The following is a 144,179-nucleotide window of genomic DNA, read 5'->3' as shown; positions in this document are numbered from 1 at the left end:
GACCTTGTACTGATACGCCCAACCCTCGAATGCAAACCGCAGGAAGGGTCTGTGTTGAGGTAGAATCGAGACATGGAAGTACGCGTCCTTCAGGTCTACCGCCGCGAACCAATCTTGATGCCGGACGCTCGCCAGGATGTGTTTTTGCGTCAGCGTCTTGAACTGGAGTCTGTGTAAAGCCCGGTTCAGTACTCACAGGTCCAAAATTGGCCGCAACCCACTGCTTTTTTTCGGTACAATGAAGTAGGGGCTGTAAAACCCCTTCTTCATCTCGGCCGGAGGGACAGGCTCTATCGCATCCATCCGTAGGAGGGTAGCGATCTCCGCGCACAAGGTAGCAGCGTTCTCGCCCTTCACTGAGGTGAAGTGGATGCCGCTGAACCTGGGCGGACGCCTGGCGAACTGAATCGCGTAGCCGAGTCGGATGGTCCGGATCAGCCATCGCGACGGATTGGAAAGGGCAAGCCACGCATCCAAGCTCCGGGTGAGGGGGACCAAGGGGACAATCTCATCGGACGTACCGGCAGGTGGGGCCTCGCGGCGGGGCGGAGCCCGAGGTGCCACGCCATGTTGTGGCCGTGCTGAGTTCAGGAACATCGAAGCACTTACCTGGCTCCTTGTGACCACCCCCGGAACAGCCTGGGATGGGGGAGGAAGAGGCCTGTCCTCGTGACCCATGGAGACTGTCACATCGGGGGCGGATTTGTGCCACAGCTGGGCACTCAGGGGCGGGGAGACCACCGCTGGAGCGCCAAACCTGCAAGGATGAAATGGTGGACGGTGGCCGTGATGACGGCCGTGTACACCGGGTATGTGACCCAGGGAACGAGGAAACTGCTTTTTTGCTGAACTGTTGGGTACCGCAGCCACTTGGGCACGCGGCGAAATTAAATGAAAAGGCAACAAAAGATTCTCCTCCTGGCCCTCCACCGGGGGATAGAGTTGTCTGCTTACCAGCTCCAAGGCAGTGGGTTTCATCGTCCCTGGGTTGCCCGTCTCAGGGGCGCTTCGAAGCCTTTCATGGGTTCTTGGCGGCCGGCCGTGAGACGGTGGCGTCTGCTTCCTGCGGTGGGCTCCACGCCGGGGCCGGGCCGAAGGCGACGAGCAGGCAGGGTGCGGGATCTTGAGCCGCATTGGGGCAGGATGTGCCGGATAGCCTCCGTCCGCTGCTTCACCGTCGAGAACTGCTGAGCAAAGTCCTCAACAGTATCGCCGAATAGGCCAACCTGGGAAATGGGGGCAGCAAGGAACCGTGCCTTGTCGGCCTCACCCATCTCGACCAGGTTGAGCCAAAGGTGGTGCTCCTGGACCACCAAGGTGGACATCGCCCGCCCGCGAGACCGCGCCGTGACCTTCGTTGCCCGGAGAGCGAGGTCAGTCGCCGAGTGCAGCACCTGCATCAAATCTAGGGCGGAATTACCCTTGTGCAGTTCCTTTAGCGCCTTGGCTTGGTGGACTTGCAGGAGTGCCATGGCGTGCAGGGCAGAGATGGCCTGTCCAGCGGCACTGTAGGCTTTGGCCGTCAGGGACGACGTAAACCTACAGGCCTTGGATGGGAGCTTTGGGCACCCGAGCCAGGTTGCGGCGCTCTGCGGGCATAGGTGCACCGCGAGCGCCTTATCCACCGGGGGAATCGCCAAATAGCCCCTGGCCGCCCCTCCATCGAGGGTAGTGAAGGCGGGGGAGCTGAAAGATCGGGACCGGGCAGTAAAAGGTGCCTCCCATGACCTTGTCAGCTCCTCGTGCACTTCCGGGAAGAAAGGAGCTGGAGCGGGGCGTGGCTGCTTTGAGTGGCACCGCGAGCCCAGGAACCAATCATCGAGCTGCGAGGGTTCAGGGGAGAGCGGAGGATTCCACACTAGCCCGATGCTCACGGCTGCCCAGGAAAGCATGTCCGTCATTTCCGCGTCAGCCTGTGACTGGGCGACCGTACCCATGGGAGCTCATCAGCTTCATGGGCTCCGAACAAGAGGTCGAACTCGCCGTGAGACGAGCCGGCAGACTCATCTGGAAGCCCGATCGGGGCAGACGAGCATGCTGGGGAATGGGAGGTCTGTGGGGGGATACCCGGCAGAGGTGGTCCCATTGGGGTCCCCAAATCGCCCCCAGTGCTAGCCGCACTGGCCTCATACCCATAGGTAGAAGGACCGAGGCAGGGAGCCGCTGGGGTGGCAACGTTGCTATGGTCATGTTCTCGCAATGAATACATGATCCATCCACGAACGCTGTCTCCGCATGGGTCGCGCCCAGACATGAAAGACAGCGATCGTGACCATCAGAAGTTGAGAGATAATGACCACAACCAGGAATAACACACAAACGGAAAGGCATCTTTAAAAAGATGCGTCTTTAAAAAGACATTCCCTGTGTGCCGCTCTTTTAGAGAAATATACTCTTTTAGAAAAATATACTCTCTTATTTCTGCTGAAGGGGCATTCTCTGCAGTGCACCAGTGCAGAGGAGGGAGAAGCCGCTGAAATGTGCCGTCAGATCCAGCAGAGGTGAATGAAAAGTCAGCTCAGTGAACATCGACCGTTCGGCTCCGAAGAGAAAATCTGAATGAGTGGTTGTATACCAGCTCCTTTTATACCCGTATGTCCGGGGGAGTGGTATGCAAATACCACTCGCCAATTTTCATTGGCCTTTTATCAAAGACCAGAGGTGTCTCGGGCGCCCAAGAGTGACCCTTAATGTCACTACATCGACACAACGTCGAGTGAGTGACAGATAGGGAATGATGCTAACTACCACCCCTGGAGTCACAAGTTCAAATCCAGGGAGTGCTGAGTGACTCCAGCCAGGTCTCCTAAGCAACCAAATTGGCCCGGTTGCTAGGGAGGGTAGAGTCACATGAGGTAACATCCTTGTGGTCGCAATTAGTGATTCTCGCTCTCAATGGGGCACATGGTAAGTTGTGTGTGGATCATGGAGAGCAGCATGAGCCTCCCATGCTGTGAGTCTCCGCGGTGTCATGCACAGCAAGCCACGTGATAAGATGTGCGGACTGACTCTCTCAGAAGTGGAGGCAACTGAGACTTGTCCTCCACCACCCGGATTGACGTGAGTAACCACACCACCACGAGGACCTAAGTAGAGGGAATTGGGCATTCCAAATTGGGAGAAAAAAGGGATAAAATAATAAATAAAAAAAAGATAAATGGGGACTACATTATTGATATTATAGTACAAAAAGTTAAATAAGGCTATAACAAGACTTTAAGTAAAGGGCTTTCCAATAAAAAGAAGTTATCAAGTGTAATTTTTTATTTTTAATAAATTTCATAGGCTCTTACATTCATACTTCAGTCTGTACCACTTCCGCCAGATGAATATTTGACTTCACTTATAGACAGTTAAAGCAATCTGTTGGTGTTGGGGGTATGGTTCTGTTATGGCCATGCATGGACACAGCAGGGAGTCCAGCGAATAAAACCTCCAAGGGGTAACAGAACAGATCCAGCAGAATTAGAACAACATTCTTCCATTTTTAAACATTCAGACAGTGCAACATGGTACAATTTTTCATTGCATAATAGATTAAATGGACACTTAAGAGCTTGAAATACTGCATGGTGTGAATTATAGGGGGTCTCGAGAGATCTGAAGGAACCTGATTGGAATCTGAGCCGATGAGGATTTGTTCGCTATTACTCGGCACACGCTTCAAGCCCAGTAACTTCGCGCTTCAAGCCTTTGCACTTCAAGAACACCCCCACCACCCCCCTTCAGTCGACGATGAAAAAGGGAGGCCCCCCGATTGTCGCAGTGTAATTCAAACTATTAAATACTGAATATCAAGTTGGTAAATCAAGAACAAGGTGCAATAACACACTGGAGATTGGAATTCCAAACTGGCAAACAATTGTAGTCTTGTAGCACAGAACAAAAAAAACAGATGTGGACAAAACTCAAAGCGAAGCAGCCATGCCATGGAAAGGCAGCAAAGGCGATGAAGAAATGGAGGACTTAAATAGGGCCGCTCTGATAAGTGTCTGAATTGTATTGGTAGACATCATGATCAGCTGAGCATCAGCTGATTGCAAGCTTTACTCACTTGACCTTCCTGAACTGATGCTGTTTGATTTCTGAAGATTTACAAAAAATATTGTTTTAGTCTAATCTTCATAGTTTGTGCAGTGCATTTCAGCATGTATTGTTTTGTGACTCTGACACAGTACAATGCAGACTTTGCAAAGAGGCTGTTATTGATGGATGGAACAGTTTGAAACTATATCAGACCTGACAGCAAAACTGCATCCCATGTGTGAGAGTGGCAGTGCATTGTTGCTCATTTCACATGTGAAGCAGTAGTTTCTTAAAGGGGCAAAGAATGGTAATGGAAAACTAAATGAAGAAATTATAAAAGAAAGACTTATCACACTGTGAATTCAGCAACAGTAGTTTGAAACTTTTGCTGCTGAAATCAGTCGGTGTTTACCAAAATTCAAATCCCCCCAGTGGCTGAAGCTGAAAGTGCTGTTGAACACATGGGCACATGTAAGCTTCAATTTCCAGGTGTAATGTCCACAGAGTTGCACCAAAAGCGAGTAATATTTTTTGTTGTAAACACAGTCAACAGGAAACATATTTCATTTCTACCTCCTAACCCATACCCCAACTCTAAACCTAACCATCAGTAAAGTAAAAATGTAATTTTAGAACAAAAGTGCAACCTCTGTGAGCTCACCATTGTTTATGTGAACGTCATTACATCCTGGTTCCCACGGGACCAGAACTCATGTCTTGGAGGATGCTTGTGTTAGTTGCACTAGAAGGAAATGTATTCACACTTGAATCAATGCAAAAATGTACGATGAGGGATGGCGCTTGTTGGTAACTTAGCTGAATGGGGTTTGATTTCAGGGTTTATGAACTTTTGGAAGCAATTTGTCAATTTCTCAAGTGATCGTGTTGAAAACTCTTGAAAAGCTAAAGAAGATTTTTTTCATGGCAAATCACATATATTGCAAAACTTTAAGATCTGACTGTAATGCTGAACTGCTGTGCTATGATGTCAACCCAAACACACGATTACACTCAAGCTGGGAATGTTTGACTACTGTCAAACATAGGAAGTCAGTCCTTTATAAATGAGTAAAACAACATTCAAACAGGGCACTGGGCTTAAAATGGGTGGAAACATGAGAACACACAATAAGAAAAAACTAACTTTATTTAAAAACTAATCCCATGTGTTTTAAAGTTGACTGTCTCTTTGTTGGTCTGTGGTGCTTCATTGTCTGTGGTGATACTTCAGAGTCCTGCTTTGAGCTTAAAATGTGTAGTCAATTATATGTCATCTATTAGGAAGCACAAAAACATTTTTGAAGGTACACTTTTCAAAGCACGAAAGGATTTTTGTGCAGATGGTAGATGGTCTTCAAGCTCCATTTAAATGTGCTTACTTAACAAAGCCTACATCAACTGAACTCAAGAATAAGGATGATTTTCCTGGCTTTGCAAGACTAAAGAAAGCATGTCAAAAAAAGCATGTCAAAAACTAAAAAGAAACACAGCAAAAATTTGCTGGGCTTAACGAGTTAATTATTTTAAGGAAGCACAACTTCGGGAGGCCTGGGTAGCTCAGCGAGTAAAGATGCTGACTACCACCTCTGGAGTCGCGAGTTTGAGGGTGTGCTGAGTAACTCCAGCCAGGTCTCCTAAGCAACCAAATTGGCCTGGTTGCTAGGGAGGGTAGAGTCACGTGGGGTAACCTCCTTGTGGTTGCTATAATTTGGTTCGCTCTAGGTGGGGCACATGGTGAGTTGTGCGTGAAGCCTTCACATGTCTCCTATGTCTCCGCGGTAATGTGCTCAACAAGCCACGTGTTAAGATGCGTGGATTGATAGTCTCAGACGCGGAGGCAACTGAGGCAAGATTCTTTCCTCCGCCACCCGGATTGAGGCGAGTCACTATGCCACCATGAGGACTTAGAGCACATTGGGAATTGGGCATTCCAAATTGGGGAGAAAAAGGGAAGTAAATTAAAAATAAAAAAGCACAACTTCACCACCCATCTGAAGAATCAAGGTGTCAAATTCTATTGATTGATTTACTCATGCATTTTATATTAAAATACTAGTGAATTCCAATTAAAGACAAACTGTCTGGTTTAACTTCTTCCTTTCATTGAAGAATCTGGAAAAAGCTGTTAATCTAATTACATGACAGTTCTGGCCCTTCTTCAGGTCTCCTTCAGTCTTTCTTTTCTTTTGTCACTTACCTTAACTTCCTGTTATGTATGCGTTTACCTCGACATCCCAACATCTAAACTGGGCTCTATTCCCATCACTGATGCAACCCAGACTCATTTCCATTCCTGAAGTCTTATAGTTTGATGTACTTCATATGTTTCTCTCCTCTGGGGCTTCACATCAGAAACACACCAGTTGTGCACAGTAATGTTAGATGATATAGACACTAATAAAGTGACAAACCATCGTTTATGGACCCTTTTCTTCTTTAAAAACATCTGAATTTTTGGTAGGACAGCCTCAAAATCCTGGAAGACAACATCTAGGTCAAAACTAGAATTCTACAAGGCCAAAACCAGTGAATGCACAGCGGCCAAAAAGACAACACCCTGTTAATGCTAGTACATGTATTGCTTATCCTTTTATAAACAAGAACAGTGAAAGACAAAGACAGAACAACACAGATTGTGGCAACCCAACACAGGATCAAACCCATAATCTATATTTAACGGAGTCTGGGTATTTTCATTTACCTAGTGACAGTGTGGTTTTTTTTTAATGGCCTTCAAGGATGAGGCCATTTCATGCAACCTGCCCATGTTGACATCTGCCTAATTTGGCTAGCTTCTACTAAGTCACAAATGAACTAGCAGCAAAATACAGTGGTGATTGGATGTACAGACTTTGATGTCAACAACAAAAGATAGGGGTATTGCTCTCTCCTCAAATTTAAATGTTGTTAAGCATATTTATTATGCAAGCCTAACTATGCAGGCTTACATGGTTAACTGTATACTATTATTTCCATTTAGCATTGTTCTCCCCTGCAGTTTTTGAGACAAGACCCACCGGTTTTAAACTACCGGCTTAAAGGTGATTCGCACCAAATGTGTTTTTGTATCCATCTGTGTCATTTTTAAATTATTATTCTATGTAAACATGCAATAGACAGATGTTTTTGACATTTGCGGGGTGTCTCGCTGATTTTTCAGCATCTCACTCATGAGCATTGTGTTTTTTAGACACTGTGTCAAGTACAAAGGAATCTCGAGACACCTGCATTTTGTTCTATTTGCTGCACTGCATCTAGCTTTTTTTTAACACAAGAATGCATTCGGTCTGAACGGCCCCTTAAGCCACAGTCACACTATGCTTTGAGAATGCAAAATTTCTTTAGACACCGCAACAGAAAGGATATTATGTTATAAATGAAAAATGACAAATAGTATTATATTTAAATTGTAAAAACATGCTTTATACTCACTTTCCTGCAACAATTAAAACATGCAGCTTTGAAATATGTTTTCTCTGGATTGATCCAAGAGGTGATCCAGAGTGTGATGTTTCGAACTTCTATTGGTCATGCATCTTTTTTCATCAAACGAATTTGCATGCGCAGCAAAATGCACATTTTTTAAATTTATTTATTTGCATGAGCTAGCGTTTCCAGTCTCCCACATTCTAATTCGGATGAATTGAAGTGAATGGAACATGAAGTGTATTGTGCAACATGATCACACAGGAAGTTGGCATGTTGCTTCCAAAAGTTCCAGTAACCTAGGATCGACCACATTATGCCAACTCACTGAGTAACGGCCCCTCCCATCAGACATTTTTGCATCGGCTTAAGCATGTTCACCTTCCCTTGGGGCGAGACTGTATGCGCGTTGTGTCAGCTGCATGGGAGACCCAGATTTGCATCCTTCATTGAAACCAGGAATTAATCGCATTCAATCAGTATCAAAAGTACGTTGGAAGTTGTAGTTTCCCCCCTAACATTACAAATTTAATCCACAGTTTACACTACCGTTCAAAAGTTTGGGGTCACTTGCCTGAAATGTTTCATGATCTTAAAAATATTTTGATCTGAAGGCGTATGCTTAAATGTTTGATATTAGTTTTGTAGACAAAAATATAATTGTGCCACCATATTAATTTATTTCATTATAAAACTAACATTTTATTTAAAAAAAGAAACGTTTTTGAAATTGATGACTTGGACCAAATAATAAAGGAAAGCAGCCAATAAGTGCCCAACATAGATGGGAACTCCTTCAATACTGTTTAAAAAGCATCCCAGGGTGATACCTCAAGAAGTTGGTTGAGAAAATGTCAAGAGTACATGTCTGCAAATTCTAGGCAAAGGGTGACTACTTTGAAGATGCTAAAATATAACACAGTTTTGATTTATTTTGGATTTTTTTAGTCACAACATAATTCCCATAGTTCCATTTCTATTATTCCATAGTTGTGATGACTTTACTATTATTCTAAAATGTGAAAAAAAACAACTTTTGAACGGTAGTGTATACAATTTAAATTTCTTTTCACTTTATTACATCCTTTTCAGGTGAAGAAAAACTCTCTTTACAGCTTGCTGTTAGGGTCCCTCCATGGACATTTCACCCAGAAAATGGAGCTCACACTTGCCCATACACAGGGTTGGGGAGTAACGGAATACATGTAACGGGATTACGTATTTAAAATACAAAATATAAGTAACTGTATTCCACTACAGTTACAATTTAAATCATTAGTAATTAGAATACAGTTACATTCAAAAAGTATTTTGATTACTGAAGAGATTACTTTGCATTTTATTGTCATTTGTTTCATTTAATATTTAGTCCTTTCAGATGGAAAACATTTATCCATATAAATGATGCGATCCAAAGTGCATTTGAACAGCGGTGAAACACTTTCTTATGATGTGTTACATTCATACGAGCAGACAGAAAAGTAAGTTTGAAGTAAGTTTGGAGCAAAAGAAATAGAAATAAACTTTGTGTAAATTGTCAGCTTTACGCTAAGCTAAAATGCTATTTCTAGTCATTTTACATGCACATGTTACCAGGCACGATCATATTTTTTTATCAAGAAAATTCAGGTTGGATCATAATTTCTTTTTTCTAGTAAAACCTTTAATATTAGGGCAAGAATCGTCATTTTTGTATTGTTTTCCTGTAAAAATATCTAAAAATCCTTAAAACAAGATCAATTTGATTTATCTTTTTTAGAAACAACACTGCATAAGATATTTAGGTTTTTCAGAGAATGTACTTTTAACATGTGTGTTTTGTCTTACTGTACTGGCAGAGTTTTTATAGTCAAAACAAATGAAAAAATCTCCCAGTGCTGAAGAAGTAATACAAAGTATTTAGAATACGTTACTGACCTTGAGTAATCTAATGAAATACATTACAAATTACATTTTACAGCATTTATTCTGTAATCTGTAGTGGAATACATTTCAAAAGTAAACCTCCCAAGCAACACTTTAACTGCAAGGGGCAGTGTTTCGAATTTCATTAAGCACAGACCGATTTTAGCTAAAGAAAATAAAATAAAATTCAACCTACTGCCCCATTATGCAGAGTTACTGACAAGCAATCTTCCATCAGACATTTTTGCATCAGTACAAGTGCATTTACCTTCTCTTCTTGAGTGACTGACAGCTCATTGTGTCAGGAACTGTGTGGGAGACCTGGGCTCTTGTCTACGTTGAAACCACAAAGTAATTATGTTAACATAATCATTGGCGAGTGCTATTCAAATGTTCCATTAACCCTCTAAAATAAAAATATTCCTCTACTGATGGTTAGGTTTAGGGTTGGGGTTTGGATTTGGGGGTAGAGTTAATAAAATATGCATTCATTTTTGCTCTATTGCATCCTTTACTGCTAAAAACATCTCACTTTACAACTTGCTTTTGGCGCCCCCTGCAGACATTTCACAGACAAAAACACTCCGGCTTTGGCCACTGGGGGCAGCGCTTCAAATTTCAGTAAGCACAGACTGAGCTAAGCTCAAGAAAAGTCATCCTACTGCTTTTTCAAATTAATTGAGATCAGTTTAGTGTGAACGCAGCTTTAGAATGTGAAATGCATTACAGAAATATAGGTTCACATCCAAAACTAAATATTCCACCTTGGATTAACTTCCTGCTAATGTCTTGTCATTTTACTTGTTCTGTTCCAGTATCAACAATATTCCAGTGTAACTGCATTTTCTTCATTACTCTTCAGGGTAATAGGCCGAAAATTCACATTTTCAACATTGTAACCAACTGTAAACAATGTCACTCTCAAGAATGAGAATCTAATATTAGTCTTTTTCACTGTCTAGCTCAATAGGAGCACTAGAGATACGTTCAGACTAAATAGATGAAAGGGAAAAGGGGTTGAATGTCAGACCAGTATATACCCAATGTCCTGTGATAGATAAAGCAGCTGCTCTGCTATTCTTTTACTTGGCTGAATTCTTCAGTGGTCTGAAAGAGTTCCCACATAAACCCACCAGAGGAGCCCTTTGGTCCAACTCTTTCCTTTGGGAAAATTTTTTTTCTCTGAGCTTTTCTTTTCACGTCTGGAGAGCGAATCAGCATTTGTTTGTGTTGAGCAGAGGTTTCCATAGAGACAAAAGGCTCTCAGACAACCTGCATTCCAGAATATTTCTTTTAATATTTTTTTCAATAACAGACCAGGCATGTTTAATGAAATCTCCAATTTCCTCTTTTGGACAAAGAATCATGTTAATAACTATAGGGTCTGTCAGGATACTAAGGAAAGTGAGGGGGAAAAGGCTGCTTTTTAAGACTGATTCTAATTTTAAAAGACAAATGGGACCTCACAAAAGCTATCCTGATCCATTACTATGCAAACATGTGATTAGCACTTGATTAGCAACTTAACCGGCAGCCTTCGAAAAACCAGATCAGAAGATGCCACAACCATGGACTCTTAATCGATGCAAACCTCACTTGATTGATTCATGCTATGCAATGGAAACACTGGCCGGTCAGAGATCAGCCTCTGTCCATTCAACTCACACCAATCTCTTTTATACTATGACTGATGAGTTTAGTCAAGATTATGGTATTAAAGATTATTGTTACTGCTTATTACCATGCACAGCTTTTAAACTAATATTTGTAAACGTATACAATAACTTTCAAAATACCATATTGGTGCCTTCACATTCACTTCCAACATTGCTTCCAACAATAAAAATTGTTCAAAAAATCGTTTTCAAAATGTAACATCTGTTTACAGTTGTGTTACATTTCATCTACCTGTGGAAAGTACAGCTTTTGCTGGCGCTAGCAAAACTTATGGCTGCCAAGCTCACAAGATTTACAGTACAATATTTTTCGAGATTTGTTATACTATACTGTAGTACAATAGCAGGATGCTTCATCAGTTTTGGTGTAAGTCAGGCCCTATATTGTAAATTTGGGTAGACATTACAGTTTTTACAATAAAAGTAAATTTAAAATGTAGATATGAAAACCAAATCAGCAAAGCAGCAATTAGGTGCAGTTCACACCCCACTGTTTTTCAATTGTTATCCTATGTAAACATGCTCATCTTTGACTTTTGCATCGTGTCTTGCTGTTTTCTCTAACATGATCAAACGGGAAGTCAGCATGTTGCTTTCCAATGTTCTAGTAACCTGACATTGACCCCATTATGCAGAGTTACTGACAAGTGCCATCTGCCATCAGACATTTTTGCATCGACCTTTCCTGTGGCATGACCAGAAGTGTGTTGTGTCAACAGCTTGGCAGACCTGGGTTCTTGTCCTGTGTTGAAACCAGGAAGTAATTATGTTGGCATAATCCACTGAAGGTTCAGTTTAGGGTTGGGGTTGGGGTTCAAGGATAGTGTTAATAAAATATGCATTCTTTTTTTGTTGTATTACATCCTTTACAGCTTAAAGTATATTGGCTTTTAGCGCCCCTCTGTGGACATTTCACCCGGAAACTGGAGCGCACATCTGACCATACATACAACAACACTTACCTCTTCGGCCACTGGGGGCAGTGCTTCGAATTTCGGTAAGCACAGTCCAACTTAACTCAAGAAAAGTCCACCTACTGTTTCTGAATTCAAAGTGAGATCAGTCTGTTTTCTCAGCATCTCACGCAGAAGTGTCATGTTTTTTTAGACTTCTTTAACTGTTAAAAACCTGCAGTCTGCTCTTTTCGTTCCACTGCATCTAGCTTTTTTAAAGCACAAGGACATGTTATAGCAGACATTCAAACATTATATACTAATATTTGTCTTAAGAATCCCAAGATATTCCACTAACAACAGAGGATACACCAAAGTTATCTCCTGTGCCACTTTAAGAAATTTATACTGGGCTTTACAAGACATTATAACAAAGAGAGGACCAAATTTCAGTTTGGCCTGATTGTAGAGTCCCAAGCAAATCTAATGTGTTTCTCATTCCTGTTCCATAATCCCATAGTGTGCTTTATAGATTTACTGACCATGTCAACAGTAATGCCATATTTAATGAGCCGGTTTTATAGGTACAACAGTATTTGCAAACAAGCGACCATAGAACCCCAAATCTAATATTTAGTGATTACTTAATTGCTGTGATATTATGAAACAGTGACTGACTGCCAAAATAGCCTTATCACCATGAGGATTTCCACCACAAAACCAAATATGGACACGGTTTCCCTTTTGTGACTTCCTCTTAAAAATTTACACTGCAGAAATCAATCAAAGTCAAAAACCCATTAGTCAGTTTAGTGATGATTTTAACACTCAGAGGCTTTTGGAGAATAATAAACATTAACACATCTACAACATAATGACTTAAACATTTCCTTTGGTTGGAGTGGATGCAACACAGTGATGGAGCAATGCCAGATACAGTAGAAGATCATGCGAGCATGATTGCTTCTCCAGCTTTCTCTAAGGGATACTGATCCCCAGAACCTTTTCCTGCTGTCTCACAGTCTGTAATTCTTAAACTGCCCATTTTCCATACTAAAACACTTTCATTCATTCTAGTTTTTTTAAGGCATGCCAGAGTAATGGCTCTTGAAATAAAAGTTTTACAACTCAGTTTTTTTTTTTTTTATCTTCTTTAAGAAAATTTTTTTTCTTTAGTGTGCTGACATTTTTCTCACTCCATTACATCAAGGTTTATTGTAGAGGTAGGTGTTAAATCCTTAAAGATTACACAGTAGGGATTTGATACAGTATAACAGTGGCATGTTACCATGGCTACCATCTATCTGTACAATCTTTTCCTGTCCACTCTGCTTTATTTCAGTCTGCTACTCCATTATGACATAACCCTGTTCCAAGACAAACTCACTCCAACCACAGTCATTTCCGTGCTGATAAACTGATTTAATGAAGACTCCAGAGTACACAAATGGAAACTGCCTTTCTAAAATGTTGGAGTTATATTACATGTATATGGTGAAGAAAATCCCCTTGTTTAAAGCTTCACCAAGACACCAATAAACCCGTAATCCTGGTCAATTCTGTTACAGATCAATGCCATGTGGCTGGTTAGCCTCGTAACGGATGTGGTCTGGCCGAATTTTATGTCTGATTTGTATCAATGGATTTGGGGTATATGCTGCCGTAGGAATAAATTAAAGATGTTGTCGCATCGGAGTGGATGATTGCAGTATTTTTGTGGCAGAAATCCAGCTATAAATGCACCTTGAGGATTATCGAACTGTCTCTGAAATCCTGCGAAATGTAACATTTCTGTCTCCTATATTTTCTTTCCACAGTCAGGGCTTCCGAGCCAGTTTCTTGATACTTTAGTCCAATGTGGCATATGAGAATAATTTTCTCTGTTGTAGAGTAAACTAGAGCCAAAATTAGAGCAGTCAGCTCACTTCTGGCTTACCTATTTCTAAACTATCCATCAAACTAGTGAAAACAGAAATGGGAGAAATGTGCATGGAAACTTGGCACTGTAAGGGATCTGCCCATCAAGGGTGTGTTTGATGGGCAAGAATTCAATGATTTCACATATTATGAATTCTTCACTTTCATCAGCTTTCTGATGTAACAACTTTCTGCCCTTTGGTTGCGATAGCTTAAATACTCTAAATGAAAACTTGCTATGGGGTACAGTATAATGTGTGTGTGTTTCAAATGAAAATTATAATTTGTTCCTTTTCATCAAATTTAGTTATAGTCCAAATATCATGCCTCACTGGATCTGTTCAGTGGCGGATTTAGGCATGGGCGACATGGGCAGTTGCCCAGGGCGGCGGTATCTTGTAGGGGGGGGCGGCACAAGGCACCCAAACAGACCCCACCACCCCCACCCCCCGGTCAACAACATTTATACAATCCCCCCCCCCCCCGTCAACAACTTTGGGGGCTTGTAGAAGTGGGTTTCGCCCAGGGCGCCATACAAGCTAGAACCGCCACTGGATCTACTGTTAATATTTAAAAATGAGTCAGTGCATTACCCAGCAGTGGTTGATATGTAGCATTTCAAAGAGCACAAATCGATGGAATTATTGAAATTATAATGATTTTGCACTTTTATTACAAAGCATTCTCAAAAATTAAACACAAGCACATTGACCTTAGATCTAGATCTTAAACCAACATGATCACACGGGAACTCAACATGTTGCTTCTGAAAGTTCACGTACCCTAAAATCATTCGGCAAAATTACTGACAGGCAACATCCACCATCACGCATTTTTGCATCATGCATACACACATTTACCTGAGGGTCTGAGGGTTGATAGCTGGTGGAATTCTGGCAGCTGCCCATGTCGCCCATGCCTAAATCTGCCCCTGATTGGAACTGTCAGCCTCAGTCGCAATTTACTTTCATTACATATTTCTTTCTTTCTTTCTTTTAAAGTTTTGGGTGAACTATTCCTTTAAATTTTACAATAATTACATAATAATTAGCGGCAAGGAAAAGAAACTGCTTTTTCTTCTGAGGTTGTCAGATTTCTCTTGATTAAGCATAAACATAGATAATGGATTTAAGGCTTTTATAATAAATGTATTCTAAAGGCAATATACTTCAGTTAACAAATGAGTAGGCTACTAAAATGCATCATGTTGTTTAACTTACATATTTTCTGACAGTAAAAATTTGTCTTTTTAGCTTGTAATGTTGTGTGGCTAAGCTGACATGGGTTGATACAATTGCTTTGCCATGACAGCTGCTTGCAACACTGTTTAAAATCTTGCAAACACATGCAAGCTCATCACATCACATCATGTTTTTTTTTTTGTTTTTGTTTTTTTGTTACCATGGTACAGGAAGTAAACTATGACAAATACCAACCAGTTGCTATACAGGAAGTAAACTATGACAAACACCAACCAGTTGCTAAGGACACAACATTTTTGGATTCCCTCTATTTTTTCTGAGGAAATTGTTGTATTCTTTCCAGCTCCACGCCACACAAACAACCTAGTTTCCATCCACTTTTTGCTTTTCACTTTTGTTATCAACAAAGTGAAAATGCGTAAATAAAGTTTACGGAATTTGCCGTCTTCTGCTTGTTTCCATTCAAATGGCCTTTTATCGATAAAAATTGTGTGCGTGATGACGTCATGCTTAAAATACACTTGACATTGCGTGCTAACATATATGGGGAGATGTCCTTCCACACGACCTAACTGAAACCTCTCTACAATAACGCCAATATTCTAATATTGGCTATGGTGTTTGAGCCCCGCACTTTTAAGTGTGAAGCTGTCCGCTATAAAAGCAGGTGCACAAACACCATTCCTCAGAAATGTCCTCCTCCAAGACAGCAATTCATCTCTCGTCTAGAAGCCCTCTACTGCTTCGCCATCGACTACACAAATCAGCGGGCGGAATCTTGACAGCAATGAGAAGACTCTCCGCTCCCCTGCAATGTTCCGGCGAACATCACTCCGCCTCGCCGTTTGACGCTTCGCTAGTGAACGGGCCACTTCAGCATCCCGATTCCCCGCAGCGCTTTGGCAGGAGTTGTGTATCCTTATAAAGCAATTGTATATTGTGTGTGTGTGTGTGTATATATATATATATATATATACTGTATATATAAAAGAGTTGCTAATGTGTTCGTGTCTTTTTAAAGATGTCGTTCCGTAAATGTTCCTTGTGCGGGAGACACATCCCGCCATCAGATCAGCATGAGCGCTGCATTCTCTGTCTGGGCCACACCCACGCAGAGTCAGCTCTCATGGAGACAGACTGCCTTCACTGCGAGGGCATGAGTCTCAAGACACTGTGCTCGTGAATCACCCTCGTTCTGAGGGACGACTCAGCCTCACGCCCCCTCCCACCCGCCTCTTCTGTGATACCCAAGAGGTCACACAAGGAGGCACAGCAGGGTTGTTGATCGCAAGCCCCTCAAACTCCCTGCAGCGTGTCTATGCCGATACATTATGTGTGTGACAACACATCTTGTTCGGCGGTTCTGACGCTGGGGATGATGATGCCATGTCTCTCGCTGCATCAGGTGAGTGGTCAGTGGATGATGTTGCCGCCCCTCAGAACTGATGCATTCAGTCATGAACACCATTTTACAGGCCAGAGCACCGTCCACGAGGTGCTAAAATGGAATGTGTTCACTGATTGGTGTCTTTCACATGCAAAGACCCAGTAAACTGCCCTATACATGAAATTCTCATATTTCTTCAAGAGCTATTAGATGCAGGACCCACTCCGTCAACACTCAAAGTTTATGTGGGGACTATATCTGCGTATCATGCACCTGAAGCCAGCACCGCTATAGGCAAGCATGATTTAATCATAAAGTTCCTTATAGGATCAAGACGATTAAATCCACCTCGGCCAGCTACAGTCCCGAACTTTGGTCCTAAAAGTGCTCGCAGGGCCCCCCTTTGCGCATGCTCTCCATTAATATGGCACTACTGCTGGCTCTGGCCTCGGTAAAATGGGTCGGTGACTTACATGCACTATCAATTGACAATTCATGCCTGGAATTTGGCCCCGGTCTTTCAAAAGCCACTGTCACTGTCAAAGGCTATGTGCCTAAGGTTCTAACCATGCCTTTCAAGCTTTCTTCCCTACTCCATTTATTTTGGATGAGGAACAATCCTTGCAGTTGTTATGCCTTGTACGCTACACGCATACGTTGAGCACACCCACCAGTTCAGACTGTCTGATCAGCTCTTGTGTGCTATGGAGGACGCACAAAAGGAATGTCCGTCTCCAAGCAAAGACTTTCTCACTGGATCATTGATGCGATTGCCCTGGCTTATGAGTCGCAGGGTAAGATCTGCCCAGTTGGTGTTAAAGCACACTCAACTAGAGGCATGGCCTTCTCATGGGCATGGACGAATGGTGTGTCTTTACAAGACATATGTTTTGCAGCAGGATGGTCTTCTCAAAACACATTTGCAACGTTTTACAACCTAGACGTAACATCTCTCCACAAGTCCTCTCTTTTTAGAGCACTGCATCAGGCTGTTGTAATTTACCATAAAGTCACAAGCACTTTCATTATAAACAAACTCCCTTCCCGACTGGGTTCATGAAGGGGTTAATTCATACTATATGACTATAGTTCATATATTCATTCTGAGTGCTCCCCTCCTGGCCCAACATGAGGGTCACTCGCTTGCGGCATACTCGTGTCGGACGCCATCCTGCAGGACTGCGGCGTCATGTTTCCTCTCTGGAAGGTTATGTTGTGTAGAGCGGCGTGATGGGATTCTGTTCCCCATATGCATTAGCACGCAATGTCAAGTGTACTGACTCATTAGGGAACGTACGTAACCTTGGTTCCCTGAGACGAAGGGAATGAGATATTGCGAATACTGGCCGCACTTCAAGACTCTGAGTTCTTCTGAGGTGCGAGCGATGCGCTCCTTGTCCCTCAGTTAGAAAATTCTGAAGAATAGTGTTTGTGCACCTGCTTTTATAGCAGACAGCTTCGCTCCTAAAAGGGCGGAGCTCAAACACCATAGCCAGTATTAGAATGTTGGCGTTATTGTAAAGATGTTTCAATTAGGTCATGTGGAAGGACAACTGTCTCGTTCCCTTCATCTCAGGGAACTGAGGTTACGTACATAACCGAGATGTTTTGGTTTATCGCAAAAGAAATCTTCCCTTAACCCGTTTCCATACAGAAATGTGTGTATATCTCTAATTGTGTACCTTTCACCTTTCAGATGTCCCAGAAGCCAGCTTACTGTCATTTTAATTTCACAAATAAATGCAATCAGAAGATGAGGAATTGCAATCAAAAGGGAGCTGTTGACCTACTGATAGGACCGTAATATTGGTCCTGATGTTGTGCCTGTCACAGGTTGCCTCTGGTTCTGACCCGAAAGCGAATCGTCATGGCCCTGTTCAAGCTGGCAACCTGCACCAAGTAGTGGGGGAAACTTTCGGTCTTAGTATAAGGGTCATTCATCAGTGTGTATATGCTGTGTGCACAGCTATTAAATAAATACTGATGTGGTGTAATATCATGGTTTACATATAGTATGATACTTTCCTGATATTCAATAGGCTATTTTGAACAATCAACTAATCCAGGGGTCGGCAACCTATGGCAGGGGTAATCACTGGCATGCCAGCAACGGCGAGAGAGGAGTAGACTATTTTATTCATATAAAATTCTGCACCTGCATTCTAATCTACATCTTGATGTAACCCTTCCTCATGATCACACAGCGTGTGTTTATGAGCTGTTGAAGCAGAGTGATGTTTCTCTCAGAAAGATGCCAGAAAGAGACACAGGACACCAAGGATGAAGGGCTCCAAAGAGTGGTTTTATTAGAGCTCAAGCAAGCACTGGTTGATATACAAATTAAGAGAGATCTGCAAAACAACAGCTGTACTTGTACTTTTATACCCTCTAAATGGGTCACGGGGGTGTGACCACACAAGTCATGAGAAATCTGTTTACACGTACAAACACACTCAAAGGTCGGCGATTTGTCACACATCAGCACTTCTTGCAGAAACACAAGTTTCCACACTTCACTTATCTCAGGCAAACACACGCAGGGAATGTCATGAAAAGGTCAATGCATGGAATGACAGCAAAGTAATAAGAAAACATTTATCAATATATTGATTATAGATCTCACATTTCCCCCCCTAAGATACCCAGGTACCTGGAGCTTCTGTGTCGAAGCTCGGCCGAACAGTTAAGTCAAAACAACCTCTGGTAAATTTCTCAATTCTATTCTATATCGTCGAGGCTCCCTCAAAGACCATGGGGGGAAAATACAAGAGATCTATTTAACTCATGTGTTTCCCCTCCGCTTGGTGTTATTTTTCTTTTAGGAACTGTTGTGAGTTGATTCTGGGCAGTCAGCCAAGAGATCCAGTCTTTGCTCATTTGGCACCAGTGGGCGAGTCAGCCCTCCAGGGTCTGGCAGTCAGGCCTGTGTCCAAACAGCCTGCACATCCAATTCCGGGGCGTTTTGAGTCATCCTTCCTCTTGTCGGACTCCCCGTAATTACTTCAATTTTGACATTTTACTTGTGAACATAAGCACAAAAACATAGGCAGTCATTTGTTTTACAGAGGGTTGACCAGTGTATTCACTCCTCCCTGCAGTAATTTGCTTCTTTTAGCACCAGCGGTAAGCGGTAGAGCAATTAAACAGAGACATGGAGTGGTTAAACATCTTCAACCTTGCAGGGTGGCCCCTCACCCTCTAAATAGGTGAGTTCTTCCTGACAGCTCTCTCATGCCCCTAGTCTCTATCCCCACCTCAGTCTGGCCGGCAATGAGAGCATCGTACCCAATGTCTCTTTCCCTGAACCTTTACCGCGGTAGGAGTGATTAGCATAATAGTATACGGTCCTTCCAACTTATATATTTTAAGTATTTTGGCCAAAATATGTTGTCCTGGGTAAAACCCATGAGCCGCACTCCCATCATTTGGTTTTTGTGCTGCCTTAACTTGCCCTTCAACTCCCTTCACTGCTTCTGTTAGTCGCATACAATTGTCAATTAAGGTGTCAGAGGTGAGGTGGATGTTGTGGTATGTAGTCTTGTACAAATATTTTTGCAGTCAGAGCGGTGGTACTTCTATTTACCGCAAAGGCCTCAACCCACCGGAGAATGTGTCTACAATCACTAACACTTCTTGCTTACCCTGGCATGGTGGCAGACTGATGTAGTCTACTTGTAGGTGTGTAAAAGGGCCTAGTGTTCCGTGTAGACTTTTCATGATAACAGGTGTCGTGGCATCAGAGTGTTTTGGACAAATCATTCATCTATTACAAATATCTGCTGCCCTAGCTTTTACACCAGGTGCCCACCAGGTTTGCCTGAATTGATGTACCATCTGATCTGCCCTCCTGTGACCTAAATTTTGTATTTGTTGTAAGACATAGGGCATTAATACCTTTGGGCAGACCGGTTTATTGTCTTTCCTCAAAATGTTATCATCATCTAAACACCCCCTGTTTTCCATCCAGGACCACATTTCGTTTCATTCTTTGAATATCTGCTGTTGTATTGAAACGAAACTTCTGTGCCGGTCATAGCAAGGCTTCAGTGGTTTGTGGTTGTTCATGGCAGCTACTCTTGCTGCTAAATCGGCTCGGGCATTCCCTTTTTCTGGTATACTTTCGCCTTTTGTGTGAGCTTTTATTTTTAGAACTGCCACTTCTCGTGGTTTTGTGAGCGCAGCTAAGAGCTTGTCAGTTTCTTCCCCATTCAATATGGGTGTCCCTGCAGCTGTTAGAAACCCTCTTTCTTTCCATCCTTTGCCAAAATCATGTACAACTCCAAAAGCATATCGACTTTCTGTGTAAATATTGATTCTTTTTTTCTTCTGCTACCTTCCAAGCCTCAGTGACAGCTTTTAATTCTGCAACCTGAGCTGATTTTCTGGCTGGAAATGGCCCCGCCCTCACTACCATGGTGTCATCTACCACCACCCAGCCCATGTGTCTCTTTCCTTAGTACATGAATAAGGACCCGTCAGTGTATAGAACTAAGTCAGGGTTGGGTAGGAGTACATGGATGTTTCTGTCAAATCGCTCACACAGTCTTGAGAGTTAACATCTGGTAAAAATGTTGAAATCCCCTCTGATACTTCTGATAATTCTGACACATCCTGATCCCCCACCCCACCAGGAATGATGCAATGTTTCCTGGTGTTGATTTGTGTATTTTGATATTTGACCGTGGTGCTGTAACACAGGTCACCTGTCCTATAGATAGTAGCGCTACCAGGGCATGCGGGCAGTATACATGTAACTCTGAATCTAGCACAAAGGGTGCAGTTAACTCTACTGCTAAGCAAGAAGCTTGCATTGCTCTTAAGCAAGGCCCCCAACCCAATGACCATGAGTCTAGCTTCTGACTGTAGTAAGCAATTGGTCTCTTCCTGTCTCCCCATTCCTGCATGAGCACAGCAGACATAAAACCTTTTTCTTCAGCAACATACAAGTGGTACGGCTGACCATATCAGGGAATGCCCAGGGCTGGACTAGCGACGAGAAGATGTTTTATATCCTTAAATGCTTGTAATTGGTTTTTATCTAACACTATGGGTGTTTTGCTGTTAGGATTTCCTTTTAACAGTTCATTGAGTGGTGCAGTATGTTGTGCATAGTCTAGAATCCAATTTCTACAGTACATTACATGTGCCCATGAAAGTTCTCAGTTCTTTAACAGTCGATGGGGGTGACATTTCTTTGATCGCAGCTGTTCTATCTGGTAAGATTGCTCAAGCGCCCTCAGTCAATTGCTGTTCTAGATAAACTATGGCTTTTTGTCCTAGTTGAACTTTCTTGAAGCTTGCTTGTGTCCTTTCTCATACAGAGAGTTTAGCAGTGACTCAACATCTTCACTATGTTGTTCCAAATCCATGCTGCATATTAAAATGCCATCCACATATTGAATTACTGTGGATTTGAGATGCAGGTCAGACAAATGCGTTTTTAACGCTGTATGATAGACAGTAGGGCTATTATGGAAACCCTGTGGGAGCCTAGTCCACGTATATTGATTAACTCTGACAGTAAAGGCAAACCAGTGTTAAATATCAGGATGGAGTGGGACGGACCAAAATCCGAAAATATTTTCGCATGCTGTGGGACCGCTGAAAATATGGTACAGTGGTCAGTGATTAATGGGGTCATTTTATCTACACAATTATTTAGCTCCCGGCAGGGTTGGGAAGGTTACTTTTAAAAAGTATTCTGCTACAGATTACAGAATACATGCTGTAAAATGTAATTTCTAGTGTATTCCATTAGATTACTTAAAGGATTACTTCTTCAGTACTGGCAAATTTTTCACTTGTTTTGACTATAAACAAGTATATAAACTAAGAAAATTCACTTAAATTTATCTTGCTTTAAGGATTTTTTTTATATTTTTACAGAAAAACAATATTTAAATTCTCATTAAGAATACAATTTTTGCAGTACATCTTTGCTCTAATATCAAAGGTCTTACCAGATGAAAAAAAGTTATGCTCAAACGTGCATTTTCATCATAGATACATTGGTTGTATAGGCTACATTGGTTTGCATTTCTTGTAAAAATACCCTAACCTCATAAAAAACATTGACAAGTCGTGTAATCATGTATTTGTTGGATTTATGTTTCATCTGTCAAAGCGTTTCAAACTGTTTTCTTGTTAAGCTGTAGAAATGTGATGTAGCTCCTCTATTAAGCTCCCAAGGGAAAATTCCTCAATGATGTCATATCCACCTTTTCACTCACAACAGTATGAACTTGTATGAATGTAACACATTTTAAGAAAGTGTTTAACTGCTGTTCGAAAGCTCCTCAGATTGCATCATTTATATGGTTAAATGTTTTCCAACTGAATAGTCTAAACATTAAATGACACAAATGACAAATTAAAATGCAAAGAAATCTCTTCAGTAATCAAAATACTTTTTGAATGTAACTGTATTCTGATTACCAATTATTTAAACTGTAACTGTAGTGGAATACAGTTACTAATATTTTGTATTTTAAATGCGAAATCCCGTTATGTATTCCATTAATCCCCAACCCTGGCTCCTGATAATCCACTGTGAGGTGCCAGGAACCATCTGGATTTCTGACTGGCCAGACAGGGGAATTACGGGGAGAGGTGGTTTCTTTTAGAATACCTTGTTTAGTAAGGTCCTCTACCACCTGGATAATCTGATTTTCTGCCTGTTTGCCAATTGGATATTGCCACATGCAGGGTGATTGTGTGCCCGTGAATGTAACAGGTGGCATGTTCAGGTGACCACAGTAATTTTTTGATTTTGCCCTAACAGGGTGATCTTTCACCCTGGTGGCTAACTCGCCCGGACTCCCCATCAAGCGCAGCCTCAATGGTCGTTGCCACCACATATGATCACCTGCCAGCACTAGTTTTCCCTGCAACTCACATAACACATCTATACCCAGCAGCGGTCGTAATAATCCCCTACCCACACAGTAGTATATATTCCATGCAGGCCCAGCACCATATTAACGAGCCCCATCTTATGAAGTGTTATAATGCCTTCTGTAGCTCCACCTGCATTCAACACCTCTCTAGTCAGTGGAAAATCTGTGGAAAATCTCACAGAGGCTAAACAAAAAGTTAAAATATGATGAGACTGCAGTATACCCAACAGACTCGTGCAGCGCATGCAAGCCATTCACGCATCAGGAGCAGGCAGCGCTTCAATTTCAGTTAATCGTGTGAGTAAACGCGCCGTTTTCTTAGGTAAGGCTGCGTGGATGACAGCCTACATCCCGTGTTTCATATGTTTCTTTTTGCTTTTAGAACAACACGTGATGTAATAAGGAAAACACCACTATTAATCCTTGAGATTTCCAACACAGCATACAGGTACACCATCCTTAAACCATGGTCACATTCAAAATGACATTAAAAATTAAAAGAAAAAGCATAAACCCACATCTTGTCTATTCAAAATATAAATTAAACCTGGAAATAAAGTTTTTGGATTTTGCAGGTGCAATTCACCGAAAAGGGCTAAATAGTTGATCGGCTTGTGATGCGTGAATGGTCTCCTCACACTTTAATAGTGTTTAGTCTCCCATTCAGCTGATGAAAACATGCTGCGTGATAATGAGGAAGGATTACATCATGATGTAGAATGGAATGCAGGTGCAAAAAACTTCCTATAAGTAAAATAGTCTGCTCCTCTCTCACTGTTGCTTGCGTGCTAGTGATTACATGATTACAATGACATAATATAAGAAATATTTAAGATTCCACACAATTTCGTGATCCGTAATCAAATAAGAAAAATTGTGACATTAACTGTGTTAACTCATTTTGTGCAAAAGGACAGGTTTTCTTTCATTAAATCACTTTAACAAAATGCTCTGTGAAAATTCACATGCAGGATCGTGATTATATCTTAATCATCGGGTTTTGCACAAAGTTTTTCACTCAAACTATTATGCTGATAATACTGTTTGTAATGAAAACTAAATTATTAAATTAGAAAAATGCAAAATAGAAAAATGTTCACAAGTGGACTCAAACTTAGGAAAATCACATACATGTGCATGTTTTTTTTTTTTTTTTTTTTTTGGCACAGCCGAAAATAAAAAATTGCACTCCATGTCAAAAAGGTTGCCGACCCCTGATCCTATCTAAAGAAGTGTGATCACAACTGCATTATGTCCCGCATATTTGTACTGCAACTTTTAATGACTTAAAACACTCATTTTAGCATCATAATACAATTTAAATTTTCTGAATAAGCTCAGCAAATGTGGTCTGAGGTAAAGAGGGTTAGATTTAAAATATTTAAAAGTTTAAAAATTTTCAAAAGCTAGTTTTCTGAAAGTGAACTCAGCACTGGACAAATAGTTTATAATCTTGAAAAAAGTGTAGAACATTCTGAGAATGTCATTCAGATGACTTTTTTCATCTACAGAACAGGGTAAGGCTAATTTAAGTTTGTGTAAGAAAAGGCAATTATATAGGCCTAACAATATTCTTTTTTTGTTTGGTAATTTATTTTTTTAATTTAATGCTTTATTCATTTGGTAATTTATTTTATTTAATACACTGCATTTTGCCTGCATTTTTTCAAAAGTAAGCTAACAATAATTTTATAGAATCGGGCTGATACACAATCCTATTGTGTATTTATTTTTAATTTAAAACATCTTTGTGCACAGAAATTATGTGTTTTTTTGGGTAACACATATTATAATAATTATATGGTCCGTCATTAATAGGTAATTATGCAGGAATTAATATAGGATTAATGAGTAGTACTACATTAACACTTTAGTTACTACTATTAACTAATATGGAAACATGATTAACCAATCAGTAAGTAATAGTGAACTAATGACTGAGGTAGTTCACTGTTAGGTAATCAATAATTACTGAATTTGATTTTCCTCATTGAGAACTACCTACTAACTATGGCTAATTTAAAACTACTTATTAATTACTAATCAAAACATAAACAGTGTCTAAAATGTATATGATTATGTTTTTATTCTGAACATGATCATGAAATGTGCCTTCAGAGAAACATGCGCCTCACGTGTGTTCTTTGTGGGAATTAATTTATGACTGTAACAGCTCGCTAAATCATGGCTGCAGTGTCTGGTAGAGTGTCATAGTCAGCTTACAGATGTATGTGCCCAACATGTGTATTCCTTGGGATATCTCTGTTCATTTCAAATTATTAACTTCGGCAGGTTTGATATTGCTGAAGGTCTTTCAAATAATTCTGGTAACCCATAAGTAATGAGTCAAGTGTTACCACATAAACACGAAGGAATTACTAATTATTTTAAAGCGAGGGTCATGGTAACGCATTATTAATTAATGAATACACTTGAATATACACAACATTTTTTTTTTAAAAACATTTTTTAAATGAATTATTTATTCATAGATACTGTAGGTTAATCTTACAAGAAGTGTTTAATTTTATGTAAAGTGCTTTTGTTTTCCTGAGTAACTTAATGGATCCAATAAAAAAAATAAAAATAAAAAAAAGAATGAGGATCTGATTCATCAAGCTTCTAATCCAATCAGGGTTGGCCATATTCAGTGCTCACGCTGAAACTGAAAGAAGAGTGAGTGCAATTTTGCTCCGCACTCCCATCGATCCGCCTGCACGTGGTAAACATTAACATACTTTCTGTTCTGTTCATACCGAACATAGGTAAAGGAGGAAACATGTCAAATTAATTTGATAAAAACTGTACGTATTTACAGAGTGGGCTGTCTAGGGTGGAAGTACACGTGGAATTGGCCTCATGCTGCATGCCGGTTTTCTCTCCGTTTTCTGTTGAAGTCTTGTGGAGATAAACACACTTGTCCTTTAGACACATAATTTTATTATTTTTACTTTATGTTAAGAGATAAGACTTTTAAAACATAGTAACCGTGAGCACCAGCAATTAAAAGCATTATGCAGGGGTGTCAAACTCGGTTCCTGGATGGCCACAGTCCAGCAGAGTTTAGCTCTAACCTTAATTAATCACACCTGAAGCAGCTAATCAAGGTCTTCAGAAGTGCTTGAAGATTACAAGGAGGCATTTTAGAGCAGGGCTGGAACTAAACTCTGCAGGGCTGCGGCCCTCCAGGAACTGAGTTTGACACCCCTGTAAGGTTTGTAGCCCATGCAATTATGTTCAATTATTTCAAAGATTCATAATTCAATGGCAGAAATTTTTTTTTTTAATGTCTGTGAATGTTTGTTTGATTTGTTTGATTAAATGAATAAAATGTAGGAACAAACACTTGAGTATTCATTACTAACTGTCAAGTAACAACTCGAGTTACTATTAATGGTTTATAATGTGTTTTCACTTTAGAATAATGGTCCAGATAATCTTTAACTACCAAGGAAGGAAACAGTAAGATCTCATTAATTAATAATGCGTTACCATGACCCTCACTTTAGAATAATAGTCCACCAGCTGTGCGTAAGTTAAAACTTAGCCAAGTTGTGGCGTAATTGGGCACTAAGTCACAATTTACGCACTACTAAATATTTGAGCATTGCACCGTTAAACTTAGGTCCCTTAGGACCCTACGTATAAACTAAATATTTACGGAAGCCTCCAACCAGGAGTAACGGATGGAATAAAAAAGCAGACTGATATTTTATGACATCAATGAGCTCGTTTTGTGTGACAGGCATCAATCATTTCGACATACAGTATGATGCTGACATTTACACTCGTTTACATTTACGAGAGAGAGAAAAAAAAATGAACTTTTAAGCGGCTCTTCAGTTTTCAGGGTGCACTGTCCGGTGTCAAGTTTCAACACATTCAAAATATATATAGGATATTAAAATGAATAAATGTCTATTTTCCCAGACTGTTGTATTAGTATTTATTTATCACTCCTCATTTATTTTAGATACAGTTCCTAGCCTATATATTATTTACACAGAGCATATATACTATTTATTAAATCTACTTTTGTTACATATCGTATTTTAATGGGGATATAATTTCTTACAGTTGACAGTTATGTGAGTAAACAAGGTTTGAACATCAAGTAACAAGATCAAACTGAAATTTATAAAATTTGATACAAATTTGAAGGCTGTTTATTGGATCAATACAGGTAAACGTCATATTATGACGACTATGCATTAATTTAAGGATAGCTTACGACCTGCTAGTTAAGTCTTGCCTTAAGAACAGGTGGTGCAACCAAATTAAGCACTGACTTAGTTGCAAACTAACTAGTTGTTACTAAGCCCTTAGTGTGAACTTTACGTCTCAACTTAAGTGAGACATACGCACAGCTGGTGCAACCCTACCCAGATCATTATTAATTCCTTCATACTTATGTGGTAACACTTGCCTCATTACTTGTGGGTTACCAGAATTATATATATATATATAAAAAAAGACCTTCAGCAATATCAAACATGCAGAATTTAATAATTTTTTAATGAACAGAAGAGATATCCCAAGGAATACACAGGTTGGGCACATACATCCCTATATTTCTATGACCATGGCCGTAACCACGGTTCCATGGTTAATTGTTACATTATTAAATTTGGTCCCCATCAATCCTGAATATGTGGTTACATCCTTGACTATGATACTCTACCAGACACTATAGCCTTGATTTAGCGACCTGTTACATTCATAAATTAATTCCATCAACGAACCCATGCATGATCTTGTGCACAATAAAAACATAATCATTCACATTTTAGACACTGTTTATGTTTTAATTTAATTAATAAGTAGTTTTAAATTAGCCATAGTTAGTAGATAGTTCTCAATGAGGAAAATCAAATTCAGTAATTATTGATTACCTAACAGTGAACTACCTCAGTAATCAGTTCACTATTACTTACTGATTGGTAAATCATGTTTCCATATTAGTTAATAGTAGTAACTAAAGTGTTAATGTAAACTAATCCTGTATTAATTCCTGCATAATTACCTATTAATGACGGACCATTATTCTAAAGTGTTACCGTTTTTTGTAATGTGGGATAATTCCATGACTGCCGTCTATTATTTTTAATTATGTGGAAAAGCAACTTTAATAAATAAATGGATGGCTACAGCGATTAAATTAATCGCAAAGAGTGGCCATTCATTTGTTCTCTGTGCACTTGTCGATGACAGGTGCATGATACGAGATATTTGTGTTGGCACTCCTGGAAGTGTCATGACGCAGATGTGTTTGCAGCATCGGATCTGTGCAGGTATGCCGTTAAGACCAATCCATAACAGTGTGAGTAATGCTTCATGTACAATAAATTGGCTTTCAAGGATGTATACCTTGTCCTCATGATTAACACAGGCTAATGATTGGGGTAAATTCTGTCAAGTGACACTACATTTTTGCATTAATGGCAATTTTCTCAATAAAAAGTGTTTCCAAACCAGTTATTTGTGGCATTTGAAGTATCGATATAGAGTTTATGTGCTAGAGTTAAACAGAAAAATATTGTCGACACTTGTGAAATTTTAGCAATAATTTGCGTTTCCATTGGCTACATTGGTAAACTTTTTAATGCGACTACACCTTTTGTCGCAAAAAAAAAAAAAAGAAACCTTGGATCAAAAAATAATTATGCATAATGATAATTATGTTTACTGGCAATGGAAAAGAGTTTCACACTTTTTAATCTTTCTTTTATTCTCCTTTTTACTTTTGCAACAGTCAATGTTGCAATGCATGTTCAAGTTTTCTTCCCACGTTGTCTTTCACACATACTTTAGGGCTGAAACACAAATATGGTCCAAAGAAAGCGAGATGCCTTTTTACTTACATATGGGCTGACATGATCCTCCCAAAATGAGTTTAAACAATCCTGCACCTGTCTGAACCATCTCTCAACTTTTGATACATTTCCAAAACAAACTATTTAGCTGTATTGACATGTGAGTGTTGAAAGCATCTTACATGAGTAGGTGTATTAACTAGTACATCAAGCCTGTGATGAATAGACTGATGACTTTGTTTTGTTGACTGTGAACTCCGATTTTTAATTTTTTTTCAATATCAAGATTTAGGTTACAATTTATATGTTGTTTATGTAAAAGGGAAAGTGGGTAATTTTAGGCACTGTGTCTGTGCTACCACGCCTTTTAAGATTTCCCCTTTTTTAATTTATGAAAGTGAATGGTGTCACAATCTGTCTCCCTCATGTTTTTCAAGGACTCTTATTTTGAAGTTTTCCTCCTGACTACATTTCCCAGATTTCACTGCCCTCATCACTTCCATCTGTTCCCTATCATCCTAACCTGTCCTCCATTCCATCATCTGCCCTTGCTTGTATAAATACCCTCCTGTTTTGTTCATCATTTGTCAGTCCTTAAAGTGTTTTGTTGTAAGGTTGAAGTGTTACATTGAGATGTTATGCTTTATAGTTTGTTCCACTCCAGCATTTGTTCCACTCCAGTGATTCCTATTAAAAGATTGAAAAGTATCTACTCCTGCATCTCCTCTCTTCCTCTTCCACTCCACGTACCCAAAGTTACAAATGGTTTTTGAGGCTTACGTTCTACTTAACGTCTCCTTTTGTGTTGCAATGAAGAAAAAATTAATACGGGATTACGGGTATGGAATGACAAACTGATCTCACAATAAATTCGTAATCAATAGGTTGATTTTTGTTGAGCTAAACTCGGACTGTTTCATGAAATTCGAAACACTGCCCCCAGTGGCCGAAGCAGTAAGTGTTTTTTAACATAGGGGCATGTGTAGCTGTAGTTTCCAGGGAGAAATGTCCACAGAGGGGCACCAAAAGTGAGCTGTCTTTAGCTGTAAATGATGTAATACAGTGTAGAGGAATGCATATTTTATTAACTCTACCCCAAACCCCAACCCTAAACCTAACCATCAGTGGAGTAAAAATGCAATCTTAGAGGGAAAATGGAACCCCCAAATTACACTAATCACTGACTATATGAAAATAATTACTTCTTGGAATCAATCCGAGATGAGAATCTGGGATTCCGGTCACATCACTGCAGAAAGTAATTGCAGTTGAACTGATGCAGAAAAAGTTGATGGCAGATAGCGCTTGTCAGCAGCTCAGCAAAATGGGGCCGATGGCTTCTGCAACTTTCGAAAGCAACATGCCAACTTCTCATTTGATCATGTCAAATTAAATGAGGGTTATTAAAGGATGACAGAATTTTCATTTTTGGGTGAACTATTCCTTAAAAGTGGTTACTAAATATGCAGTCCTCGGTATATGTTCTGTATATAACTTGACAGCCAGGTAAACTCTTCCCTAACATCAAGACTCTGAAGACAGTTGGCTCCTTGTCCACAGGTTTATTGACATTGCAAGGAAAGGTGAAACTGAAACATACAAAAGGCGTAATCAGCATTAAACTTGCCCTTTAACATGTACAGATATATTAACTCTAATGATATGAATTAAATCCCTGTGTTTTTTACTGTTACACATTTTATGTATTTAGTAGACATTTCTGAATACAATATTTGGCATTATATTTTAACCTGTAGTCAATTATCCAATCACTTATTTATCTGTACTTGTAATATGAACTTTCAATGGTATAGGAACAGTACAACCATTAGCACATAAGGATATGATCATTAACAATAGTAATGTAGATAGTAAATAACAGACTTCTAACAGTCAACTTTATAGAATGTAACAATGTTCCCAAATAATTATCTGCAATTGTGGATGTTGTTAAAAACAATCAGTACATACCCACGATGCTACAACAGGCATGTTGCAGATGTCACAGGATTAGCTCAGATACAATAAACATACTGCTCTCTGTGCCATGCTTGCTTGCTTCCTGATTAGTTATGGGTCATTCATGAATGATTTGTTCATTTTGAATGAATCTTTTATGTGACTCAGAAGAACGAGTAGTCTCAGAGAGTGATTCGTTCATTTTGTGTTGACCGCGCATGTGCATTGCGCAACCTCCGTTCGTGTTACGTGAAAACCGCATAGGCGCTGTACAGGAAACAGAAATGATTAGTTCACCTTTCAACTCTTTTGGTCCGAGTCATTCGTTCTTTGTCACATGACAGCCATATACACTATGCATTGCACATACAGGAAACAAATGTTTAGTTCACCTCTCGAGTGTTCTGGTCCGAGTTGTTCGTTCTTTTGTCACGTGACAGCCGTATATGCAATGCATTGCTCACACAGGAAACAGAAATGATTAGTTCACCTTTCAACTCTTTTGGTCCGAGTCATTCGTTCATTTGTCAAGGGACAGCCGTAATGCACATAGGGCTGTCACGTGACAAAGACCAAATGACTCAGACAAGAAGATTCAATCCAGAGGTGAACTAATCATTTGTTTCTCATAATCTGTCATTGGCTGCATTATAAATTTGTCCTTATTGGGACTATAATCAAAGTTTGCATAAGTAGACGTGTTGGGGGGATTTGGCTATTGAAAATGTAACATTTTAATTTAATTCTGCTCAAATGAACGAAATGAACTAAATGACTAGAAAAAGATTAGTTCATTTTGCTGAACAAGACTCGAAGATTCAAGTCAGTAAAATGATCTGATCTTCCAATCACTATTCCTGATTAATGGTCACATGACATGACTCCTTACTGAAACCTAAGATTCTTAAAGGGACCACGGCCAAATAAAAAAAACTATTTTTTATTTATTGACTTAATTTATTGAAGAATGGAAAACAAGACTTCTAACATATTAAGTGGTACTAGAACACTCCCCACCTGATGTGCTTACACATCATTCAACAAATTCAATAATGATCCATCTACTTTGGAATCTGGGGAAAGAAGAACACTATCTCTGTAATAGGCCTAAGAAAAAGTGTAGAACCTCCTGGTTTGATGACCTTGACCTCAACCTGACACACCTTCCTGTCTTGGCTAGGGAAAGTCTGTGTTACTAGTCCAAGTGGCCATTCATTTTGTTGTACTTGGCTGTTCTTGAGGAGAACAACACTTCCTGGTCTGATGTTTGGATGAACGGACTGCCATTTCTTGCGTGCCTGTAGGGTTGGTAGGAATTGCTTTCGCCATCTGTCCCAGAAGGTGTTGGAAAGGTGTTGAACTTGCCACCACTGACACTTGTAGAGGTCTGCAACTCCAAACTCGCCTGCAGGTGCAGCAACAAAGTTCACCTTTTGTGTGAGAAGAACCACTGGGGTGAGTATAAATGGCTCATCAGGGTCCGTTGTCACGGGAACAAGAGGCCTGGCATTGATAATGGCTACTACCTCTGCCATGAAGGTCACCAGCACTTCGTGGGTAAGTTTGTCTTTCAGTTGGAGGAACATGGAGTCAAGAATTCTTTTTGCAAGTCCAATCATTCTTTCCCATGTTCCATCGCAATGGGAAGTGTGTGGAGGATTAAAAGTCCAAGTGCAACCTCGATCTGACAGATACATCTTCACAGTTTTGCTGTCAATGTTTGAAGGTATCTTCAAGTCCTTGCACACACCAAAGTTTGTGCCACGGTCTGAACTAATGTGTTTGACAGGTCCACGCACAGCAAGAAAACGTCTAAGAGCATTGATGAAGCTGGATGTGTCGAAGGACTCTATAACTTCGATATGAACGGCTCTTATGCTCATACATGTAAAAATTACAGCCCACCTCTTACTGTGTGAAAGCCCTCCTCTTGACCGATGTGAGAAGACACTCCAAGGGCCAAATACATCCAGTCCAACATTGGTAAAGGGAGGGTCTGTTGAGTGACGATCTGCTGGAAGGCTGGCCATTTTCTGGATGCTGAGTGGAGCTCTGAGCCGTCTGCAAGTTACACACTGGTGGATGATGCTGCTCACTCTTCATTTCCCATCAACTATCCAAAAGCCAGCTGAACGGACAGCTCCTTCCGTGAAGTGACTGCCTTGATGGTGGATATGTTCATGGTGATGTCTAATGAGCAAAACTTGCCAGGAATTAACAAAGGAGACTTCTCACTCTGATTAAGGCTTGAATGGTGGAGACGGCCTCCGAATCTCCGAAGGCCTTGTGCATCAATGAATGGATCCAGAGTTTAAAGAGGACTACTTTTTGGAATGCTCTCTTGCTTTTGGATACATTTGGTCTCTTGACTGTAAACCTCTTCTTGTGTCACTTGGATGATGATGGCTGAAGCTTTATTGGATTCCTCCACTGTGAATTCTACTTAGCAGTAATGCCAGCCCTTACAAGAACTGTTTTTCTTCACAGCTTTGTTAAAAAGACGAGCTACATGAATAAGGCGAGAAATAGCACCTGTTAGTGACTTGGGAACCAAGCTGCTTGGATGATGTTGTAGTGCTTAAACTAGACACTAGAGGCTGTACTTCTGGGTCTGAACTTGGATCAACAAGGTTGTAAGTGCTCTCAGAGGTACCTGGTTCTGGCATGAGCAGAAATTTGTGTCCACTTAGCAATTGGTGTTTTGTAAGTGGGCTGCGGGAACAGAACCTGTCGCATGATCTTCTGGGTTCAGGTCTGTTAGCACATAGCGCCATTGGTCAGGATGAGAGGACTTTTGGATACATTGTACCCATTTGCTAACATAAAAGTGCCTGGTTTCATTACAACTGTTGCCCAGAACCACCTTACTGTCTGAGTAGTAGGATACAGCATCAAGCTGAAGGTCCAGTTCTGCTGAGATTATGTCTGCTAACTCAACGGCAAGTACTGCAGCACAAAGTTCTAGTCTTGGCACTGTGTGCTCGGTGCAGGGGGCAAGTTTGGCTTTCCCCATTACAAACCCAATGTGATTATTCCCTGCAGTGTCTGTGACTTAGAAACATCACTGCAGCGATAGCTTTGGTTGATGCATCAGAAAAAACACACAAATCCCTTCTGACAGCTGCCAATGGTGAAGTTTCAGTATAGGGTCTGGAGATGGAAAGACTGGACAGCTCTGTCAAAGAAGCTCTCCATGACGTCCAAGCTTCCTCCATTTCTTGCGGTAGTGGAGCATCCCAGTCACCATTCTCAGTAGTGAGTTCTCTCAGAATTGCCTTACCTTGGATTGTGACCGGCGCTACAAACCCAAGAGGATCATAGAGTCTGTTAATAGTGGATAAGACACCTCGCCGGGTGTAAGGTTTCCTGAAGAGGAAACAGTCAGTATGGAGGTTCCAATTGAGTACAAGACTACATTGCATTGGTAGTGCGAACAAAGTCTAGATCTTTCAGGTCACTTGCATGATCTCTGGATGGAAAAGCATCCATGACCTCTTTGTTGTTTGCTGCAATCTTATGTAGCCTCAAATTTGATTTGGAGAGAACATCCTGTGTCTTTTTCAGCAAATTGATAGCAGCTTTAACTGTAAGCAGGTACTTCAAGCTGTCATCTGCGTATAAGTCACCCATCACAAAATGCTTGACATCGGGGTGGACATGGAACTCACCGATCTGAACAGACTGGTGTAAGCAATGAATAGCCACTGCGGGTGAGGGGCTATTACCAAAGATGTGGACCCTCATGCAATAATCCACAATGTCTTTGGAAAGGTCATTGTCTTGGAACCAAAGAAAATCTAGAAAGTTCCTGTCTTCTTCCCTTACCAAAAAACAATAGAACATCTGTTCTATGTCCGCTGTGAAGGCAATGGCTTCTTTCCTGAAGTGGATCAATACTCCCAGCAGTATGTTGTTCAGGTCAGGCCCAGTTAAAAGCACATCATTAAGTGATACACCAATGTGTTGGGCACTGGAATCGAACACTACTCTGATATGCTTAGATTTCTTCAGATGGTACACTCCGAAAGTTGGCAGGTACCATTGTTCTTCTTTCTCAATCAAAGGAGGGGCTAACTCAGCATGGCCATTTTTAAACATCTTGTCCATGAAGCTGAGGAAGTGGTCACTCATTTCAGGCTTCCTTTCAAAGTTGCGCTTGAGAGACATAAGACATTTCAGTGCTTGAGGCCTGTTGTTGGGAAGGCGCGGACGTGGACTCTTAAAGGGTAATGGTGCTACCCAACTGTTGTTCAAATATTTTTGTAGACATTCATCCATGATTTTCATGAAAGAGGCATCCTGAATCGAAGGAGCCACCTGGTTGTCATCTTTGGTTCGCTTAAACACAGTTGGATTGGTTAGTTGGATGTCCTTGTATTTTTCCTTAACATGAAAGACGTTAGGACATGGATGAAAGAGTCGGGCGTTTTGACTCTATGATGTTTGTGTGGAAGGTTCTGATTGTCAGTGGTTTGTGGACATTTCCCAGACATACACTGCCTAAAATGACCCATCCCAGATCCAACTTCTGTGCATAGGGTAGGTTGTGTGAGCCATTCACCTGTTTACAGACCTTATGAACTCTTATGTGTCCCGACCTAAGAGAAGCATAATTGGGGCTTGTGGGTCCTGTTCTGGGATGAGGTGTGCCACAGACTTTAGGTCTGCGTGACGGCGAGCCACATCAGGGGTTGGAATCTCGTCTCTGTTATTAGGAATGTCATTACATTCTATAAGGCTTGGTAATGGGATGCGAACAGTTCCATCCAGAGATTCTACTTCATAGCCACTGGCCCTTCTTCCAACTGACTCCTTTACTCCTGCGCAGTTTCACTGCCTTGTCTCTGTGGCCAGCTGGAAATACTTTTACAAGGCATATTTTAGAGCAAGATCAGTCTGTCTGATCTTCCCCACAGACTTCCGTGCATTTGCTGGTAACTTGAGATTGAGGTGAGATTTCCTCCCACTCCCCGCCGTGCTCAGAAGCATCATCTACCTCCTCTATCCAGGGTCCAGGGTGGAGCGCTGTGTGGTGTCTTTCACTTTTACATTCAGAACATTGGACTTTAATCTTACAGTTCTTTGCGATATGTGATGCCAAAGAGCAGCATTTAAAGCACACGTTATTCTCTTTTAAAATTGCCTTGCAATCTTCAATGGGCCTTTCCCGGAATGCACGGGGTAGGGTAGAGGAGTAGGATGACCACTGTTATATTGCGGTCTATAATGTTGCACAGGAGTAGCATGATTATTCTCGAACCTAACTTCACATGACTCACAAGCATCTTTATTTTCATAGATACATACAGTGGTGTGAAAAAGTGTTTGCCCCCTTCCTGATTTCTTATTTTTTTGCATGTTTGTCACACTTAAATGCTTCAGATCATCAAACAAGTTTAAATATTAGTCAAAGATAACACAAGTAAACACAAAATGCAGTTTTTAAATGTAGGTTGTTATTATTAAGGGAAAACAAAATCCAAACCTACATGGCCCTGTGTGAAAAAGTGTTTGCCCCACCTGTTAAAACATAACTTAACTGTGGTTTATCACACCTGAGTTCAATTTCTCTAGCCACACCCAGGCCTGATTACTGCCACAGCTGTTCTCAATCAAGAAATCACTTAAATAGGACCTGCCTGACAAAGTGAAGTAGACCAAAAGATCTTCAAAAGCTAGACATCATGCTGAGATCCAAAGAAATTCAGGAACAAATGAGAAAGAAAGTAAGTGAGATCTATTAGTCTGGAAAAGGTTATAAAGCCATTTCTAAAGCTTTGGGACTCCAGAGAACCACAGTGAGAGCCATTATCCACAAATAGCGAAAACATGGAACAGTGGTGAAACTTCCCAGGAGTGGCCGGCCGACCGAAATTACCCCAAGAGCGCAGCGATGACTCATCCAAGAGGTCACAAAAGACCCCACAACAACATCCAAAGAACTGCAGGCCTCACTTGCCTCAGTTAAGGTCAGTGTTCATGACTCCACCATAAGAAAGAGACTAGGCAAAAATGGCCTACATGGCAGAGTTCCAAGATGAAAACCACTGCTGAGCAAAAAGAACATTAAGGCTCATCTCATTTTTGCCAGAAAACATCTTGATGATCCCCAAGACTTTTGGGAAAATACTCTGTGGACTGACGAGACAAAAACTGAACTTTTTGGAAGGTGTGTGTCCCATTACATCTGGCGTAAAAGTAACACCGCATTTCAGAAAAAGAACATCATACCAACAGTAAAATATGGTGGTGGTAGTGTGATGGTCTGGGGCTGTTTTGCTGCTTCAGGACCTGGAAGACTTGCTGTGATAAATGGAACCATGAATTCTGCTGTCTACCAAAAAAATCCTGAAGGAGAATGTCCGGCCATCTGTTCGTGACCTCAAGCTGAAGCGAACTTGGGTTCTGCAGCAGGACAATGATCCAAAACACACCAGCAAGTCCACCTCTGAATGGCTGAAGAAAAACAAAATGAAGACTTTGGAGTGGCCTAGTCAAAGTCCTGACCTGAATCCTATTGAGATGCTGTGGCATGACCTTAAAAAGGCAGTTCATGCTTGAAAACCCTCCAATGTGGCTGAATTACAACAATTCTGCAAAGATGAGTGGGCCAAAATTCCTCCACAGCGCTGTAAAAGACTCATTGCAAGTTATCGCAAATGCTTGATTACAGTTGTTACTGCTAAGGGTGGCCCAACCAGTTATTAGGTTTAGGGGGCAATCACTTTTTCACACAGGGCCATGTAGGTTTGGATTTTGTTTTCCCTTAATAATAACAACCTTCATTTAAAAACTGCATTTTGTGTTTACTTGTGTTATCTTTGACTAATATTTAAACTTGTTTGATGATCTGAAACATTTAAGTGTGACAAACATACAAAAAAATAAGAAATCAGGAAGGGGCAAACACTTTTTCACACCACTGTAGCTGTTTTGAGGTAATATGCGATGAGGTGGTTGGAAAGCAGCATTGGTTTGGCGTGAAAGGAAAGGTTTGGCTTCAGGTTTGAGATGTGAAGCTGAAATGTTGTAGGTTGGGCTTGGTTCTGTTTTTGGAGGGACACCATCATCACACAACTGGAGTTCTGTCTCTCGTACTTTGATTTGGTAAATAACATATTGTTCAGTGCGTTGTGTGGTTTCCAAGGGAGCAGAATTTAAACTTAGCCTGCAACTGTGTTTCTCAGTATTTTCATCAATAGCAGCTTCAAGCGCCTCTGCTTCTGCGATGGCTGCAGCTGTCTCTTTCTTATGCTTAAGCATTTCCATAAACGCCTCCAGCTTGGCTTTTTGTAGCTTTAGATTAACTTCCTTTTTGGTGAAGGCAAGACGTGCTTTTGCTGCTTCTGCTCTCGCCTTAGCCACTGCTGACCCACTTGACGATGTACTTGATTGTACTGAAGAACATGAACCTTTAAATCCCTGTGTTTTTTTACTGTTACAAGTTTTATGTATTTAGTAGACATTTCTGAATATAATATATGCCACCATATTTTAACCTGTAGTCAATTATCCAATCACTTATTTATCTGTACTTGTAATATGAACTTTCAATGGTATAGGAACAGTACAACCATTAGCACATAAGGATATGCTCATTAACAATAGTAATGTAGATAGTAAATAACAGACTTCTAACAGTCAAATTTATAGAATGTAACACTGTCCCCAAATAATGATATGCAATCGTAGATGTTGTTAAAAACAATCAGTACATACCCACGATGCTACAACAGGCATAAGATGTGTGCAGATGTCACAGGATTAGCTCAGATACAATAAACATGCTGCTCTCTGTGCCATGCTCGCTTACTTCCTGATTAACTGTCACATGACATGAGTCCTTACTGATACCTAAGATTCTTAAAGGGACCATGGCCAAATAAAAAAACACAAAGGATTACTTGAAGAATGGAAAACAAGACTTCTAACATATTAAGTGATAACAGAACACTAAATGTAAATAAAAGTCCTTAGGTAAAGTTCTAGAGAAAATGTCAGGTTGTCAATAAAATTTGTGTTTTTGAAGTGCTTTACATTTCCTGCAAAAAACTTGTGTTGATAGTGTCAAGATTTAAAGGCTGCACGTTGAGTGACACCCCAGCGGTTTTCAGTTATCTGTCAGTTCAAACTCAACTCACAACAGAGTTACAATAACAACATCATGTCCCACCTAGTCAACTGTATCCTCTTTGATTGACATCATCACATTGTTGTGTGTGCAATATGTAACAGTAAGACTGTTAGACTATGAGTATGTGTGCCTCCTCTGCTTTGATTCACTGAAATGCTGTAACATTTTGTGTTTTCAGCCCAGTAAATTGCCAGATCACTACAATGAGAAAGTTCTGATCCCAGCCCTGCCTCTCTGTAGCAATGATGACTGCTAAATATTATTCCTAGATCCCTGATTACCTAATCAGAGGGGTCTGTATTTGTTTTCATTGCTCACTACTCTCAGCACTCACTTCTGTCCACCCAGATACATCAAACTAAAAATGGATTCCCACAAAAATACTACACTCATATAACTAAACTGTGATTATACCAAAAATAAGCTATACGCTGAACTTTTGTAGCTCTCTTGAAATCTTTGAACCATGCCAGATTGCGAAGGCCAAATTACAATGAGCAGATAAATGTTTTGACCATGGACCAAGCAATATTAAAGTAATCACTTCTATTAGTGATTAGAATAGAATCTTTATACACACTCTTGACTAAATTTATGCTTCTTTTAATCTTAAAAACGTTTTGATCTAAAGGCATATGCTTAAATTATTTACTGTAAATTACTTTTGAAGACAAATAAACATTATGCCAAGCATGAATTTCTTTTCAATACTGGAAAAGTGCCCAGTATTAATGGGAACTCATTAAAGTTTAAAAGCATCCCAGGTGAAAACCTCATGAAGTTGGTTGTAGGCAGTGTTGGGTAAATTACTCAAAAAAGTAATCCACTACTAATTACATGTTTATCTAAAATTGTAATGAGATAATTAATGTGATCTTGTTACTTTCCCTAATTGTTTATTGTCGCTGTCAAGTCACACAATTTTAAATAATATGATTTAAAAAATACGTGTAACCCAAATAATGTATTTAAAATTATTTAACTTACAGTATATTAAATTAATTGAAAGTCAGTAACTGTAATCTGATTACAAGAATTTAAAATGCAATGCATTCCACTACTTTTGACTTAATAATTAGATCACAATAATTTATTACTATATATTTAGGTTACACCCAACATATGAGAATATCTATAGCGGAGCTGTAATCTAGGCAAAGAGTGGCTACTTTGAAGAAACTAAAATATTAAATATAAACTACATACTTAAAAAAAATATATATATATATATATATGTATAAATTTCATAGTCTTCATGACTTTATAATTATTCTAAAATGTGAAAAATAGTTATATTAAAAAATGAGTAGGTGTGTCCAAACATTTGACTGGAAAACATTTAATCCTTTTTCTGTACATAAACCTTTACTTTTACCTTGACATGCAATTTTTTAAGCTTCATCCCTTACCATTGTTTATAAATGAACAGTTCAGTACAGGTCAGGTGGCCGGGTTCAGGTGCTCGTGCATGCCCTGTGCACTGTGTTAGGGGAAGTGAGCACTGCAGGTGCTCAGATCAGATACCATTCTTGGTGATGGTGAGCTGAAAACACTGGCAGCATACTTTGCTGGATCTACTGTCAACGTAGGGAGGAAAATAAGATAAGAGGAAAATTATTTTTCACTGAAGATGAGCTGTAGACTGTAAACTATTTTGTAGTGTAGCAGCAATAAGTATAGCATAATTATATGTATATGTACACTGGTGGCCAAAAGTTTGGAATTATGTACAGATTTTGCTCTTATGGATAGAAATTGGCTGTAGGGTCTTGCGGTCAGAGGCTGTGCAGTTTCCGTACCACACGGTGAGACAGCTGGTCAGGACACTCTCTATCGTCCCTCTGGAGAAGGTGGTGAGGATGGGAGGGGGGAGTTTGGCTCTCTTCAGCCTCTGCAGGATGTGGAGGTGCTGCTCTGCCTTCTTGGCTAGGCAGGTGTTGTTGAGAGTCCAGGAGAGGTCCTCTGTCATATACACACCAAGAAACTTGGAGCTTTTGACTCTCTCCACAGTTGGTCCGTTGATGTGCAGTTGTGAGTGGTCTGCTTGGGTCCTCCTGAAGTCAACAATAATTTCTTTAGTCTTATCAACACTAAGAGATAGATTGTTGTCTCTACACAGCTGGTTCACCTCCTCTCTCTACACTGACACATTATTGTTGCTGATGAGGCCCACAACTGTAGTGCCATCAGCAAACTTGAGGATGTGATTTGAACTGTACTTTGCAGCACAGTCATGAGTCAGCAGGGTAAACAGCAGTGGACTGAGCACACAGCCCTGGGAGCGCTGGTGTTCAGTGTGGTGGTGATGGAGGTGATGTTGCCAATCCGGCCATCTGGGGTCTCCCAGTCAAAAAGTCCAGAATACAGTTGCAGAAGGAGGTGGTCAGACCCAGCAGGTTCAGCTTTGTTATCAGTTGTTGTGGCATGATTGTGTTGAATGCTGAACTGAAGTCTATGAACAGCATCCTTACATAGTTGTCCTTTTTGTTCAGATGGGTCAGAGAAAGGTGGATGGTAAAAGATATGGCGTCCTCTGCTGAGCGGTTGGGACGGTAGGCATACTGAAATGGGTCCAGTGTGGTGGGCCTAGCCACTCGAAGCACTTCATTATGATAGGTGTGAGTGCAACGGCCAGTAGTCATTCATGCTTGGCTCAGGGAAATGCTGAAGATGTCTGTGAGGACATCTGCAAGCTGATCAGCATATTCCCTGAGCACCCGGCCAGGTATGTTGTCAGGACCTGCAGCTTTCCGTGGGTTAACTCTGGACAGAGTCTTCCTGACATCTACTGCAACTCTACAGGACTGCAGTTGCAAAGCAGGACTGCCAGAATACTGGCCAGCTAGAGATGAAACAGCGGGCAGGCATGACTGCTTAAACATGGGTGGCACGATAGAGCCGGTAGCTTGCTGATGGATCCGCTGGTAGAGCTGTCAAGATAGATCAAACACAAAACACATGACAGGACAGGGTCAGGGTTGTAATCACATTCACAGACTGTGGTACATGACTCATTCATTTTTAGAATAGGCTATACATTCATATACAGTACATATAAACATTGACATAAACAGTGGCCACCTCTTTTTTCCATTTAAACCTGTAAATAAAGAAAGCATTTTAGGATTTTGAAAAGTTTACAACATAGAAAAGGTTTCACGTAAATTGAAATAGTAAACTTTTGTTTCCATTGAAGAACACAAGTTTGTTTGTGTATGTTTATGTGTGCATGCTTGTGTGTGTGTGTGTGTGTCGTTCTGCAAAAATCAATTATGTATTTTACTGTATAATAAAAAATTGCTGGGCAGTTGCCATGGCAGTTGCCATGGGGTTACATCCCTACTCTTTATGAGAAGTGTCCTGGGATTTAACGTCTCATTCTAACCTAGTTACCTTTTCTAATCATGATTACACAAATGTTTGTACTAGCTAATCTGTGTGTGACCGAAAGATATTTCTGTAATAGCTATTGAGCATCCCTAGTGTAGTGATGATGAGTGTGTCTTATGCTTTGAAGGGATTTGATGACATCAGGTGGCCACCACGTTCCAAGTCAAATGACATGTTTGTATGAGTCATTGGTCATTTGTGAAGGACAATCCCACAGAAATGGAACAGAGGATGATCCAGATCATATTTCTGTCCATCTCAAACAAGCACTGAATTAATCTTATGCACAGTGTAATCAGAAAAGCTATTTATACACAATAATGAGTCTCCACTAGCTCCAGTGTTTGCAGAACTTTGTGCAAACTGATTAAAGGTTAAATCAATATAGTTCTTCATTATTGATTTCTCTTCTGAAACCATAAAGGAGGCACATGCGAGATTGCTAGGATCTTTGTCTTGGGAGAAAAATCTGCAAAACAGCTCTCTATTTGTAACCATTGCTGTTTGTAACGGGTAAAGGATGGGCAAGGAGATGCAGGGAACCGGCAGAACAGTCAACATAACTTTTATGACATAAACAAACTTAAACATAACTGTGGCATGGGGGGAGGGGTGTGGTCATGTGTCTGTCTATGGGAGAGGGGTAAGGCTTGTCACCTGGGTTGTGATTACTCTAACACCTGTCTCTCATTATAGTGATGGCGGAGGGAGACCTGATAAGGCACGCCAGAGCATCAGTGTGGGAGAGAAACAGCAGAGAGAGACCGAGTGTACAGAAGTGCCATGTTCTCCATAGTGTGCAAAGATCTAATGAGTGTTTTGGAAGCCTTTTATGTTTATGTTGAAAGTGAATTATTGCCCGAGTGGAAAAATAACAAAAAGTAACTACGCTGTATAGAAAAGAGTGAAAGCAAGAGAATAAAAGACTCACGCTGACAGTTCACTGCCTTCTGACTCCTCCATTGCCCACGAACTTGAACCTATCACAATAACATAAAACACACAGACAGCGCAGCTGCGTGCGTCTCTCTCTCTCCGCTTTATCCCTCTCCTGCTGATTGGGCTGATTCAGTGCTGGGCATCCATCGTTACGGCCCAGCCATGGTCTCCTCCTCGTCACACTCCACCTCAGATTTTGCACTTATTGAAATAAATTGGTACTTTTATTCACCAAAGTGGCATTCAACTGATCATAATGTATAGTCAGGGCATTAATAACATGAAAAATTACTATTTCAATTTCACGTGCAGCAATGACAGCTTTACAGATCCTTGACATTCTAGCTGTTAGTTCGTCCAGATACTCAGGTGACATTTCACCCCACGCTTCCTGTAGTACTTGCCACAGATGTGGCTGTCTTGTCGGGCACTTCTCACACACCTTACAGTCTAGCTGATCCCACAAAAGCTCAATGGGGTTAAGATCCATAACACTCTTTTCCAATTATCTGTTGTCCAATGTCTGAGTTTCTTTGCCCACTCTAACCTTTTCTTTTTGTTTTTCTGTTTCAAAAGTGTCTTTTTCTTTGCAATTCTTCCCATAAGACCTGCACCCCTGAGTCTTCTCTTTACTGTTGTACATGAAACTGGTGTTGAGCGGGTAGAATTCAATGTAGCTGTCAGCTGAGAACATGTGAGATGTCTATTTCTCAAACTAGAGACTCTGATGTACTTATCCTCTTGTTTAGTTGTACATCTGGCCTTCCACATCTCTTTCTGTCCTTGTTAGAGACAGTTGTCCTTTGTCTTTGTAGACTGTAGTGTACACCTTTGTATGAAATCTTCTGTTTTTTGGCAATTTCAAGCATTGTATAGACTACATTCCTCAAAACAATGATTGACTGACAAGTTTCTAGAGAAAGCTGTTTCTTTTTTGCCATTTTTGACCTAATATTGACCTTAAGACATGCCAGTCTATTGCATACTGTGGCAACTCAAAAACAAACACAAAGACAATATTAAGCTTCATTTAACGAACCAAATAGCTTTCAGCAGTGTTTGATATAATGGCAAGTGATTTTCTAGTACCAAATTAGCAATTTAGCATGATTACTCAAGGATAAGGTGTTGGAGTGATGGCTGCTGGAAATGGGGCCTGTCTAGATTTGATCAAAAATGACTTTTTATAAATAGTGATGGTGCTGTATTTTACATCAGTTATGTCCTGACTATACTTTTGTGATCAGTTGAATGCCACTTTGGTGAATTAAAATACCAATTTTCCTTCCAAAACAGCAAAATCTGTGCATTATTCTAAACTTTTGGCCACCAGTGTGTGTGTGTGTGTGTGTGTGTGTGTGTGTGTGTGTGTGTGTATATATATATATATATAGTGTTCCAATTTGAGTTTCCAAAGGTCCCAGTAAGTAAACATATATGTGTATATATAGTGTAATTTTTTGGAAAGATGTTTTTTAAATGTTTCATTAGCTGAACGATTAACAATACTTAAAACAATAATATATATATATATATATATATATATACAGCCGGACATTGCAAAAAACGCGGTAATGCAGCGCACATAATCTCATAATGATACAGCAAAGTGCGCGTTCCCGTGCACGCGCGCTCTCGCTCTGCCTCTCTCTCGTGTGCAAACTATTTTCAAAATGCTATAAATAAGGCTGTACATGAGATGTGCTCACACTAAAGGCGTGGTTGCTTGCAGGTGGACCGTTGCTGTTCGGTCTGTTCTCCATCGCAGCTTTCTACAAGCAGGACTTTTCACCTCCGTGGAACTAAAACAACGCAAACATGCCTAAATGCCCCAAGTGCGAAAAGGAAGTGTACTTTGGTAAGGAAACTTACGTGATCATATTTACACACAGGCTACTTTTTGAAATAAAAACAAAATATTAAAAGAAAGTCACATTCGATATATCATACTATATTGTTATACAGTTGCTTATAGCCTATAGCTATTCGATTTTTATTTTTATTTTTTAAATGATTTGAACTAGTTTGAATCAATGATTTAACAACATTAGGGAGTTACTAGGAAGAGTGACTGTAACTGATAGTAACTGATGCACGTTGATCTTATTTCCTGTTTACAACTTATGCAAATAGCTGTTAAATAACTTGTGCAGACTTATATGAGTGTACCAGAGCAGTAATATTGTAATACGGCAATAACACAGAAATACAGTATAATACGTTTGTATAAAGAACATTAGACTTTTTTTAGAGTCTGCAGAGTGCTGAACTGTATGTGGTTGCAGGGCAGTTAGACTAAAACCTAAATTATTTAAAAAAGAAAAAAAGAAAATTCAGATTGTATTTAGAATATGAATGGAGTTACATTGTTATGTATAATTATAATAATAAAGAGACAATAAAATAGGAACATTAAATGGCAGGCATTGGTCAGCACATACTAGACTGTCAATGCAAATAATGGTCTTTAAGTCGTTAAAGAGCTCTATTGCCATCCAGCAAATACATATTATAATCAGAGAATAAAAGAGAAATGAAATGGAAATGTATAAATAATCAGTTAATTGTCAGTGGGATATTTATTGTTGATTTTTGAATGATGCATAAAAGAAAATAAGAGATAAGTTTTGCACATTTCTCTTATGTAAGTTTCTGAGCTGAGTCTTGACCCATAGACCTGCATTTCCTTTGAGACTCAAATACAGTTGCCCTCTCTCTCTACTGCAAGTTTGGGCTTGGGTTTTGTCCTTTCACATAATTTGACCATCCATCCTCATTCTCTTTTTCCTTCCTTGCTGATTTACATTACATCCTAAGCCAAACTAAACATACTGTACCAGGTTGTTTCTGGCAGGTTTTGGTCCTCCGGCAGTGTAGGTACAGGATTTGTCAGTCACTTTGGCTGACACAAAGGCTTTCTCTGAATGTACAGCCATTAATGAATTGGTAACCTTTTACAATAAGGTTATGCTAATTATATTAATAGTTTAACTAATTAATTAGTTAATGCATTAGGTAATATTACATTTTCTTCTATATAAATGCTATAACTAACAACTTATGTTATATACAACTTTTAATGTCTAAAGTGTATTAATATATGTAAAAATTAACATTAAACAAGATTAATAATGGGTAAAAGTAATGTAAATAGATACAACCTTATTTTAAAGTGTTAATGATGCTTTTTCTTTTTATCATCATGTAGTTTAAAAAGTTAATAGTTGAATTTTCATTGAAAGATATATCTGTTATTCAAACCCATTTTAGCTTAGAAATAGATAGATTTCCTCTGAGGTAACAAAAGAGATCCACTCAGAGCACATCTCTGCTCCATCACCCATTTTATATTCGTTTTTTAATTTTTTTTATTATGTTTTATTTGTAGAGCGCATTTGTAAATATGGATGCACATAAACGTTGATAGTTTCCACGTTTTTCCACCCTCTATAGACCTTATTCATGCTAGTGCAATCTTTGATTTTTAATGGGAATGACAGTGAGGCTGTAAGTCTATCCCTCACGGTCTCTTCAATGGCACGAATGGTATAAAGCTGTAAAAAGCTCCTAGATCACATCTGACTTTCCACAACTCATGTTGTCTGGAGTTCTTTGTATACTGAATGTTCTTAGATAGATATTTTATCATTGTTTTGTCTGCGGAATGATCCAAAAACACTTTAAACTGCCGTACAGTCCATTGAAGAGACTGTAAGTCTATCCCTCACAGCCTCGTTGTCATTCCCGTTAAAAATCAAAGATGGCGCTAGCGTGAATAAGGCCTATATATCATCTCTGTTGAAACTCGCTGAACAAATTAACACTAAGCAACCACCAACCCTGCCGCACCCACATCCTGAGTACCTTTACAAATGCAAAAGAAAAAAAATTTGTACATTCCTGCAACACCTTTTTAATTCTACATTTTCAGTTCACTTCCAGTGATTCTCTGAACCAGTAACCTCTCTGTCATGCAAAATTTCTTCACATGCCTGGTGGTACAGCACTCCTTCACTCTCACTTATTTATTGTTCTGATGGAAGCAATCCATGTACCACAACCCCTCAGGGATGAAGGAACGAGAAAAAAGTCCACCCTGAATATACTATATAAGGAGAGACATGTCCTACTTTTAGCTGAGGCATCATTGGCAGAGAAAAGATAAAGATGTGATCAAAATAATACAATTTCCAGCCTACACAATAACCACAATGAGAATGTGTCTTCTGAGAATGTCATTTCTATGAGAGTTTCATTATAAAAATGCTCAAGTATGCTGTAACTCAGAATCACTGGCAATCAATTAAGTGCGACTCAGAAAGTGTACCTTAAAAATTTATTTAGACTGAGAGATATTCTTACTTGCAATTCCAACAGATTTAAATGAGCGATTTTAGCCGTTTGCTAGTGCCCGCCCTTTTATAACTTCAGTGATGTATCCTCTTTCCAAAACCCCACCCACCAAAAACAGGTCAGCTAACCTGATGTCAGCACATGCAAAACAGGAAGAGAGTGTTTTTATTCGCTAGTTTTCTGATGGGCTAAAATAAGCGCACAATGGTCCCTTTTGGGTTGTATAGTATTGTTACAGGGACAGGTGCAATGTCGCAGGAGGACATCTAGTAGGGATCTCACAGTGAAATCTGAAACAGTAGGTTGTCTTTTCTTTAGGTAAAATCAGCCTGTGCATACCGAAATATTTGAAACACTGCCCCCAGTGTACGAAGCGATAAGTGTTGTTGGGCTTATGGGCACATGTGAGCTCCATTTTCTGGGTGTCTTATCCACTGGTTCTTTTTAACGTGACATGGCATCTAAAAACGCGTCACTCCTGCACGAGCTGCTGAAAAAAACATCAAGATACGCCACAACGGTCAAATACGACCATCAACCTCACGCAGAAAAACAACAGAAGATGGATGGAAAAATGTGTTCAGTGTGTACAGTCCCTAACAGTGTCTTTTTATTTTTGTGTAAACAATAGACGCAGAATAAAGTTAGGAGTAATTCAACCACAGATTACAAATCTGTAGACTTTACACCCAGTCTTGAACACTTGAGAAGGACCAGAGTGCGATGAAGAGAGATTAGTGTATCCTCTGTGTATCAGCCTGCTGTGGGAAGTAATTATTGCCTTAGGTGTGGCTCACATGACCAAACCCATTCTTGGCAGTATTGCAAGGACTGTTGGTCCCAAAACCAGTCAAGTGAATTCCTTTCTGCCTTGTTTGTTCTTTCAAAATGTTATTTTTCACATGGACCATTGATTCTGCGTCCAGCTCTCCCAGTCTGTCTGGATCATGTGTTCATAGTCCAGCACTAAACAAAAGAGCCTCCTGTGTAGTCCACTATAGTGTGGCATGACTAACTGACTCGGCCGGGATAGGTATGATGCTTATTACAGCTGTTGTAGGCAAATATTGCAGCTCACAGTAGTCCATAACAGTAGACATTGTGTTCTGTATGTGCCATCCTTCAACACCCAGCATACAGCATAAAGAATAAAGCAGTGCTCGGTGTCTGCAGCCTTTACTAACACCTCATCACATTTTCAACATTATGTCGCAGATGGGAACTGTTAATCAGCCCTTTGTCCATCCCTTAGTTTTTGCATGCCAGAAAGCTCAAAGTGGCTTTAAACGAATCTCTTTTATTGTCTGGAAGCCATAAGTATGATATGTCTTTGGCGTCCAAGAGGTGTCAACGCTTGCCAAAAACATTTATTATAAAAAGGAATAAATGAGCACCTCCTGTATTGGAGTCTCCCGAGCACACGTGACTTTGTCTCTTCTTCCTACTTCTTTTACAATGTTCATCATGAGGGTTGTTTGGAGAAAATCTTTCTGCTGAGGGCTGGAGATAAAGACTGTTTTATCGCCCCCTTTATAGAGGAAGGGAGTAATAAATTCCTATGGGAGTGTCCCGAGTGCAGCGTCCACACCCACTTATGCTGTCGCTGTCATGACTTTATCCACTTTGAACAGGAAAAATACTGATCTGACAAGACTTGCCTTGATTCTTTCGGTACACTGGAATTGCAGACAGACATAATTAATCTGACCTGAGAACAGTCCAGCCTTGAGCTTTGATCATATAAAAAGTTCATCCCGCTTTCATTTGAGCTACAACATTTTCCAGTGTCTGGATTATTTTATATTCCCTTGTCTCCAAAAACAACTGGAAGGCTAATGAGTGATCATTTTGATTATTCCTAGTTGTCTCAGACCCAGACAGAATCTGTGAACTTTTTTCACATTTTCTGTGATGATTTCAGGGGGAAAATGTGTTAAATGGAGTTGAGAGTCCTATGTTTACATACACTTCAATACAGTCAGACTAAAACAATAATTTGTTTGCCTTAGGTGTGTCATGTAAATTGTAGCGTGACTTCGTCCAGCATGTATTTGCGTTAATTGGACCACAGTTGGTCTTGGCACAAGGATGTTCCGAAGACAAAGTTGTTGCTCATCGCTCATATTGAACACTGTAGCTTAACTACTCAAAAACCTACTGAAGCACAATTATCAATGTGCATGTAAACATACTGACTGTTCTTGGTAGGTGAAATTGTAATCAAACTAGCCAAACTGTTTAATGGTCAAGAGTCTAATTTATTTGCCACTAGCACCATCAAACTGCAAGAATAATTACTTTCAAAAATGTTTCCCCAACTCTCCCCCCATCTTCCATTGATTGGACAAACAGATGCCACCTCAAACTCTCAGCATTGGTTGAGCTATGTTGGGCTGGTCAGAGTGCTCCCTTTCTGGGTCTTTTGCTACACTTTTGGGTGTTTACACTTTGAATGTTATGCTTGGATAGAAGACCCCATTTTAACACTAAAAAAATTGAAACGTAACCTTTAATAAATTAAGAGCAAGCGAAGGGGGATGTGTAGAACTGTGTGAAAGCCACTCGCCATGGGCACAGTTTCTGTGTGAGCCTGCTTATAAGTGATTTCCAAATTTGTCTGAATTAACAATGTTTATCCATGTGTTTTAGCGGAGAGAGTATCATCGCTTGGCAAAGACTGGCATAGACCTTGTCTGAAATGCGAGAAATGCAACAAGACCTTGTCGCCTGGCTCACATGCAGAGGTAAGTTAATGGCCTCACAAAATACACATGAACTGCCAACCTTTTACTTGGACAGAGCAGAGATTAACTTACTAGGCAGAGTTAATGGAGTCCAGTTAACTTTTGGCATAGTTTCCCCTGACATAAACACTTCGGGGGGCTATGTTTTCAGTGTAGTTTGGTTTTGGGGAATGGCTCTCATAATGGCCCTCATTCAAGTCCATTAATGTGTGGCGCACTGACTAATGTGTTTCAACTCGCAGCATGATGGGAAGCCCTATTGTAACAACCCATGCTACTCTGCACTCTTTGGACCCAAAGGTGAGTCACCATTCTGCAATGCATCAAAGTCTTGGATAAGGTATCTATTATACTGCACTGTAAGTTTATCCTTCAACTACAGTAGGCATGGTAATGTTTGTCCTCATAAACGTCAGGGCTGATGACAGTTGTTGGACAGTCCCTAACTATTATTGAACAGCCGCTCTCTCATCTGAGGAAGTTATTCAAATTTCTTGGCTTTGACTTCAAATACAGTCATATCATTTTGCATTATCCAGTTACAATTTATGCAAAAGTCTTCCTGTCACTCATCCAGAAAGTTGTTCTGAATTACATAATTCAATTGTGCGTCAATGCTCAAATATTGTTGAAAGATTGGATGAGATACAGTGTTTTTAATGGCTAATGCCAATACCTAGAGAACAGGCTGCCAATATAATGCCTACATAGATGATATCCCCATTTGATAAAAGTACAGTTTAATTAAATGTGCATAAATAATTGCGTAAATGCTTATACAGTATATTCACACAAAAAAATTCAAATACAAAGTGAGCCTTATCAATTGAAAAGTTTGTCTAGATATTTTGGAACACATTTTTGGTAATGCCGATAAATTTATGGCCAAATATTGGCCGATTAATCAGCCTAAACGATAAATCGGTTGATCACTAATCCTCATGTGATCTAATTATCTATCTCTTCCTCCAGGGTTTGGACGTGGTGGCACTGAGAGCCACACATTCAAATAGGCCATTGTAAAGGTGAGATCACCATATACACTATTCAACTGATCAGTTGTTCTATGTAATACATTGTAAGACATCAACTAACTGTACTCTTCCATTTACAGGTTTACACCGTCTAAAAGCATGTTTTTAGGGGCACGGATGCCACTATTTTTATCCATATTTTGTTAAGCCAAAGAAAAAACCAAGCCATGACCAAGCTATACCATGTTTAAGAAAGTACTAATTTGTATTAGCTGTTTTCAAATGTTATCTGCTAGCAGCATAGAATGATGCTAGCAGACACTGTTCAAACCACTTTTTTCAATTAAATTGAACATTATATACATTAAATGTATGTTTAAAACATTTTGTGCAAAGTTCTTTCTCAAATGATGTCCCACTAGTTTGAAACAAGGGTGTAACCACATATTCAGGATTAGGGGAACCAAATGTAATAATCTGAGAATCAACTATGGGAGAAAACCAATCAGTTCACCACAAATATGCAGATTGGTGGGAATTGTCCCCCTCAGTGTCTATGGCGGTTACAGCCCTGGTTTGAAAACACATGATCACACTTGTGCCATAAGAGCAATTTCCACAGATGTTGAGTTTTGTCTGGAAAAGTTCATTATCACTCACATGGTTACAGGTTCCAAAGCCACAGAACAGATGTGTGTAAATCAGAAAGTGTAGACAGTAGGCAATGTTAATTTCGAGTAATGCCACAGTTTGATGATTCAAGTCAGGCCAAGTTTAGCCAACTTCAATTAGCAGCACATACTTACAAATCACTGCAGACGGCCAGGAAACAACCTGCCAAAGGGCTTAATTGGTAACTATTGCTTCAAATCGTCACGATAAGCAATCAGGGCATATATTTAGAACATCCTTATAAGGCAACATACCAGAATGAATGCATGCTATGCTCAAACAGTGCATGCATTTCAAAGTGACTCAATAGAGTGTTGCATAGATCACAGTGATCAGAGACTTCTGCTCTGTGACTGTTTGACTTGTGTGCACACACACCTTAAACTCTTTCCCGCCACCCAACAAAGAATGGCTTCTGGTGGGTCAGAGGACTGCGGTTGCCATGGTAACAGACACAAACAAGACCAAACAGTGACTTGGCCAGTGTTCACACTGTCTCTTGCTTGCATTTGCCCCTGAACAAAGATCCTTTATCTTACTAAGATCTGGAGGGTGAGAATGAGAAAGGGTCTTTTTTCACAAAACATTGAACCCGTTTCGCTATTTAAAATATTTTTTCAATGAAAGAAGTATTGAGCACACAGGGCGAAAGGCAGCTATTTTTATAGCAATATAATTGAGATCATGCAGCTGTGCAAGTTCCACCCTGTTGCTCTTGCAACCTTCTCACACAGGAAAGATATCTCCAAATCAATGGTATCCATAATTTCCTAGACTAAATAACTGAACTGAAACTCCTGTGAAGCTGAGGATTCATCATGAAAGACAAAACAAAATTAAACTCACTTCCGCCAACAAATTCAGCATTCTATTATACTGACTTTACCACTAACCATTTTACCTGTGGTAAAACTGAATCAACATGCTCAAATAGAGAAACTATCAATCTATCTAAATTTGCATTGTCTAGTCCTCTTGTTTAAAGTGCTATAGGTCTCATCCTCTGGCACTCTTCACTCATCAGAGTTGCAACAGCAGCTCACTTTCTTTCAACAGTTTTATAACAGGATATTTGTCAAGTTCCCCTCTGTGAAAGTGACTTTAAATGGGCAAGCAGTGGTTTATTACATTTTCCCAAGAATAACACTGTAGTCTTATATGTTTTTAAGATGCTCAGAGTCACTGAGTCATGGAATTTATATGAAGCTCAGGCCAACTGAGTGGTACAAGTTATGGTACACACCTTTGCCAGCACGTTTCTGTTAATCCCTACTGTTTTAAAGATGATGGATTTACCACTGTGCTGCTTATTTCCATTTAAGCTTCTCAAATGGCCCTTATATACATTTTTACAAAGCATTTTCCTACAAATGTACCTTCAGTTACACACCAGGACATATAGGGGAAATGAAACTTTAATGTCAGTTATTTTTTGGGGGTTTTGTGTGTGTGTGTGTGTGTGTGTGTGTGTGTGTGTTCATTTAAAAAAAAAAAAAAAAGTAGTGTTAGCTTGGCTGGAGTTTGGGGGGGTTACCATTGTGGTGAAGACTGGTGCTTGTGCTTTGGTTGAGAATGGACTTTTACTTACAAGTGATATTTGTTTTGAATGCTGCTAAGCTCTTTAAGCAGTTGCTATCAAACTGACAGTGCAACAGTCTCACTGTCCTTGCAGATGCTCACCTGGTATATACTAATGATTCAAATAATTAATTAATTTGGACTAACATAAGGCAATTACTTAAATAAACCTTAGTAAATTAATACAATTAAGTTGGATCTTAATTCTAATTCTGTCCCTTCAGTCCCTCTCTCCATTTCACTCCATTCTTCCTCTCTCTCTGTCCTCACGAATGGCAGAGCAAGGCTTCAGCAATCTGCTCTAGTTAGTAGCACATTTCTGCAAATGTGCTATGGGTAAGCCAGTGTGTGCTAATAGTGCAGTGAGAGACAGGAAGAGAGCTGATGTGAGCTATGCACACCTGTGAGCGGCTCCACATCTGTCTCTGTTATGCTGCTGATTAGCAAACAAGCCTGACCTTCCTGTAGAGTCCCTGAGGCTGAAGGTGATGATATACACAGACTGCTATGTTTGGAAAAGCATACTATTCTTACTAACTATACTATTACTTTATTACTATATTATTAATCAGTAATCAGTTTAAAACGTCTAATGCCATTACATTTCTCAGGGTAGTCTTGTGTTACTTCTATCTTGTGGCATTTTCATGTTTAATTAAGGTGGATTGTAAATGTTTAAAGTTTTATAATATATATTGAAGATGGGTAAAATAGGACAGTTAAGCTTCACCCCTTTTGTATCCATGTGTATTTCCTTAAATGGTTAAACATCATTACTAAACTAATCTTTGAGAAAAAAATAAACAATTAACTTTTTGTTTTTATTTTAATTTAATTTTTGTTAGTTTTTGAGATATGAAAAAGTATTTTGGTTATATTCAGTTTTTTTCAATAAATTCATGTGATAAAGGTTCGGGTTGGGCAGATAACGGAGGAAGCGGGAGCCGGTTTCCACAGTTCACATGAGTCAGTTTTATTAACAAATAAAAAGCAATTGCTTTTCAGCATCACTCAAATAAACAGTCCGCTTTTCAGCTTCACACAACACAAGTCTCTCTCTCTCTCGGGGAACAGACATGAAGACTCTGGTCTGTCTCTCTCTCGCTCTGTGGACTGGCCATCTTTTATCTCCCCCGACTCTTACTGTGAACATAGAGATGGTAATTAGTCACAGTTCATCTCAGGTGGATGTCCTTACCACTTTTTCTCTCCCCAGACATGCGCTCGACCATGCACTCACCTCCACATATCCCCACCATCCGACTGAGGTCAGGGGAACCCCCCCCCACACACACACCGCATTGAATTTTCTATAATCCACACAGAATCAGACTGAGCCATCGCTCTTAGGTACCAGAACCACCGGGCTGGCCCAATCACTGTGGGATTCTTCTATTACCCCCATATCGAGCATGGCCTTTAATTCTTCCCATACTACCTGTTTCTTGTGTTCAGGTAAGCAGTAGGGACAACAGCGTACCACTACCCTGGGGGTTGTTTCAATGTGGTGTTCTATGAGGTTAGTGCGGCCAGGGAGAGGCGAGAACATGTCAGAGAAACTTTTTTGCTATCTGGCAACCTCCGTACATTGTGACAGTGAGAGGTGGTCTCCACAAGGGACCGGAGTGAACTGATTAGCTTTTAGACTCACCTCCGGACCAAGCTCCTCCCTCTCCGGAACTACCGTCACCAAGGATACGGGGACCGCCTCTCTCCATGATTTTAGTAGGTTGAGGTGGTAAATTTGACGAGCCCCACCCCATCCATACGCACTACCTCATAGTCGACTTCCCCAGCTCGCCGTGTGACCTCAAAGGGCCGTTGCCACTTTGCGAGTAATTTAGAGCTCGATGTGGGGACCAATACAAGTACTTTATCTCTCTGTGCAAACTCCTGTAGCCGAGCTCCCGTTATACAGCCGGGACTGACGTTCCTGAGCCTGTAGCAAATTCTCCTGTGATAGACACACCAGTGTGTGGAGTTTTGCTCTCAGGTCAACAATATATTGAATTTAATTTTTGCTTTGTGAAGGTCCCTCCTCCCAGTTTTCCTTCATGACGTCTAACACGCCACGGGGCTTATAACAATTCAAACAGGGAAAACCCCGTGGAGGCTTGCAGGACCTCTTGCGCTGCAAATAAAAGGGGTTTGAGCCACTTATCCCAATTCCGATCATCTTCGTGTATGAACTTACGAAACATATTTTTTAAGGTTTTATTAAATCGTTCGACCAAGCTGTCCGTTAGTGGATGGAACACGCTTGTCCGAATCGACTTAATACCTATTCATTCATACAGCTCGTGTAGTGTACGTGACATGAAAGTAGTGCCCTGATCAGTGAGGATTTCTTTTGGAATCCCCACTTGGGAGATTATTCTGAAGAGTGCCTCCGCAACACTACGTGCTGAGATGTTGCGAAGAGGCACTGCTTCCGGGTATCGCGTTGTGTAGTCCACCAGAACCAACACAAAGCGATGCCTGTGTGCTGACCTTTCTAATGGCCCAATGAGGTCCATGCCAACTCTGTCAAAGGGAACCTCAATCAACGGAAGAGGGCGCAAAGGCACTTTTGGAGTGGCTGGCGGATTCACCAGCTGACATTTGCGGCATGTCGCACACCACCGGCTAACATCCCCGCGAATGCCTGGTCAATAGAAACGGGCCATAAGACGGCTAAGTGTTTTCCCCTGTCCCAAATGACCCGCCATCAGACTATGATGAGCCACCTGGAACAACATTTCCTGATGGCTCTTTGGTACTAACAACTGGCTTGTATCTTCTTTTATCTGATCGTCCTGCATCACTCGATACAACTGATCGTTTAATATTGAGAAATAAGGATATGTGAGTGTAATGTGCGGCTGAAGGCATTGACCATCAATTATTTTCACTTGGTCAAACGCGTGCTTAAGAGTCTCATCTCACGTCTGCTCCAGAGGAAAATCCCCAGTGGGAATTCCCCTAAGGGCTGGGGAAGTCGAGGTTTCCCCCTCCCTTACATCCTGACGTGGAGCTGACGTAGAAGGCCCCAGCTCGGCCTCCCCCGTCAGTGCATTGCACAACCCACACCGTCCCACTGTATTACAGGACCCATCCACACACAACCCTTTTAACTATTTGGGAAAAGCCGGCCAATTAGTACCCAAAATTAGTGGATGGGTGAGGCAGGAACTAACCACAGCCTCAATGTTATGCTTTTGACCCCGAAATAGAATAGTGACGGTCACTGTAGGATAATCATAAATATCTCCATGCATACACCTCACCTTCACCTGATTATTTGTATTCAATGCCCCATTTTGAACCAAGCATTGATGAATAAAGGTTTGGTTACAATCTGAATTGATGCATCTCACAGAGAGCGAGAGAGCGGGGAGCGCCGGCCCCCGGGTATGCTGCTAAATGGTCCTCCGCCAATGGTACTGCTTCATCCAGCGACGCCGGGCGGTGGCACTGGACCCACTCTGCCGATCGTTTGGTAGTCGGGAGATGAATTGCTCCAGCACCACGAGATTGATGACATGCCTGACGTCACTGGGCTCCTCAGCCAGCACCCACTGCCAGCAGGCTTCGCGGAGCTGTTGAGCGAAGGCAAACGGGCGGCCGACTTTGCTCAGCGTCAGGGATCGGAACCGCTAGCAGTGCTCCTCTGGACTGCAGCCGACCCACTGCAGGATGGCTTTCTTCAGCTCGGGGTACCTCAGGAGGTTGTCGACCGGGAGCTCTTGGGCCGCGAGTTGGGCCTCCTTGGTCAGCAGCAGTAAGAGGTGGACTGCCAATTGCGCCCGTGGCCATTCCAGAGCTTGGGCCGTGAGCTTGAAGACCTCCAGAAAGGCCTCCGGATCATCTTGCGCCCCCATCTTCATGAGCAACACATGGGAGTTCGCTGCTTCTGGGGTCGCGGCATGGTCCCCCCTCCTGAGGCACCAAGCTCCACAACGCCCGTCGGTTCTCCTGTTTGCCTCGAAGGAGCGCCTCGAAGTGCTGTTGCTGCTCTGCCTGCAGATCCATGAGGGCCTGGTGTTGAGCCTGGTGAATGCTGGTGAGGGATCGGAAAACCTCCTCCAGTGGCGAAGACGACTCCATAACAGCGTACCCTTCCTCCTTCTCTCGGGTTTCGGCACCAGTGTGATAAAGGTTAGGGTTGAGCAGATAAAGGAGGAAGCGGGAATCAGCAATCGCTTTTCAGCTTCATTCAAAACACAAGACTCTTTTTCAGCGTCACTCAAATAAACAGTCCGCTTTTCAGCTTCACACAACACAAGTCTCTCTCTCTCTCGGGGAACAGACACGAAGACTCTGGTCTGTCTCTCACTCGCTCTGTGGACTGGCCATCTTTTATCTCCCCCCGACTCTCACTGTGAACATAGAGATGGTAATTAGTCACAATTCATCTCAGGTGGATGTCCTTACCACTTTCTCTCCCCCCTCGACCACGCCTTCACCTCCACATTTCAGTTTTTATTTTAATTGAATTTGAACTGTGTTAGTAACTGGGTGTAGAATTGCAGTTCAACTTCAATTTTAAGGTAGTAAAGTTAAAATGCAAATAATAATAATAATAATATTAATGGGGCCTGGGTAGCTCAGCAAGTAAAGACGCTGACTACCACCCCTGGAGTCGTGAGTTCGAATCCAGGGTGTGCTGAGTGACTCCAGCCAGGTCTCCTAAGCAACCAAATTGGCCCGGTTGCTAGAGAGGTTAGAGTCACATAGGGTAACTTCCTCATGGTCACTATAATGTGGTCCTCGCTCTCAGTGGGGCGCATGGCGAATTGTGCGTGGATGCCACAGAGAATAGCGTGAAGCCTCCACACGTGCTACGTCTCCACGGTAATGCGCTCAACAAGCCACGTGATAAGATGATGGTCTCAGATGCGGAGGCAATTGAGATTAGTCCTCTGCCGGATTGAGGCGAGTCACTATGCCACCATGAGGACCTAGAGTGCATTGGGAATTGGGCATTCCAAATTGGGGAGAAAATAATAATAATAATAATAATAATAATACATTTTGAAAATAAATATATACAAAAATATATCAGTATAACCTGAAACGTTCTCAAACAATAAATGGGTTATTTCCAGAAACATTAGATATTAAAAATAAATGTTAAATAAATTAATAAATGAATTTTCATTTAATGGAGTTTGTTACACGGCTTGTTACATTCTTACTGGAATGCTCTAATTTGTTATGTTATGTTTGTTATGTTATTATATATATTACACACATATTACACAATCAATAGATTCAATAAAAAGAAAAAAAATCACATTTTGACACTTCCTTTCATTCCAATAGAAAAAGGGTATCAATACTGAAATTATTAGTTTTACTAAACCCATGCTGTGCACAGTATGCAAATTTGAATGCATTTAATATATGGATGATCTGTTACATTTGCCAAAATGAGCAGTATACAACAGAGCTTATGCATGGAATACTGTATCCCACAATACAGCATACTCAATTTCACCTTTCATTTCCATTTGTTTAATGAACCGAATGAACATCTCTTTCTTGAATCATTATTTGATTGGTCTATCAAATGTGAAGACAATTTCAGATTAAATTGGATTAACAATGTAAAATAGCAACATGATGAGATCATGGCACAAACGAGGTCATGTGGTAACAATGTAGCATTCTACTGTTTGAAATGTTGATCGTGAAATACTACTACTGTTTTACTATCTATATAAAAAGAACAGCAGGCACTATACAGTGAATATTGTAAAATATACAGTATGTGGTAAGATGGTCCATTCTGAACATAACCTTTGACTCCACAGGTGGTAAAGCAGAGAAAGTCAGAGATCTGCCCCTGCAGGCAGCCTCCTGTTGTCTTTCACATGCTGCCTTTATTAAGAAAGTTATAAAAAATGACGTCCGATGCAAATTATACTGTAATGGTTATAATTAGGGGTCTAGCTGTAAATGTAGATGGGAATTTAACTATTAGACTTTGCCTCTGGTCCACTACCCTCTGAGTTTTTCTTCCCAAGATTCAATGTGTCTATTACAATGAGATTATATCAGGCAGAAACTTGTACACACACATGAACAACTGATTATCAGTATGTGGATATGTTTTGTCATGTCTATTAATACAGCTTCTTTACTTGTAGACCAAAATGATGCACGATATTTGATGGTCACAGACGAGTGAATCTCACAAAACCTGTTCAGAACATGTCTAGGTCATTTATCACCCCAAAATCGAAAGGAAGAATTAAATAATATTTTGCTTAAAGAAAATTCAATCTTTTTTTAGGACCATTAAAACAAAATGCTGAAAATGATTAATTTTTTTAATTGTAAAGTATTTTAGGTATTTCATTTAAATTGTGCAGTATACATCATGATAGTATTTGTTGTACTGCCTTCAAATTATATTTACATTACAGTATTAAAAGAGCAGCGATTATTTTTTTATCATTACATTTTTTTTACCTCTAAAGAAATAAATACTAATTTTGAAACATACAGTATGTATAAAATAATTCATCACACATGAGACGAAGACTAGTCATATCAGTATTTAAAAGCTGTTTTATTCTATGGAGAGGGTCCCCTAATGGGGGCAGTCATGTTAAGATCACATGACCAGCCAGTACTTCTCGCTTAATCTCAGTAACCACCCTGTTATTGGACACTTTCAGTCGTTAACGAAATGAATCATGGCTGACTGTGAATAGTGAATTTCTGCAAATTACTGAGCAAATTAAAGAGTACACCTTTAACATTATAACAGTTCTTTTTTTTCTTTTTTTTTTTTTTCAGTAAAACAAATACTAATGACAACCTAATGAGAATCATAATTGATAATAATGAAAATGACTAATTAAAAAACAAAACAAAAAATATCTGGATACATTGAAGTAATTGTCATGAAGAATATTGAGGCAAATACAGTAGTCACAACGTTAAACATTGTATATATATATATATATATATATATATATGTTAGGACATGTTTTCAAGAGATTGACCCGGTCAAGAGATTGTTTTTCATCAAAACATCTGTGTAATGGATCAGTATATACTGTAGAGGCAGATTGAGGTTCTTTACATATCATAGCTCTTTCCTCATTTACATTTCAAATGTGATTCCACAACTTAACAAAATGATGGGGCTACTAAATCTTGAGCATTTAAACATCTCTCGTGTGTTGCTGTCTTTTTAAACATGCTATTGTTGCCCTAAGGGACATCAGGCAAGACGGGGCTCATGATTGTTGGGTTTTTCCACTGATTAATGAACAAAACTATCACATCAGTTATGAATTTCTTTGTGGAATTTCTTCCAAACACACTTTACTGAGGTTTGCATCGCAGATTGTGCAGACTCAGTCCTCTCTGTGTGTCCTTTTATGAGACAAAACTGATCCCCTCTGATTGCTTCCATGTGTAGTCTGACTTACAATCTTCTGTCTGCTGGGATTATGTTGGCAATTTTACCTCTGCATCTTTTCCAAGTTGGAGCAAAAGGGAGTGAGAGTGCACATAAAAACCATCTCACACTGATCCAGGTTGTCTTCCCCTAAATCCCCTGTGATAACTTTGGAAAATGCATTAGCCAGTTTCCTTACAAAAGCCCAGATCTACACTGTTCCACAGCAACATTCAACACACCTTATTGATATTTCTCATCGCATCAACAAACCACAGAAACCTTTGTGGTAGACAGGTATTTCTCTACGGATCTGGACAGAGCCACTCTGGCTTTGGCCACTTAAAGGGATAGTTCATCCAAAATGAAAAATCTCTCATCGTTTACTCACCCTCATGCCATCCCAGATGTATATGACTTTTTTTCTTCTGCTAAACACAAACAAAGATTTATAGAGGAATATATCAGCTCAATTGGTCCATACAATACAATTGAATGGTAGCCAGAACTCAGAAGGTCCAAAAAGGACATAAAGGCAGCAGAAAAGTAATCCATTTTATTCCAGTGGTTAAATCCATGACTTCAGAAGTGATATGATCGGTGTGAGTGAGAAACAGATCAATATTTATGTCCTTTTTACTGTAAATCTACACTTTTTTTTTAATGCTGCTTTATGTCCTTTTGGGGCCTTCTGAGTTCTGGCCACCATTCACTTGCATTATGAGGACCAACTGAGCTGAAATATTCTTCTAAAACTTGTTTGTGTTCGCCAGAAAAAAGAAAGACATACACATCTGGGATGACATGAGGGTGAGTAAATGATGAGAGAATTTTTATTTCTGGGAGTACTATCCCTTTAACGACCTGCTGTGCAGGTCATGTTTAATTTTGCAAACAATGTTTGGTCTGACATTTGTGGGTTTGCATGTGTATAAACTTGCACACACAGCTTTACAACTTGCTTGTTAAAATGCGTGCCCTTTCATTTGAATGTGTAAAAAATAGCCGTTTTTTTTTTTTTTTTTGTTACTTGTCTAAATTTCAGTTGAGATAATTATTTTCTTTTACTTATTATTTGAATGTTCTGGGAAAAAATACAGTTCTTTGGGGTTTCATCCGCACGGACACTTCTTTGGAGAATGGGGTGGATTTGGCGGCACCCAGCGGTTATCAGCGAAACAACAGAACAAACTTTCAACCGCGTCCATAACGTCACTTTCCTTGTCTGAGATAAGTGCACAAATGTCTTGTTGTATTGAGGAATTGAGTCCCAGTCTGAAATGCTTAAACTTTATTACTGAAAACAGATGATTTCTGTAACCTACAATTATGGGTAAAAAATAAGGCCTCTAGTAATAAACTCGATAGCTGCGGCGAAACATATTGAAAATACTGCCACCGTGTGGACCTTTTATATACTGCACGGACACGCAACAAAGACCAAACATACTTTGGGATTTTTTTTTTTGTTTGTTTGTTTCAGTCTCACTTGCCCTTGTATAACTGTTTGAATACTATTAAAAAAGGTGTGAAACGTTATTTGTTCTCTCATTTATGAATATTGTGGGTCAACAATAGCCGATTCTGACATTGTTTTTTTGCTTTATTAGTGTGAAAAATAAAGTAGACAATACTGCCACCGTGTGGACATTCAGTGTACTGCAGACAAAAGAACACATCTAACCACATAAACGAGAAAACTATTACTCTTTTAAGGTGAACTAATAATTATCTTAAAAATCTTATTTCTTTAGCACTAGCCATTATTTGGCCAATAAAAGAATGCAGTTCCTCCACAAATACCACTCCGAACATACTTTTTTTTTTTATTGTTTTCCCCCCTCCATATTTATTATTCTAAAACACATGATAAAAACACAATTAACACATAAGTAACACTGTAGTAAAAATCACGTCAGAGCTCTTTCCACAGCCATCATTAGTGTACAAGCCCATATGAAAATAACATAGAAAGGGTGCATACAGTTTTGTAAGCCATTGTCATACTTTATATTCCTCTGCATAAGAATTTCCTTGGCTGAATGAAAGACAGAAACGGGAGTTGCACCATCACAACATGCCCTAAATTCATTATAATTTTTCAATATACATATCTGAACAACAACAATAAAATGCTTGGCTAAATCATTTTAACAAATGCCCATCTTCATATTTGAGCAAATCAGTCTTATCACATATATGAACAAGTGTGTGTGTGTGTGTGTGTGTGTGTGTGTGTGTGTATATATATATATATATATATATTTAAATAACAAAAAAAGACATGAAATAGTCCAGGAAGCTTCTTTTTCTCACTTGGCTTTGAGTTGGAAACAGTTTTGAATATTGGTGCATCAACCACACACACATACACCCATGCAAATAAACACAAACACATTAATTCGCACACTGCATAGAAGACTTCACTGCGGTTAGCAATAATTGGAGCCGTTACTGTTGTCTGTGAACTCCCCTGTGTCTCTATCCTTTAAAGAAGACTCTTTGTTGCCATGGAGACAAAGCCAAGTGCTTAAGTGTTTGGCCAGCAGAGACAGAAACAGGAGCTGCACGCAACTGCCCTTAAACTCATAAGCCAACAGATCCCACTTCCACTCAACAGATATGGAAACATTTGTTCTTACAACAAAATATAAGTTGATTATCTTATAATCCTTTTGTTCAAAGATGCTGAGGATGACAATAAAACCATTTTAAGTGGAACTCATAGTCCCACTACTGCTATTGCACATAAAATGTGTTTTTTACAATCATGCCCTAATTGAACATATGCAGTTCTCACTTTAACACAGGTAGCAATGTCTAAAACTAAAAGTCAGATGAGAAAAAAAAATCCACCCCCCTTAAAAAAAAAAAAAAAAAAAAAAGATAAAACAGTACAAAGCTAATAGTAAAAACAATAACAACAATAATAATGATAAAAAACAATAAATGATTATATTACTGTAAGAACAATTATTACATTCCATTGAGTATAAAAAAAGGAGCCTTTGTGAAAGTGATTGTCGTAACGATAGAAAGTGTCAAAAACATCGAAGGCATCAGCGAGATACTCCAGACAGAAAGCCCAAATATTACAACACTGGAGCTTCAAAAGACCAGGCGTACAAGCACAGTTGTGCAAGCATTTGGCGGTTACGTGGAAGAGAAAGGGTCACTTTCATATAGAAAACAGGAGGAAAAAAATAAACTTGCCCAAAGGTGAAAGTCCACCCACCCACCCACACCACACACACACCCACACCCACACACACACACACACACACACACACAGTCTTTTCCCCACTTTTGTTTTGTGTCCTTTCACAACCACAGCACTTAATCCATAATGGTTTGTTTCAAAGTACAACAATGTGTGACTTCTGTGCTGGATAGATGTGCTGTTGCCAGATGAGCTGAAAAGTGCATTTTATAGACACACAAGCATACACACACATTGCATGGCTTACACTCCTGATAGCCCTATATCTGAAGCCCCTGAAAGCTTCTATTTCTACAGCATCTACTCTCTTCATCTCTTTCATATATACATGTAACACACACACACACACATACACACACAAAGGGAGTGAGAGCCAGTCCCTAAAACTGTTCTTTTGGGATGGGTCTTGTTGGCTTGTAAAGTAAAAATAAATAAGTCATTTTTTAGCTAGTGCCAGTCTTCATCATCTGCATCCTCCTCTTCCTCTGAGGAGTCATCACTGCTAGCTCTCCGTGTGCCGGCCCCCATCGCTCTGTTCTGCTGGGCGGCTAACAAAGCAGCTGCCGCCCGCTGCTCTGCCTCCTTCTGTCTGAGTGCTGCCGCTTTCTTCTCCGCCTCAGCGTGACTCTTCATGTGAGCACTGCGGCTCTTCACCTTATAGAAGATCCTGAAAAGAGAACAGTGCTCAGATCAGCACAAAACAAATAAAAATAAAAAAAGCACCGAATCATGTGAGAGAATTGTAAAACTTTGTTTTTGCTCATTTAAAGGAATAGTTCACCCAAAAATGGAAATTCTCTCATCATTTACTCACCCTCGTGCTATACCAGATGTGAATTAATTTCTTTCTTCAGCAGAACACAAATTATGATTTTTAGAAGAATATTTCAGCTCTGTAGGTCCACACAATACAAGTGAATGGGTGCCAACATTTTGAAGCTTTAAAATGCACATAAACCCAGCATAAAAGTAATCCATCCGACTCCAGTGGTTAAATCCATGACTTTTCAAGCGATATAATAGGTGTGGTTGAGTTTTTACAGTTTTTACTATAAATTCTCCTCCCTGCCCAGTAGGTGGCGATATGCATGAAGAATGCAAATCACCAAAAACAAAACAAGAATGTAAAAGTGAAAGTGGAGAGTGATAGTAAAAACAGACTTAAATATTGAACTGTTTCTCACTCACACCTATCATATTGCTTCAGAAATCATGGATTTAACCACTGGATGGATTACTTTAATGCTAAGTTTGTGTATTTTGGAGCTTCAAACTTTTGGCACCTATTCACTTGCACTGTATTGACATACAGAGCTGAAATATTCTTCTAAAAATCTTCATTTGTGTTCAGCAGAAGAAAGTCATAAACATCGGAGATGGCAAGAAGGTAAGTAAATGTTAAGAGAATTTTCATTTTTGGGTGAACTATCCCTTTAAGGCCTATTTACACTTGGTCACTTCATGTGTTCTTACTGATCGGATTGCTATGTGATTGAAAAGCTCATTCCATTAACACTTGGCCACAACAATATGTTTACGCCAAATGGATATAAATCCGATCTTCAATTCCCTCGCTATATACAAATAAAACAGAGTTCGTGTCTGGTTCTGTTCCAGGCAGTGAATTTAAAAGATGCGCTTTATTATCGGATTCCAAGTGACTTTGCCCAGCGCGTGTGTGTCCGTGTATGGGTGCCCTGTGCGTTTTTCCCCTCTGGGCTTGTCCCTGTGCTCATGTCAGTGTTAAGTTTCAGTTTCATCAGCATCAAATAAAAGAGGAAAAAAAGATCCGTCTCTCCTACAACGTGCATTAATTTCTCTTTGTCTCTACATGACCAAGGCCTATCCAAATATTCGGTGACAGTGGTTACATTTAGCATTTTTCCTATGCAGATGCTGTGCGGTTTGGGTGGAGCAAAGTTTACATATATGGCTTTGAACAGCCAGATGCATTTACACTTGACCAGTTTCATCTGGAATGTGTCTCAAACCACCTCCTGAAGTGGTTTGAGAGATCGGATTGCAATCAGTCTCGAATGCATTTCGGAGGGCATTTACACCTGTTTTTTTCATGATGAAAATGCATGAACTGGCCGAGTGTAAAAGGCTCTTATTCTGAAAATGTTGTAGAGTAAACGTTTGAAATGTTGCCTTGGACAGTTTTCACATACAAAACGCTGAGCAGCGTGTGTGAGGCGATCCGGAACGCAGAATTTTTTTTTTTACGATGATATGAGTAAAACTTAATAGTAAATAAAAAGCTCTACATTGTAAAAAGTTATATTTTATGTGCATATACTAATGTTAGGCCAGAAATGCGAATGCAGATGCAATGCACTGCCAACATGCAGTCCGGTTGAACATAGTAAAAGCTGAAGTGTGTACATTTTTCGGTTTTTAAATACTTTCTCTGTTAACATTTTAACATGCAGAGACAACTATCAAACTATCTGTTTGTTTTAAGCGACCTGTCCAGCCCCACACAACAACACTGACTCAACCAATGGGGTTTGGAATGGAGTTTTGGGCAGGACTATCTATTTGTTCGATCAACAGCAGATAGGGGTGTATTCGTAAGGCTGTTTGAAATCAATGAACTCATTCACTAATGATTGCATGGATTTTGCGTATTTATGCGCACAAGAAAAGTTTACATGAAAATTTCCACCTGATTCACAACAGGCGTGTACGCACATGAATTTGTTGTTACCCTCATCCTAATGTCAACGAATCCGTATTATTCTAAATGAAAGAGCACCTGAGAAAATTAATAATTTGCATAAAACATGCCCAAATCATCTCAATATAAGGCCTTTCAGCACCACCGTATCTGTGCTGTTGTAAATGTGTAGAGAAAGATGCTGCTGAAGCAAAAGTCTAAAAAACATACACATAAAATCACAATATATAACAGCACAGTACAGCATTACAACTTAGAATGAGTTTATAATATGTACCACTATAGACTGACTTATTCAATTGCAAATTGGTTTGCTGTGGACTGTAGGCAAATGATAGGCTTATTTTCAATAGTATGGAAATAAACAATATATTGCTTACTAAAGCCACTTTTATACTTATTGTATATCATGTATTATATTTATAATATTTTAACAATTATATATTGAATTATTTTTAGGAAAAATATTAATATATGTGATGTATTGCAATTAATTTAATTAATCACCATATCATGTAATTAATTTGATTTAAAAAATGTAATCTATTGACAGACTTAATTATTATATCATCATTGTGCCGAAACAGTACTTTTTAGTCAGGGAGGTAAAAGATGTATTGCCACAAGAGTGTATTCAATTGCACACACAAATAGATATGTACAGAGCAGGAAACATGACATTCAACATCTGAGGATTTTTGGTTGCTAAGAGACTGTTGATTTTGACAAGCATGGATAAAATCTCAAGTCAAAATCAGATGTTGCCTTTTTAATGCTTACAACTTGAATGATCCCTAACGCATGTAACACCTACAAACCATCAAGCTTTATTGATTCACCTATAAGACCCTGCGTCTTTTTATGAGTAGTTATATATATACACATACAGAGCATTCAGAAAGTATTCAGAACCTTTCATTTTTTTTCACATTTTGTTGTTGCAGCCTTATGCTAAAATGCTTTAAATTATTTATTTTTCCAATCAAATCTACACTCCATACCCCAGAATGAAAAAGCAAAAACCAGATTTGGATAACTTTGCAAATGTATTAAAAATACAAAACTGAAATATAACAATGACATAAGTATTCAGACCCTTAACTCAGTACTTAGTTGAAGCACCTTTGGCAGCGATTACAGCCTCAAGTCTTTTTGATGAGACAAGCTTTGCACACCTGGATTTGGAGATTTTCTGCCATTCTTCCCTGCTGATCCTCTCAAGCTCTGTCAGGTTGGATGGGGATCGTTGGTGGACAGCCATTTTCAGGTCTCTTCAGAGATGTTTGATTAGGTTCAAATCCGGGCTCTGGCTGGGCCACTCAAGGACATTCACAGAGTTGTCCCTAAGCCACTCTTGCGTTGTCTTGTCTGTGTACTTAGGGTCATTGTCCTGTTGGAAGGTGAACCTTCGGCCCAGCCTGAGGTCCTGAGCACTCTGGACCATGTTTTCATGAAGGATATCTCTGTATTTTGCTGCGTTCAGCTTTCCTTCAACCCTGACCAGTCCCCCAGTCCCTGCCGCTGAAAAACACCCCCACAGCATGATGCTACCACCACCACCACCATGCTTCACCGTTGAGATGATATTGCACAGGTGATGAGCGGTGCCTGGTTTCCTCTACACATGACGCTTGGAACTGAGGCCAAACAGTTCAATCTTTGTTTAATCAGACCAGAGAATCTTGTTTCTCACAGTCTGAGAGTCATTTAGGTGCTTTTTTATATGTCTTGCGCTGAGAAGAGGCGTCCATCTGGCCACACTGCCATAAAGCCCAGATTGATGGAGTGTTGCAGTGATGGTTGTCCTTCTGCATGTTTCTCCCATCTCCACACATGATCTCTGGAGCTCAACCAGAATGGCCATCAGGTTCTTGGTCACCTCTCTTACAAAGGCCCTTCTCCCCCGATTGCTCAGTTTGCTGGGCTGCTAGCTCTAGGAAGAGTCTTGTTTGATCCAAACCTCTTCCATTTAAGAATTATGGAGGCTACTGTGCTCTTAGGAACCTTCAATGCAGCCAAAACAATTTGTAGCCTTCCCCAGATCTGTGCCTCGTCACAGTCCTGTCTCTGAGCTCTGCAGGCAGTTCCTTTGATCTCATGGCTTGGTTTTTGCTCTGATATGCATTTTCAGCTGTGAGACCTTATATAGACAGATGTGTGCCTTTCCAAATCATGTCCAATCAATTGAATTTGCCACAGGTGGACTCCAATCAAAGTGTACCTGAGCTAAATTTCAAACATCATAGCAAAGAGCCTGAATACTTATGTCAATGTGATATTTCAGTTTTTTCTTTTTAATACATTTGCAAAGATATCAAAAATCTAGTTTTTGATTTGTCATTATGGGGTATGGAGTATAGATTGATGTGAAAAAAATAATTTCAAGCATTTTAGCATAAGGCTGCATCATAACAAAATGCGGAAAAAATGAAGGGGTCTTAATACTTTCTAAATAAATCTGGTGTTTAAAGAAATCAGAACTGGATTTTTGTGGCTCTTAGTTCATGTCTGTTTGCTTTGGGGCAATCTATATGTTAATGTACTCCTAACACTTTAGCAGATTTACACATTTAAATTTACAGTCTCTTCTTTGTCGATAAATGGGCCCAAGATATTGATGTCTCATCTGTTTCACATGGGCATATGTCTAATGCTTGTCTAATAAAATACTTTTAAGAATAAGAATGCTCCCTCTCCCTAATACCACCTGGCACCAACTAGCAATAGCAAATAGGACATTACACTTGTCATACTTTGACATAAACTTAAGGCTAATGGCTATTAACAAAAATAACGGGACAAGCCCAAAGCTTTATGTCCTGCCCCAACTTCCTGTTTCAATAGGTAGTACATCACACAGAAATAAAAACTGCACTCAAACCATTTAATGTGGTCTATAATAAGTTGCACCAACACCATGTATTGTTTAACTGACCTGCCACACTTCTTGCAGGGAAATTCACCCTCTTGGTTAGTCTGTCCCTTTCCTGTACTGCTGGCCCCACTCTTCCGGCCTGTGATGTCGGCACGAGGTTTAGATGGTGGTGTCGGGGCATGACTGACCCCCAACTTGGACGGATCCCTTGTGCTGTCCTCATGACCTCTTAAGAGCAGGACGGCAGCCTAATAGGAAAAAGAAGGTTAGTCAAAGCAAGGACAGCTGATCAAATACAGATGTCTCGGCTAGTAATTGAAAGGTTGTTGGTTCAAAGCTAAACCCAAAGGTTTGACCATTGTTCCCTTGAGCGAAACTTTCTTCACCAATAGCTGGTGTATGGTGGGCATTCTGGCTCACTATGGCTCTCATCGCATCATCCAGGTGGATGCTGCACACTGGTTGAGGAGATTCCCCCAATACTATGTAAAGTGCTTGGAGTGCCTAGAAAAGCGCTATATAAATGTAAGGAATTATTCATTATTATTATTATTATTATTATTATTATTATTATCATCATCTTAAATCCAGGTTAATCCAACGGGACTGTCCCTGTAATAAGTGTACTGCAAGTTGCATTGGATGAAGTTGTCTGCTAAATGACTTGACTTCTGCAAGTCAACCTCATGACTAAAATCAAATGTCAGTGAAATATAAATTCCATATGATGGATACCACTAGATGGCACCTTAAACCAGTGTTTTCCAACCTTTTTTAGTCAAGGCACCCCTTGAGAATTTATAAAATCTTGTGGCACCCCAAGGGGGTGAGGGGAGGTATTTGCAGTGGTAAAATTCATAATACTAAAAAAATCCAAATTTTAACAACAATCTCATCTTAAATCTCTCAGGAGACTAATTCTTAACTCAATTCTAACCTCTAGTTTCATTCAGATGGAATAATTTTTTGTTTTGTTTTTTGTGTACAACCTACATTACGACCCATCTATTCAGTCATTTGTTTTCCATCAAGACATGCAATCATGTGCTGAATTACATTTATATTATTGTTCTTGGCAAATATGGTCCCTTAAACAAATACATTTACAGGATAGTTCACCCAAAAATTTAAATTCTGTCATGATTACTCGACCATTTGTTGTTTCAAGCCCATAGAACGTTCTCTCTTCTGTGGAACACAAAATGAGATGTTAGGCTGAATGTTAGTCCCAGTCACCATTCACTTTTCATTCACCTTTTTTAAACACAATGAAAGTGAATGGTGGATGAGACTAACATTCAGCCTAACATCTTTTAAGTGCAACGTGTGAAAGAAAGCCATATGGGTTTGCAAAAACATGAAGTTAAGTGATGAGATTTCATTTTGAGGTCAACTATTCCTTTACGAGTGGTGTTATCCCTTTAAAGAAAAGTAGAAACGAGTCAAAATGTATGTTATGCCACAAATGCTGTTGAGTGAGATTAATTTATAATGAACCCAGAACATTTTTTTTAAACAACCTAAAAGCAATGATTGTCATCTTCTAAATCCCCTGGCCTACCAGTTTTATTATTGTAATTTCAAATTAGCTATCACTGGGGATGAATACTGGAAAACTGAAAGATAACTTTCTGAAATTACCATGCTTTTTTCTAACCTCATGCTAAATTAAAAGGAATACTTCATCCAAATATAAAAATTGTCATTATTAACTCAACCTCATGTCACAAAAGGAGACACCAGTTTGTCAAGCTCCAAACAGCACCGCAAAAGTGTAATAAAAGTAGTTCTTCTACACTATATTCCAAGTTTACTGAAGCAATACTTTTTGTGATGAACAAACCAAAAGTCATTATTCACTCTCAAATCAAAACGTTTATGCAACTCGGTATGCAGCTCTCAAATCAAATATTTCCCTATAGCCACATTATTCAAAATTTCTCCATTTGGGTAAGACTGAAAATAACCGCATACGGGTTTACACGTTTATGAGGGTGAGTATATCAAGACAGAATTTTCATTTTTGGGTAAACTATCGTTTTACCCAATACAGCATTTTGCGCAAATCTCCCCAACTCACATTTTCAGTGGCCTGTAGAGATTGTGTCATTCTGCCCGGGCTGTTTTCTTGCTTCCTGTCACATGACCCTTCCCACGTCCTGCTTTCTTCCTCTACTTTCCGTGATTCAAATTTCTGTGAACTCTGCCAATGGAGAAAAAAAATATGACCATGTTGCACTGCTCTATATGGAATCAAACCAAACATGTATACAAGTACACACAAAGCCACAGGAACTCACTTTATTGTCTACTTCCTCCTCAGTTGTGGGTTTCGTCTCTGGCAGTTCTGCTTCTCCATATATCAGTGTTCCATTCCTGCCGATCTTGACCTGCTTCTTATACGTGTAGTAAAACTCCACACACTGAGCCACTGTCTTGGAGCTCACCTTTATGACAAACACAAATACAGTTCAGCACTTCCACACACTATTAAACTAGATTTTTTGTGTTCTTGTTTTGTTTTTTGTGGTTCTTGCTCATGCAAAACTTGGTGCCACAATGCTAATATGTTCTGGGTGGTTTCAAGTGTGGGCCTGTTGGGTTGTTAAGGTGTTCCGAGTTGTTTTGAGTGCATTGCTATGCAGTAGCTGTTTTTTTTTTTTTGGATGGTTGCTAGTTGGTTAAATGCACAATAGGAGTTATCACTCATTCTAGTAGCACAAACGGGGACACGTTGCCTACCAAAGTTCAATAGTTTGGGTTAGGTGTTAGTTCAAAGAGACACCACTTTTTAAATGAATAGTGCTGTTAGATTCGGTTCTGGCTGTGGTTATCTGAATCTTGCCAAGTCCTACCATTTTCTGCACCATGAAGAAGTCCTTCTTGTAGGCAGCAATGCCTTTATTGAAGATATGTCTTTCCTCTGCAGTCCAGCTGTCAGAGCCTGTGTGAGATTGACAAACCATCCAAGAAAACAGAGATTGTTCATGTAGCTTATAGACCAACCCCCCTCCTCAACACACACACACACACACACACACACACACACACACACACAAAGTAAAGAGAGAGGGCAGACAGCCCGCACACACACACACACATGTCCAGACAAACAATGACGCCCTGTTTTCTCCCAGGAATTAACAACATGCCACAGACACACTCACCCCCTCCTTTCCTTTCTCTACCCTCACCCATCCAAGTCCTCTACCCAGCAACCCACTCGGTCACCCAGTGATCTGTCTACACCACCCCTCCCTTCCACATATTCCACTCCTCGGCTGCTTTTGTTTACAACTGAATGAAAAAGACTGCGTGATTTGGAATGCCAGCGTAGAGGGTGGCAGGGTACCAGACCACTTATAGACATACCAGTAGGATAAAAGGAAAAATTCACCCACAAATGAGAATTCTGTATGTTTCCACCTACATGTATGATGCATTGTTTCGGTCACATAAAAGGGGAAATTTTGAAGAATGTACTGGTCACTTTTTTCAATGCAACTGCACTGAGGCAATCAAAAAGGACACAAAAGCACTATAAAAAGTGATTTCATAAGTCAAACAATAGGCTGGCTGAGAAAAAGACCCATATTAAATTATTCACTGACAATCATTTAGAAATTTCATATCACTACTTCTGAACACATGGAGAGCGTGGGTGGATGTCAAGATTTTTAGTGAATCACGACTTAAGCTTTTAAGTCTTTTTCTCATCTAAAGCTACTGTATAACTTCAGATGACTCGGAATATCGCATGCAGGTCATATGGACTACTTTTATGATACTTTTATAGTGCTTTTGTGTGCTTTTTGATGCTTGAAAGCCTCAGTCCCCATTCACTGTAATTGCATGGAAAAGAGTGAGCAGCACATTCTTCAAAGTGTCTCCTTTTGTGTTTTTACAGAAGAAAGAAAGTTATATGGGTTTGAAAGACATGAGGATGATTTTGATGACAGAAAAGTCTTTTTTTTTTTTTTTTTGGTGAACTATCCCTTTAAATCATGTTACTACCTCAGTAACAAGAGTGAAAGAAAAAGCATGCTTGACTGTAGCAGGGACTTACCCGAGTAGTGGTAGTCGGACAGGGGGTGAGCTTTGGGAAAGATGGGGTTTTTTAACAACAGACAGCTGAGGGCTCCCTAGGAAAGAGAAAATGAAAGTGAAATCAGATAGGTTTTAAAATAAAACTAGCTGTGGCGTCTTTTGGCGGGAAGGTGAGTGAGGCAGTCACAAGGGGACATGACACGGGTCAGGAAATGTTATGGTTCTGTAGTTGATATGAAGAGATTAATGAGAGAGAATTGGCAGAAAGAGAGTGCTGAGTCACACAGTGAAATTGAAGAAGGGATGGAGAAAGATGAGTGAGAAATAAAAATGGAGATACAATTCTGCGAGACCATTTTCATCTCCTTGACACCATTTGAAAAAGCCTTTTGCTGAAGGCGTTTAAACCAACTGCCTAAGTCACTAGATAATCCCACCCTTTTTCTCTCCATCCATCTCTCTCCCCCGGTCTCTCCCTATCTCTATTGTACAGTTTCTCAGGATACGGTAAATTGAGGACACATATTTTTCTGGGTCAGTGAGCTCTAATGTGAGGGGTTGTTTTGGCACTTTTTTGAAAGTGGACAGAAACTTATACCTCCTTTAATACACACCTAGTATCTGTAAACTTGACGTTAAATGCTTTCATAAGATTGGCAATTATGTTTATTGTTCACAAGCATAATTTGTACTTTTTACAAGTACTTACATTGATTTGTAGAACAAGTTCTAAAATGGTACTGTCTCTTTAAAGAACACCAGCAGTTCAGAGAGCATTTCGGTGTTTTGGTTGAGCGCACATTAATGAGAGTCAAGTCGAACAGCTTCTTTAGCGCACCCGTGCTACGCATGATCACAATGAAATGTTTAGTTTTGTTGTTTTTGATTAATAACTGACTGTAAAGAACATAAAGGATATTAAGAGACATTATTCAATGACAAATACATTGTGTGGATCCCATCTTTAAACATGCATTACACGGAACGTGTCAAACCAAACTTTTACTCTCAACATGCAGTGAAAGGATCTTGGTGCTGAACTTCTTCGCCAATACATTACTCAATCACTGGTCAATAAAATCTGAACATTGTAGAGTTTTTGCATGGAGTTAAAGATCGATCTTGGGATTTAAGCATGAATATCAAGATCTATCAGTCTAAATATCAGTTTAAAAAAAGACTGCAATGCATCGGAAAATATTACCCAGACCTACTTCACTCCATCTAAAAATATACATAATATTTTGCAAATTATTTGAATAATTATGTGTGCAGCTTGTATTAAAAGATGACAATAAATATTTATACTTGCAAAAAAGAATTTGACACACAGCATGTCCTTTAAAATTTTTTTACATGACCTTAGATATAGACTGTTTTTACACATTCATAAAACTTTTAACCCAAAGTCTTAATGTGTATGTGTAAAAATAAAATTACATTCACGTTAGCCCATAAATGATTGATTTGCATGAACCACAAAGCAACAAACAAAGATCTAGCAACTTGTCATTATGAAACCCCAGATGCGACAAGATATGCGACTATTTTGAGCAATGGAATCAACCCCCCGTTCACTTATCATCTACACTTAATCAACAACACCAAAAACCTCAAAGAGACTTCTCAGGCAGCAGAGCTGACTTTCACTTACCGAAGAAGCTATTGTTTGGATGTGAAACAGCAAAATCAAATTAATTTACAAGGCAAAATAAAACATTTAGCAGTGTAATGCATGCATGTTGATAGTAAGCTCAGAAACACAAATCAAATGTAGTGTGTCATCTGGGCATGAGCCTGTGATTGACAGGTGGTTGCCATGACTGCGCTCGGTGTGACACCTCAGCAGTAAGCGGCTGGCTGTTGTGTTGTTGCAGTCTCTGGCTCAACTGAGAGAACATTGAAAAGACTCGTATCAACACACACACCATTTGTGTTCTCAAAGTACAAGTACTGAAACACTGTTGAATGAAACAATGCAGACCATGTGATTTAAACATACATTTTCTGAAATTACATAAGCGCCTTTGTATGTGTCACTCACATGCACACTGTCTTTTCAGAGTAAATCTCCACAGTTGAATATAAATTTAATGTAATCCTGTCAAATACAGGAATGCACTGCCTTTTAACATTTTTATTTAACACTTTTGCCTATATACTGGATAGCAGGGATGTGCAAAACATCTTTCAAAATCAACCAGTCAGTGGGTTGCTTAACAACTAGTCGAATAATTGGTCTTAGGGGAGGCAACGGCTAAAAATGTCCATCTATATAGCTGTGGTGGCGGTGCTTTAAAAGGTTATTAATTTAATCAACTTTTCCAAGAGGGTTTTAACATGCAAAAATGTAACATCTAAAGCAGCACCCTGTCAGCACATTAAAGTACCTCAACTAAAAACATCATACCAAAAATTCTTTTTTTTAATCTAATCACTAATCAACCCCACTAATCAACTAGTTGTTGAATGACTAGCTCATCCCAACCCATGCCAACTGGATTGACATACAGTAAGAGAATGGGAAATGCTGCAGGCTGGATTCAAACTCCCATTACCCACATGAGCACCAAAGCTCAGCATGTTGTAGAACATATGCTAACCAGGCCACATTTCCGACAGGAATTCGCTCCCTTGGCTGATATATCCACTCTATCAACTTTGAAAAACTTTCAAAGGTATAGTTCATCCAATAGTAAAATTCTCTCATCATTTACTCGCCCTCATGCCATCCCAGATGTGTATTACTTTCTTCTGCAGAACAGGTAAAGATTTAAATATATATATATATTTTAGCTCTGTTGGTCCATACAATGCAAGTGAATGGTGACTAGAACTCAGAAGGTCCAAAAAGGACATAAAGGCAGCAGAAAACCAATCCATATGACTCCAATGGTTAAATTCATGTCTTCAGAAACTATATAATAGGTTTAGGTGAGAAACAGTTAAATATTTAAGTCCTTTTTTATTATAAATCTCTACCTTTCACCAGCTCCAACCAGTAGGTGAAAGTCACTTCCACACCAGAATGTGGAAGTGAAAGTGAATTGTGAAATGTGGATTTACAGTGGAAAAAAGGACTTAAATATTGATCGGTTTCTCACCGACACCAGTCCTTTAGCTTCTGAAGACATAGATTTAACCAATGGAGTCGTATGGATTAGTTTTATGCTGACTTTGTGATTTTTGGAGATTCAAAGTTCTGCTCACCATTCACTTGCATTGTATGGACCAACAGAGCTGAAATATTCTTCTAAAAATCTTCTTTTGTGTTCAGCAGAAGAAATAAAAGTCATACACATCTGGAATGGCATGAGAGTAAATGATGAGAGAATTTTCATTTTTGGGTTAATGATCCCTTTAAATATTTCCCAATCGACCAACCCATTCTCTGAAGAGTGAGATCAGTTTAAGGAGTGGAGCAGCTGGTTTGATTAGCACACAATGTTGCAGCAAATACGCTTAAGCTATTCCAGTGTGGCATCACAACAATTTCAGCTCACCCAGATGTCACCCTTGCATTCATACAGGCAGTGCATGGCCAGCTCCTGATTGGTCCCTCCACCGTTCAACGCACTAGAGCATGCAAGGTGCATGAGGTCATCCACTGCAAAAAGGCAGAAAGAGAGAGTCATGGATTCTTAAAGACAGTACTGAAATGAAATAATGGCAAACTGTAAAAATTTCACAGCAAGTTTTATTCATTCAGTTCAACAGCGGAAAAGTAAAAGGAGGATTGTGTAAGTTTGTAAACCTCTCTGCAGTTGTCCAGGATTGGCCTCCAGGTCAGGTAGTGGCGCCCACACCAGTTCAGCCTTGTGTAGGTCGTGCTGAGCAGCCGAACGCGCTCTGTGCTCTGGAATCTCCGCCTGGTACCGCAATCCAATGTTTATCCGACTGAAAAAGAGGGAGAACATAAACATGCTGCTATAGTGAAATGTATATGTGTGTGTGTGTGTGTGTATATTATATATATATACACACACACACACACACACACACACACACACACACACACAACATTAAAACCACCTGCCAAATATTGTGTAAGTTTTTCTCGTGCTGCCAAAACAGCGCCAATCTGCACCTCAAAATAGCACTCTGAGATTATATTCTTCTCACCACAATCGTACAGAGCGGTTATCTGAGTTTCCGTAGACTCTGTCAGTTCGAACCAGTCTGGCCATTCTCTGTTGACCTCTCTCATCAACAAGGCATTTCCGTCGACAGAACTGTCACTTAATGGATGTTTTTTGTTTTTGGCACCATTTAGAGTAAATTCTAGAGACTGTTGTGCGTGAAAATCCCAGGAGATCAGCAGTTACAGAAATACTCAAACCAGCCCATCTTGCACCAACAATCATGCCATGGTCCAAATCACTGAGATCAAATTTTTTCCCCATTCTGATGGTTGATGTGAACATTAACTGAAGCTCCTGACCCGTATCTGCATGATTTTATGCACTGCTGCACACAATTGGCTGATTAGATAATTGTATGGATGATTGTTGGTGCCAGATGGGCTGGTTTGAGTATGCAAAATTATCAGTTTCTCTGGATTTACTATTTATAGGTATGTGTTTGAGTAAAATTAATGTTTTTGTTTTATTCTATAAAGTACTGACAACATTTCTCCCAAATTCCAAATAAAAATATTGTCATTTAAAGCATTTATTTGCAGAAAATGACAACTGGTCAAAATAACAAAAAAGATGCAGTGTTTTCAGACCTCGAATAATGCAAAGAAAACAAGTTCATATTCATTTTTAAACAACAAAATACTAATTTTTTAACTTAGGAAGAGTTCAGAAATCAATATTTGGTGGAATAACCCTGATTTTCAATCACAGCTTTCATGTGTCTTGGCATGCTCTCTACCAGTGTTTCACATTGCTGTTGGGTGACTTTATGGCACTCCTGGTGCAAAAATTCAAGCAGCTCGGCTTTGTTTGATGGCTTGTGGCCATCCATCTTCCTTTTGATCACATTCCAGAGGTTTTCAGTTGGTTCAGGTCTGGAGATTGGGCTGGCCATGACAGAGTCTTGATCCGGTGGTCCTCCATCCACACCTTGATTGACCTGGCTGCGTGGCATGGACCATTGTCCTGCTGAAAAAACCAATCCTCAGAGTTGGGGAACATTGTCAGAGCAGAAGGAAGCAAGTTTTCTTCCAGGATAACCTTGTATGTGGCTTGATTCATGTGTCCTTCAGACGAATCTGCCTGATTCCAGCCTTGCTGAAGCCACACTGATCCTCCACCAAATTTCAAAGTGGGTGCGAGACACTGTGGCTTGAAGGCCTCTCCAGGAGTCGGTCTAACCATTGAACGACTAGGTGGAGGATCGGTGATGATCTTCTTCAAGGCTGGAATCGGGCAGATTTGTCTTTGTGAAGGACACATGAATCAAGCCACATACAACATACAGCCGGGTCAATCAAGGTGTGGATGGAGGACCACCGGATCAAGACCCTGTCATGGCCAGCCCAATTTCCAGACCTGAACCAACTGAAGACCAGCATGTGGACGCTCATGCTACTCTCCACGATCCACGCACAACTTACCACGTGCCCCATTGAGAGCAACAACCACTACAAGGTTACCCCATGAGACTCTACCCTCCCTAGCAACCGGGCCAATTTGGTTGCTTAGGAGACCTGACTGGAGTCAATCAGCACACCCTGGATTCGAACTCGTGACTCCAGGGGTGGCCAAATATTGATTTCTAAACTCTTAAGTTAAAACATTAGTATTGTGTTGTTTAAAAATGAATATGAACTTGTTTTCTTTGCATTATTCGAGGTCTGAAAACACTGCATCTTTTTTGTTATTTTGACCAATTGTCATTTCCTGCAAATAAATGCTTTAAATTACAATATTTTTATTTGGAATTTGGGAGAAATGTTGTCAGTACTTTATAGAATAAAACAAAAATGTTAATTTTCAGGAAATCCAGAGAAACTGATAATTTTTGCAGTGGTCTGTGTGTGTGTGTATGTATATATATATATATATATATATATATATGTGTGTATGTATGTATGTATGTATATATCTTCTCTTTACTGTTGTACATGAAACTGGTGTTGAGCGGGTAGAATTCAATGAAGCTGTCAGCTGAGGACATGTGAGGCGTCTATTTCTCAATATATTTTTTTTTTCTCACACACACACACACAGACACACACACACACACACACACACACACACACACAGGCAGCCAAAGGTATGGAATAATGTACATATTTTGCTCTTATGGAAAGAAATTGGTACTTTTATTCACCAAAGTGGCATTCAACTGATTACTATGTATAGTCAGGACATTAACATGAAAAATTACTATTACACTTTTAAAAATAATTTCTTAACTTCTTAAACTACTTCAAAGAGTTCTCTTCAAAAAATCCTCCACGTGCAGCAATGACAGCTTTGCAGATCCTTGGCATTCTAGCTGTCAGTTTGTCCAGATACTCAGGTGACATTTCACCCCACGCTTCCTGTAGCACTTGCCATAGATGTTGCTGTCTTGTCGGGCACTTCTCACGCACCTTACAGTCTAGCTGATCCCACAAAAGCTCAATGGGGTTAAGATCTATAACACTCTTTTCCAATTATCTGTTGTCCAATGTCTGTGTTTCTTCGCCCACTCTAACCTTTTCTTTTTGTTTTTCTGTTTCAAAAGTGGCTTTTTCTTTGCAGTTCTTCCCATAAGGCCTGCACCCCTGAGTCTTCTCTTTACTGTTGTACATGAAACTGGTGTTGAGTAGGTACAGTTCAATGAAGCTGTCAGCTGAGGACATGTGAGGCGTCTGTTTCTCAAACTAGAGACTCTGATGTACTTATCCTCTTGTTTAGTTGTACATCTGGCCTTCCACATCTCTTTCTGTCCTTGTTAGAGCCAGTTGTCCTTCGTCTTTGAAGACTGTAGTGTACACCTTTGTATGAAATCTTCTGTTTTTTGGCAATTTCAAGCATTGTATAGCCTTCATTCCTCAAAACAATGATTGACTGACGAGTTTCTAGAGAAAGCTGTTTCTTTTTTGTCATTTTTGACCTAATATTGAGCTTAAGACATGCCAGTCTGTTGCATACTGTGGCAACTCAAAAACAAAGACAATGTTAAGCTTCATTTAATGAACCAAATAGCTTTCAGCAGTGTTTGATATAATGGCAAGTGATTTTCTAGTACCAAATTAACAATTTAGCATGATTACTCAAGGATAAGTTGTTGGAGTGATGGCTGCTGGAAATGGGGCCTGTCTAGATTTGATCAAAAATGACTTTTTGCAAATAGTGATGGAGCTGTTTCTTACATCAGTAATGTCCTGACTATACTTTGTGATCAGTTGAATGCCACTTTGGTGAATTAAAGTACCAATTTCCTTCCGAAACAGCAAAATCTGTGCATTATTCTAAACTTTTGGCCGCCAGTGAAAATATATATATATATATAAAGGCGATTTGTAAAACATCTCATATATACACATTTGACAACAAAAGGCTGTTACCTAGAATCAATGTTGCAAGCTTAAAGAAACACATTTGATTTTATAGTATTCTTTATTTCTATATATTTTTCAAAATGTAGGGATGGAAACCTGACAACAATTTTAGGCCACATGCACACTAATTTGTTTTCATTTGAAAACTCAGTTTTCAGTTTCCTAAAGCTGGCACCACACATTTTTCCAGTGATTTTCTGGTGTGAGCTTCATTTACACAATTGCCAGCCAGTAGGTGAGAGATGGAGCACGCATTAGCATCTGCCAGCGGGAGGTCATTAATCACATAACCGTCAGGAATTCTTGCTGAGTTAATGGCTTCAAAAACTGAAAAAGCACATCAGGCTTGCTTGGAAAAAAAATCATACTGTTGCCAAGGCACCTCTTGTGTTCTCCTCAAGTGACCAAAGAGCTTCTTCTTTAACTGAAAAACTGACAACACATCAAGCTGATCTAAATATTTTCATCACACTTGGCTGCATATCACAAACACTGACTGAAATCCATAGTGATTCTGCCACCAAGCGTTTCTCCTGCATTTTTCTCCTTCACTAAAATGACTTAAGAGATCAAAAAGCGGAGGCACAACAGACTGCTTTAATGGAATGTAATTTCTTTACTCACTGAAAGCTGCAGATGGACATACACGTTCTACGACAAGCCTTGAGGGGATAAATACACAATCACACACTATTACAATTGTTTATACTCATGCAGTACTCCTGTTGTTATTTTGGCGAGCTCCACATGACAGGGAGTCAGAGAGAGAGAGAGAGTTGTGGTGAGTTGGTATGTCTGTCACCCCTCCACCATTCTTAATCGCCAAGTGTGTCATACCTCCGACTGGAGAGAACGAGATCTCAGCGAAACAGTCATGCATGTGTGACACCCTTGGTCAAAATAGAGTTGTTTGGAATCTGCTAGTGTGGCGCCAGATAAATGCCATTGCATAGGGAGCATTTTCTAAACTGTTTGGGAATAGGGAAACACTGTTCTAGTGTAGATGAGGCATACATTTAAATGAAAACATTTATGTGGACATGGCCTTAAAGGTATAGTTTACCCAGAAATTATTAATTTACCCTCATGCTATCCCAGATGTGTATGACTTTTCTTCTGCAGAACTAAGACTATAGAATTAAGATTTTTAGAAGAATATTTCAGCTCTGTAGGTCCTCACAATACAAGTGACTGGATGCCAAAATTTTGACACTCCAAAAAGCACATAAAGGCATTATAAAAGTAATCCATATGACTCCAGTGTTTTAATCCATATCTTCAGAAATGATACGATAGGTGTGGGTGAGAAACAGAAAAATGTTCTGCCCAGTAGTGGGCAATATGCATGCAGAATGTGAATCACCAAAAACACATGAAGAAGAATGTGGAGATTGACTGAGCAGGGAGGAGTATTCATTGGAAAAAAGGACTTAAATGTTGATCTGTTTCTCACCCACAACTATCATATCACTTCTGGACACATGGATTTAACCACTGGAGTCTTATGGATCACTTTTATGCTGCCTTATGTGCTTTTGGAGCTTAAAAATTCTGGCACCCACCCACTTGCATTGTGTTGAGAAATTCTTCTATAAATCTTCATTTGAGTTCAGATGAAAAAGTCACATCTGAGATGGCATGAGGGTAAGTAAATCATGAGAGATTTAAGATTTTTGGGTGAACTATTCCTTTAAGGGCAGCCTAAACAGAGTTCTAAAATTTAACAGTTTGAATCGAGAGTGGACTGAAGTGGAACAAAAAGAGATCAAAGTTCACTTTAAGGGCCAGGGACAGTGTAAATGCAGATAAATTTTCCCATTTGTTGTGCCTTTAAGGAGATTATCGGTCATTTTTTAATTGGGAAATTCATAATGGCTGGTAAGAAAATGTGGAAGTTGGAAAAAAAAAATATATAAATAATATCTATATCTATATCTATATATATATATATATATATATATATATATATATATATATATATTATATATTATATATATATATATATATATACACACACTATATTGCCAAAAGTATTCGCTCACCCATCCAAATAATTGAATTCAGGTGTTCCAATCACTTCCATGGCCACAGGTGTATAAAATGAAGCACCTAGGCATGCAGACTGCTTCTACAAACATTTGTGAAAGAATGGGCCGCTCTCAGGAGCTCAGTGAATTCCAGCGTGGTACTGTGATAGGATGCCACCTGTGCAACAAGTCCAGTCGTGAAATTTCCTCGCTACTAAATATTCCACAGAGTGGAAGTGATTGGGAATGACAGCAACTCAGCCACGAAGTGGTAGGCCACGTAAAATTACAGAGCGGTGTCAGCGGATACTGAGGCGCATAGTGCGCAGAGGTCGCCAACTTTCTGCAGAGTCAATCGCTACAGACCTCCAAAGTTCATGTGGCCTTCAGATTAGCTCAAGAACAGTGCGTAGAGAGCTTCATGGAATGGGTTTCCATGGCCGAGCAGCTGCATCCAAGCCATACATCACCAAGTGCAATGCAAAGCGTCGGATGCAGTGGTGTAAAGCACGCCGCCACTGGACTCTAGAGCAGTGGAGACGCGTTCTCTGGAGTGACGAATCACGCTTCTCTATCTGGCAATCTGATGGACGAGTCTGGGTTTGGTGGTTGCCAGGAGAACGGTACTTGTCTGACTGCATTGTGCCAACTGTGAAGTTTGGTGGAGGGGGGATTATGGTGTGGGGTTGTTTTTCAGGAGCTGGGCTTGGCCCCTTAGTTCCAGTGAAAGGAACTCTGAATGCTTCAGCATACCAAGAGATTTTGGACAATTCCATGCTCCCAACTTTGTGGGAACAGTTTGGGGATGGCCCCCTCCTGTTCCAACATGACTGCGCACCAGTGCACAAAGCAAGGTCCATAAAGACATGGATGAGCGAGTTTGGTGTGGAAGAACTTGACTGGCCTGCACAGAGTCCTGACCTCAACCCGATAGAGCACCTTTGGGATGAATTAGAGCGAAGACTGCGAGCCAGGCCTTCTCATCCAACATCAGTGTCTGACCTCACAAATGCGCTTCTGGAAGAATGGTCAAAAATTCCCATAAACACACTCCTAAACCTTGTGGAAAGCCTTCCCAGAAGAGTTGAAGCTGTTATAGCTGCAAAGGGTGGGTCGACATCATATTAAACCCTATGGATTAAGAATGGGATGTCACTTAAGTTCATATGCGTCTAAAGGCAGATGAGCGAATACTTTTGGCAATATAGTGTATATATAATTTTTTTACTACCATGATAATTTTCATTAATCAAAGAACACCAAAAACAGAGTTAATTACATCACTTGCAAATAATTTGCAATAAATAAAAGAACAGGGACAACACTCAATTTCAATGTAATCCTCAAATCAGATTGCAGAAGTGTTTTCACTGAAACTAAACTATGTACAAAGATACTAATTAATGCAAATCCAAAATCCTTTGTGGCCAAATACACAAGTCTTGTTCTTGTAGACTTGTGTTTGATTATAGGACAGCTAGCCACAGGGGAATATTTGAGGTTCAGAGTGTGTTGGATGCAGTCTTCGTGGCAGGATTTAGTGCTGCTACTGAAACATGCCTGGAAACAATTACAATCCACACTAGTTCACTGCAAATCTAGTTTTTGTTGTTTGAAAGTGTCAAACATGCTGCCTGGAATTAGCACTATAATAAAGGTTGCATAAAGTTAAATTAGACTAACATTTCAATACATTTGTTGCATGTCTCTATTGCCAGTTCTTTTTCAGAGAATTGAAGCAATGGTATTCATGAGTGTAGACTTTGACCATAAGTACTTTGCATAAAATTAACACCCCGTGTTTTTCGAAGCCAAATGTTCCAGTGTCTGAGTGCCAAGGTCTGTGGATAAGGCAAGACAGATTTTGTTGTATCATTTTGTTCCAGGATGCTTTCATCTTGTATTGGCCAAATCCAACATGAAGGAATCAGCAGCCATTCACAAAGAGCGAAAGAGAGAAAGAATCTCAACTGAACAGAGCTCTGACCATTAGATAAACCAGCTGGTACCAGTCAGAGTTGATATCCCATGATTCTCTCTGCTCAGTCTCCATCCCCCATCTTTTTGTTGTCCTTAAAAAGATGGCTTTGAAATATCCCAGAAACCCATTCAGATATTGTCACCCCATTAATACACTAACAAAACTCTTCTGCATGATACTGTTAACATACATAAACGCAATGAACTATAACCATGAATTTTGCATTTGCAGAGTCCAGACAACAGTTTGCCACTTACAAACAATGCACACTGCAGGCTAACAGTACTTCAAGGCATAACGGTGCATGCACAAACAGGCAAAAACAGTATAATAAAATCACCTTGTACAATTTGTTTTAATCTTCACTGTAGCTACATTAACTATTTTGCAATAAACTGTGAATTCTCTACATTGAGCAAGTGATTTCACTTAAGATTAAGAGTTGGACAACATATACAAGGGCACATATAAAAGTAACTTGTTTTCCCTTAAATATTTTTTGTTCTACAGACCCCAAAATATCGTTTACAACTGTACATCCTTGTACTTCCAATGTTTCCAATGCCAAACATCATGAAACAAATTTCTATTAACCACCAACTTCTCAAGACAACTGATTCTCAGTCAAATGTATAAATCTTTAGTAGTAGTAGTAGTTTGAGTCATGGGCATCTGCAGGATTTCATCTGACGGTACGCACAGAAATCTGTCTTATACAACCTTATATTTAGGGGTGTCCAGAGGCATGCTCCTCCGGGAGATTTATTTTCTCGAGTATGAGTAGCATTCATGTAACTACTGGCTAAAGCACTTCTTCCAGTAACCGTTCAGAACAAACTAAAACGTAAACGCAACACAACAGAGCAGAACGCAGAGCAGAACGTGTCTCGAAACGCGTTTTTAACAGCTGAAGTTAACTTGACACGGTCTCATGAGAAATGCTAAAAACACAGTGAAATGTGGCACAGTTGTCAAAAGACACCCATCTAGCGAATGTTTACATGGAAAACAATTGAAAAACAGCGCAAGCAGACCCAAAACCACATTCAGTTTGAACAGCCCCTTGTTTACATGACACAGCACTAGCTGAAGTTTCTTAAAGTTACCTCTCAAATAGACTTTGGTTTCAGTTGATTGTAGGTGAATTTCCACTGTATCAGGCACTGTTTGTTCTCTGTATTCGTAAATATCCCGATACAGTTTTACTCTGCGAAAAACCGCTCCAAAAGCTTCAGTGAGAGAGCGCTCCAAACAAATTGTACTGAACCACAAATTGATTCAGACCATTTTGCAAGCCCATTTGGCCTATTCACTGAAAAGAATCGACTGCAAATAGGGCATTGCTAGTTCTTTTAAAGAGACAACAGAAATACAGAACACACTTCATGACTGGTGAAATAGTCTGAGTGTAAGTGTTTCTCAGGTCAGTTGGAGCTCTCATGGTACGCAGAGTGTGTACGGCCGTACAGCTGCAGGCGCCACTGTTTGGAGTTAAAAAGCTTGAACTTAAAACAGCCCAGAATCAACCAAAAATGTGATAAATTGCCTAAAAGCCTTAGCTAATTAGAGAAAATTCTGACGCGTGATGTGTAATAGTGTGTGTACTTACGGCTCAATGCTGACAGGTGTAGCCTCACTCATAGCAGAGAGCACTGGAGGTGTTATATCACTGCTGTCTGTACATATACAAACAAAAAGGAACTACGTAAAAAGCCTTTCTTAATAAATGTCCTCCTAATCAAGATTTGCATTACAAGTATCTCTAATTACACCCTGTTTTTCTTATAGACTTAAATATGAATACAAACTCTTTTTGAAGGTTAAGCTAATTTCTAACCCAAATACACAACCAAGTGATTAGTAGGGATGCACCAACATAATTTTTGGCCGATACCAACAACCAATAATTATTTTTGTGTTGGCCATTAACTAAAATTTCAATCTACAATTTTGAATGCTGAAATCAGGCTTCAAAACTAATTATAAAATGTACAGTAATGACAACTGTTGAGTACTAATATAACCTGTCCTAGAATTATTCATCTATATCTACTATATCTATATCTTCTTCTATATCTTCTAATATCAGCCTAATGAGACTGATGCAGATAATTCAAATAAAAGGCAAATATTGGCCAATCAATATAATCACTGATCTACTTTGTATTCCTAGCAGATAGGTTAGGTAGTTCAGGTTGTCATTACGTAACTAAATCATTATGCTCAGACGTCTATTTGAAGTAGTTAATTAGAGTTGCCACAATACTAATACAGAGTAGTGAAAGGAACTCACTGGAGCGCAGGAGGCTGCGGGTGGCTGATTTTGGCGTTGCAGGTGGGGGCAGCCCTTGACTATTTGCTGCTGCAGCAGCGACCGACAGGAAGGTGGAAAAGTAAAGACCCGAGCCCTCTCGAACAGGACTGAGGATTGGCGGGGGAGTGTATGGCGGCATGTTGAGGGGGTTGTCGACCAAGCGGACAGGTGACCGTAGGTGGCTCTGGTACGGTGTGATGCTAGAGTACACTGGTGGGGCGATGAAAGTGCCAAGTTTGGGTGGAGGAATAAATAGGGGTTCTGGACGAGGCCGTCGTTTGGCTTTGGATTTGCCATCTGCGTCGCTTCCACTTTCTGTTCCACCATTCTGTAGAAGATGAGAGATTACAGGTTAGCAAGTTGAACTGTATGGAAACCGCTCTAACCAAGGGATGTGCAAAACTACATAAAGCAAGGTTTCCTGCGCAAAGAATTTCGCCTGGGTGGCTGACGAAGTAAACTGAAAGAGTTCACTGCCTGGGTTCACATAAATCTCACACAAGCCATTACAGAACTGCTCACACTAATGATCTGCTCTGCTCTACCCTGTCTATGGCAACACAGGTACACGCCCATCAACCAGGCTTCCCTGCAATACGTGCTTCAGAGACAGGATTCCCTCGATACTGTGGCACAAGGCAAATAGCATTAGGCTACTTAATTATAAGTTAACTATATTTAAGTTGTAGCTATACATAAATATTAAGTATTTGTTTTATTTGTATTCCATAATGTGTATTGTTCTCTATGTTTTCACTCAGAAATATACACTGAAATTACCTGATTTATCACGAGAGAAAAAGCTTCACTGTCAAAAATGACTCCGTTAAATTGCCAGCATGGGTGCAGTACAATTAGGCTGGTCTTGGTGGGCTGGTGTACTTAATACTTCAGCGTGCCAGTGCGTCTTACGCATGGTCGAGCTCTCATCCTCAAGTCTTTTGACTGCGAACCCATATGGACGCATTCTAAGTAAAAGCACTACGACTGCTTTGTCATACTCTTTTACGACAGTCAATGCCAGATACATGCGCCAACAGCACACACTGTCTGCATGTCTACAAAAACTCGGCTGCATGCAGAAAGTCCAGAATAATGTGCTGATAACATTTGTGTGTCGCGCACGGTGCATTAGACGTAGCATCACGTGGAAAAATGAAGTCTACGTTGGCCTTTAATGTGTATGGCTGTAGCGACGGTGCTTTAAAGGAATAGTTCACCCAAAAATGAAAATTCTCTCAACATTTACTCACCCTCACGCCATCCCAGATGTGCATGACTTTCTTTAATCTGCTGAAATCAAATGAAGATTTTAGATGAATTTCTCAGCTATTTTGGTCTTTACAATGCAAGTGAATGGGTGCCAAATTTTGACGCTCCAAAAATCACATAAAAATAATCCATAAGACTGTGGTTAAATAAATATCTTTAGAAGTGATAAGCGTGGGTGAGAAATAGATCACTTTCACATTCTTCTTCTTGTGTTTTTGGTGATTCACATTCTTCATGCATACTGCCCCCTACTGAGCAGGGAGAAGAATTTCAAGCAACAAATGACATATATTGATCTGTTTCTCAACCTCACCTATAATATCACTTCTGAAGATATGGATTAAAACACTGGAGTCATATGGATTACTTTTATGCTGATTTATGTGCTTTCTGGAGCATCAACATTTTGGAAAACATTCACTTGCATTGTATGAACCTACATAGCTGATGTGTTTTTCTAAAAATCATAATTTGTGTTCTGTAGAAGAAAGAAAGTCATACACATCTGGGATGGCATGAGGGTGAGTAAATGATGTGAATTTTCATTTTTGGGTGAACTATCCCTTTAAGGGGGATGAATTTAAAGGATTTTTACTGGTCAAACTTTCTAAAGGCACAGTCACACATATATCCTCACTGAGAAATTCTGCGGGCCAATACAGTCATCTCAAAGGGAATCCACACGTTTGTGATGTTCACGCAATGGACTTCCGGTGGCAAAGAATTTCTTCACCTTGATTTCGCCTTGAGTTCATGTTTGGTGAACTCTGACAGGCGAAATCACCGCGTTGACCAATAGGAAGTGGCTTGGTTTGGTGGTGACCTCTGTGTGGGCGGTGATTCGTACACAGCTGCACTGATTACTCACAATGGACAAGAATATCATTTTAGCATTGAGTTTCTTTTTAACTTAAGAAAAGAATACGTTTGGCTGAGTATAGTGCAGCATTAAAACAAGGCTGCTTGACAATTATATTTTTTGCTGGTTTCAAATGTGCTTGATGTCCGCCCATGCCATATTCGCCCACAGAATTTCACCGTGAGAAGTTGTGTGTGACCGTGCCTTAAAGAGATGAAATACAGCATCCAGTCAGTGTGGTAAAGTAGCACCATTAAAAATATCCGTATATATTAGGGCTGCACGATAATGGTGAAAATGATAATCACGATTATTTTACTTAAAATTTTAATCACGATTATTAACCAAGATTATTCTGTTATTAGAAAAAAAAATTACTACAAGGCTGCACAATTTGAACAAAAAAAATAAATACCGTTGCCACTGCTTAGATCTAGATTCTAAAAGAACAAAAAACATAAAATTACATTAAACAGTAGCTTTCATGTTAAACAAGTTGTTAGAACTGCAAACTAGGAAATTATTCCTTTTGACCAAATTTAAGGCATGTTTTGCACATTCTTATGCTAATAGACACACTTACATTTGCATCCTCTTTAAAGATCCATTTTTTAAATTATTATTATTAACTTTATTACTATATCCTCATAACTTACAGTAATATACAGTGCTGGGTAGTAAAGGATTACATGTAATATGGATTACGTAATCAGGTTACAAAAATCAAGTACTTGTAATTGGATTCAATTACATTTTAAAATATTTGTAATCAGACTAAAGTTACTTTATATGGATTACATGATTACATATTAACAAGGCAACGGCAGTAAATTGTTAATTTATTGATCATCCTAATCATTCTCTTTTTTCAATCTTTTAAATTTTTTATTCTAAATCAGCACATGGCTGATATGTACGTTCAGTAAGTCTTTGAGTATTTTCGGAAGAGAAGGGGAGGTTGTGTGTATAGACCTTATTCATGTTTTGTCTGCAGAACGATCCAAAAACACTTTTAAAACACTTTTAAATGCAGTACTACCCATTGAGGAGACTGCAGGTCTATCCCTCACAGCCTCGTTATCATTCCCGTCAAAAATCAAAGAGAGCGCTGCTGTGAAAAAGGACTATTGCACTCAGAACTGATCCTCGCTACTAGCCAGCCAGGTGGAGATGGAGCGGTCTACCTCAGCATTTAACCACTGGATCTACAGAGATCATTTCATTTTTAAGGACACATGGCAAAAACATCAACCTAACCAACTCAAACACATTTTTTTCAATTATTATTTGAATTATCAATCTCTGTGTGATATAACCATGTGTCGCAATGTCTTTGGAAGGGTTTTGTCCAAAGGCATAAAAAAAATTCACAAATACACGTCATTTCATATTCAATTGGATTAGCGTCGTAAAGTTACTTTTAGTTTCTTAAATTGCTTTTGTGGTCGGCTTCAAAAATGTAAATGAAATGAATGCACTTTTGGTGTAGTAATAATTTTACTAACTTCCAACGTTTTTGTGACACAGAAATATGCGGATTATTGGGGAATTATAATCCCCACTCATTTTCCACTCTGCCTTCCTCCTCCATTTCTCCGAAAGAATGTGTACCGCGTATGTAGTGCACATTTCTTGCACGCGGTGGTGATTTTGCGTTACCGCGATACAAACGATTATCGCCCACCCCTACATGATACAGAAGTAATCTCACATTCTCCTCTCGGTTGAGACATCCAGGATAAGTACACAAACGCATCATTTAAATTTAAAACAAAGAATGGGAGAGATCATGAGCAGAGAAAATGACAATTATTATGGTTTTCATATCGGATAGGTCAGTCATGTACTCACCTGCCCTGTGCTCTCAGACAGAGAGTTCCGCAGAGAGCGGCGCCGGGTGACAATCACAGAGGTCTTGTACTCAGAGCAACTCATTTCGTGAGACCCCAAAGGTCGCGATGGCCAACTGGCTGAGAGAGAAGCCTGCTTGTGATCTGGGGACGAGGAATCAGTCTGCCTCACTGGTACAGAGACTGGGATGACCAGTGGCATGAGGCTCTCATCTTTGGGACGCTTGGCACTCACCTGATCCACCTCATCTGCCCCTCGACCTGGACCTGACGGGGCCACAGGGGGACTCCAGGATCTGTGTGGCTCTTGCTGACAACACAAATGATTAACACACTTAAATTAAAGGTTAAACAAAAAGCTTGAATCTCAGCAGTCAATCCTTCCTCCCTTTCTGTAGTTACAGTGGGAAATGAGTGCTTCAGAACTGATAAGATACACTATATTAGCACAGGAAATGAGGTCAGCTCAAAACCATTTTTAAAAACTTGTGAAATCATAGTTCACTCTGAATGTTGGTAACACCCCCAGGCTTAAATGAGGAAAGACCGAAATGACTTAAACCGTCTGTCAAACTCTTATTTCAAAATTATATTTCAAATCTGCAATGCAGTTTCTGACAACAGTGGTCTTCTTTCTTTAGCTTAAATCATGCTAAAAATTAAATTTTCAGGCTGGCAAGCTAACGCATATTAAGAGTAAACAAACAAGATGATACCTCTAATCAAAAAGACAATTGGCTCTTTAAACTGAAAGACAGGACTTCCATTCCTATAGCGACCATACTGAGTGTTATGATTTCTCCCATTTATTTTTCTATGATATTTCGATCTCCACCACCTTATACTGTCTCTGCTAAGACCTTAGTTCTGCTACATGGTGAAATGTCTTGCCCTACAGTCAGTAACAGACTGCATACAGTACATTATGTATTGATCTGTGCCATGAGTAAATAAAACAATGGCATATCACCATAGGACAAGATCTTAGGCCAATATAACCCAGCTCTCCTGTGGGTTTGTTAATGATTAGAAAAGGGGTTCCTTCAGTGGAATGCTCACTGTACTGAATCCACAGTGCTCCATAAAACAGGAACTTGAAGAGCCAGACAAAAATGCCACTTGTCGCAATTTCACAATGCCAGAAAATTTCAAAACTTCTTTAAAAAAACAAAAAAAAACAACAAAAAAAAAACCCCAATGGTGTTTGAGTCAGAAAAGAAGCATTCTGGGAAGAGCACTAAACCCTTGTTTCCAAATCCTGTTTCTCTTAAATAATAAGTTTAAGCATCATAGCTAAGAAAATGAAAACCACTGAAACTTTGACACACTGCGAAAAAACAATTGCAATCTATGCGTCACTACCACCATGTGTCTAGCTGAAAGTTGAGTGAAAATCGAGAAATCTCTGAAGATGTGGACTGTCTTATCTAAACTTTGGCCTTCCTGGCACCGCTGAGGCATCCAGATTAGTACATGAAGCCCTTTGCAGCTCACTCCCCCTTGAGCAAGATCTATTTTTAAGCCTAAGTTTAAAGTAAAGGAGGTTTAGAGGCATAAAACAACTTCCATCAACACCAAGAGACAAAAAAATAAAAAAAAAGAAAACTCACTGACTCATATATCTACTACTGTCAAATTACATGGAATAATCTGACCGAAAATTGCTTTACCTACTGTTCTTTTTATGTTCTGTATGCCATCTGATCCCTAGATCAACACTATATGCACTCACACACCCTTTCTTTGTTTTCTTCAGTTAGTTGTCTTGAGGGAGTGCTGTTGTCCTTTTCAAAGGAAGTTTACGTAACAAGGAAAAGCAGGCTGAACTAAATAGCATGGACCAAAAACATTTAGGTCCCCTCCTTAAACTAATACTTTATTGCTAGTTGCACTAATTATCCATGCGCAATATGACAATAAACAAACCAAGCAATTAGCATTAGTCCACAGGCAGAAAATGAACTCCTATTCCAAAACAAAAACTAAACTCAATAACACAACAAAATAAAAATTAGTCAACCATGAGATAGTGATTGTAATTGTGTGGAAAACCTTTGTATGAATCGACAGATCACGTGATCTAATGGCTACAGTCAGCGTCTTTTCTTTACTATCTTTGAACTCCCCTTACAACTGAGAAACTTGCAGAACCTGTAAGCATTCAAAACAGATACAGCATCCTCTTTGTACCATGTTAAAGGGATCGTTAACCCAAAAATTACAATTCTCTAATTTTTTACTCACCCTCATGATATTCCAGGCATGTATGACTTTCTTTCTTCACCAGAACACATTTTAAGAAAAATATCTCAGCTCAGTAGGTCCTTAAAATGCAAGTGAATGGAGAATTTTCTTTTGAAGCTCCAAAACTCACAGACAGTCAGCATAAACGTCACCGATATGACTCCAGTGGTTAAATTAATGATCACTTTTGGTGTGAAAAAAGATATCAATATTTAAGTACTTTTTAACTATAAACCACCGCTTCCGTTAGGCTTCATGATAGGGTGGACTAGGATTGTCGTGTTGTCGAATAGGATTATTATTCTAAAACACTTCATTAGGCTCTTAATAGTTTAAGTCATCTCTGTAGACAATATCTGAATATCTGAAAGCAAAGCAGTTTTTTTTTTTCTAATATCTAACATCATTCAATGTGGTGATGTGTGGTTTAAAAAAATCTGCATGACAGATGCACATGACTGTTGGCGCATGACACATTGTTTTAGCTGTTTACCTCATCAGTGCTGGTTAGAATGTCAGGCTCTCTTTTTTTGAGATGTAGGACCTCCTCCATAGCAATTTAAGATAAAATAAACTCAAAACTCAGTACAAAATCAAACAGGTAACACAAGTTTTGAAGTATGTGCCGCGATAGAGAGAAACCGGGTTGAGTAGAGCAAGTGTCTGTGGAGCCCAATCTAGAATCCTGCTGAACTTGTGAGCACTTTCAAGCCCCGTTCACACATCCAGCAACCTGATGTCGCTAGTCTCTAGGTGTGTCCCAAACCGCACACTTCTGCACTATTTTACTTCATTTTGAAGAGCAAGTAGTGCGAGTAGTATGTTTACACTGAAAATGCAACAAAAAGAAGTGTACTACGAGTACCCGGATGATGGAATTTTTCAACCGTCAAACCGGAGTGTGAAATGTTGGGACACTTCATACACTCAGCGCACGCGGCTTACATAGCTGAAGGGACGGAGTTACCAGCAACGATGGTGATCTGGCAAAACAACTGTAAATAATGGAGAATATGACAAAGTGAAACTTCTGTGAAGACAGCACCTTACAAAAATGAGTTAAATGCTTTACCATCATACCATGCTGTGTGAATATGTATATTATTGCAATATAAGTGTTGAACTGAGGGTGGATAGCACGCTAAAGCTAGCGGCAACACAACGCTTTGGTTTGAAATGTCACTTCCATCAGCTATGAAACGTTGAACGCTTCGGTGTATTAAAAAAACGCTAAGTGTTCTATTTGGGAAGATACTACACCACTGCTGTGGAGGGTGTTGTTACATAAACTACAGCAGTGCTCAATGCATTTAACACTAACCAAATTAGCGATCTATCTAATGTACAAAATCTACGACTCAAACCTCAGACTGCCAATAATTTCCTTTCCACACATAATTTTATATTATATCCATGTATGTGGTTACAGACAAATCATATAGAACAGTGAAATCGCTCCCAGAAACTTTTATTTCTCCCCTGTCTTGCCTGCACTCGACTCCATTATCTCAAAAGAGACGGGTGATGTGAGCTTTACTGAATACAGTCTTCACTTCTATTGGTTGTCACTCCCAAAATTTGCTGCTCATTTGCATAAAGTTAAACTTTTCTTAACTTTGTCGAGTCTCTTGCCACGGCCTCATTTATTCACCAGAGGTCGCTCGTGTCACCAGAAGTCGGCAGCTCTCAATGAAAATTAATGGGATTGTGTCGCTTTGTCGCTGGAAGTCGCTGCATGCGTGTATGGGGCTTCATGCTTCAGATATAGCGAGCGCGAAAATCACGTGAAACAGCTGCATGTGTCTGATGAGAAGCATATTCAGAGCGCAAGATTAATGTCATTGAATTTGCCCGAAATTTAGCTTGGGCGGCCGCCGAAAAATGGTCAGTACCTGAAAAACCATGTTTCTTCAGTTCTCCAAGTCTCACATAAAGCCGCTCCTCCTTCCTCCTCCATTTCTCAGACAGAATGTGTACCGCGTACGTAGTACACATTTCTTGCACGCAGTGGCGATTTTGCATTACCGCGATACAGACGATAATCCAAAATGTATACCGGTTGCCACATTTCTTCAAGTTTATCATGTCTACTGGTATATCGCACACCCCTTCATGATACAGAAGTAATCTCACATTCTCTTCTCGGTTGAGACATCCAGGATAAGCACACAAACACACCATTGTTAGCAAAGAAACAGATAAATACAGATCTAAACCAAAACCAACAAAGCTACTGTACAGCATTCCTAATACACAGTTGTAAACAGCGCTGCTCTTCCGGCTGTGTCCATCAGTTCTTGCGTGTTTCAAATGCCAATGTGATTACGTCACACGCGCGAACCACTCCTGACTGGAAGCATGATTTAAAGAAGTACTTAAATAATTATCTTTTTTGCACCAAAAGCGATCGAGTTGCTTTAGAAGACATTAATTTAACAGCTGGTGACTATGTTTGTCAAGTTCCAAATAAAGAGAAAATTATATAAGAGGAAGTAGTTTTCGTTTATAAGGTATTTATTTCAATAACTGGAGTTGAAAAAAAAAAATAGGCATTACAATATGGTTATTTAATATATAAACCAATTTTTATTGTTTTTTTTGTTTGTTTTTTGTGTTGTTGAAAAATTTTACTATATTGTGATATATATCATTATTGTGATATAAAATTAGTAATATCGTGATATAAAATTTGTCATATCGCTCACCCCTAGGATCATGGCAATGGAATACGTCACACGAGAGACCGCTTGGACTCCACCCTCTCATGAAGCCTATGGAAGCAATGGTTTCTAGTTAAAAATTACTTAAATATTGATCTTTTTTCACACCAAAAGTGAGCGTATCGCTTTAGAAGACATTAATTTAACCGCTGGAGTCGTATGGATGACGTTTATGCTGACTGTCTGTGATTTATGGCGCTTCAAAAAAGAAATCTCCATTCACTTGCATTTTAAGGACCTAATGAGCTGAGAAATTTTTCTATTTTTCTTCAAATGTGTTCTGCAGAAGAAAGAAAGTCATACATACCTGGGATATCATGAGGGTGAGTAAATAATGAGAATTTTTAATTCTGGGGTGAACTATTCCATTAAGCAATCATTAAAATGTCAACTTCCCTTGAGAAAAAGATCATTATTAATTATGTCACAGTGAGCCTGTTTACCTGTTCACCAATACTCAAACCCAGTTTATTAAAAAAATCCAACAACGCAACATGAGACTTGAAATAATCTGATTATTCTCAATCGGTTTTTGCATAAACCTTTTATGACCTAACCCAGATAAATGAAAGCCTAGGCCTGTCACGATTATTAAATAACCGTCTGATCAAGCATTCTAATTCCAATCACATTTTAATGCCCAAATAAGGGAATTTTAAGCGATAATACTGTATAAGTGCCATGAACGGTGCGTTTGGGTGTCATTCATTTGAACTCCGAGTCTGAGCGTCACTAAGCCTTACCGTGGACTCACACTGATGTGTGCACTGTCAGCAGAGGCACGTGCCAAACTCCCGCGAAAATATAGTATAAACTGTGATAGTGAACGCAAAGCGCTCCAGTTTCACTTTAAATGACTGTTTAATGGCAAATGTTCCTAGTTTATACATGCACCGACAGAGGAAGAGACGCACGCTTACTCTATTTCTGTGGTGTGATGAAATAATGAAACGAAATCTCAAAGGATTTGCTTCATGACAAATAAGGGCATGTGGGTTTAATCAGAGCATTAAAATAATGTGTGAAAGTGAAGAAATTAAGAAAGAAATGTTTTAATATGGCATAATATAATAACAAATAGAATATAAATCTATTAAAATATATATAAACATTATTTCATTTTTTTAGTTAAAATTTTATCAAATATATGAGTTTAAATGTAAGTGTAAATGTAAAATTGACCAAAAAGAGTATTTTAAGTATTTAGGAATATTTTGATATTTAAAACAAGTTTTTAAAGCCTTAAAAGGAAATCACATATCCCTATTTTATTATCTGATTTATACATTTCAATTAAAATGTAAAAATGACTTAAGGTGTATGAAGCACACATGCAGAAAAAAAAGCACACCTTAATAAATATGACAATTTATATGACAATCGTGAAAGCCCTTAAAGAGACAATTAATCGTCATAGCCCAAAATAAGACAATTAATCGTCATAAATCGCAATTATTTGTTGTACAATTAATCTTCAGCCAAATTTCATAATCGTGACAGCCCTAGGAAAACCATTTAATGCGTTTACCAAACGTTGTCAGCTTATTAAAGCACAATCGGTGTAAGAACACAGATTAACTGCTAAGGATGAGTATTTACCTTTGAAATGCTAAATATATCAATGAATTAATACTTGCTTGAAAGTCATTTCTTTTCTCTTACATACTTGACTAAAAATGCCTGTCAGCCGACCTACCTTAATACTACGTGAGGGAAGGGATTCCCTTTCCGAAGCCTTCTGAGCCAAGGTTTCCAGGTTGACCTCTTGTGATACCCTCCTCTTGCGCCGTGTGCTCTGGATTACACCTGTTGGAGCGGCCCTGATGTCTTGTGTGACATTGGTCTCAGAAGCTCCATTCTGAGAGCCTTGAGTATGATGATCAGTTGGCATGACAAACGGGTTATCTGAGGTAGGGCCTCCACCCTCTTTAGAAAGCCGACGTGATCTTCGGGGCCCAGGCGGTTGGGTCTCGATGGATTGATGAGAAACTGTAGGGGGTACAGAATCCTGACACTGTGTTGACAGAGGATCAGTAGTCTCTTGGGACTGTCCTTTTAACAGAGGATGATGCTGATCAAGTGAGGGGGCATGTAGCTTCTGCCCATCAGAGTAATTGTCCACTACATGTTGGCTCTGATGAGGTTGTTCAGATTTTTGTTGCTGTTGCATCAAGTCCAGTTGCTGTTGGATTTGTTGCATATGCTGTTGTTGCACTTGCTGTTGTGGAGGCTGTATTTGCTGTGTTTGTGGCTGTAATGGCTGTGATTGTGGTGCTTGCCGAGGCAGTTTTTGACGCTGAAGCTCCTGTTGCTGTATCTGCCGTTCCAGTTGTTGTTGCTGCTGCTGCTGAAGCATTATCTGTCGCCGCATCTGAAGTTTTTGCTGTTGCTCCTGTTGCTGCAGTTGTTGAAAGTGATGTTGGGAATTCATCTGTGTACTGTAATTCAAATTTGGCAAGGTCCGATTGCCCTGAACGACCTGATAGTAACCTGCTACCAAGTTCTGCTTGGGCTGTCCAAAAGCTAACTGAAAGGGTTGCAGCACAGAATTCTCAGTGGTGGATTGTCCGTGCTGCTGTGGATTCAACATTCCAGGCTTTTGCGTCTGCTGAAAATTTTGCAGCTGCTTCCACTCCATGCTCCGGCTGGTTTTGGGGGAATCCTTGAAGCCCTCTTCGCTCATATTAGCCCCCTGTTTTTCAGTTGCCCTAATGGTAGATGGCTCAGGTTGCTGCTGCTGTTGTTGTATTGCCATGCTCTCATGAATCTGCTTTGCAAAAACAGTCTGCGACCCAAAGTAAGGGGCAAAGTTCTGGGGCCAAGCTGTCACACCTTGTGACCAATTGTTTGGTCTCTGCTGAGGCTGCAAAGATGGGTCTTGATGTGCCCACTTCATGGGCATCGTCTGTTGGTAGTGCCCACGGCTTTGATCACCCTTCTCTGGGCTAAAAATGACAGAATTGAGGTACATATGTGGTGCTTCTGCATTGGAGCTTTCCACACCCCTACCGTCATAATGGCCTGGCCCAGAGGGAGTGACCCCAATGCCATAGTATGGCGAGGCCTCTGAATGCTGAGAGGCCTCTTTCATTGCCACACCCTGATCGTTAAAGAAAGTGATGCGCTTTCCGGTCCTCTTTGAGTTCGGTTTCTGTTGAGGCTGCAAACTCATGACTTTCATGAATAAAGATACATGGGATGGTTGGAGTGGGTGGTAAGGAAGTAAACAATAGTTCAAACACCCAAACCACACAAAGTTCCCTCTGGTATAATGAAATGTCTTGGAGTATCACTCTGGCCCTTGACAAGTTTTATGCAAGTTAACGGTCATCCAAACCTACTCAACATGGTAGGAATACAGGTGAGCTTTAAAAAACAAAACTGCAGCATCTCTTATGCAGAAATAACTTGGAGTACGGTGTGGCTCAAGCATGTCTATTTGCTTTTTGCTTCAATGCTAATTGCTCAGATCCTGGGACATCAAGTTGGGTTGAGAAGGCTTTTGGTTAGCTTTTTGCTCATTCATAGGAGACAACCTGAAGAGAAAATGGTCAAAAATATTATGGTTAGCCATCAAAGTCAGCACTTGCGGTTTTATCTTTTTGCACGTGAGTTTCTCCTGTAATGGCGGATCTCCCAGCACGAGTTCTTTAATGCATGCTATAATTACAACAAATCTTACCTTACACTTCACATCAGATGCACTGAAGGACAGATTATATCACAGCAGTTGCACTGAAGGTCAGATTATATATAAAATATAAATGTAGTTTTTAGATATTTATAATGATTGATTATGATAGATTAGATGCGATTGCGCTTGCAGGCTATGCGCGCCGCCATATTTTTTTTGCAATGCAAGATGGGATTCGGAGTCATCTCTTCATAGAAGCATACAAAAGGAGAAGCATAGAAGGTTCTAAAAAACTAGCCCTTCCACTTTCCCAGCCGGAAGTGGTTGTGACGGACGGAATGGAAGAAGGCTCGAGTGGACTGACTAGTTTGTATATTCTTTGACGTCAAAAAACATGGCCGCAGCGCTGCATCAAAACAGTGCGCTCTGATGGTAACAGCTTTATACTTTTATTTAGCGATTGTTTGAAAGTTAATTTGTCATATACAAATAAATATACTGTGATGCTGAAAAGACTATTTGAGCAGCTGGTTCATCATGACAATTGGTTCAGTCCCTCTTTTGCTTGTAAACAGCAGCACGAATGCAGATCACACTGGTTTGATCATACGCATCTGATCCCATCCTTGTGTAATCAAACCGGTTTGATCGTACGTGCAAAAGGGTTAATGTGGTGTTCAGCTAAAATGGCTGTTTCAGAAATTTCATGAATGGGGCCCTAAAGAAAGGATTTGAAAGGGAAAGGTGGATTGTTTAGGGCTGGGGAGCTAAAAGTATTTTGAACACATATCGCATTCAGGGTAGTCTGTTCATGATGCAATGTTTGCACAGGAAATAACTGATTAATCTTAGCAACCAACATGACAAATATTAGGGGTGTAACGGTTCTTGTTAAAAAAAAAAAAACGAACCGTACGGTTCGCCACCCACGGTTCGGGAAGCATCGGCACCATGGTCAGTTCACCTCACGTTTAACGACGCATCTCGAGCACAAGTTTTGGTCAAGAAAACAAAGCATCAAACAAAGCAGTTACAACCTCCGCTAATGCACCTGAATGGATATGCTCCAACTGTGTTTTACGTGGGTCACCTTGATGACATCACTGTTTTGCAAGCGTTGTGTGCAGTTGAAAATGGCAAGTGGAGAAAACGAAACGCTGATAGAGAAGCCCCATGCGTTTCTCCTTTCTATGAACATTTTCTTTTTGCAGTTAATTACAACAGCGATGTTCAAAAGACATTTACAAAACAGGCACTGTTTGCAGGCGTCGCTCGACACGAGTGCTGTATACTGGTAATACATGTCAATAGTGCGCATGAGGGTTTGTTTAAAACGTGCACACAAGTTCTTCCTGTTTCCTTGCACGGCTGTATGCTATCACGAACATCAATAATGCGCTTTGATTAATGGCATTAAGATGCCGTTATACTAATACATTGATACATGATTAATCATTTTCGCCAACATCACCCAGGGAAAGAGCCGCAGGTGAGCCAAAACTGCACACACTCCCTTCCATTTTTAAGCAGGCACTCAGGTGCTAATTCTGACAGACATGACACAATAACTAAAGTGCTTGGGGTGTTAATGTGGGATTTCCACATATGATTAAAATACTCAAGCAGCATTATCACAACATCCCTTCTCGTATGCATTTTAATAGCAAGGTTATTCCTTTTATAGTGATGTACAGCTTCCAAATATTGAATATGTTGAGATGAGTTTGAAGTGCACTTTATGCTGATGTATGTAGCGTATTAGTGCAGGTATTAAGTTCAAATTTTGATTTAGTAATTAGAGAAAATATTGGGGTTTTTTAGTTGAGTAAATATTAACCATGGTTTTACTCTAATAATACTGTAGCAACCATGAGTGCTGTCACCATGGTTTTCTGAGCAGAAATCATGGTTCTGATACAATTAACCATGGTTTTATAACAGTAATACTGTAGTTTCTATAAAACAACCATGATTTTACTATATATTGTAACCATGACAGTAACCATGTTTATATTGTGGTTACTATGACTTTACTACAAATGCCGTGGTTAAACTATGGTTACTGTTGTAAAGCAATGATTGTTATTTAAGGGCAAACCTGTTGAAGTGGTTTACCAAATAGACTATTCTTTGGATTTGGCAGTAATATATATATATATATATATTTTTTTTTTTTAACAAAGCAAATACTGAACCATGCCAAAACTGTGACCCTTAAACCGTGATAAATTAGAACCATTACACTCCTAACACATACGCAGGATTGGGGAGTAACGAAATACATGTAACGGGATTACGTATTTAAAATACAAAATATAAGTAACTGTATTCCACTACAGTTACAATTTAAATCATTAGTAATTAGAATACAGACACATTCAAAAAGTATTTTGATTACTGAAGAGATTACTTTGCATTTTATTGTCAATTGTTTCATTTAATATTTAGTCCTTTCAGATGGAAAACATTTATCCATATAAATGATGCGATCCAAAGTGCATTTGAACAGCGGTGAAACACTTTCTTATGATGTGTTACATTCATACGAGCACATAGAGAAGTCTGAAGTAAGTTAAATAGAAATAAACCTTGTGCAAATTGTCAGCTTTACGCCAAGCTAATATGCTATTTCTAGCCATTTTACATGCACGTTACCAGACACGATCATATTTTTTTATCAAAACAAAATTCACGTTGGATCATATTTTCTTTTTTTTTCTTTTTTTTCTAGTAAAACCTTTGATATTAGGGCAAAAATCTTATTCTTGATAATTTTTGTATTGTTTTTCTGTAAAAATATCTAAAAATCCTTAAAACAAGATCAATTTGATTTATCTTGTTTTAGAAACAACACTGCATAAGATATTTAGGTTTTTCAGAGACTGTATTTTTAACATGTGAGTTTTGTCTTACTGTACTGGCAGAGTTTTTATAGTTAAAACAAGTGAAAAAAATCTACCAGTGCTGAAGAAGTAATCCAAAGTATTTAGAATACGTTACTGACCTTGAGTAATCTAAAGAAATATGTTACAAATGACATTTTACAGCATGTATTCTGTAATCTGTAGTGGAATACATTTCAAAAGTAACCCTCCCAACCCTGCACATATGTGAGAAAGTTAAGGAGTTGGGGGAAAGTGTGCACATTTCCACAAATCATTGTTTCTGGTTTGTGCAGAGAGAGAAAGAGTGAGAGTGAGTAAGAGCAGAAGCTGTACAGTTGCACACAATCCTACAGAGGGTGTGAAAATGTACTAGCTCAGTTTCACAATGATAGAGGCATTTTAAGGTGATTCCCCCCATAGTTCACATCAGCACCCAAATATTAACTTTAAAATCAATAAGCGTGCCATTAACTTGTACCTTCATAAATCATGGAGGTCTGAAGTGTTGTCTAGGCATGCATAGCATTAGCAACCAAATCCCCATTTAAATAAATAAATAATCTGCCACTTGAAACAGTGAATTCAAGCATAAGTGTGCATAAATTTGTTAAATGGGAAACATGTCTGCATGAAAACAAAAGAGAAACTGCATAAATTGAAGCAATACACTCTACCTGATGATTGTGCTGAAATATGAAAATATACAGTATTTATATTGACCATTAAAATTTTTGTCTATAACCTTAGAAATCTAAATGTCCCAACTGAGTCATTGTAATGCTTAGTAATGCAAAGTTTACACTGATGGCCAAAAGTTTGGAATAATGTACAGATTTTGCTATTTCGGAAGGAAATTGGTACTATAATTCACCAAAGTGGCATTCAAGTGATCACACATGCATAGTCAGGACATTACTGATGTAATAAACAGCACCATCACTATTTATAAAAAGTCATATTTGATCAAATATGAATTTTAGCATGAGTAATCATGCTAAATTGCTAATTTGGTACTAGAAAATCACTTGCCATTATATCAAACACAGCTGAAAGCTATTTGGTTCGTTAAATGAAGCTTAACATTGTCTTTGTGTTTGTTTTTGAGTTGCCACAGTATGCAACAGACTGGCATGTCTTAAGGTCAATATTAGGTCAAAAATGACAAAAAAGAAACAGCTTTCTCTAGAAACTCGTCAGTCAATCATTGTTTTGAGGAATGAAGGCTATACAATGCTTGAAATTGCCAAAAAACTGAAGATTTCATACAAAGGTGTACACTACAGTCTTCAAAGATGAAGGACAACTGGCTCTAACAAGGACAGAAAGAGATGTGGAAGGCCAGATGTACAACTAAACAAGAGGATAAGTACATCAGAGTCTCTAGTTTGAGAAACAGACGCCTCACATGTCCTCAGCTGACAGCTTCATTGAATTCTACCTGCTCAACACCAGTTTCATGTACAACAGTAAAGAGGAGACTCAGGAGTGCAGGCCTTATGCGAAGAATTGCAAAGAAAAAGCCACTTTTGAAACAGAAGATCAAAAAGTAAAGGTTAAAGTGGACAAAAAAACACAGACATTGGACAACAGATAATTGGATAGAGTGTTATAGATCTTAACCCCACTGAGCTTTTGTGGGATCAGCTAGACTGTAAGGTGTGTGAGAAGTGCCCGACAAGACAGTTACATCTGTGGCAAGTGCTACAGGAAGCGTGGGGTGAAGTGTCACCCGAGTATCTGGACAAACTGACAGCTAGAATGTCAAGGATCTGCAAAGCTGTCATTGCTGCACGTGGAGGATTATTTTGATGAGAACTCTTTGAAGTAGTTTAAGAAGTTCTGAAAAAAAAAATTCAAACTGTAATAGTAATTTTTCACGTTATTAATGTCCTGACTATACATTGTGATCAGTTGAATTCCACTTTGGTGAAAAGTACCAATTTCTTTCCATAAGAGCAAAATCTACACATTATTCCAAACTTTTGGCCGCAAGTGTATATATTACACTGTGTAACAAATGTTTTTTTTTTTTTTTTTCCTGGGTAGTAAGTGTTATTTCCTAATTGCTTATGCCTCAGAAGTATAGAAAATGGCTATTATTCCCCACAAACTTTGCTTTTGTGACCAGGACAGTGATATTTTGAAATTTACCTATTTCCAATGAGAAAACGGCTGAATGTGTCTTTTCGTTCACATAACGTCAGAAAAAAACAACATATGAATCCAAATTAACATGTATTTATACTAAAGTAATATTCAAAGCCGTGCTGGTCCATAATGGTAACAAGTATCCGTCTCTTCCCCTGGCTCACTCGGTGCACCTCAAAGAGGATTACAACAGCATCAAGACCTTGAAGTATGAGGAGTATGGCTGGGAGGTCATAGGAGACTTCAAAATGGTGGCATTCCTGATGGGTCTCCAAGGCGGCTTTACCAAGTTTCTCTGCTATCTTTGCCTTTGAGACAGCAGGGACACCAAGGCACACTACCACAGGCGGGATTGGTCACAGCGGACCGAGTTCTCTGCGGAAAGGAACAACTTCAAGTGGGAGCCACTGGTGGACCCCCGGAAGGTGCTGAAGCCACCACTGCACATCAAATTGGGCTTTAAGAAACAATTTGTCTGAGCTCTAGATAAGGAGTCAGCAGCCTTCCAGTACCTTCAAGACCTCTTCCCTAAGCTGTCTGAGGCAAAGGTCAAAGCCGGTGTCTTCGTCGGACCACAGATAAAGGAGGATTTTGGATTCATATGTTGTTTTTTTCTGACTTTATGTAAACGAAGACACATTCGCCCGTTTTCTCACTGGAAATAGGTAAATTTCAAAATATCACTGTCCTGGTCACAAAAGCAAAGTTTGTGGGGAATAATAGCCATTTTCTATACTTTTGAGGCATAAGCAATTAGGAAATAACACTTACTACACAGGAACAAAAATTGTGTTACATAGTGTTATCTGTTATGTGCATACATAACCAAATTATTTATTTAGATAAATTATTAATTCTTATTATGCATTTTAACACAATGTAGCATTATTCTTATTGCAGTCCCATAATTGAGACAATGGGCCCTATTTTAAGACTGCTACATCTTAAGCGCAGTGCTATGTGACATATCATAAACACAAAGTCAGTGGACATGGCCACGAAGATTTGGTAATTTCGTGCAAGCATGCACTAAGTCTTAGGTGATAGTGGGTCGGCAAAATAGCACATGCAAAGAAGTGGTGCAGCAATCAATCTGCCGCCGATCTAAATTGGCCGATCTTCATCTTAAATCTGTGATCATGCAAAGCGTGTGGTATTGTCTCAATTATCTTTTTTTAATTGCTGCACACACAATCACACATACATACACTGCTACTCTAATAAATGAGTGCTTGCTCAGCACTCAAAGCATGACACGGCGGCCACTGGAGGGTGAGTTATTGGCAAATAATTAAGCATTCAGGAATTTACACTTTAGACATTCTGTAATTCAGATGAATATGCCGGTGTTTTAAACGTGTATGAATTAAGTGTATAAATATTAAGGTGTCCATTTTAAAGAGTCATTGAAGTAGTAATTCTGACTCGCTGTTCAGACTGATGTAAAAACAGATGTAAAAACGAATTAAACAACGAACTAAGATACAATAAAAATTTAAGTATACGTGATTTAATGTGTCACAACAGTCAGACGGTGTGTGGAGCTATGGGGAGAAATTAAGCTGGAACTGAGTTTAGACTTTACGCCGAGAATAGATGGTGCTCTAGGACGTCTTAGTGCAATGACCTATTTCTCAGGAAAACAGCAAATTGCGATTTGCGCCACTTCATTACCATACAACACACCCACAATTTGCACACATAAGCCCAAAGATAGCGCAAGTAATCCCAACCAAGCCAACTTGCACATTGCACAGGTAAGAAAATTGCACTTCAAATTAGCGCTTTCACAAAAATTTGATAAAACGCAGCACAAGGTTGTATTTGCGTGTAGCACTGCACCTAGCACTGTCAGGAAAATAGAGCCCAATATCTCATGTATTAATGAAACTTTACAGACTGAAACTTATGACTCTTCTTACCATTTATAACAACTAACTAAGAGAAAGGCTGCATTTAGTTAAACAAAAAAAAAAAAAAAAAAAAAAAAAAAAAAAAAGATTTTTGGGTGAAAAACTGCACAAAATGGGATTCTCTCGCATCTGATCTGAGCCACTTCCAAGTATGGTTTTAAATCAGATACATATCAGATATCTGGACATCTGACCAGCATCTAAACACTTGTATCAAATTCTCCTTGTATTTCTGACATTAAAATCCACTGAAACAGAGTTTTTGTTTACATCTGTGTATGTATAACAAGGTTATTCTGGAGGTACAAGGTGTCAAGCAATTTTGAAATGTCAAGTAAGCATTTTGCAGCGAGAACACATTACAAAAGACGTAAAGAAATTATATCTCTATGCATAGATCCATATACAAACAGGTGAAAGCCCCGTGAAGCCTGAAGTATAGTTCGTTTTTGACACGAACGCTAGCCTTTCAAAGTATACTTTATTTGACTGTGGGCACATATGTAGTCGGTTGCCGCATGCTAGTTACTACTGCTATAAGATACTTTACTGTTTCTCTTCAGGAGTTTCAATCCATTGTGGTGGAATGACCACCATTTCTGTAACTGCTGATCTCCTGGGATTTTCACACACAACAGTCTCTAGAATTTACTCAGAATGGTGCCAAAAACAAAAAACATTCAGTGAGTGGCAGTTCTGCAGAAGGAAACGCCTTGTTGATGAGAGAGGTCAACGGAGAATGGCCAGACAGGTTAGAGCTGACAGTAATGATACGGAAACTCAAATAACCCCTCTGTACAATTGTAGTGAGCAGAATAGCATCTCAGAATGCACAACATGTCAAACCTTGAGGAGGATGAGCTACAACAGCAAAAGATCACGTCGGGATCCACTTCTTTCAGAAATGAACAGAAAGCAGAGGCTGCAGTGGGCACAAGCTAACAAAAACTGGACAGTTAAAGACTGGAAAAACATAGCCTGGTCTGATGAATCTCGATCTCTGCTGAGGTACACAGATGGTAGGCCCACTGCAGCCTCAGCTTTCTGTTCTTGGCTGACAGAAGTGGAACCCGACGTGGTACACAAATGGATATGTCAGCATACTGCCAAAAAACCCAGTCACAGCCTGAGAGCAGTTCTTTATCTCAACTGTATGACTCATTAGCCTAGTTTCCATCCACTTTTCGTTCTATTTTGTTATCGACTAAGTGCAAATGCGTAAAACAAATTTTGCTAAATTTGCCGTCTTCTGCCTGTTTCCATTCAAATGGCCTTTTAATCAATAAAAATGGTGTGCGTGATGTCGTCATGCCTAAAAAAACACTTTGTCGCATAAGTTTTGGTTTAGCGCAAAAGAAATCTGCCCTTAAGCCGTTTCCATACAGAAATGTGTGTTTATCGCTAATTCGCCTCCCAGATGTCCCTAATTTTTTTCGTCCGATGTTTTGGTAAATGGGGAGAGTATTGAGACGATTCATTGAAATTAACCAGCTTACTGTCATTTTAATTTCACAAATAAATGCAATCAGAAGAGGAGGAATTGCAATCAAAAGGGAACAGTTGCCCTTCTGATAGGACTGTAATATTGATCCTGATGTTGCGCCTATCACAGGTTGCCACCGGTTCCGACCCGAAAGCCAATCATCATGGCCCTGTTCAAGCTGGCAACCTGCACCAAGTTGTGGGGAAACTTTCGGCCTTCGTATAAGGACCATCCATCGATGTGTATATGCTGTGTGCACAGCTATTAAAAAAAAAAAAAAAAAAATGTATGCGGTGTAATATCAGGGTTTACATATGATACATTCCTGATATTCAATAGGCTATTTTGAACAATCATCTAAAGCATTGCCAGCAACTTTTAACGACCAACTGAACTTGATTGTCATCTAAAATTAATTTTAGTCATAATGCAATTTACATTTTCTGAAGAAGCTCAGCAAATGCGATCCGAGGTAGAGGGTTAGATTTAAAATATTTAAACATTTTAAAATGTTCAAAAGCTCGTTTTCTGAAAGTGAACTCAGCATTGGACGAATAGTTCTGATAGTTTAGTCTTGAAAAAAAGTGAAGAACATTCTGAGAATGTCATTCAGATGACTTTTTTGTCTACAGAACAGGGTAAGGCTAATTTAAGTTTGTGTAAAGAAAAGGTATATATAGGTCTAAAAATATACTTTTTTTTTTTTGTTTGGTAATTTATATAATTTAATACAGGGAATTTTGCCGCCATTTTTTCAAAAGTAAGCTAAACAATTTATAGAATCGGGCTGTTAGTGTTCCAAAAAAGCACACTGATGCTTTTCTCCTAGTGTTGTGTATTTATTTTTAATTTAAAACATCTTTGTGCACAGAAATGATATGTTTTTTGTATTGTGGACTAATTCCGTGACTGCCGACTATTATTTTGAATGGTGTGTAAAAGCAACTTTAATAAATAAACGGATGTCTACCATGATTAAATTAATCACAAAGAGTAGCCATTCATTTGTTCTCCGTGCACTTGTCGATGAGCATGGTAAGAGATATTTGTGTTGGCACTCCTGGAAGTGTCATAACACAGATCTGATGCTGCAAACACATCTATATGCCATTAAGATCAATCCATAATCACGTACAATAAATTGGCTTTCAAAGATGTATATCTTGTCGTCATGATTACCACAGGCTAACGATTGCGGTAAACTCTGTCATGTGACACTACATTCTTGCGTTAATGCCAATTTTCTTGACCAAAAAGTGTTTCCAAACCAGTTTTCGTGATATTTGAAGTATCGACATAAGAGTTTATGCACTAGAGTTAAATGGAAAAATATGTTGACATTTGTGAAATTTTAGCAATAATTTGCATTTCCATCAGCTTTACTTTGATGCGCTAAAATTTTTTCCGCAAAAAATCCTTGGATGGAAACGTAGTTATTGAGTCATCTATAGCATATGTGTTTATGAAGTGAGCAAGCATGTTTCAGATACTGTACCTGTATGGAGCATGTAAACTTATATTTGGAATAAAGGTTTACCCAGGATAAATAGTTATTAGATAATTAGCCAAGTGCTTCTTGGCGGGTAATTCATGTAAACATTTACACAGTTGTTTATGGCTTACGTGAATATAAACAGGCGGGACAAAAAATTAAAAATCGGATACGGTCAAAAGATCAGATCTGTGCATAAAGCATTGCAGTGTAAATGCAGCCAATGATTCTGCATTGTTTTATAGAGGTAAACTCACTTCATTATAAGTAGAATTATTTCAAATGAATCAGTGGTCTCTTTGTGAATTCTAAATGGAAATGCACAATAACCTATCTTATTAAGTTTGCATTGTCACTGTGGAGAAATAGCAACAATACCAAGTTATGTTATAAAAAGTAACATTCATGCATGCTTATATTGCATTCGGGCAAACCAGTAGTTTTTCCAAGTAGAAACAGGCCACTTTGTTGAAAAAAAAACTGGCTGCAATGAACGCACATGAATGTCATCACATTACCTATATAAAAATAAGACCAAAGGCTGACGCATAGTTTCTCAGGCAACATTTTTAGCAGTTGACAAGGTAACACATTTAATAGGCTTGTAACGTCAAGTTTGGTTACCTAATCGCACTGGTCCTTAAACTACGGATGAATGCAGAAGAGGCACAAGCTCAAGAGCTGAGAAGTGAGTGAAAATTCCCCTTTCAAAACCAAGTGAGCTGTCTACCTAGACAACATTTTGGCCATCTTAGGGGGCATACCCACAGGATTAGTTCTTGCATTCAAAAACAGGTGGATGGAGTGCAAAGGAACAGAAAGCAGGGGTCTCGAGACTGGTTTTTAAAAGTTAAACTATTAAAGGAATAGTTCACCCAAGAATGAAAATTCTCTATTCATTTACTCACCCTCATGCCATCCTCTGCTTAACACAATTGAAGATTTTTCAAAGAATATATCAGCTCTGTTGGTCCATTCAACACAAGTGAATGGTGGCCAGAACTTTGAAGCTTAAAAAAAAAAAAAAAAACACACATTAAAAGTAATCCATACTACAGTGATTTTCAATATTTAAGTCTTTTTTTTTTTACTATAAATGTCCACTTTCACTTCCAAATCTTCATTTGTATTCAGCAGAAGAAAGTCAGTCACACACATCTGGGACGGCATAAGGGTGGGTAAATGATGAGAGAATTTTCATTTTTGGGTGAACTTTTCCTTTAACTTGATCCACAGTCATAAAAGGCATGTCCTTTAAAGCGAAGTCTTTTGTTGTGTTAACATGATGTTAGTGGGATAAATTCGCCTATTAACCTTATCTGTGAAAAGTTACAAGCAATATTACAACTGCATGACTGCAACTGTAATGCCGGTAAACCTGTAATCATGCAGAACAGAGATTTTATAACACTAAAATCATGTTAACGTCTTTTGAAATTGTGTGTATTTTAATGTTATGGTCGTTATGGCCTTACTATAACTGTTAAAAAAATAGTGAGGCATGACGCAACAGCCAAACACATCTATCTGATACGTGTAATTACAAAATAACACAGACGAAATGCAACAATGCGTCCTCAAATCAAATCAAATCCCTTTATTGTCACTCAACCATATACACAAGTGCAAAAGTGGGTGAAAGTCTTGGGTGCGGTTCCAAGCAACATAGCAGTATGACAATTACAATAAACATCTGATTTACACATAACACAGTTTACACATCTTGTTACACAACACAATATACACCTAATAATATACAATATACATAACATAAATTAAGAAGACTGTATACAATAACAGTCTTCAATAAATCATGTAATCAATAAGTCAGCTGCCAGTGTGTTATTAAGAAGTATAAAATGTGAGTCCAGTCGGAGGCTAATAAAGTGCAGTGCTGTTGTATATTGATCGTGAGAGATCAAGAGTTCAAAAGTCTGATTGCTTGGGGGAAGAAGCTGTCGTGAAGTCAGCTGGTGCAGGTCCTGATGCTGCGATACCGCCTGCCTGATGGTAGCAGTGAGAACAGCCCATGGCTCGGGTGGCTAGAGTCTCTGATGATCCTCCAAGCTTTTTTCACACACTGCCTGGTATATATGTCCTTGAGGGAAGGATGATCACCTCCGATGATGTGTCTGGCAGTTCGCACCACCCTTTGCAGGGCTTTGCGGTTGAGGGCAGTGCTATTGCCGTACCAGACAGTGATTCAGCCAGTCAGGATGCTCTCCACAGTGCAGGTGTAGAACCGTGTGAGGATGTGGCGGTTCATTCCAAACTTCCTCAGCTGTCTCAGGAAGAAGAGGCGCTGATGAGCCTTCTTCACAACAGCCTCAGTGTGGACAGACCATGTAAGTTCCTCAGTGATGTGGACACCCAGGAACTTGAAGCTGCTGAGTCTCCCCACTGGTGCTCTATTGATGGTGATGGGACTGTGTTTTCTGTCTTTTCTCCTGAAGTCCACCACAAGCTCCTTGGTCTTGCTGACGTGTGGCAGGGGATTAAAATGTCCTGTGTGATATGGAACGCCAGGCAGTTCAAAAACACGAGATTTTTAACACGTGAACAACGTGTTGACAGCGTGTTGTTAACGTGTTGTCAACGCATTTAAGCATGAAAATCAATGCGTAAACAATGCGCAAACAGCACGTTGACAACACATTAACAACGTGTGATCTCAGACGTCAATTTGACATACTTTACATTTTACATTTACATTTATGCATTTGGCAGACGCTTTTATCCAAAGCGAATTACAGTGCCCTTATTACAGGGACAATCCCCCTGGAGCAACCTGGAGTTAAGTGCCTTGCTCAAGGACACAATGGTGGTGGCTGTGGGGATTGAACCAACAACCTTTTGCTTACCAGTTCAGTGCTTTAGTCCACTACGCCACCACCACTCACTTATGAGTGTCATAAGTTCCCATTGGCTGCTGAGCACTAGGGTTAAATCATTTCTGTAAGCTCATGGGGGTTACCTACCACTCATAGACTCTATGCTACCACTATTTAACATGCTAAGGATCCTCTTATTTCTTTATCCTTTTCTTCCTTTTTTGTGTAGCCTATAAAAAGGTTTTATCAATATTATTTATTACTTTCATCAAGATAAATCTGATAAACACATTAGTGGACATTCTAGCTTTAACACCATTTATCAAACTTTAGTTTTCTAACATTAACAACATTAACAATTGTGTGGGAAAAATAAAGTCACAGCAGTGGGACTCGCTCAATGTTGGTTTAGGATACAGACCATTTTAATTGACGTGCTGGTCAAGCACAGGAGTGTATTACAGTGCAAGACTTGTTCCACCGAGATGCCCCACAGAGTGCCACAGGAAGTCATTCTTGCCTGTGGCCATCAAACTTTTCAACTCCTCCCTCTGTGTGTCAGACACTCTGAGCTAATAGTCTGGCCCATAACCTCATAATTTATAACTTCAACTGTACAATACTTTAATAGTACAATCATTTAACTTATAACTGTGCAATAATTAAACTGTGCAATACTCTGATGTATATTTATACTGCAGTAGTGTGATGTATATTTTCTACTGTGTATTTTCAACTATAATTTTATGTAGACTATTTTTGCACTTATCTCTTATTTTTCATTTAATTGTATTTATTTCACTTATGCTTATATATATATATATATATATATATATATATATATATATATATATATATATATATATATATATATATATATTCTCTTAAATGTGAGCAACTGTAACATGACCCAATTTCCCCTCGGGTATCAATACAACAACTCTATCATGCTGCCTGCAACAGTTTGCTCCACTTCATAATCAAATTTCAATTAATTCAAATATCATAAACATCATATATATTAGATATCAACCATAGTAAATAAAGTCTACTATTATCATTATTATTCTCTCTCTCAGAACAGGCTTTTTCATTTTTGTTTTCTTGCTATTTTTCTGTATTACAAAGGAGAAAAGGAAAATCAAGTCTTTCATAAATAAAGCGAAAAACAATATCTGCCTGGCGCCTCAACCAGCTAGACAGACCTGTGTCAATTACTAGACAGCAGATGCAAAGTGGCTTACATGTCATCTCAATGCTCATAACTAGGCTTTGTAGTTCTTTGTAAAACATATACAAAAAAGGTTCCTGCAGCTATTCTTGACTTATTTTAATTTTAATCACAGATGTTTGAAATCTATAATGGCAGCGGTCATTTAGAGAAACTTAAACTTACAGTTAATAAGTTAAATTGAAGTTAACAGATTGACAGCCAGACCCATGATTTTATTGTCAAATAATGAGAGAAGTCTGATGCTATTAACAAGAAGCCATCAGACCGTTTGCATGATCTTGGGCCAGGGTGTAATTAAAACTGTTGAACCACATTAATAAATTGTAATATAATGTGCTGTAGCCTATGTGCATAAAATACAAAATAGGCCTAATGAATGAAAATGTCTGTCCTGCATAATCTGCATAGCCTTTTTCAAGTCTATAATTATCCAGCACCAGCACCTCAACTAAGCCTTATACCAGATTTATTATTGTATTATATAATAATAGTCATTCAATCATACATAATATTCCTTCATTTATAATAATCAACTTTCTGTGATTTGTTTCCAGTCATGGAGTCTAGAGCAGTTTGCAGTTGAATCACATCAGTCCCATCTTCAGTCCTAGCCTTTTCATACTGTCAATAAGCCATTTCAAGTCTGTCACATTGCTAAACCAGCATATATAAACTGTCACAAAAGCAATCATAAAATTAATTCTGGCTGTTGTGTATAATAGGCTACTCCGTATCAATCCAGGTTACTTGTTGCTGTGATCATTGTGGAGCATCTGTAATGCACAGTTGAAAGCGTTCATGTCCCTTATTTTCTGCATGACTATTTCCAGGTATTGCAGATATAAATTACTGTATGTGTGTGGTTCTAGAAAGAAACAATAATTAGCTACTTTTCTTTGAATTGTTGTTTTTACTTAAATGTTATAAAGTGTTTTAACTAATTAGCTAAACACTTCTCGGGTAAATGGCTTTAATAGGAATTTTCAGGGTGGCCTAGAACGTTGGCACATTTGGAAAGCCAAATCAAATTACTACCTGACCTAATTACAAACTCTTTAATCCTGAAAGTCTTTGGAAGGCTGTAAATTCCATCAAAATTGATAATATCACCTGTGTACCTGATAATGTACCCCCTGCTGGCCATAGCCCTAAATTAAATTAAAATGCTCAAAAACAAGTTCATGTTGCTTTCCAAAGACAGATATCAATCACAATCCTAAACCAGCATTATGAGCGAGTCCCACTGCTGTAACTTTATTTTCCCCACACAATTGTTAATGTTGTTAATGTTAGAAAACTCCAGTTTGATAAATGGTGTTAAAGCTAGAATGTCCACTAATGTGTTTGTTTATCAGATTTATCTTGATGAAAGTAATAAATAATATTGATAAAACCTTTTTATAGGCTACACAAAAAAAGGAAGAAAAGGATAAAGAAATAAGAGGATCCTTAGCATGTTAAATAGTGGTAGCATAGAGTCTGAGTGGTAGGTAACCCCCATGAGCTTACAGAAATGGTTTAACCCTAGTGCTCAGCCGCCAATGGGAACTTATGACACTCACTCGTTCAAACTGGACAAGTGGCCAAATGGCTCAGAAGTATGTCAAATTGACGTCTGAGATCACGCGTTGACAACTTGTTGTTCGCTATAAAATTCACTATTTTTGAATTGCTTGGCTTTCCATAATGTGAACGCCCCCATCGTGTTCGGACGTTCGTTTGAATGATCCAAGCATGCATATGATGTCCAAGAAATGTTGTCTACGTAGACAACTCCCTTGGTTTTGAGACCAAGTTTGCATTCTACATCAGACCCTATTTCTTGTGCAGCCAGCTCAGTGCTATTTACCAGAAATCCTTTGTTGCAGAAAAGGGATTATCCAGTCACTAATTCCGTGGCACACTACAACAAAGTCAGACAACAATGCACCCTATGAAGCATGCTCGCGCAGCAAACTAGTAAAAGTGGTTTTCCCCTTACCTTGTGATCCTAGTTGTCAACTCTGGTGAATCAGCCACACACAGGGACTGCTCAAATCACATTACTAATAGCCTACTCTGCAACAACTTGTTAATGTTATTGCATGGGTTCGACTGGCTGAACAGACTTCCACTTCTGTAAATATAATCATGGCCTAATTTCTTTAGACATTTAAAAACAGAAATCCTTACCGTGCTCGTTAGTTTTCATGTCGCCCTAAGAACAACTGCAAGGTCCAATGCATTGTACAGAAGTGACTGCATCCTTATCCATGATTGAGTCATGCAATGCTGACCTCACTCTAGTAATATTCAAATCAAGAGGTAGATCCTCGTACAAACGAAACAACCACAGAGAAATTGAAATGGAGGGCTTCTTTGAGAAAATGGCGAGGGATATGGGTCCACAAATGCACGCGATTTCGTTAATATTGCACACGCACGCAAATCAAAAAGCAGACTGGTTGACTCTCGTACATGGGAGTATGAAACAACATTCTCTTTCAGCTGAAGTCTTGTGATCCCCTACTGTCCTGTTGGCCACACCCACTTCCGCGACCATATAAGGTCTTTCCCTTTCCATACGGGGCGCTGCTGTATGTTACAGCAAATGCACGGGGTCATGCGGAAACTTCCGTCACTGGGAAACGTTCTGTAAACCATGGGCAACTAATAAGCATAGCTTGCACCAAACATCCCCATCCATAACAAATGTAACTGAATCAAGTCAATGAATGACAATATCTTCACGAGAGAGAGAGAAAACACACAAAAGAGCACAGTAACCATAGACTGCAACGAGAATGAGCTAAACAAATCACAGTGTGACTGAATGACAAAATCGCAAGTTACATTTTTTAGATACTGAATATAAAAGACCACTTGTTTTGCACTAATCTGGAATTCTGCTCTAACAGCAAGTATGATGCACACACTTCAAGTTCACAAAACACAGTCAGAAAAAAAAAACTGCTGATCTAATCTATTTTCTCTGGTACAAATGGGAAACCATTTGAAACCTTTACAAAAGGGAAACATTGTGAACATAACTCTGATGGAGTAGGCACAATGTCACAATAAATGTGTAAAGACCCTGCTAAAAAAAAAACAAAAAAAAAAACAAACAAAAAAATGGTAACACTTTACAAAAAGGTTCCATTCATTAATATTATTTAACACATTAGGTTTGGTGAACTAACAATGCACAATATATTTTTACAGCATTTATTAATCTTTGTTAATGTTAGTTAATAAAATACAATTGTTTATTGTTAGTTCATGTCAGTTCATAGTGCATTAACTAATGTTAACAAATACAACTTTTGATTTTAAAAAAAATGTATTAGCATATGTTGAAATTAACATTAACCAAGATTAATGACTGCTGTACAAGTATTGTTCATTGTTAGTTCATGTTAACTAATGTTAACAGATGGAACCTTATTGTAAAGTGTAACCAAAAAAAAACTGCTAAAACCAGTCTAAACTGGTTGGCTGGCCTTAACTGGATCAACTAAAAGTGTCCAAAAACCCCCTCTATAATAAGCTAACAGAGGCCAGCTAAGACCATCAATCAGCTTAAGCTGTTTATTTCTCTTGTTTTAGTTTTTTTTTTTTTCCCCTCAGCAGGGCTTATAACAGCATTTATGATTTGTGTGTGTGTGTGTGCTGTGCACCGGTCTATATAACACCAGTAGGGCCTATAATAACTTAGAGCATATTTGCATGCGTGCAGAGGCTCAGCAGCCACGGACATGATCAAGCATGTGCTGCTGTGAGTAAGGAGACACCCATAGGCCTCATCGTGTCAGTGTTTGTGGACTCTCTCTGCTGTGCCTTAAAATAAAGTGCAAAGCCTACAGACACGCGGGCCAGTCATTCTCCGGGTATGGGGTGCGTTTAGTGCGAGTTTCTGACTATCAAGAAACAATCTGATGCATCGAATACTTTTCCAGTGTGTGATGTCAGTCATATTCATTATTCGAAGCACATGCATATTCCCTTGCAGACAGCTGATTGCCTGTATTCAGGTTAATCGTTTAAGACGAGCGTTTGATCACACCCCATTTTAAATGCATAGCATGCATGATCCCCAGTCGGCCATGAGACTGACTGTGGATCGTCAATAAATATTGCAATAAGCCCAGTGGGGGAGGCGAGCATACGTTTATATGACACAGTTGTTGCAACACCAAATGTTGCACAACAACAGTAACATGATCCATCATAATGCGCAGGTACAGTTTGAACCATCATACGCACTATTGACACGTCTCTGATTTCAAGGGAAAGCATGCATTTGCATAAAGAGAAGTAAATCGATACTTATTGCAACACCTCTACCGATAAGTACGGTGGTAAGGCAGCGCTCGTGCACAATTGTGTTTACATGAAAAAGCAACAGTTCGTCGCCACTCTAGCAAGGATTGAAATGCCTGTAAAAGCACATCTAATTGTTCCTGTCAAAAGTACGGAGCGAGTTCACTCTCCTAAGCAAGGTACTCTGTCGACGTCCTGCACAAAACTCACGGAAAATATATTTGTTTACCAGTGGAAATACATTCAAAGTCGTTCTTATGTTGAAAAAGGGGGTTCACGCGGGTTACATTACCTTTAAAAACATCTGCGACGTAGCTCCGGTGATCCAGGTCTTTTTTTCGTGATGCTTTCAAGAAGAAAAAAAAAGAGAGAAAAAAAAACTTTGAGCCCTTGCCTGCAGCGTCACACTCACTTCCTCGTTGTTAACAAGAGCGCCACCCGCTGCAAATCGCACGTATTCTTCAGCATAGTGAGACGACTGTCTGAAGTAAACACATGCGATATACAACCAGCGCTTTACGCGCGCACTGCGGCCAATCAGAAAAGCGCCTGCGCGTCACGTGATTGTTTCAGGAAGTAGCGCAATCGCTGCAAGCGTGAATTTGATCGGGTTTGATTTTGGCAAGTCTGCTTATATTTAAAGCGTCGTTTGGCTATTAAATCAGAGCAGCAAGTAGTAAAATGTTAAATGTGAAAATAGTTGTGTTGCGCTCTCGCCCAGGTACAGTGTTAATGATTTTGCTTTGTTTACACATATCACGCATCACCAACATGCAGTCAAGTAACCAGCATTGTCTGTAGTGCAAGTGTCTCCAGAGCTCAGTTCATGCTTGTCACTGTACGTGACTAGGCAAAAATGGTCATCCATTTCCAGAGAATTTCCGTGTTGAAGAGATGATGAAATCAGGTGAAGTGAAAGAAGGGCAGGTGTTAGTTCGGACACTGTATCTGTCAGTTGACCCCTTACATGGTGAGATGACTCTGCTTCTTGTGCTTATAGCCTTGATGTGGTTTGTGTTATGAAGGATAATATTCATTATTAATAAAGACTTACTGTTAAAGGGTAGTTCACCCCAAAAAATACGATTTACGTCGTACACAAAAGGGGATGTTTGGCAGAATGTTCGGGACCGACAGTCTCAGTCACCATTCACTTTTATTGTATGGAGAGAGAAAAAAAGATGAAATGAAAGTGCAGGCCGTCACTTCCTAACATTGTGTCTTACATATTTTGTGTTCAATAGAAGAAAGAGAATCATTTAGGTTTGGAACAACATGAGGATGTATACATTGTTTTGAATAGAAATTAAAATGTATTTTGCCAGAACAACTTCATTATGGATTAAAGGAATAGTTGTCCTAAAAATTTAAACATTCTCATCATTTACTCACCCTCATACCATCCCAGATGTGTATGACTTACACAAGGAGTTACATTTAAGTCTGTTCACACACAAAACCAATTGGATCTTTTCAGAAGGCATGGATTAAACCACCAGAGTCGTATTGATAACTTTTATGCTGCCTTTATGTGCTTTTTGGAGCTTCAAAGTTCTAATCACTATTCACTTGTATTGTATGGACTTACAGACCTGAGATATTCTTCTAAAAATCTTCATTTGTGTTCAGCAGAAGAAAGAAAGTCAGGCACATCTGGAATGGCATGATGAGATAATTTTCATTTTTGGGTGAACTATCACTTTAAGTTTTATTGTAATGTTAGTAGTAGAGTCTGATCTTCTACACCTAGTCTAAGTTCTGTACATGTGCTTTAAATAATAGTAACATCAAACTTAATGCTGTGCTGTCGCGTGAACGACAATACTGGCGCTGACTACCTGTTGCCATGGAGATTAGAGGAGCCTGTGGATAGAGGTGGAGTTGGTGTAGTCAAGGCCAGCAAGAATGAAGCATTATCTGTTGGCAGTACCGTCACCTCCTTTAACTGCTTTTGACAGACTTACGATGTGATTGATGGCAGCCTTTCACAGAAGGTATAACTTCTGCAAGTATGCTCAAATGGTCTACTCACTCACTTATGTAAATTAGGCTTTATGGTGTTTTGTTCATTAATTCTTGCAGGTTGACACAGAGATGGTGGGCGGTCACCTGTCATACGTTCTGGGAGCGGTGGGCATGCCTGGTCTTACTGCTCTGTTAGGTGTGAGAGAGAAGGGTCATGTGACTCCGGGAACCAACCAGACAATGGTCATCAGTGGAGCAGCCGGAGCTTGTGGGTCAATTGCTGGACAGGTAAATTATAAGTGGACCAAAGGCCTTTTCCCATCGGAGGCGACACGATTATGCGAAGCGAATCACAGATGAATGGATCTTGCACATAGAAAGTGACGCGAATATCGCAGTTAGCACATTCACGGCCTTACAATAGCTGACGCTAATCAACGAGCAATTTTACCCCTGTAAGGTAGGTGACACAAAGCACCTTTTAGCTGGTCCGCCCTCCAGCCATCACAGATGAGAAGAAGAACTACTTGACAGGTTTGCAAAATAAATAAAACAAGCAAACAAGTTCTCTGGTGAGCAGACCGAGAAGAGAACATGGATTTCTCTACAAGCTACAGCAATTATGACAAGTTTGTAGTTGATTTGCCCAACGAGAAAGAAAACATTAGAAATACTTTCACAAACTATTTCAGTTCATCTGCTGGACAAGTTGACTGGCAGTATGATCATGTATACACAATCTGAGGGGTGATTATAGAGAATCGATTGTAAAAAAATATATATATATATATTAACAGTTAAAGCAAGTTATCAAATGGAAAAATAGTGATATGCCACTGCCACGCATACTGTATATTCTTGTGTTAAGTACATTTGTTTAAAATCACTGCGTAATGCACACACACATATAATGACTGTGTGTCAATACAATACTGATTGTATCTTATTGCAATGTACTTTATATCTACTTAAAAAAATGTTTTAAAAAATTTGCTCAAAACCCTGAATGTTACTGTTTCAACATGACATCGAAGCAAGACACACAGAGTGCACTGACAGTCACATCAATAGTATTAATATCATTAATATTTGGCGAAGAAAAACATGCAAGATCCGTAAAGTTGTTTATTAAAAAAAAGGTGGTACATAGGCAAAAATTCTTCAGTATATATTATATTAGAGATATATGAGAACTCGGATTAAATTAAATGCAAAGGCAAAATATGCAGTAATATGGGATACATTGTGACAGAGGTGCCCATACTTTTTCCTACGAGGGGGGGGGCTACAAAACAAATGCACAGACACAGTAGATGTAGATGACAGCAATTCTCAGGATTTGGAATGAGGAGCTTATAAAAATAAACTTAGCAACTCCTTCAAGCCAATTTAATAAAACAATGAACATTAGTCAGAGATATGAAGTGGTAATGTTCTGTACAATTATTATTGTATCATTAATAACGTTTTCTTTAACATCAAGGCTATTTAAAACATCCAGATAATATTTTTGCTAATATTATTATTAACTACATTGTAGCATTTGATTATTTAGCATGTGAGCATGACACCGAGCTGACGTGGAGCGTGAGAAGCGAAGTGCCCGTCTGTGCGCTTTTATGGCGCGAGAATCCGCCACTGGCTCGGCAACATCTGCACAACAGACGTCACAAAACAAATAATGTTCAGCGAAAATTCAAATGAAGAATGTGATGGATATATTTGGAACTATATCAGATTGCAGGGGGATTTTTTTGCCCAGAGCCTCCGTTAATTTCTGACCCTGGATGGAGCAAGAGATGGAGATGAGAGATAACAGGTGTTTAAGGGTCTCACTTCACCATGCAGCTGGTACATTACACAAAGTTTCTGAGCTATTTCTGCCTTTCTTGCAAATGTGCTGCATTATGAATAATGAGGGAGCGCCGAGATATGAAAGACCCATGCACATGCAATGTTAACAGACAGGAACAATATAGTTTTATTGCGTCACTCGCTTACGGAGATGCTGTATAATGTCATTTGCATGTTGAATTAACAGGTTTAGAAAGGTTTATACATCTGTAACATCTTAAGTTCAGTATCTAAAAGTCTAAAATCCAATAATCCGAATTTTTGGCTTTAAAATGTCTTAAATATGATTTCGACAGGTCTTAAAAATTGATTGGATTATGAAGTTAATGTTACTTTTATAATGTTCTAAACTTCAGTCTCGCTTTTAAATGTGTTTTTGGGGGAAACATTTTTTATTGATCAAGCTGTAACAAAACTACAAAACGAAACCAACATGGAACCAATAACCACTCATGCAAACTATGCAGCTCGGTCAGAATTTATCGGAGCACGCCCGCGATGTAGTGTGTGGGCTATAGTGGCCTCTCCTCCCATAAAAAAAAAAATAGCTACTTCTAGAAATAATACGTTAAAATTGTTTCTGTTAACGTTACTTTCATCTAATATGAGTAAGTGTAAGTTCAACGAGATCTGGCTCGAGAACAGTGCATTTAGTGCTTGGTTGAAGCCTGCTGAAAATAACGAATTTGAAGCCCGCTGCATCTTGTGCAAGAAAACACTCAAATTAGGAACTTTGGTTATAAAGGCATTAGATTCGCATAGGAAGTCATAAAAACATAAATCCACCATAAAGAGCCACCAGCAAATGCCTGCCATCGCCCAATATTTTTCTTTATTAGGGTTGTAACGGTATGAGATTTTCACGGTACAATAACCGTCTCAGAAAATATCACGGTTTCACGGTATACGGTATTACGCAATTATTATCATCGTTATTATTATCAGTTACAATGCCCCTTAAAGGTATTCACATCGGGAGCATCACCAAAGTCCGGCCCCAGTGCGACCCACTCTGCACTAACAACGTTAACTCCAGTAAGCGACCTCCGGACAGCGTTTGGATCTACGCCAACATTAAAAGCGGAGGTGCTCTGGACTTTACACACGGTAGCAAAACATCATTCATATAAAAGCAATGAAGGCATGGGCGAGCTGTTTCAAATCATGTTCCCTGATTCTGACTTCGCTAAAACCTTCATTACTCGATTTGGATTGGCAGATTTAGTTAAAAGAGACCTCATCTCAAAAATTAATAAGGGCCCATTCGTGCTGATGTTTGACCAAAGTCTAAATCAAACAAACAAATCCAAGCAGTTGGACCTGCAGTTACGTTTCTGGGAAGGCGAGCGTGTACAGTCAAGATACTTGGGGTCCCATTTGTTGGGGCATGCGACAGTCCAGAACTTGCTGAAACATGTCAAAGTAAGTAAATGTTTTATTTATTAGCAAGCATTACATAACTTTTACTCTCACATTCATTGATTTTTTTTTTTCAATAGTAATTCTATGGCAAAGTGTGATGATCTATTCTGTTACATATTAAAGGGATAATTCACCCATTTGTTTTTTTTTAATATTGTTTCACTTATCCCAAAAGTTGTATGTAGGACAGCTGGGGGGATAGTTATCTGAGCACAGCTAGAACCATGTGAGGAAGCTGCCATTGCCACTGTCCTACATACAGTGATGGGCAGCAGCTTCACTACATTTCTCAGTAGCGTGGTGGTAGCTTCACTAGTTTTTAAACCAAGTAGCTTTTCGGTAGTGAAGCTATATTTTTGATAAGGTAGCGCCTAGCTTTGACAAAAAGCTACAGTGCTACATCATACATCACACCGGAGTTTACTATAGCCAGTTTTGAATCAGAACTAAAGACGTCTAACTCACAAATGAATCTCTCCTCTGATTTGGTTCTTTACAATAAATTGGTCACAGGTTATAGAAAAGCTGTCTGAATCGGTTCACGATTCAATCTGAATGACTCAGAAAGCTTACGCCTGCGCTGCTGAATCAGTTGCTGCACGCTCTCATTTGCCAACATGCTCACAGAAATTTTAAAACACAGAAAATAAAGATAATGCTGGTTGCAGTGGATCTACAATCAATGGAAACCAAACCTGCAAATGCATCCTATCATAAGTTCAACACGTGTGCAGCTTGTAAACGACTTCTGCAGATAAAGATATTGTATGACCAAAAGAGTATCAAAACACTAAATATCCTACACAAAAACACATAGAAAAGTACCATGGCATTACCATGTTTTTTGGACATGTACCATTACCTGGGAGCAGTATGTTAATACAGTGGTTTACGAATAAGGTAGTCATATAGTGAAATACCATAGTATTACCATGGTATTATTTGAATTGCCTTGAAACACCATGTACGTTCAATTGTATATGAAAGAGGCTGAAGGCAAGGCTGGCAGTCAGATGACCCAGCTCATAACAAAAGTCAAATGCTCTGAGGAGAGGCTGCAAGGAAAAGTTATCTGAGCTCAAGAACATTGAGGAGATTGCAGCCAAGGGAGAAGAGCTCAGATTAATATAGCCTAGTTCTTGTGCGCGCGCACACACACACACACACACACACATTACTCTTGCATACACAGTTCTGTGTAGTCATGTTCATGTTGAATGTGAATAAATTCATTTACTTTGCAAGTAATTCTAGGACTCTGATTTTCCTTCATACTTTGTTTGTCAGTAAGGACGTGAAATAGATCTTAAATTGCATTCATAATGGTCTAAAAAGGTCTTAAATGTAACTTGTTGAAACCTGCAGAAACCCTGTCAACCTGTATGCTTAGTCACTTTATTTACCACTACAACATACAGGGAGAGATTTGTTGTATTGAACTACATGGAAAAACGCCATGGAAGAAGGTCTTGTGCAGCTCAGTCACTTGGTAAAGACAGGTCAGATAAAGGTAAGCAGAAATGAATAAAATCCACTGTGGCTGTTATGAAAAGTACAGCCATGTATCCTCACATAAAAGATTTCAGACCTTTTGTTCATCACATTAATTTCCAAAATATAAAAATGATCTGCAGTTTACAGGTGTTGGAAAAGGTTGTATATGGTATAGAAAACATGGGAGGTGAGAGTTGTCATTATTGTCTATGTTTACATTGCATACATATTGTATGAACTGTCTATGTTTATATAACTCGATATGTTGCACATTTCAAAGGCATTCTGCTCCATGATGACCGTGGGCAACGTAGGTAAACAAGTCGTCAAAGTTTCAGACTGAGTGGCGTGGGGGTGGTAACCAAAAGGTTGAGAGTTCAAACTCACAGAGGGTGAAGGTTCATCACCAATTTGCCTCGGGCAAGACACTTAACCCCAAGGGGTTGACCCCATAATAATTGTGCTGTAAGTCTCTGTGGATAAAAGCATAAGCTATTTGACGAAAAAGCAATTAATTAGACCTTAAGTTTTATTTTATTCATGTTTGCTTTGAGTGTCCTTTTTAAACAATTCAATGCCAGTTGTCATTGAACATAGTTTAATAAGTAGTTTGTTGAAAGTTTAATAAAAAGTCTGGGTAATAGTTTACAATAAGGTTGTATTCATTAACATTAGTTTAAACACGAAATAACAATGAACAGTACTTTTACAGGACTTACTAATTTTGGTTAATTTGAATTTCAACATATACACGTTTAAAATGAAACGTTGCATACGTTAACATTGAACAATTTTATTTTGAAATAGTAACATTACTGATTCTGTAAAATATATTTTTCATTGTTACTTCATTAAATCTTATGCATTTACTAATGTTAACAGATAGAGCCTTATTGTAAAGTGTTACTGGATCAGCCTTACCTTACAGCAGAATAAAAGTTTCTTTATCTTTCTGACCAATGCCTTTACTTGAAAAAGAACCACACAATATGAAAGTCACAATATGAAACCCATTTACTTTGTTATACGTGAACACAGCCATATAAATAAAAAAATCAAATGCAAGGATTAAAAAAAAAAAAAAAAAAAAAATTTCCCTTTTGTTGCAAAGCCATTGTTTTAAAGTAAATCATGAATAATTATGTAATGTCTTTTATGTTGCATTGAAAGAAAAAACTTTGATGCAAATAATATATACATCCTTCCACATAAGTGAACAGCACTTTCCAACATCAGTGAAACTACGTAAGTCACATGACCACAGAAACAGAGAATGCCCATAAAACAGTGCAGAACAACCAGAAAACACAGTACAATATCAATACGGATAAAAACACTCAAAAATAAATGTACAAATTCAATATTTTTGCAAACTCAAAATCATGTGTAATCAGGTGTTCATCAAACATTCATAGTCCTATTGGTTCACCACAAATCTAGATTAACAGTACAGAGTAAATGTGAAATCTTCTAACAGTGTTCATTCTCTTCATCATGTGCCTTAAAACTGCAACAGAAGTCTTCCGAAATAACATGCAGGTCATTGAAAGACAAACTAGCAGCCTTTACTTTCCTGAGTCACAAAAGAGACCTTGAGTGAACTGACAAAACACAGAAAAGCCACAAATGTCATTGAATATACCAGAAACTCTGTCACAGCTCTTTTCTGTTACCTGTCAAGTGGATTGTAGGGGGACAAAGAAAGACCTCAATGACAACAAGAGTTTCTTTTCAAAAGAGCTTTTTGTCCTAGGTTGTTTGTGTGGTTTGCAAATGTGCAAAACCAACTATAAAGGATCTGTTAGATGGTGTTAATAAACACGTTAACATGATTGTGCATATTTTGTTTCCTTATTTTTCAGTGTTTTAAGATTTATGCTACTGTACTTCAGATGGTGCCCTTAAACAGTTCAAAATGAATATGTAAACCATAATATTTGGCCCTATAGCTTCAGCTTGAGGACTTCAGTTACTGTTAACTCAATAATTTTACCTTCTTTGACTATGAACACTAATGCAGCAATAAATGTTCTACATTCATGCTCATTTTCTATAAATACAGCGGTTTCTTTTCACGAAATATAGAATCAGTTTCTGTAATTCGTAGTTTAGTGTAAAGTTCACACTGTAGGACAATACTGTGACCCAACTTGAAATCGTGGAGGAAGTGGCCTACTTGGTATTCCATATCACGACATGTAATACCGTTGTTTGTAGATCTTTCACCTTTAGCAGTCGATTTGTTTACGCTTTAAAATCTAGTTGATACATATTGATTTACCATTCAATGTAACAAAAAACAGTAGTGACAGTTGTGTAATAGTGTCTTCTAGGGTGAATCTCGCATGTCCAGGTCACATTTCACCAAAAAATAAAATAAAATAAAAAAATAATAGATTATATTTTGCATAAAGAAAATTAAGCCTCATTTAATTATTGACATTACATATGACATTAATTTTACGAAAATGTCCCCCAAAATTCTCATTACTGCATCAAGTTTTTTCTGTACTTGCTATTATTCTGAACACATAATTGTAAATAGCTTAATGTGAAAGGCAGCACACCAAATGCTCCTTTATTTTTAAAGTACTGTACATACATACTGTATGTGTGTATATATATATATATATATACACACACACACACTAATATATATATATATATATATATATATATATATATATATATATATATATATATACACACACTATATTTTATATATATATATATTAGTGTGTGTGTATATATATATATATATATATATATATATACACACACACTATATTTTATATATATATATATACACACTATATTTTATATATATATATATACACACACACACACACACATATATATATATAAATAAATATATATGTGTGTGTATATATATATATATATATATATATATGTGTGTGTGTGTGTGTGTGTGTGTGTGTGTGTATATATATATATATATATATACACACACACACACACACACACACACACACACCAGCCATTTTATTAGGTACACCTGTACATCTATTTATTCATGTGATTATCTAATCAGCCAATCGTGTGGCAGCAGTGTAATGTACAAAATCATGCAGATATTGATCAGGAGCTTCAGTTAATGTTCACATCAACCATCAGAATGAGGAAAAAATGTGATCTCAGTGATTTGGACCGTAGCATGATTGTTGGTGGCATACGGGCTGGTTTGAGTATTTCTGTAACTGCTGATCTCCTGAGATTTTCACACACATCAGTCTCTAGAGTGTATAGAAAATGAAATCCAGATTTGTCAGACCAGGCAATGTTTTTCCAATCGTCTACGATCCAGTTTTGGTGAGCCTGTGCCCACTGGAGCCTCAGTTTCCTGTTCTTAGCTGACAGTAGTGGTACCCGGAGGGGTCTTCTGCTGCTGTAGCCCATCCGCCTCAATGTTCGACGTGTTGTTTGTTCAGAAATGCTTTTCTGCAAAGCAATGTTGTAACGCGTGTTTATTTAGGCTACTGTCACCTTCCTGTCAGCTTGGACCAGTCTGGCCATTCTCCTCTGACCTCTGTCATTAACAAGCCATTTCTGTCCACAGAACTGCTGCTCGGTGGATGTTTTTTGTTTTTCGCAGCATTCTCTTTACACTAAGGACTGTTGTGCGTGAAAATCCCAGGAGATCAGCAGTTTCAGAAACACTCAAACCAGCCCGTCTGGCACCAACAATCATGCCACGGTCTTAATCACTGAGATCACATTTTTTTCCCCATTCTGATTGTTGATGTGAACATTAACTGAAGCTGCTGACCCATATCTGAATGATTTTATGCAATGCACTCCTGCCACGTGATTGGCTGATTAGATAATCACGTGAATAAGTAGATGTACAGGTGTACCTAATAAAGTGGCCGGTGAGTGTGTGTGTGAGTGTGTGTGTGTGTATGTATACACACACACACACACACACACACTATTTTTTTGCACTACAGTAAAGAGGAAAACAAATCTTAATGGCCTTAAAAAAATAGCTGCATTTTCTTTAATTAAAATATTATTCCTTTCTAAAATTTTTGAGGTTAAATGCAACTTGTACCTGACAGGTTTCATGAGATTCACCCACCCATTATTTGAATCTGATTAGATTGGGATTTATGCAGAAACATTATTTATTAAGAGTAACAGGCAGTCTTATTCCATTCTTGACTGCCTTTCACAAATAAAACAGACATGTAATTCAAAATAAAAAAGAACATAATGTGCAGTTTATCAAAGTAATAGGTAGGTGTGCTTAACCACATACATCTTTCAAGACTGGCAAGACTTCAACATAAAACTGTTTGGGTTCAAAACTGTGGCAGTTTGCTATAAAATCTAAAAATGTGTCTTACTGTCAATGGAGTATCAGAACCAGGTTTGAAAGATCCCTGTCATCCATGTGTGATGCGGTCATCCATTCATATAAAGGATTTCAGTGATTGTGAAAAGAGGGGCAGGAGGGAAGATCTTGGCACAAAACAACATCCATCAAGAGAATAAAACAAGTGAAGGCCTCTCTTCAACTGTCACTGTCACAATGGTCTGTTGGTCTTGTTGCCATCAGAGAATCGAGGAGGCGGTCCACACCACACCCTGTACACCAGCAGCAAGCCCATAAGCAGGGCCCAGGTACGTACCGGAGACAGGAAGAAGGCCAGAGGCCCGTAGGTCTCCAACAGGAAGTAGCAAGAATAGGCCTGCCAGATCAAGAGGACCAGCATGCCCAGGTGCACAGCCAGAGTCCGCCAGCGGCACCCTGGGCAGCAGAAGTGCGAACGAAAGTTGGCGCCGCGACACCTGTGATGTAGACTCCAGCAGAGATAATAAGTGAGAGGCATATTGAAGAAGAGCACCTGTGGAGGACAAACATCATTTTATGACCATATACTTCTAGCTAGGGATGTGCAAAATGACATTTTTAAAGTCGGTTGGTTGCCTGGACGACTAGTTGTTTCGGGTTCACCTGACCTAAAGTCACTTTTAATTTTGCGTCTTTATGGTTTTTACGACCAGCTTTGATGCAAACAGCAAAAGTTTTAATGAAAAAAATTAATAACAATCAATTCACACATATATTTGTAAATATTTTATTTTAGTCAGTCAGGGAAAATAAGGTGGAGTTTACAAGTATTGTGGGTTCTGAGAACATATTTTATTATCAAATTCAGCGTCTTCATGCCATCATGAGCTATTTTTAATGCAACGATCAGAAGTTGTTTAAATATATAACAAATAAAGCTGAAGTTTGAAACTATAAGTTAAAATTCTCTCTCATTGGGGGCCTGGGTAGCTCAGCGAGTAAAGACGCTGACTACCACCCCTGGAGTCTTGAGTTCGAATCCAGGGCGTGCTGATTGACTCCAGCCAGGTCTCCTAAGCAACCAATTGGCCCGGTTGCTAGGGTGGGTAGAGTCACATTGGGTTAACCTCCTCGTGGTCGCCATAATGTGGTTCTCCATGGGGCGTGTGGTGAGTTGTGCGTGGATGCCGCAGAGAATAGCGTGAAGCCTCCACTCGTGCTATGTCTCCGCAGTAATGCGCTCAACAAGCCACGTGATAAGATGTGCGGATTGACGTCTCAGATGCGGGGGCAACTGAGATTCGTCCTCCGACACACGGATTGAGGCGAGTCACTACGCTACCACAAGGACTTAGAGCGCATTGGGAATTGGGCATTCCGAAAAGGGGAGAAAATCCCCCAAAAAATAAAAACAATTCTCTCTTATCCCAACTTAAAATGCAAAGACAAATGTAAGTAAGCCATTAGTAGGTTAATGTTCTCGAGAACTGTAAACTTTGTGTCTCTGTGCCACTATAAACATTCCTGTTTGTTTTGAGCAACCCGTCCATACCGACAGCCAATGACATGAGTTGGGGGCGGGACTATCTGTTTGTTCGATCAACAGAAGACTCAGCGTATTCGGAAAGCTGTTTGAAAACAAGTCTATTTTTGCAATTCTGTTCAGTGGTGCAAAAAAATTACACACTTCAGCTTTAACATATGATATTTGTAACTAAGATACGTGGACTGTTTTTGACTTGACACGATATCTTAAAAACGCAATGTTCATGGTGGGACGCTCAAAAACCAGTGCCAGACAGCCAAATATATAACGCAAAAATGTAAGAGACAAATATAAAAAAAAAAAAAAAAAAACTGCCAATAAAATTTAGACAAACTAGTAGACCTTACTGGTCAACAGACATTTTTGGAAGTCTAGTCCACCACTATGACCCATCCCTAATAAAAAAACACACTATTTCATAATGATCAGCATCATACCTGTATAACTCCTACGACATAGGTTAGACTGCCTTCAAGGAAATGCCCATCCACAAACACGCCAAAAGCAAAGCAGGCCCCATTGTGTCCATCAATTACTTCCCCAATGAACCATGGACCTAAAAAGCACCATACACAACTCACAGTAATTGCAAGGACAGTTAATGCATGAGAGGACTTGTTGTATGAGTCCATAATGACGTTACTGGTATATTCAAGAGCAAATGAATGGGGTCATCATTTGATTATAGGTATGCATAAGTCTTTTGAGAGGCAATTATCTATGATACATTCATTTAATAATCACATAATAATATATCATTATCAATCATTCACAATAGCCTCAGCAAGGATGGAAAAACACTCCATTCCTTTGATTATAAAAAGTTAATACAGGCCTTCTGCAGTGTCATCATAAGCAATTATGTCTCAACAATTTGCAAAACTGTTAAGTGGGTGTCAGAGAGTGACTTACCCAATGCTGTGCACAGGTTGAACAGCAGCAGAGAGTAGTAGAAGGTGTTGATCTTACTGACAAGATGTAGGGACATCCATGCTTGAGAAGAAAGCCCCAATAAATTATGAGAGGTACATAGTTGTCTAGTGTCAATGGAGTTAAACGGTAAATGCATTTCATTTTTCATACATAAAAATTACCTTCAACTGACATACCTCTTGCAGAGGATACACGCATAAATCTGAAGACTACAAGCCCGCCTAGGTTTAGTGACACTATTGCCACAAAGGCAATCCGTGCCTGAGGGAAGAAACACAGGTATAGAGATGCATCAAATACTAATTAATTGAAGTAATATAGGTGATAAAGCTTTTTGTAAAGGTTTTATTGCATCACAAAATAAATCTATTCAATTTCCCCACCAGTATGTAGTGATCTGTTAGCAGGATGAAGGATTGTATGAAGCCAAAACTGGGGGTGAGATCCTCTTCTAGGGTGAAATGCTGCTCTCGCACTTTGGAGCGACCTGCTGAGTCCTGGCATAGGGACAGAGAAATTAGTTGTTCATAGCAGAAATGCAGCCTGCACCATGTCATTTTTTTTTTTTCAGTGTCATACAATAAGTTCTGTATTTAAAGGAATAGTTCTCCCAAAATGGAAAGTCTGTTATTATTTACAAACCCTGATTTCTGTCCAAGCCTGTGTGACTTCCTTTCTTCAATGGAACACAAAAGGAGAAATTTTTAAGAGTCTGTCAAGCTACAAAAAGGACAAAAAACCACAATAAAACCAAATTAAAAGCAATCTATACGAATCACGCACTATATTCTAAGTCTTCTGAAGCCATTCAATCACTTTGTGTGATGAACAGGACCCAATTTAAGTTTAAATTCACTCTCAAATTAAATCATTAATAAAGCACTAAAATCAAATATGGCAGCAACGCACACAACTATTTTCCCTTTGGGATAATAAACTTGAAACTTAACTTACGGAACATCAAATCTTAAACCAGACCAGAGCCACTATGCACTTTCATTATATTGCAAATAAACCCTGAAAAAAAAAAACTTTAAAAAAATGTAACTTGTCTGTTCCACGGAAGAAAGAAAGTCATACGGTTTTAACACATTGATATGATCAGTGTTGGGGAAGCTACTTTGAAACTGTAGTTTGACAAGCTACAAGCAACTCATAATTTAAAGTAGTTAAGCTACAGTCAAGCTACCCTTTTGAAAAAGTAGTTAGCTACACTACAAGTTACTATCAATGTATATTGAATACATTTAATGAATAGTAACATTTATACAGTTAATAATGGCCATAAAATAAAATACAACAACAGAAAATAAAAACAGAAAAGACCAGACACCATTAACAACAAAGTGTCTGGAACATTCTTTGTTTTATAGAATAGAATGGTGCTCTTTTATCAATTTCAGAATTACCTGCCCCTAAACCTCTTGAAAAAGTAAACAAACTGTGGTTGGTTGCTTTGCATAACCATCAGACAATCTCTTCTTATCGTGAGCTGTAATAAGCTGCCAGTAGATGGTAGTAATGCAGTATTTTAGTTTGTGATCTGCCATTACAAAAGAAGACGACGACGCTGCCGGAATCTGAGCAGCAGCCAGAATACGCTTCAAGTTTGTCAGATGTTTTGCTAGTAGAAGTTTGGCTTCTACGCAGTGAACAAGGCTATTAGTTATAATCTAACCAAAACATGATGTAACGTTTGGTCGTGCTACACCGCTACTTGCTGGAAAATGTAGTTTGCTACTGGAAGAGCTACTCCCTACATTAATGAAAAATGTAGTTAAGTTAGTAGCGTCGCTACTTGTAGTTAGCTACTCTCCAACACTGGCTATGATGTTGCTAGCGTGCTCTGGGATGGATTTCCCAAAAGCATTGCAAGTTGTTCGTAGAGACCATTGGCACCAGTGGTCTCTACGATCTACTTAGCTTACGATGCTTTTGGGAAACACAGCCCAGGTTGGGTGCTAGGGTGCTATTAAAGCCGGCACCACACTAGCCTATTTTTCCAGTGATTTTCAGATATGAGCTTCATTTACAGAATCACAGGCCAGGCGTAGGGAGACGAAGCGCACATTAGCAGGAGGTCATTAATCACTTGACCATCGGGACTCCCTGCTGAGTTAATGGCTTCAAAAACTTAAAAAGCACATCAGGCTTGCTTGATTCTCTTGAAGTGACCAGTGAGCTTCATCTTTTACTGAAGAACTGACAAGACGTCAAGCTGATCTGAATGTTTTCATCTGTTATTTCACTCACAAACGCTGATTGTCATCCATAGTGATTCTGTCACCAAGCGTTTCTCCTGCATTTTTCTACTAAACTAAATGACTAATGAAATCAGAAAGTGAGGCAAAACAGTCTCTTCTAATTTAACATAATTTCTTTACTCACTGAAAGCTGCAGATGAACAAACACGTTCTACGGCAATCCTCAAGGAGATAAATACACAATCACACACTTTCACAAGGTCAAGTTTCTCCATGAATCGCTTCCTAAATCACTCTATTACAATTGTTTATGCTCACACGGTACTCCTATTGATATTTCAGTGAGCTCCACGTGACAGGGAATCAGACAGAGAGTGTTGCGGTGAGTTGGTATGTTTGTCACCCCTCCGCTATTTTGTATTGACAAGTGTGTCATACCTCCGACTGAAGAGAGCGAGATCTCAGCAAAACAGTCCACATGTGTGACACCCTCTGGCCAAAATTGAGTTTTTTGGAGTCTGCTAGTGTGGCACCATCTTAAGTGGTTGCTTACAGGTCCAAGTCAAAAGAACCTACCCCCAAGTCTCTATGATATTCTGTGACAAGTTGCAACAAACTTGATATTTTGCGACAAGTTGCAACAAACAGAATATTGTATTGCTTGCCAGGCAATAATCTTAAGTCTGATTGCTGAGAAAAGTAATAGCACACCTCTACTCAAGTAGCACAATTTGAGGTATCACTTTCAGTATGAGCAATAGTTAGAGTGATGCTTGCCTTAGCAAACACTACTAATAAAAGGATCTGCTCAGGATCTTTCAACATAGCTAACACTGTAATTACTGTATGTACCTCCACTTTAACACTGATGGTGTGCAGTCCAGTGGCGTAAAGTGATGGATCCCAGTGCAGTACATAAAGAGGTCCGCCTGCACTGACAGCTTTTCCCAGCGGAACTTCATCCACATTCACATACACGGCTGTGATTGGAGATTCTGAGAAAGCGAGGACCCTACACAACCCGAGGCACAGCACACAGGGGAACTATAAGTGCTGTGTGATGAACAACAAACTTCAACATTCTAGGAATGACAGGACAAGACTGCATGCAGGCAAGGAACATGAATTAAGTTTGGAAGGGAGATGATAATGTCGATAAAGATTTGAAGGTGGTTGAAGGTTCAAAAGGACACACACAGAGACACCTGATGTGTGTGGAACTGCGAATGCGAACCAGAGGCTCCACTCCTGGGTGCAGGTACTGTGCATCTTTGGGATTGGTGATCAGCACAGCTGGCCAGTCCTCAAAGGTCAGGTCGGAGAAACTAAGCAGGTCATGATCAAAAGCCAGTATCCTGTACCTGAACCAAGGAAGGAGAACTGTGGGTGACTACTTTCAGAACTATTTTTATGAAATGCCTCTCATTTTTCAGTTGTTTTTTATACTTGCTAAGATTACAAGTCAGCTATATTTACACCTGGTAGTACTCCCTTGAGTGTGGGCCTTGTTCTTTGCTCAAGTGATCTTACCTGCGGTTGTCCATCCAGTCTCCAAGCTCTAGCTCCAGCGTGCCTCCTTGATGTCTACTATGCAGTACTGGCATGAAGCCTCCTAGTGTGTGCAAGTGCCCACACAGATACGCCACAGCTGTACTGTTTAAAAACCAATAGATAAGACTCTTTATTTAGCAAAACATTATGTACTTGGACTAAGTTGTTTGCACCTTCAACAATGGAAGGTAAAAATAAAAGGTCTTATAGACTGCAATTACCCTGTAACCTGACTGCTAAACTTCACTTCCAAAATTAACTACATTTGGGGTGAGCTCAGGTGACCAAGTTTATTTTTCTTACCAAATTGGCTAATTGTTTTTTGTTTTCATGTTTTAAGTTAAAACATGACAAATTTAGGTTGCCAAAAGGGCAACTGCAAGATATATTCTCTGAAAACAAGTGTTAATATCAAGTAATTGCTTCTTAGAATTATCATTTTGGGTGAACAATCCCCTTAAGAAACTGATATGAGGGTTTAGATATCAGATTTACATCAGATATGGAACCACATTTGAAAGTGGATGCCAAAAAAAAAAAAAAACCCTAATCTCATAAGTGTTTTTGCTGTTTACATGCATGTAACAAGATGCGATATATGCCAGATATTGGTGAAAAAAATCGAAATTGGTTGATAGTGTATTTGTGGCCATAGAGAGGAAGAGATTTAGCCAAACCTCATGAGTTCTCTGACTCCTGGAAAAGGTGAAATGATGGTAGATGTGGTATAATGCCCAAACCAGATGGACTTGTTACTGCTCAGACTCTCTTCTCTAAAGGTCGCCAACAAGTCCATCTGAGTCTAAGGGGAACACTTACATTTCAGTCCACAGAAAAGGCAGACATCGCTTTCAAACAGACAAGGCTGCAGGTAGCACAGTTTTCCTACCTGATTGAGGATCCCAAAAAAGTTATAGGGCCGTTTGGGCCCAGGGGTTAGAGTGGCATCAGCACAAATGAACGAGTAGTTTCCAAAAGAAGTTCTGTGGATGTAGTGGAAGGATCCAACTTTCTGATTGGCAGAGTACTTCCTAGATAATCAGGGATGGAGGCAATGAACAATTCAAAATGTACTTGTTCTCAACAGTAAATCCACATCTTGTTTCTCATCCATTGAGCAATCTTTAGGGAAACATACCACAGAACAACTGTTCACAAGTCAGTGTAAATCTAGTACAACTGGTCTGGCAGGAGAAATTATTGCACATGAACCAGTCTGAAAGCCATTCTAGACTTCATATCTCAAGACATTAAAGGCCAAATTATACTTTGGTGCCGGTAGGTCTTGCGCACAGTGCAACTAGATGACTAGCACACCACCATGACCCATCCCTCATAAAAAAAACACACCCATTTCATAATGATCTTTATCATACCTAAATCCTGTAATACCTGTATAACTCCCACAACATAGGTCAGACTGCCTTCAAGGAAATGCCCATCCACAAACACGGCAAAAGCAAAGCAGGTGACGCATATTTGCGCGTGATGCATATTTCGTCTTCAGCACAGTGCATGCAGACTGTCCACGTCATTAAGTGTCTTCGGCATATGCACCTGCCTTTGACTGTGCTAAAACAGTTGGCTCGTTTGAGATGTCAGTTAAAAAATCAAACATTTTAGAAGAGAACAAAACATCACAGTTGTTTAAGCCAATGTGTATTAAGCAGTGTCATAAGCAAGTCGTTCCCTGTCGTGCTTGTAGTTTGCACAGCTAGGAGAAAGCAACTGCACCATCTGGCTCTAAAAACTTGCAAGAGTATTTCTGACATACTGTATGTCGCCATAACATCACAGCACCTGCTGGTGATCACCTGTGATCGGTTCTGCTTAGAATTTGCTCATCCAAAATGAGCCTTGTATCTTAACGCAGTTGTACCACGTATGTGCCGAATGCATCCTTATGGGCTTGCTTTAAAAAAAAAAAAAAAGCATATACTTTGAATGGTTAAAGGCTAGGGTATATTTTTCTTTTTTCCAAGTGCCGTTCCGTTGCACAAACGGTCGAGCGCTCAGCCTTTCAAAGTAAGTCCAAATACTTTTTGTGCATATCCAATTGAAATCCGATCATATTTAGCACGAAATAAAGCGGCACATGCCTGCTTCCACCATCTCTGCCACAAGGCGTAGTCCAGCGCCACAGCTACATATTGCCATGTTATAAGCTAAAACCTCTATTCCATTTTCCTCCATGTTGTTTTTTATTTTTTTGCATATTGACACAAAATCATCATACCTTCTAACATCGGATTGTGAAAAATAGGGAGATTTTTTTTCGGGGGTGTCGTGGTGCAAGGAACGGCAGCCAGTGGAGTTTGCAGACTGTGTAATATACGTATAGGGAGAGATGGTACCGGTCAGTAATACTACACTGAAGAGAAAAAAAAAAAAATTGACCATGTGTTCAGATTGTCCCTTACCACATCCAATAAATGCTTTGAGTCACTAATAATAAAAAATGTATATCCTTTCTTATATGCCAAGAACTTTTCTGACCCATGACTTATAATAAATATTTTCTTCAATTATTTATCTTCTTTATCTTATGTATACATCTGTGTTGGTTTATTTTTTATTTATTTTATTTATTTATTTTTTTTTACTTTTTTAGTCATTTACTTTATTTAATTTATTTCCTTTACCTGTACTTCTTGTCTTTATGACTCAGTGATAGTATTCATACATTGTTGGATCTGTGTCTGTTAAGCGGGAGGAGGGGTGGAAAATCGGGAGAAGCCCGGTAAAATCGGGAGTGTTGGCAGGTATGAGTCATTGCTATAGCAACCAATGCAGATATGCCAGAAAATGAAGATTCCACAGGAAGCACAAATCGGATTAATTGCGATACACAGTGTGGACAGTCAATCATGAAGATCGTATTCCGATCGGATACATAGCCAAAGTATACCCTAACCTTAGCTGACTTAATTGACTTGATTTTTCAAACACTTAGCACTTTTCACAATAAAATAAAAATTAAATATTCCTTTCCTACATTTTCACTTAAAAACATGCTACAATACGGAAGTAAAATAGGGTGTGAACGCCATTTCATGATGACTTAGACTTGTTAAGTCAACTAAGGCTTAACGTTTTGAGATGAAATATAGGATGGCTTGGTAATGTTAGCCGAAAAGAGAAGTCATTTCAGAGGCAGAGCAAGTTATAACATTTTGATGAAAGATTACCAAGACAAACATTTTTTTTTTTTCTCTTGAATAACATCAACCAATAAATCGTTCACAATAAGACCAGGAACATGTATGAAAAAAGTTTGTCTTCATGCTGACTTTAATGACTAATTATGTTGCATTTAAAATGAAACTTTAAAGTAGTTTCGTAGTTTAATAGCCATATTGTTCTGCATTTGTAATATTGGTACAGACCTGTAGTAATTGTTCATGCTCTCCAGAGATAAAATATTAAAGGCATCTGTGGAGGAAAGAAAAGAATATCAATCAAGATTTCCTGGAAACAGAAGCAGAAGAATGGGGACAAAATAACTAATTATATACCAGTGCAGCAACACAGAGATCTAAAACAAAAATGAGGCCAACAAATGCTAACACTGTGTCCTAACCACCTGTGTGACCATGACGAGGGACCAGACATTTTGTTGGTCGCTTGGTTTTTATTTCTGCAGCATCATGGGTAGCCCCGCCCACCATTTCATTGGTCCAAAATCCTGCTCCACAAGATCATGTTATTTTACATTGCACTCTATATGACATTAAATATTAGGGCTAGTTAGTGATACAGATTTCCCGATTTGATTACATTCAATTCCAATTCTCAAGCTCTCACTTAATTTCCGACTCACATGGGAATTTTAAAGTTATAATATCCATTTTGATAACATATGAAAGAAATTCTCTCTGCGCTAATGCTGTTAATTATAAGGGGACCTTCTAACTAGGTACATTATGAAAATATTAATTCTACAAATGTTATTTTATCATACATTTTTCATCATTTCGGTCACATTTTATCTTTTTAAAAATGTACAAATCCATGCATTTCATCAATTAATAAAATGAATATTACATTTGCCCATATTATATTGCATATATCTATACAGTATATGTCACAAGTCTGGAAAACTCCTCATGTCACACAGTATAATATGGAACAAAGTGTAATGTACACAGTCGTGGAAGGCGAGATTTTCAGTTAATAACAACACATTTTCATATTCTAAATGGCGAACCACTCTCGTTGTATGCGAAAGAGCCTTTTACATTCTTTGGAACAAAAAATAAAATAGAGAGAGGCTTTAGAATGACATGATGGTGAGTAGATGATGATAAATTGTTCATTTTTGGCTATACAAATCTTTGAAATATCAAGACAGAACTAATAAATATGCAGCTTTACTCTAGCTAAGTTTTATAAATCCATTCAGGTTTGTTCTCTTATCACAAGCAGACAGTATCCTGTTTAATATAGAGCCGGGTTTCATTTCAAGTCATTAGTGCTGCAGAACAGTGTCCAGCTGTCTGCACTCAATATGCTTTAATTGTTTTATTGCTAGCAGACAGAGATGGTCAATTATTCTTTTAAACCAACAGTGATTTGGATATAGGAAACTTAATTCTGATCTTTATTTATCTCCCAAACCTTCATACACTACTTCATACACTTACTGGACCCAGCTGATATTAAAAATAAAGTCAAGAAAAATAAAATAATCACCATGGTTTCCCCGAATGTCGATCCATTTTGTGTGCTCCAGCACTCGTGATCTTTTAAGGACGTTCTGGTAGGACTGCCACTCCACCTCATGTTGAAGAGAGCCTATTTTGCTCTCAGTCTTTGCATCTGTTAAGTCCCCTGTTAAATAGTAAAACATTATTTGGTGTAATGTGGCCATGTGACTATGTACTATGTATTTATTAATAAAGAGATAACTTAAGTTGTCAAGTTTTGTTGCCAACTAACAGCCCAGCTCACCTGTGGCCAGCACAAGATCTGGTTTTATCACATCAATAGTGTCACTACAAAACCTTTCGAAGTCTGGAATGCGCCTCGGATCACGGAAACGACTGATATGGATGTCAGATACCTGCACAGAACAATCAGCATGGTGAGAAGTCGAACACAAGCTTGTGTGTAACAGTGAGTGTTTGAAAACTCACACATAAAACGTGCCTATTTATAGGACAAGTGTCATATTGTAGGAGGCACCTCTCATGTGCAAGTCACTTAATGGCTGAATGTTTCCCCAGCCAAACTATAACACAATGCATAATAACAACAACATTTCTAAAAAAGCATTCATCCACTGATGTCAGAGAGCAAACAGACAAGAACCATTAATGAAAGGACAAGATCCTGAAGGTGACATGAAAATTAGACTGCACACACAATTTCTAGCCACTGAAATATTACAGAGCTGAGCATAACCGGTAAAATGCATATTGTCTATTGAAATTTTCACGACTTTTCGTTGATTTTATTAATTTCCAAGACATTTCAAAGCCTAGAAATTACAATTTTAAAACGTCCTGATAATGTCACGTTTTCTATGACCATGGGACGCTGTTTGAAAATCTAAAATTATATTACCATCAAATAAATGTCTTAAAGGGATAGTTCAACCAAAAATGAAAATTCTCTCATCATTCACCCTCATGATACGTGCATGACTTTCTCATCTACTGAACACAAACTGTGGTTTTTAAAAGAATATTTCAGCTCTGTAGGTCCATACAGTGCAAGTGAATGGTGGCCAGAACTTTGAAGCTCCAAAAAAGGAAATAAAGCATAAAAAACTAATTCATAAGACTCCAGTGGTTAAATCCATGTCTTCTGAAGCGATATAAGTGTGGGTGAGAAACAGATCAATATTTAAGTCATGTTTTACAATACATTCTCATCCCTGCCAAGTAGTTGTGATATACATGAGTCGCCAAAAACAAAAGAATAATGTGATTGTGGAGATTTTAATCATAAAAAAAATTACTTTAATTTTGATCTGTTTCTCACCCACACCTATCATATCACTTCTGAAGACATGGATTAAACCACTGGAGTCTTATGGATTAGTTTTAGGATGGCTTTATGTGCTTTTGGAGCTTCAAAGTTCTGGCCACCATTCACTTACATTGTATGGACCTACAGAGCTGAAATATTCTTCTAAAAATCTTTGTTTGTGTTCTGCAGAAGAAAGAAAGTCATACATATCTGGGGTGGTATGAGGGTGAGTAAATGATGAGAGTATTTTTATTTTTGGGTGAATTATCACTTTAGTTACAATTTAGTTTGTCAAAATTACCTTAACTTACACCTTATTCACGTTAGCGCCATCTTTGATTTTTAATGGGAATGACAAGGAGGCTGTGAGGGATAGATTACTGTCTCAATGGCACAAACGGTATAAAGCTGAATAAAACTCCTAGATCACATATGATTTCCCACAACTCATGTTGTCTGGAGTTCTTTATATACTGAATGTTCTTGGACAGATTTTCTTATCATTGTTTTTTTCATGGAACGATCAAAAAACACTCTCGTGACACAGCCTCGTTGTCATTCCCATTAAAAATCAAAGATGGCGCTGCTGTGAATAAGGTCTACTCCAACAGGTAGGGGTGATCTGATTTGTATATAGGTTAATTAATAAACTAAATAAAGGCTTGATTACACTAATTATTGGAAGTGATGCTTTTTAAAAAAAAATTGATACATTTGTAACATTTATTTTCATCACAACTACATGATTTTCATGTCTTGTTCACTGTGATTTTTCCTGCCTTTTAATGCTTAAATATAACGATCACCCTATTTACTGAATCAAGAATAAATTATTATGGTAGAACACAAAATAAAAGCCATTCCCCCAATCAATCACATGATCAGCTCATTGACAGCATGACGTTATTATGACCTCTCGCGACTAGCAGTCATATTGACAGCGCAAACCTGTTTTTACCTGCACAAACCAAAAGATATTCTCCAGCTGTCCGCCGGGATACGGTGGGCCGATCCTCTTGCTTTCATCACCGGATTGATCCAAACTGCGTTTAGGGTGCCAAGCAGTGTCATAGCTGTCAAACACCCAGGAAGTGAAGCAGGCGAGCAGAAGCCCAACAATCACCAGAGCCGCAAACAGCCGGAGCATCCTGCCGAAATGTCCCTGTCTTTACTGAGATCCCGGACACATCACACACATGCAGCCTCTGGTCATGCACTTCTCTATAATGTTAACGGGGAGATTCATCCTCGGTCATTCGGTTCAGTGAAGGAGTGACGGAGCCACAATGGACGAACAAATCAGCGCGCTGTAATTGCCAACATTATCCATTGGAAACTTCCGGGTGACAGCAGTCTAAACGTGGAAACAAAACTGATGGGAGGGAGTTCAGAAGAATGAGAGAGCCAAAGAGGGCGGAGTTAAACGACGTTTGGTTAGGAAGTTAGCTTTAGTCCGTTCATACCAAATACAAAATCGGTATATTCTATAGTAAATACTCGCAAATGCTAATTTGTTTGTATTTACTTTTCTTGTAATGGATGGAAAAATTTAACGGGCACTTATTTGATCTAACTGGGTTCATTGGTTGTTATTAATCTCTGTTGCGAAAATCAAGATATACATTTATTTTCATCCCAGCCGCTAAATTAGACCCGCCCCCATCTCTTCAACCACACGCCCTCTCTCCAAAACTCCGCCCTCCAAATACTTGTCTGCAAACCCACAAAATGATTGACAGGCAGAGAGGCACATTCACGTTTTCTGATTGGCTAATATGCTTCTTAATACTGTTTATAGTGCCCAAAGCGCAATCACTACAGACGTGTGATTTCTCATTACACTTATTTCAGTGGTATATGCAGTGTTGGGTGTAATGCAATTCTAAGTAATTAATTAATGTAATTAAATTACTTTTTCATTGAAAAAGTAAAGGGATTACTCTTAATTTTTAAGTAATTTAATTAGTTACTTATAATGTAATTATGTTGAATATTGTATAGACTATAAAACAATAGTGAATTTAAAATCGAAATTTAACGTCTAATGTTAAAATATATGTTTTCTAATTTATCACTGCCCCTTAAATTCTTTGGCCATTTCATGAATAATTTATTTGATTTTATATGATTTAT

The 144,179-nt window shown here is 39.2% G+C and overlaps 3 protein-coding genes and 1 pseudogene across 5 annotated transcripts; 2 read left to right on the top strand and 2 right to left on the bottom strand.

The window, feature by feature from the left end:
- Positions 1-45,254: 45,254 nt before the first annotated feature.
- Positions 45,255-52,018, top strand: LOC127411367 (cysteine-rich protein 1-like). Its single transcript, XM_051646895.1, has 5 exons — positions 45,255-45,421; positions 50,566-50,660; positions 50,903-50,960; positions 51,633-51,685; positions 51,775-52,018. The coding sequence occupies exons 1-4, from the start codon at positions 45,382-45,384 to the stop codon at positions 51,671-51,673; spliced, it is 234 nt and encodes a 77-aa protein (XP_051502855.1). The 5' UTR covers positions 45,255-45,381; the 3' UTR covers positions 51,674-51,685; positions 51,775-52,018.
- A 12,504-nt stretch (positions 52,019-64,522) lies between these two features.
- Positions 64,523-119,247, bottom strand: LOC127411302 (mitotic deacetylase-associated SANT domain protein-like). 2 transcript variants are annotated; one of them, XM_051646780.1, is made up of 13 exons: positions 119,082-119,247; positions 98,567-100,406; positions 91,908-92,216; positions 87,905-88,253; positions 87,221-87,287; positions 77,857-77,999; positions 77,606-77,709; positions 74,122-74,197; positions 72,911-72,999; positions 72,356-72,502; positions 72,136-72,258; positions 70,116-70,303; positions 64,523-65,167 (listed from the first exon to the last, which is right to left on the bottom strand). In XM_051646780.1, exons 2-13 carry the CDS (start codon positions 100,049-100,051, stop codon positions 64,948-64,950), a joined length of 3,300 nt encoding a protein of 1,099 aa, XP_051502740.1. In that variant the 5' UTR covers positions 100,052-100,406; positions 119,082-119,247; the 3' UTR covers positions 64,523-64,947. The 2 variants fall into 2 exon arrangements, with proteins under 2 accessions (XP_051502740.1, XP_051502741.1); XM_051646781.1 differs by lacking the exon at positions 119,082-119,247 and adding an exon at positions 116,663-116,956.
- A 223-nt stretch (positions 119,248-119,470) lies between these two features.
- Positions 119,471-128,152, top strand: LOC127411097 (prostaglandin reductase 2-like; annotated as a pseudogene).
- A 1,259-nt stretch (positions 128,153-129,411) lies between these two features.
- Positions 129,412-143,860, bottom strand: LOC127411318 (transmembrane protein 62-like). Of its 2 annotated transcripts, none has more exons than XM_051646811.1 (14): positions 143,005-143,860; positions 141,024-141,135; positions 140,766-140,903; positions 139,460-139,505; positions 136,963-137,104; positions 136,751-136,875; positions 136,053-136,175; positions 135,728-135,883; positions 135,375-135,534; positions 132,702-132,815; positions 132,480-132,579; positions 132,298-132,378; positions 131,823-131,941; positions 129,412-130,392 (listed from the first exon to the last, which is right to left on the bottom strand). In XM_051646811.1, the coding sequence occupies exons 1-14, from the start codon at positions 143,191-143,193 to the stop codon at positions 130,072-130,074; spliced, it is 1,926 nt and encodes a 641-aa protein (XP_051502771.1). In that variant the 5' UTR covers positions 143,194-143,860; the 3' UTR covers positions 129,412-130,071. The 2 variants fall into 2 exon arrangements, with proteins under 2 accessions (XP_051502771.1, XP_051502772.1); XM_051646812.1 differs by having other exon boundaries at positions 132,495-132,579; positions 143,005-143,859.
- Positions 143,861-144,179: the final 319 nt, after the last annotated feature.

Source organism: Myxocyprinus asiaticus, chromosome 20, assembly GCF_019703515.2.
Source record: "Myxocyprinus asiaticus isolate MX2 ecotype Aquarium Trade chromosome 20, UBuf_Myxa_2, whole genome shotgun sequence".
Classification (NCBI taxonomy): Eukaryota; Metazoa; Chordata; class Actinopteri; order Cypriniformes; family Catostomidae; genus Myxocyprinus; species Myxocyprinus asiaticus.
The sequence above is the reverse complement of the archived record's forward strand: the minus strand, read 5'-3'. Positions and strand labels throughout refer to the sequence as shown.

Bases quoted from the DNA above. Each gene is read 5' to 3' on its own strand.
- LOC127411367 (XM_051646895.1), top strand. From the start codon at position 45,382: ATGCCTAAATGCCCCAAGTGCGAAAAGGAAGTGTACTTTG. The intron at 45,422-50,565 runs GTAAGGAAACTT...CATGTGTTTTAG, and splicing joins CGAAAAGGAAGTGTACTTTG to CGGAGAGAGTATCATCGCTT. The intron at 50,661-50,902 runs GTAAGTTAATGG...TTCAACTCGCAG, and splicing joins CGCCTGGCTCACATGCAGAG to CATGATGGGAAGCCCTATTG.
- LOC127411302 (XM_051646780.1), bottom strand. From the start codon at position 100,051: ATGAAAGTCATGAGTTTGCAGCCTCAACAGAAACCGAACTCAAAGAGG. The intron at 72,503-72,910 runs GTAGGACTTGGC...TTTGTCATAAAG, and splicing joins TCTTCATGGTGCAGAAAATG to GTGAGCTCCAAGACAGTGGC. The intron at 72,259-72,355 runs GTGAGTTCCTGT...CTCCATTGGCAG, and splicing joins AGGAGGAAGTAGACAATAAA to AGTTCACAGAAATTTGAATC.
- LOC127411318 (XM_051646811.1), bottom strand. From the start codon at position 143,193: ATGCTCCGGCTGTTTGCGGCTCTGGTGATTGTTGGGCTTCTGCTCGCC. The intron at 135,884-136,052 runs GTAAGATCACTT...TCCTTGGTTCAG, and splicing joins GACTGGATGGACAACCGCAG to GTACAGGATACTGGCTTTTG. The intron at 132,379-132,479 runs GTAATTTTTATG...TTTCTTCTCAAG, and splicing joins AAGAGGTATGTCAGTTGAAG to CATGGATGTCCCTACATCTT.